Genomic DNA, 144,179 nt, shown 5'->3' on the forward strand with positions numbered 1-144,179 from the left:
CTCGATGGGCTGAATGGCCTCTTTCTGCACCATAAATTCTATGATCATGAAATCCCTGCACTGCAGGAGGCCATTCAGCCCATCAAGCTTGCACCAACCCTCTGAAAGAGCACCCTGCCTAGACCCAGTCCCCGCCCTATCCCACTAACCGATGGACACTAAGGGACAATTTAGAATGGTCAATTGCTGTAAAAATCTACGAATCTATCTTCTTTAGCCATCTGCTTCCGTGCCAGTCAACCGCTCCTTCCTTTAGCAAAATGCCGGCCTCAAGCCTTCGCCTGCGACGGTGCGCATGCGCCTCCTGTAGCAGCATGGCGTCACCAACAGCTTCACAACCGCAGGTGAGCATGCTCGGCCACGTCCGTCACTCTCGGTGACGTAACCGAGCCGAACACCCGAACGGCCTCGGGTCTTTCCGGCCTCCAATGTGACGACACCGAGCGCCAGCGGGCAGCGGCCGTTCAACCACCCCCCCTCCCTCCCGCTTAAAGAGCCGCCCCGACATGGAAGGGAACCGAGACGAGGCGGAACGCTGCACGGAAATCGGCCTGAACGCGCTCAAACATGGAAACCGGGAAGAGGCGCTCAAGTTCTTGAGGAAGGCTCAGAAGTTGTACCCGACGGGGAGAGTGAAAGGTGGGGAGCGGTGGCGCTGCGTGAGAGTCCGGGCTGAACTGCGGCCTGACTACCGGCCGGCCCGGCAGCGGTCTGCGTCGGGGGCCGCTGGGAGTTGTAGTTCGCTGGCTCCTGCAGCGCCCTTGTAAGGCGAGGCGGCGGAACTACAACCCCCGTGGTGCATCTCGGTACGCCTCACAATAAGTTCCCCCTCCTCCTTCCCAGGCAATCTCTAAAGGGCTTCTGATTAATGTAGGCCAGAGAGGAGGGAGAGTTAGTATACTTTCAGGATGTGGATCCAAAGGAGCCCCAAGTTTGACAGGTGGCCCTGTCATCTCCTATTTCGGTTTGCAATGTACCTGCCACTTACCAAAACATGCACAGGCCCAGACACTGGGGTGGTATCTTGTGCCACTTGTACCCACCTCAGTCCGATTGTTGCCCCTACACTGTTGACTCTACATCCAAGGCTACATCTTATAATTCTTTGGCAGCATGCAATGCAAGCTTCCAGGATCTCAAGATTCACTCCTTAAGTTTCAACATTAGCATGGGGTTGACCACAAACACGGAGTCTGCACGTCCTCCCCGTGTGTGCGTGGGTTTCCTCCGGGTGCTCCGGTTTCCTCCCACAGTCCAAAGATGCGCGGGTTAGGTGGATTGGCCGTGATAAATTGCTCTTAGTGTCCAAAATTGTCCTTAGTGTTGGGCGGGGTTACTGGGTTATTGGGATAGGGGGAGGTGTTGACCTTGGGTAGGGTGCTCTTTCCAGGAGCCGGTGCAGACTCGATGGGCCGAATGGCCTCCTTCTGCACCGTAAATTCTGTAAATAAAAAAAAACACACACATGCAGAGGGGCTTTCCAGACCCCATCAGTGCTGCTGTGATCGCATAATAATAATATAATAATCTTTATTGTCAGAAGTAGGCTTAGATTAACACTGCACTGAAGTTACAGTGAAAAGCCCCGAATCGCCATATTCCGGCACCTGTTCAGGTAGCCTGAGGGAGAATTCCGAATGTCCAAATTCCTAACCACATGTCTTTTGGGATGTGGGAGGAAACCCACGCAGACATGGGGAGAACGTGCAGACTCCTCACAGACAGTGACCCAAGTCAGGAATTGAACCTGGGACCCTGGAGATGTGAAACAACAGTGATAACCACTGTGTTACCGTGCCTCCCACCATAATCTCAAAATAACTGTGGGGTTGTTCATGACATCCCGATGGCATCATGGTAGCACAGTGCTTAGCACTGTTGCTCTACTGCGCTGTGATGCCAGGTTTGATTCCCAGCTTGGGTCATTGTCTGTGCGGAGTCTGCACATTCTCTCTCTGTCTGTGTGGGGTTCCTCCCACAAGTCCCGAAAGACGTGCTGTGAGGTGAATTGGACATTCTGAATTCTCCCTCCGTGTAACCGAACAGCCGCCGCCGGAGCGTGGCGACTGGGGGTTTTCACAGAAACAGCAGTGGTACCAGGGTCCCAGGTTCAATTCCCGGCTGGGTCACTGTCTGTGTGGAGTCTGCACGTCTTCCCCGTGTGTGCGTGGGTTTCCTCCGGGTGCTCCGGTTTCCTCCCACAGTCCAAAGATGTGCGGGTTAGGTGGATTGGCCATGCTAAATTGCCCGTAGTGTAAGGTTAATGGGGGGATTGTTGGGTTACGGGTATACGGGTTACGTGGGTTTAAGTAGGGTGATCATTGCTCGGCACAACATCGAGGGCCGAAGGGTCTGTTCTGTGCTGTACTGTTCTATTCTATTCTAATGTAAGCCTACTTGTGACAATAATAAAGATTATTATTATCACAAAATGGAGTTCTGAAGGCTTCCTTACTTGGGTCGTATCTTGCCCGGAGGGGGTACAATGAAAGTTCACTAGACTTACTAGAATGGGAGGTGGTTTCGTGGAGACTCATAACATTTTTAAGGGGCTTTAAGGTGGTGGCAGGATGTTTCTTCTAGCTGAGAGTCCGAGAATTAGGGTCAACGTCTCAGAATGAGGGCTGGACAGTTCGGAGTGAGGTGAGAACGGATACATTCACTCAAAAGTAAAAGTTTGTGAAGACCTGGAATTCTCTACCTCAGGGGTCTTTGAATGTATGTAGTGGTAGATTTTTGAACATTAAGGGAATCAGAAATACAGGGACAGTGCGAGGACATGGATTTTAAAAAATTCATTCGTGTGTCACCGGCACGGGCAGCGTTTATTTCGCATCCCTAATTGCCCTTGAGAAGGTGGTGGTGAGCAGCTGCCTTGAAATACTGCAGTCCATGTGGTGTAGGTACACCCACAGCGCTGTTTGGGAGAGAGTTCCAGGATTTAGACCCAGTGATAATGAAGACATGGCAATTATAGTTCCAAGTTAGGATGGTGTGTAGCTTTGGGGGAATTTGCAGGTGATGGCGTTCCCATGGGTCTGCAGCTCTCGTCCTTCTACTTGGTGGAGGGCACGGGTTTGGAAGGTGCTGTTGAAGGAGCCTTGGTAAGTTGCTAGAGTGCATTTTGTCGATGGTACAATGAGTCAGAGGGAGTGAATGTAGAAGGTGACTGGATAGGGTGCTGATCAGACGGGCTGCTTTGTCTTGGATGGTGTTAAAGTCCTTCAATGTTTTTGGGAGCTGCACTCATGCAGGCAGGTGGAGCGTGTTCCATCACATTCCACACTTGTACCCTGTGGACCGGCTTTGGGCAGTCAGGATGTGAGATCTCACTGAAAGATTCTTAGCCTCTGACCTGCTCTTGTAGCCAAAGTATTTATAGGGCTGGTCCATTTAAATGTCTGGTCCCCGGATGTTTTTTTAAAAATATATTTTTATTCTCCTCCTTTTTCACAATTTCTCTCCCGAATTTACACCCAACAACAATCAATAACCAACAACAAAAATCTCAAACCCCATAACAGTAACAACGATCCCATCCTCCCACCATGCTCCGACATCAGCCCGCATGTTAGCATAAACAAATGACAAAGGAAAAAGAAAGGAATCAAGGATTACCCATAGCCATCTTCAACATACACAGCCCCCCTGCACCCCACCCACCCTCCCAACTAATGTTCGATGTTATCCAGTTCTTGAAAGTGCATAATAAATAGTGCTCATGACTTGTAGAACCCCTCCGAGCTTCACCTCAGTTCGAACTTAACCTTCTCAAGGGTCAAGTATTCCAACAGGTCCCCCCACCACGCCAGGGCACAGGGTGGAGTGGCCGCTCTCCTCCCAGCGGGATCCGCCTTTGGACGATCAAGGTGGCGAAGGCTATGATATCTGCCTCCGCACCCGTTTCCAACCCCGGCTGGTCCGACACCCCGAATATGGCTTCCCGGGGACCCGGGTCCAGCTTCACATGCACCACCTTGGAAATTACCCTAAACACCTCCTTCCAGTACTCCCCAAGCTTTGGACAGGACAGGTCTGCAACGTTCACACATCTTCTACCCCCTTCAAAGAATCGGTTCCTCCTTGCCCTCGTGAGGTGTGCCCTGTACACCACCTTCAGCTGTATCAGCCCCAACCTCGCACACGAGGTGGAGGCATTCACTCTCCGGAGCACCTCACACCAGACCCCCTCCTCTATAACCTCTCCCAATTCTTCCTCTCACTTCGCTTTGATCCCCTCCAGTGGTGCCTTATCCTTTTCCAACATAGCTCCGTACACGGCTGACACTGTCCTCTTCTCCAGTCCACTTGCCGCCAGCACCTCCTCCAACAACGTGGAGGCCGGTTCCTCCGGGAAGCTCTGTATCTCCTGCCTGGCAAAGTCCCGAACCTGCATATACCTAAACACTTCTCCCTGCTCCAGCCCATACTTCGCTTCCAGCTCCCTCAATCCTGCAAATCGACCCCGAGGAAACAAATCTTTTAGAGTCTTAATCCCCTTCTCTTCCCATTTCCGAAAGCTTCCGTCCCACCTCCCTGGCTCAAATCTGTGGTTCTCCCAGATCAGCATTTCCCTCGACCCTGCCCCCAATCTGAAGTGTTGGCGAAACTGCCTCCAGATTTTCAATGAAGCTATTACTATCGGACTCCGAGTATTTCCCCGGAGCTATCGGGAGCGGGGCCGTTGCTAGTGCCTTCAGCCCTGACCCCCTGCACGAACTTTCCACCATTCTGACCCACTGGGAATCAACCCCTCTGACCCAGCTCCGCACCTTCTCCACATTCGCCGCCCAGTAGCAGTACATCAGGTTCGGGAGACCCAAACCCCCTGCCTGCCTTCCCCTCTGTAGCAGCACCTTCCTCACTCTGGCCACCTTCCCTCCCCATATAAACGAGGTAATCCTTCCCTCAAGCTCCCTGAAAAAAGACTTTGGCAGGAAAATCGGTAGGCATTGAAAAATAAACAGATTCATTTTAACCGCCTGCACCCGACCCGCCAGTGACAGAGGGAGACCATCCCACCTCGCCAGTTCGGCTTTCACTCTCCCCACTATGGTTCCAGGATGCTGATAGTGGGGATTCAGCGATGGTAATTACATTGAACATCAATGGGAGGTGGTTAAATTCTCATTGGGGATGGTTATTGCCTGACATTTGTGCGGTGCGAATGTTACTTCGCATTTATCAGCCCAAGTCTGAATATCGCCCTGGTCTTGCTGCATGCAAGCATAGGCTGTTTTAATATCTGTGGAGTTGTGAATGGTACTGAACACTGCAATCATCAGCAAACGTCTCCATTTCTGGCCTTATAATGGAACAAAAGTCATTGAAGATGGTTGGGCCTAGGACACTAGGAATAGAAGTTCAGCACAATCTTATTGAATGGCAGAGCAGGCTTGTCGGACTGAGTGGGCTACTCCTGCCTCTATTTCTTGTGCTGCTATGTTGTACAATGAAAGAGAAATGTAGAGTGCAGCAACACACTGCTTGCCTCAGCAGTTATTCTTGTAACTGCTTCTCAATTATTGGACTTGTTGCGTCATTGCCCAATATAATGCCAGTTCACGCTGTTATCATCATGCAATTGGACAACAAATGATGATAACCAAAAAAACTAGCAGCTATTACAATTATGTGAGTTCAGGTGTGTGCATCATTTTAACTATTGCTTGTGAACTGCAAAGAAAACAATTCCCCCCAGGAAATCGAGGGATAAATGTTTGCCAATGTTGTAAAATTTTGGAATTATTAGGGGCATCACAGTGGTGCAGTTACCACGGATGCCTCACAGCGCCAGGGACCCGCGTTCGATTCCGACCTCGGGTGACTGACTGTGTGGAGTTTGCACATTCTTCTGTGTCTGGTTGGGTTTCCACCGGATGTTCTGGTTTCCTCCCACAGTCCAAAGATGTGCTGGTTAGGTGGATTGGTAATGCTAAATTGCCCCTTGGTGGGATTACTGGGATAGGTTTGGGGTTTGGATTGGGCCTAGGTTATGTGCTCTTTCAGCGGGTCGGTGTAGACCAGATGGGCCGAAAAGCCTCCTACGGCACTTTAGTGATTCTAATCATAGAATTCTTACAGTGCAGAAGGAAGCCATTTGGCCCATCGAGTCTGCACTGACCTCTGAAAGAACACCACACCCAGGACCCTGCCCTATCCCCTGCAAATGCGTAACCAAACCTAACCCTCACGTCCCTGGAAACTAAGGGACGATTTAGCATGGCCAATCCACCTAACCTGCAGATCTTTGGGCTGTGGGAGAAAACCGGAGCACCCAGAGGAACCCACCCAGACACCAAGAAAAAAGTATGAATAAAGTAGACGTGGAGTGGATGCTTCCACACGTGGAGTGTGGTATTCTGGAACAAGAGGTCATAGTCTCAGGATAAGGGGTGACAAATTTAAAATAGAGAGGAGGAGAAACTACCTCCCCCAAAGGGTTGGGAATCTGTGGAATTCGCTTCCCCAGAGTGTGGTGCATGCTGGGACAGTGAGTAAATTTAAGGAGTTAGTCAGATTTTTAATTAATAGGTTACAAAAAAGGTAAAGTCGCCATAGTCCCAGATGACCATCGGCGGCTTTCCCCTTTTTGAGGGGGAGAGCTGACTGGTGATTTAACCTGAAGGTCACCACACATCAGGTGAGGGCAAGATGGAAAAGGAGGAGCCTTCATGGATAACCTCAGCTGAGACGGGAATTGAACCCGCGCTGCTGGTCTCTCTCTGCATTACAGACCTGCTGTCCAGCCAACAGAGCTAAACAAGCCCCCATTTTCTAATTAAAAATGGGTTGATGGGTTACGGAGAACGGGCAGGACGGTGGAGATAAGGCCATGATGAGATCGGCCATGACCGTATTTAATGGTGGAACAGGGTCAGAGGCTAAATTGCCTGCTCCTAGTTCTTGTGTTCAAAGAACAAACTATTCTGCCTAATTCCACGTTCCAGCTATTAGTCTGTCGCCCTGTAGGTAATAAATAGCACCTCGAGCTCAAATTTGGTGTTCTTGATCAATAAGGGGATTTCTTGATTTAATAAGGTGACCAGGGGTAATGGGGATGAGGAACATATCAGCCATGATTGAATGGCGGAGCAGACTCGATGGGCCCGATGGCCCAATTCTGCTCCTATGTCTTAGGATCTAACATGGAAACTCCACACAGACTGTCACCCAAGGCCAGGATTGAACCCGGGTCCCCGGCGCTGTGAGGCAGCAGTGCTAACCACTGTGCCAAATGATGATGAAGCATTTGATAAAACCGATTTCCTGCCTGCTGATTGCACAGTTATGTCCCAAGCCTCTGCCTGACACACGCCCTGGAAACAAATCTCCTTAAATGTGGGAGAGTGATAGACCTAAATCATCAGTAGAGACACCATCATGTACACAGCATCCTTTAGTTTCCTCATCTTCCTCATGTTACCAGCATTGGGAAGCAGCTAGGCTAAACACCATCCATATATTGTCATCCTTCACAGTCCAAAACAAACCTTTGAAACATGAAAATCCTAAAGGTAAATTGGAACATCTTGTAGCTGTCTACTATTTTTAAAAATGGGGTGAGGAAGAGCAAACTTTAACATGTGGCCACAAGGGATTTCTTTATTCTGAGGATTATAAACTATAATAACAAGTTGCCTGGAAAGTTGGGAGCTGTAAAGGCCAGGTGGGAGAGTCGGAAATCAATAACATAGACACCGAGGAGCCACTTGTTGGGAGAATCCAAAATGCAGAGGCATGATAAAATTAGAACTGGACCCTTTTCTCGGAAAGGGAAGTGGAAAACTGAAGCTCTGGCCCCCAAATGACTAAGGATGGTGCGGATCAATCTGACATTTTTGGGACCAGGATTGATAGATTTTTGTTTGCTAAGCGTATGAGGGGATTTAGAATGACGGCGGGTAAATGGAGCTGAGGTACATTGTCTAACAGATTAGCAGAATGAGTTTGAGAGGTTGAATCTATGTATCTGGAGGATGCCATATGATGGGATTTTGAAGTGCCATATTTATCTCATCTTATCTCGTTGCACAAAATCCTGATGAGGGCTTCACCCTTTATAGATAAGTAACACCTGAGATTGTTTTCTTTTCACATGGGGCTTCTCATTATAAATCTGGTTTGACATGTTGACCCGTCATTCAGGAAGTTGGTAACATATTGCCAAAAGTATCATCTGACTGAACAGTGTTGTTAACTGTTGTTCTTTGTTCTGATTGTATGAAAGGCAATGCCAAAATATCAATATTACTCTGAAACTTCTAGCAGCCTCTCCCTGTGTTAGTGTGCCTCAGTTGGTATCGCTCTTGAGTTAGGGTATTGTGGCTTCAAGCTCCAGTCCAGAAAGTAAGTGCCTAAGTTAGGCCTGCGAGTGAGCATGTGTTTGTGACTTACGATAAATTTAAACAGTTAAACCGTTGCGGTGTATCTTCAGACAATGCTGGACAGCGCATCGAGTATAAAAACTGGCAAGTCAAGCTACAGTTGTATAGAACCTTGGTACGGGTGCACTTGGAATATTGCACACCATTCTGGTCACCACACTACCAGAAGGATGTGGAGGCTTTGGAGAGAATGCAGAGAAGGTTTACCAGCATGTTGCCTGGTCTGGACGACATTACCTATGCGGAGAGGCTGATTAGACTATGATGGACATGGATAGAGTGGACGGGCAAGCACTGTTTCCCAGGGTGGAGGGGTCAGTCACCAGGGTGCATAGGTTTAAGGTCTGTGGGGCAAGATTTAGAGGAGATGTGCAAGGCAGTTTTTTTACCCAGAGGGTAGTGAGTGCCTGGAATGCGTTGCCAGGGGAGGTTGTGGAAGCAGATACATTAACGGCGTTCAAAAGGCATCTTGACAAACACATGGATAGGATGGGTATAGAGGGATACGGCACAAGGAAGTGCTGAGGGTTTTGGCAAAGGTTGGTGTCATGACCGGTACAGGCTTGGAGGGTCGAAGGACCTGTTCCAGTGCTGTATTGTTCTTTGTTCTGTAAGTTACCAAGACCATACTTTCCAATCACATTTTGTCTGATAATCATCAACTTTTATGTTTGGTATCAGTTTAAGCTTAATTTGTGTTTCTTTACTGTGCTAAGAAAGAGTTTAAAAACTTCAGTTAGCTCTTGTTAAACAAAGGTGCCTGCATGCTTGTGGGGTTTGGTTTCACTTTAAACTGTGCTTGCATTGTAATTAAAGTTTATCATGTAAAAGCAATGAAGAGGTTAAAAAAAAAATTTAAGCCATTGCTTAGCAACCAGGTCCCACACTGAAAAGCATAAGCATTTGTGGTTCAGTTAGAACCAGGTGTATGAGAAGAAAGCATCTCAAGTACGGTCTTGGGGACTTACAAGAAAGGAAAGACAGTGGAGTAAGGGGTGGAAAGCCAGACCCAGAAGGTAAAGAACATATAGTTGGAGAAACAAAGGGATAAAAAGAGAATAATAATAATCTTTATTAGTGTCTCAAGTAGGCTTACATTAACACTGCAGAAGTTAGTGAGAAAATACCTTAGTCGGCTCACTCCGGCGCCTATTCGAAGACAAGGAGGGAGAATTCAGAATGTCCAATTCACCTAATAAGCATGTCTTTCGGGACTTTGTGGGAGGAAACCGGAGCACCCGGAGGAAACCCACGCAGACACGGGGAGAATGTGCAGACTCTGCAGACAGTGACCCAAGCTGGGAATCGAACCCGGGTCCCTGGTGCTGTGAAGCAACAGTGTTTACCACTGTGCTACATTGCCACCTAAGACCCAAGGGACAATAACCAGAACCTGAACACGGTACTGTTGATTGAAGTTAAAGCAAAAAGGCGGCAGAGAGATGCTCCCAGTTAACGGTGCAGTCTTGGAGAAGCCAGACATCTGAAGTAATCTTAAGACTGGTGATGCCTTTAATACAGATTGTGAAGCAGTGGTTCTGTTGGTGTGGCTGGGTGCCTGAGAGATTGTGTGATATTTGAATGCATATGACAATCTAAGGCAGAGGAATACTGAAAGGAGAGGTTGAAATCGTGGATGTGGATCCTTGGTGAGGGCATCCGAGAAAAAGTGTGGTTTGGGAGAAGATTCCAAGCATATTCTTTGATAGCGGAGTTTGGAGACCCTCATGTGGAAGTCAGAGTTCCAGTGAGACTAGTTGGCTTACAGTGTGACAAGCATCTAGGGGATTTGATGAGAAATCCACAGAGGTTGTTTTGGGTGGCATCTGTCACTTGGTATAAGAGTGTGGTGTGTCTGACCAGATATTGCCTGTTGGTTTACATGGACTATGCACTTAATGAGAACATTACAGTATAATATTTTGTAACTTGGGTTATAAAATATATGTACTCCTTTTATAAATCTGTGTACACCTCATAGAATCCCTACAGTGCAGAAGGAGGCCACTCGGCCCATCGAGTCTGCACTAACCCTTTGAATGACCACACTACATAGGCCCAATCCCCCGTCCTATTCCTGAAACCCCGCCCTAAGGGAGAATTTAATATGGCAATCCTCCTAACCTGTAAAGCTATAGCTGGAGTGGAGGAGTAGTTTATTATAGTTAATGGTTTATTGTTGGATAAATGTTTTACACTTTTTTGTTAAAAGTTAATCGGCAGTCCTGTGACTTTGTTCATCAATAAAAATAAAAGTTGTAATCTATTGAGCCAGACTTCTGCTCTGGTTATCTGATTGTCCAGTAGTAACACCAGCTGTGATTTTAACACCGTATTGAAAAGAGGTGTTTCAAAGGTTTATAGAGTCTACAGAATAATTAAGGGTTTGAAAAAGTTAAATCCTGGGTATTACTTTCAGTTACATTATGAGGGAGAGCAAACGTGACACCACTGTTTAAAAAAGGAGGTAGGCAGAAAGCAGGAAATTATAGGCAAGTGAGTTTAACTTCGGTAGTAGGGAAGATGCTGGAATCTATCATCAAGGAAGAAATAGCGAGGCATCTGGATAGAAATTGTCCCATTGGGCAGACGCAGCATGGGTTCATAAAGGGCAGGTCATGCCTAACTAATTTAGTGGAATTTTTTGAGGACATTACCAGTGCAGTAGATAATGGGGAGCCGATGGATGTGGTATATCTGGATTTCCAGAAAGCCTTTGACAAGGTGCCACACAAAAGGTTGCTGCATAAGATAAAGATGCATGGCATTAAGGGTAAAGTAGTAGCATGGATAGAGGATTGGTTAATTAATAGAAAGCAAAGAGTGGGGATTAATGGGTGTTTCTCTGGTTGGCAATCAGTAGCTAGTGGTGTCCCTCAGGGATCCGTGTTGGGCCCACAATTGTTCACAATTTACATAGATGATTTGGAGTTGGGGACCAAGGGCAATGTGTCCAAGTTTGCAGATGACACTAAGATGAGTGGTAAAGCGAAAAGTGCAGAGGATACTGGAAGTCTGCAGAGGGATTTGGATAGGTTAAGTGAATGGGCTAGGGTCTGGCAGATGGAATACAATGTTGACAAATGTGAGGTTATCCATTTTGGTAGGAATAACAGCAAACGGGATTATTATTTAAACGATAAAATATTAAAGCATGCCGCTGTGCAGAGAGACTTGGGTGTGCTAGTACATGAGTCACAGAAGGTTGGTTTACAGGTGCAACAGGTGATTAAGAAGGCAAATGGAATTTTGTCCTTCATTGCTAGAGGGATGGAGTTTAAGACTAGGTAGGTTATGTTGCAATTGTATAAGGTGTTAGTGAGGCCACACCTGGAGTATTGTGTTCAGTTTTGGTCTCCTTACTTGAGAAAGGACGTACTGGCGTGCAGAGGAGATTCACTAGGTTAATCCCAGAGCTGAAGGGGTTGGATTATGAGGAGAGGTTGAGTAGACTGGGATGTACTCATTGGAATTTAGAAGGATGAGGGGGGATCTTATAGAAACATTTAAAATTATGAAGGGAATAGATAGGATAGATGCGGGCAGGTTGTTTCCACTGGCGGGTGAAAGCAGAACTAGGGGACATAGCCTCAAAATAAGGGGAAGTAGATTTAGGACTGAGTTTAGGAGGAACTTCTTCACCCAAAGGGTTGTGAATCTATGGAATTCCTTGCCCAGTGAAGCAGTTGAGGCTCCTTCATTACATGTTTTTAAGGTAAAGATAGATATTTTTTTCAAGAATAAAGGGATTAAGGGTTATGGTGTTCGGGCCGGAAAGTGGAGCTGAGTCCACAAAAGATCAGCCATGATCTCATTGAATGGCGGAGCAGGCTCGAGGGGCCAGATGGCCTACTCCTGCTCCTAGTTCTTATGTTCTTATGTCCAAACTAGCGAAAGGTAAATTTTACACCGATATTAGGAACCTTTCACACACAACCTGATCAACTCTTGAACCTGATTGTCGGAATAGTCGGGATAACAACATAGGAACAGAAGGAGGCCATTCAGCCCGTTCAACCTGTTCCACTATTCAGTTTGATCTAGTCCAAAACTCCATTTTCCTGTCTTTGATACATATCCATTGGTACTCTTACCCAGCAAGAAAATATTGATCTGTCCTTAATTGACTCCTAACATCGATAGGCTTTTGAGGATGAGAGTTCCAGATTTTGTCCCTCCCTTGTGTGGGAAATGTGATTTCCAATTTCACTCCTGAACAGTCTGTCTCTAATTTTGAGATCGCTTCCCTCTTGTTTTAGATTTCCCCGCCAGACAAAATAGTTTGCTCTGTATATACCCTATCGAATCCCAGTGGGTGGCATGGTAGCACAGTGGTTAGCACTGTTGCTTCACAGCTCCGGGGTCCCAGGTTCGATTCCCGGCTTGAGTCACTGTCTGTGCGGAGTCTGCATGTTCTCCCCGTGTCTGCGTGGGTTTCCTCCGGGCGCTCTGGTTTCCTCCCATAAGCCCTGAAAGACGTGCTTGTTCGGTGAATTGGACATTCTGAATTCTCCCTCTGTGTACCCGAACAGGCGCCGGAATGTGGCGACTAGGGACTTTTCACAGTAACTTCATTGCAATGTTAATGTAAGCCTACTTGTGACAATATTAAAGATTATTATTATTACTTATAAAATAGCTTGATTAGGTAACCCCTTGAAACTTGTGGGAATACAAGCACAATTTGTACCTGCTTTAATTTAACTTTTTAAACCCGACAGTAGTAGAAGAAAAAACTTTGGAATTACTTCTGAAAGTAAGAAATAAAGATGTGCATTTATACAGAACCTTTTATGACCTAAGTTCATCCCAAAGTGCTTTACAGCCAATGCAGTGTAATGTCGGAAACACAACAGCCATTTTGCACACAGCAAGTTCCCACACACGGTAGTGTGATGATGACCAAATTATCTGATTTTTGTGATGTTGGTTGAGGGATAAATATTGACCAGCGCACAGAGAATCCTCCCCTGAACTTCTTCAAATAGTGACAGGGAATCATTTGCGTCCATTCAGAAAGGGCAGACGGGACCTCAGTTCGACATCTCGTCCAAAGACTGGTACCTCTGACATTACAGCACTCTCTCAGGGCTGAACCGGAGTGCCAGCCTAGTTTGCTTGCGCTGAACTCTGTTGTGTGGGGAGATGAATCCACAACCTTCTGGGTCAGAGGTGAGAGTGCTGCCATGGCTGATGTCTTCCCAGGTGGACCCTGTACAAATACAAGCGTCCTTTTATTTTTCTTAAGTTTTGGGCTGCTTCGCTTTCTAGAAATTAATTAATCTTTTGCCCGGCTCAGATTGCTGATCCGTATGTCTAGACTAATAACAGGTTTAGAAATTACACAACGGTGCTTTAGTTGTTTTTCTCTGAAATAATTACCTTCACTGAAGCTTTTTGCAAGAAGGCTGTGAATCCTACAAACTCAGCACTGGGACTTGCAGGAAGCTAAATGTCTTTTCAATGAACAGGAAGTAGGCAATAACATTTACCATTTTTCAATATTCATTTGTTTAAAAACTGCTTTTACAATAGTTGACAGGTGTTGCTTTATTTTCTGTTTTAACTTCAATCTGCATCTATAAATCAGTGGACTCCTGAGCATCAATCCTACACTCCTGTGTTGACTGCGTTCTGCCCGAAGGCAAGTCTCACCTCAAGCCTAGCAGGTCAGACAAAGGTTTGGGGAGAACAGCCGAGTCTGTTTGCCACTGCCTTTCTCCTGTTTTTCTATTTTCTGAGTACCTTCTCTTGCATGGGCTTCAGCCAAGTCAAAAGAACCCCACTTGCACTTCACGGTGGATGAGGTGGGAGGTGCTCTCTGCATCCGTCAACATAATTGACATCAACCCAGTATTAGGATTCCCATGAACTCGCTCTGCGCCTAGCTGGAGTGGCTGGAGTCAGGCTCAAACCCAACTCTCCTGATTCGCAGACTGTTATACTTCCCCTGAGCCAGTGATCATTCCATCCAGGCAGCAGTGTCCTGCTGGATGTCAGTCCAGTATTTAGAGACCATATTCTAGTCTCTGTTTTCCAGGCTGTCAGGAATGGGCCTCGAACCCTACGCCTTGAGGTTTAGAGGCAGGAATGCAACCAATAAACCAGAAGCTTCCTGCATATAAGCTGAGTGACCACAAACTGTCCCATTGTAAAGTTTTCATAAAAGCAACCTGCGATCGTCACAGCAATAATTTATCATTCAATTACTTTCCAAATCAACAACGTCCACCACCGAGTAGCACAAGAGCAGCAGATACATGTGAACACTACCATCCGTAAGTCACTCACCACCCTGACTTGAAAATAATATATATCGCCGTTCTTAACTCGCTGGGTCAAAATCCAGGAACTCCCTCCCTAACAGCACTGTGGGTGTACCTACACCACATGGACTGCAGCGGCTCAAGAAGTCAGCTCACCACCACCTTCTCATGGGATGGACAATTTTTTATTTTTATTTTTTAATTTTAGAGTACCCAATTAATTTTTTCCAATTAGGGGGTAATTTAGCGTGGCCAATCCACCTACCCTGCACATCTTTGAGTTGTGGGGGTGAAACCCACGCAAACACGGGGAGAATGTGCAAACTCCACACGGACAGTGACCCAGAGCCGGGATCGAACCTGGGATCTCGGTGCCGTGAGGCAGCAGTGCTACCCACTGCGCCACTGTGCTGCTCTGGTGGACAATAAATTGTCCTGGCCGGCGATGCCCACACCCATGAAAGAGAGATAAAAGCACCCAATTAAACTTATTATGGCTGGCGTTTTGCAACCTTGAAAACATCTAGCTGTATTAGCTGTGGTATATAAGCCACTGTCACACGGTGATTCAATAATTGATTTCTAATAGTCAGGAGTCTAATTTTGCAGTAATGCATGGTGCTCGAAACCTCAACAGGGTTACCGTGAAAGCCACAAAATGCTTTGTCATTGGAAAACATTTTCAGCTTCCCTGTTCTCTAGCTCTAACTCTGACTAGAGCAACGAGAAAGATTGAGAACAGAATACGTAAAGCATTGAGCATCATTTTAATTAAAGTGCTGTTCTTAATTTCTTTTGGAATCACTTTTACAGTCTTCGCAGTGACTCAAATTTCTGATCGATAGTTGCTTTCTATCACGAAGGAGCTGTGAGCCTTCTGCATGAGAATACCCTTTGAGACCCTTTGGGGTTCACTGAGTAGATGTGCTGTATCTCCTGTAAAATGGTAAAGATCTTAAATTAATCACTATATCCATCCTTGTTACAGCACATGGGGGAGGTAGTGGTATTGTCACTGGACTAGTATTCAGAGACCCAGGGTAATGCTCTGGGGACCTGGGTTCAAATCCCACCACGGCAGAGGGTGAAATTTGAATTCAATAAAAATCTGGAATTCAAAATCTAATGACGACCAAGAAACCATTGTCGATTGTCATAAAAACCCATCTGGTTCACTGATGTCCTTTAGGGAAGGAAGTCTGCCATCCTTACCCGGTCTGGCCTACATGTGACTCCAGACCCACAGCAAAGTCGTTGACTCTTAAATGCCCTCGGGGATGGGCAATAAATGCTGACCCTGCCAGCGACGCCCACATCCCATGAACAAACAAAATAAATATAGACATTTTGTACCAAAACAATCCAATACAAATTTTGTCACAAGGGTTGGATCAGTGTTAGAATAGAATAAAATTCCGACAGTGCAGAAGGAGGCCATTCGGGTCTGCATCAACCCTTTGAAACAGCACCCTACCCTGGCCCACACCTCCACCCCATTCCCATAATCTAACCTGTACATCCCTAGACTCAAAGGGGCAATTTAGCACGGCCAATCCACCTAACCTGCACCTCTTTGGATTGTGGGAGGAAACTAGAGCACCCGCAGGAAACCCACGCAGACACGGGGAGAATGTGCAGACTCCGCACAGATAGTGACCCGAGGCTGGAATTGTTCTTCTCCTATATGACTGTGGATAGATTGGTGTATACATTGCCCTTTAAAATGGGATTCATTGTGAAACTTTCTTCCTGCCAACATTTTGAATTAGAGACAGAAGCCCAGACACAGAAGGTCCATAGAGAGTAAATTATTGCAAGTCCCTATTTCGATCAAGTCTTGTTAAATAATAAATTGTACAAGAATTATAAAATACACAGGCATTTATTTGTAAGTTACAGAACCTACAACATAGAATAAAGCCATCTGTCCTTTATGCCAGTAATTTGGTGTCCAATTGCTGCTATTTGATCTAATTTTCTTGCTTTTTTTATAGAACATAGAACAGTACAGCACAGAACAGGCCCTTCGGCCCTCAATGTTGTGCCGAGCCATGATCACCCTACTCAAACCTACGTATCCACCCTATACCCGTAACCCAACAACCCCCCCCCTTAACCTTACTTTTATTAGGACACTACGGGCAATTTAGCATGGCCAATCCACCTAACCCGCACATCTTTGGACTGTGGGAGGAAACCGGAGCACCCGGAGGAAACCCACGCACACAGGGGGAGGACGTGCAGACTCCACACAGACAGTGACCCAGCCGGGAATCGAACCTGGGACCCTGGAGCTGTGAAGCATTTATGCTAACCACCATGCTACCCTGCTGCCCCATATAAGAAGAAGAAGAAGAATGTATCCGTTTATATTTTTCCTACTCAAATAATTGTCCATTCTCAAAATTTTAATTACACAGCAGGTGAGGCAGCATTAGTGAAGAGAAAAGCAGGATTAATGTTTCAGGTTGCTGAGCTTTTGCCAGTACGTGTTGTTGTTTTTACCTCGACATGGACCTCTGGCTCAGTCTCCAGGGAAAGCTCCCAGGATCGCTCTGCCAACACACAAGAGGTGGTCTGCTCTCACTAAATTACAGGATAATGATCAGAGAGTGTCATGAAATTGATTTTCACGCAGGTCCTCACCAGATCCCAGATGTTGTGTTTATGAATGGGAAGTCGGTGGGCCTGTGTAAGTAGTGTGAGGAAATAGTCGGAGGTCACAGGAGAAAATTCTTTCTCTTATCTATTTTGAGCTAACATGTAAATAAATGATCATTCAGAGTAACTAAAATACCTGTGAGGTAATCTGTCTCTTGGTGGGCGCCGTGCCTTTGGACCGTGTCTTCTGACTTGCGCCATCTTCTTTCCTCTTCCCAGATTTGATAGAAGCCATGACACAGAACGGCCATCCATCTGGTAACTTCACTCCGTCAGAGTCCACAGATTCATCAGAATGTCACCAAAGGAAAAGAAACAAGTTTTCCAGCTCTGGATCGGGGGAGACAACAGGAGAGACGGCAAAAAGCTACACCCTGGACCAGCTTGAGGCTGTGAAGAGGTAGAAGAAGGAAGTGTAACCAGGGAGAAGGAACTGATCACTGGGCCATGTGTTTTTTTTTCATGGGGTTGGGCGGGGAGGTGAGACCCAGGGCGCTTCGTCAAAGGCTATTTCTCTGGAATTTGTATTCCGTACTCCGAGCTATGGTTAGGAGTGTAGCGGCACCTCTCCCTGATAACCTATTGGCTATTTCTCTCAAACGCTCGTCTGTGTGGGAGAGCCCTATGCTTGTACCTAAAGGGTATACCAGTGCAATGTCCCGACCTGACTCTTGTTACTCAATGCTGCCTGTAATCATCAGCAATAGCATTCAGCCCATTTTTGTAATTCGAAACACAATGGTTTGTCTGAATTTTGAGGCATTTCAGAACTTTGCACCCCGATTACCATCACCAACCCAGGAACGGGACTGATGCCAATCATATTTCGCACAGAGTCAGAAGGAAAATTAGAACGTGATCACTCGCAATTGATTTCTAGAAAGTGCAGTCAGTTTCATCATTCAGATGATCGATCTATACGATTCAAGTACTTATATTAAAGCTGTAGTGTGAAATTATGGAATGACACAGGAATTCCTTCATGGGAGGTGGGGGTCGCAGGCTGTGCCAGCATTTATTTGCCCATCCCTAATTGGCCTTGAGGCAATTCAGAGTTAACCACTTTGCTGTGGGTCTGGAACCACATGTAGGCCAGACCATTTAAGGGCGGCAGATTTATTTCCCTAAAGGACGTTAGTGAACCAGATGGTTTTTACGACAATCGACAGTGGTTTCATGATCATCATTAAACTTTTAACTCCAGATTTTTATTGAATTCAAATTTCACCATCTGCAGTGGGAGGATCTGCAGTGGGAGGATTCAAACCCGGGTCCCCAGAGCTTTACCCTGTGTCTCTGGTTTACTAGTCCAATTATAACACAACTAAACCTCCCCTGCCCATTGTGTCTTTGCTGACCTTTTGAACAAACTATCTATTTAATCTCATTGCCCTGCCCTTCTCCTGCAATTGTTTCACCCTTTTAGTCTTTATCCAGTTCCCTTTTGAAAGTTGCTATTGAATCTGTTTCCTCCACCCTTTATGGCAGAACATGCCAGATCATAAAACCTTGCTGCGGAGAAACGGTTTCCTCATGGTGCCTCCTGTTCTTTTGCCAAACACCTTCAACCTGTCTTTTCCCTTTATCGGTACCTTCTGCTAACTGGGAATATTTTCTCTCCATTTACTCTTCCGAAACCCTTCAAGGTTTTGAACACCACCATCTATCCTCCCTTAACCTTCCCTGCTCTGAGAAAAAGAGGCCTGCCTTCCTGAATCTCTCCACATCACAGAAATCCTGCATCCCTGGATACCACTCTGGTCAATTTCATCCACCCGCCTCTTCAAGGCCTTGGCAGCCTTCCTGAAGTGTGGTGGCTAAATTTGGATGTGTTTAAACAGAGCTTTCTTTCTTATGCACTCTTGTTTATATAGGTATGGAGCCCTAATGGAGACTGGTATCTGTATGCCCCCAGACAACTCTGCCAGTGAACATAGAACATACAGTGCAGGAGGAGGCCATTCGGCCCATCGAGTCTGCACCGACCCACTAAACCCCTCACTTCTACCCTATCCCCGTAACCCAATAACCCCTCCTAAACTTTTTGGACATTAAGGGCAATTTAGCATGGCCAATCCACCTACCCTGCACGTCTTTGGACTGTGGGAGGAAACCGGAGCACCCGGAGGAAACCCACTCAGCGCCCTCCCTTTACATTTGTGCCATTTTTGTTTACACTGTGTCTCATCTTTCCTCCTACTAAAGTGCATTACTCCCATCAAAATTATTTAGTTCTTCAGATTGATAAAGCACTGGATGCTGAAATGTTGCTGTACTTTCTGTCTGCTGTGCAGAATAAAGAAGTGTAAGGATTACTATGAAATCCTTGGGCTAACTAAAGATGCGTTAGAGGAGGACCTGAAAAAAGCCTACAGAAAACTGGCATTAAAGTTTCACCCTGACAAGAACCAGGCGCCAGGAGCTACAGAGGCATTCAAAGGTTAGTGGCCTGGTGCTTGGGCATCCAGCTAGGTTAGGAGGAGAATGCTTGAAAATCTACTGGACTTTATTGTTGAAAAGAATAATGGCACCTTCTTATCACAGCCATCTCACCATAATGAATTATATTGAAAGGCAGTTGCTGCCAAAATAGAAACAAATGTGGCGATGTTAGTAAAATAAAATTAGTTTTAAGGGATTTAGAAATAAGGTATTGTTTTAAGTGGGTTTTAAGTTAGTGTTTCTGTGCCTGGAAGGGTTAAATCTATATTTAGATTAATGTGTGTGTATGAAGGGGGGTTAATGGAGTATTGTACCAAAATCCAATATTTTCATGTTCAACAAGAATTTTTTTTCGTATTGAAACTAATTAGCAATCCTAGACTGTTCCTCCTTGTGTTATTAAAGTGAGTTAGAACATAGAACATACAGTGCAGAAGGAGGCCATTCGACCCATCGAGTCTGCACCGATCCACTTAAACCCTCACTTCCACCCTATTCCCGTAACCCAATAACCCCTTCTAACCCTTTTGGACACTTAAGGGCAATTTATCATGGCCAATCCACCTAACCTGCACGTCTTTGGACTGTGGGAGGAAACCGGAGCACCCGGAGGAAACCCACGCAGACACGGGGAGAACGTGCAGACTCCGCACAGACAGTGACCCAAGCCGGAATCGAACCTGGGACACTGACGCTGTGAAGTCACAGTGCTAACCACTTGTGCTACCGTGTTGCCCTCCAGTGTGGTCTTTTGAGCCCGGATTCCATTTTGGGATCTTCCTGTCCAATTAGAACACCAACTGGAATCATAACAGCGATAATTTCTGAGATTACACAAACAAATTCATCTCATCAGTGAAAGGTGAAAATCGCTTATTGTCACGAGTAGGCTTCAAATGAAGTTACTGTGAAAAGCCCCTAGTCGCCACATTCCGGCGCCCGTAACAGCCTCCCCGAACAGGTGCCGGAATGTGGCGACTAGGGGCTTTTCACAGTAACTTCATTTGATGCCTACTCTTGACAATAAGCGATTTTCACCTTTCACTGATGAGATGAATTTAGTACTTAATCTTTTTTTTTAAATTTCCAATTAAGGGGCAATTTAGCATGGCCAATCCACCTAACCTGCACATCTTTGGGTTGTGGGGGTGAGACCCACGCAGACACGGGGAGAATGTGCAAATTCCACACCGACTGTGCCCTGGGGCTGGAATCGAACCCGGTCCTCCCGCTGTCAGGCAGCAGTACTAATCACTATGCCACCGATCAGGACATGGGGTGAAGGCTTTATGTTCTTCACCATGTTGTGGGAGTCAGATGTTCACCAGAAAAGACCGGCAAGGCCTATCTCATTATGTCTCTTCCAAAGGACCTCTGACTGCTCAGCATTCCTTTAACTCTGCCCAGTCATTTGTCAAGACTTTGTGTCCTGCTCCTGGAGTGGGGTTTGAAGCAACAACCTTCTATTCAGAGATGAGTGTGCTCGCAAGTGAACAATGCTGGCATTAGTCCACAGTACTGATCTGCAGGGTCATTTAATTCACACCTGTAAGATGAACTTCTCCTTTCTGACAATGAACCTTAAGAAGCAAAGTTTATCGCTGACGTTTAGACATCAGTGCCAGTAGTGAGTAGGGAATTTGATTTGACTGGGCATTGGCCCTTCCAGATACTGTCACTTGTTACAGACTTAGACACACGGTGCCTGAGGAAGAGAGTTCTATAGATACAGAGCCTGAGAATTGGGAGCATCAGACTGAGCGGACAGTAGGTTTTACATTTCTAATTTTCATAAGTATTTTACTTTGGCATGTCTTGCTCATCCCTACAAAAACTCTCATTGTGACTATTAGGAACATCAAAATTGTTAGACATAAGATGGTATGGTTGCTTTATGGGCAGCATTACCCATATTTCATCCCTTAATCAAAGTCGATCTTTTTGACCTCCTAAGAAATAGGGGCAGTAGTAGACCATATGGCCCCATTCCATATGCTCATAGCTGAACTACTGCAACTCCATCTTCCTAACCTGTCCCTTGCTTCCCTTAGTACCCAAGAACCTATCAATCTCAGTCTTGAATACTCACAACTGAGTATCCACTCCTCTGGGACAGAGTTGCTCAAAAAAAGAAATGTAATTTGAAAGCTCAATGTGTCTTAAATTCTGCAAACATATGTTATTTGCCCCATTGTGGCACAATGCGTGCAAATTCCGAGTAAATGATAAATTATTTGAATGGTTGAATGCGAAGGCCCAGCCAGCCTGGAGGGAACAGGCTTTGGCTTGAAGATCCTCTGTCTCTTCCTGCCCTTTATGACTCTTGTTCTGATCTGCTGTCCCCTTTCCTGCAGCTATTGGGAATGCATACGCAGTGCTCAGCAACGCAGAGAAGCGGAAACAGTACGACTTGTACGGCGATGAGAAACAGGCTGCTAACCGGCACAGTCACAGTGCCTCCGACTACCACAGAGGCTTTGAGGCTGACATCTCACCTGAGGATCTCTTCAACATGTTCTTTGGTGGCGGATTCCCCTCTGGTACGTTTTGGTTGCAATTGAGAAAGTATTTCTGACACTATTATGAGTAATACTGGTTTTAACTACTGTTATAATGTCACCAGGTTAGCATCTATCCCAGAGTAATAACATCAATAGAATTATAGGAATGAGAACTGCTGAGCAAGTTTGGTTCACTGATAGCCCTGCTCATTAATAAATTGCTCTTGCCGCTTATTTATCATTCCCAGAGATTGTTCTTTAACCCAAGTGTAAACTGAAGCAGCAGTCTTTTCAGACCATTGTTTCTTCACTGAATTTGCAATTAAACCACTTTGGAGGCAGGAGGTGGCTGTTTGGCCCATCGTCTTGATGCCAGCACTAACTCCACGCTGGAACTCTCGCGACCTGTTATCCTGCTCTTGCCCTGCACCCTTTAATGTTTTGGCCTATCAAGTTCCTTCTCAAATGTTGTGCTTAAACTGTTTTGAGGGCAGGGATTTATTGAAAATCAAGTCACGATCCTGTGAGAGGAAGATGTCATTCAAATAATCGGCCAACCTCCTGTAAAAGAGGGCAGCGTTTCCTCATTCGGTACCCAAATTTATATGTTAAAGATCATTTCAAAATGTGCAAATAAGGCAGCCGCACACTTCTACCACTAGAGCTTGGTACCATCAAATAAGATAGTCACTGACAACTCTGATAGGGAATACAGGAGAAACTTCATTATCCTGAGAGTGGTTGAGAGTGAGTAGAACTTGCTACCATGAGGGCTGAATGGTCTGTTCCTGTGCTGTAAATACTTTATAAATCTAAGCACGGTTACTTTCTAAGTTCATTTTATAAAGATGGTGAAGCAGCCATTCTAATCTCATTGAACATTTCAGGCGGCCAGACACCCTCTTCATATTGTTATTTCTTCTCCTCCTCATCCTCCAGGCAATGTTCATGTATATAGTAATGGACGAATGCGTTACACGTACCACAGACCTGAGCGACGGGATCAGCAGGGTGATGTGAGTATATAGGATCATAGTCTTCTGCAGCACTGAAGAAAGACTCTCGTTGTGCTTGTGCCAACTTGAAGGAGTCCTATTGGTCTGAGCTTTCCCATACCCTTCGTAACTGATTTTTGAACCATCGCCTCTTCCCTTCCAAAAACTAGCAGGGATTCTGATCTCTGCTGTTTCAGGCTGTGAATGATTGTAGCCCTTATCTTGGATTTCCCTCCCCTATCAGAGGGGGATAGCTTCTCTGTATTTCACAGAATCAAAGAATACTTATGGCACAGAAGGAGGTCATGGCTCTCTGAAGATAAATTTGCTGAGTGGCTGTGTCCCCGGCCTTCTGCCTATAACCCTGCACATTCTCCCTCTTCCTATAATAATCCAACTCTCAAATGTTCAATCGACCCCACACTCTCAGACAGTGTATTCCATATCCTAGCCCCTCGCTGCATGAACAGTTTTTCCTCGTGTCTCCATTGCTTCTTTTGTCAATTACCTTAAATATTTAATTCATTTTATCAGATGTGGGTGTCACTGGTTTATTGCCCATCCCTCGTTGCCCTTCAGCAGGTGGTGGTGAGCTGCCATATTGAACCGCTGCAGTCCTGAGGTGTAGGTACACCCACTGTGCTGTTATTCAGGAATGAGTTCCAGGATGTTGTCCCAGCGACGGTGAAGGAATGGCGATTATATTTCCAAGTCAGGGTGATTTTGAAAGCCTCTGTCAAACCTAATCTCTCCACCTTTTGAAAAAAAAACAATCCCAACCTCTAATCTACCTACGTAAGTGAAGTTACTTATCGACCATACTAATTATTTTCATAATTTCAAACGCCTCAATTAGATTAGTCCTTAACCTTCAAAAGAAACTCGAGGGAGTTCAGGCCAAGTTTATACCTTTTAAATCCCAATGCTAGCAGAAACAAAGCTTTGGAATTATTTGAGAAACAGTTGAATACTGCCGCGGGGGATTGTAGGGGGTTTCTAGATGTATTCTATATAGATACAGGCATTTTTTCATTTTGGTAAGCATTGGGCCATTATGTTTGATGGAAATCATCTTTGTTTTAAATCCTTTGATTGCTGAACCAAACGTCTAGACTTGTACAGGGTCTTATCTTAAATTGCATTACTGTTGCTTTTTTTCTGAAATAATGACAATGATTTGAGCTCATTGCGAGACTGTGATGTGATTATGTATGCTGCGCAACTAGGGAATCAGCACTGAGTTATACAGAGAGTTGAACATTCCCCAAGTGCATTTACCGTCAATCTCCATCTGCTTAAAAAGTGGTTTCAGAATTGTTGCCCAGGTATTACTTTATATTCTGTTTTATCCACAGTCTGTGTCTGTGTATATAAATTGGTAGAACCCAGACGCACCATCTCTGCCAGGTCCTGGGACAGCACCTTCCAAACACACAACCTCTGCCAGGCCCTGGGACAGCACAAGCTCTGCCATCTAGAAGGACAAGGGCAGCAGATGCATGGGAACACCTGAAATTTCCCCTCCAAGCCACTCACCATCCTGACTTGGAAATATATTGCCATTTTATTCCTTGTTGCTGGATCAAAATCCTGGAACTCCCTTCCTAACAGCACTGTAGATGCACCTACACCACATGGAATGGAGTAGTTCAAGAAGGTGGCTCATCGGCACATTTCTGAGGGCAATTAGGAATGGGCAATAAATGCTGGCCTAGCCACACCCATGATCGAATTTCAAAAACATTCTCATTGGTGGCATGGTGGGGCGGTGGTTAGCACTGCTGCCTTACATCGCCGTGGACCCGAGGACAAGCCCGGCCCCGGGTCACTGTCCGTGTGGAGTTTGCACGTTCTCCCCGTATCTGCGTGGGTCTCACCCCCGCAAAAGATGTGCAGGGTAGGTGGATTGGCCACGCCAAATTGCCACTTAATTGGGGAAAAAAAAGAATTGGGTACTCTAAATATATATTTTTGTTCTTGTCAACAAATGGATTCAGTAGTTTAAATGCACCAAGAATATACTCTGTATATGGGTGAGACGAACTCGGACACTGTTGCTATGCTTATCTAGTTGCTCGGGTGTGTGTGAGACATTTGTACCATTTAAACATACTTGGTGTGTAATCTGATTGTATTCCTGTTTTTCTTTAGCAGGGTGGCTTGGCACTCTTTGTACAGTTAATGCCTATTCTGATCCTGGTTCTTGTCTCTGTGATTAGTCAAATGATGGTGTCGAGCCCTCCCTACAGTCTGAGCTACAGGCCGTAAGTAAAACCTTGAGTTCATGCCGTGTTTTCATCACTGGATAAAGTCTACTTCATTGTCCAAATTCAAGGAGGACATCTGACCTCTTCTTTACCTTGAATGGCCTCGTAATAGTGAGCGGGTTCATTGTAACGCAAGCTGGAAAGAGAGTTAAAGTAATTTGGTCTGGCAGGTTGCAGAGACCTTTCCAAGGTGATTTGGCCACTGGCATTGGGGATTAACTGGTGGCCGTGTATTTGGGGAAGCTATATTCTTTGATCCGTGTAGGTAGAGTTTTGTACACGCATGGATTCAAGTGGTTACATGGAGTTAGGAACTTTTACGGTCATCCCATACCCTGAAGTTACGTTAGAAAGGTTTGCTTCCCTTCGTCCTGCAGGTGAGTCTATCGAACAAACTGCATTCATATAGCGCAAATAATATAAAACAAAGTCCCAAGACACTTTGTAGGTAAGAAAGGGAAGGCAGAAACTAGCAGGCTGGATTAAAAGGATGTTTTTTTAAGGAGGTTTTCAAAGTTAGAACGGTGGAGGGACTGAGGGAGAGAAGGCAGCTTGGAGGCTTTGCCAAGGCAGATTTCTTTAAGACTTTGGAGAGATTTGCAGACAGTGTGAGATTTTGAGTGTAACATTTTGGGAGATAGGACATTGGGTGCAGAGCAGGACAGAAGCGCCACAAGTTTGGAGAGTTTGACATTTGTAGAAGTGGGGAGGCCAATGTGGAGAGTGTTGGAGTGTTCTGAAAAGCAGCACATGCAACAAGCGAGAGTTGAGACGTGTTGGGGAGCCCAGAATAGACCAGGAGTGAGCAAGCATGCTTCCCAGAGTAAGCTGCAGTAACACCCATCACAATGACATGGATACAAAAACCCACCTCCCTCCTCAACCTTTTAAATCCTCAAACAGTGACCTAAATTTCTAGTTTTATATAAAGTAGAATACTTGAGTGTGGTAGAAAGGTCATTGGGCTGAATTGTGAAGTGTTTCTCAAGCCACAGATGTTCCTCGGGGCCTGCGATGTTGCCCAATTGTAGAAACAGCACCTGTGGTAAGTTTTCTAATCTTGAGCTGTTGTTTGTTCTCAGGTCCACTGGTCACATTCACAGACGGACGACAGAAGTACTGAAGGTGCATTATTTTGTGGCAGATAAATTTACGACAGAATATACGGGGCAGAATCTGAAGTTGGTGGAACGGAATGTGGAAGAGGATTTCATTGCAAACTTGCGGAATAACTGCTGGAAAGAGAAACAACAGAGTGAGTGATTGGAGGGGGCCGGGTGATGGAGGAGGTGCGGGGAGAAGAATGATTTTTTACATGCAATGAACTTGAGCAACGTGCACCCCAGAAGGTACAGACTAATCATGGCTGCATGACCAAATCAAAGCATCCCGTGTACCCCAGTAACTCACCCTGCAAACTCCATGTAATTATTTTAACATCACAAGCTCTAGATCCGGGGTAACCAGCATTTATTTCCCATCCTGAGTTTTCCTTGGAAAAGGTGGTTGTGAACCATCTTCTTGAACTGCTGCTATCCAAGGTATTCCCAAATACTGTGGGGTGGGGTCGGGTTTTGAACCAGCAACGATCGAGTGAACAATACATGGCCAAGTTGGAATGGCTTGTGACTTGGATGGGAACCGTTTGATAGTATTTAAGCCATGTCTCCAGTGCTTTTGGGGGGGGGGGGGAAGTAAGGTAGCGCAGTGGATAGCACTGCTGCCTCACGGCGCCCAGGACTCTGGTTTGATCCCAGCCCCGGTCACTGTCTCTGTGGGTCTCACCCCCCACAATCCAAAAACATGTGCAGGGTAGGTGAATTGGCCACATTAAATTGCCCCTTAATTGGGGGGAACAAAAGAATTGGGTACTCTGAATTCATTTTTAAAAAAGACTCCAGTGTTGGGACCTTCAGAAGGTGCTGTGCGTATTAAATGGAAGTCACATCTTGCTGTCTGGTAATTCTGGATGGATGTAAAAGGCTCCATACCATTATTTGAAGAGGGCAAAGCTATTTCAGCGCTTTGATTAATATTCAGAGAACTAATGTTCTCTTATCAACATCATAAAAAGACTAATTTATCCCCTTAATATTTGTGGGTTGTAACTGCATCTAAAATGACTATTGTTTCCCCACAGAAGTCTCTGCACTTTCAAATATTTATTGTCACACTTCGAGATGTTGTAGAGCACAACAGACGGATACAAGTATTTGTTCTGTTCTGCCAAAGTTGCTGTTGAAGTCTGTGTTGACAAGAGGTGTGAAATCACAATGGCTGCCCGTGGTACAAACTGCCCATTCTCACTTGCATTTTTATTTTGGCTCTACAGAAGAGGGGTTGTTGTATCGTGCCCGGTACTTTGGAGATGTAGATCTCTACCAGAGAGCCCAGAAGATGAGCACACCGAGCTGTACCAGGCTATCAGAGGTTCAGGCTTCCCTGCACGTTTAGAACAGAATCTGTGACATCAGTAACCAGAGACCAGGTATGTCCTGTGGGTATTAACATTCATTTACCTTCATTTCTTTTGATCTGTTGGCTATCCGGCAGATACAGAAACTCATTAGCATATTGAAGAGCCTCCAGATCAAGCTGCGAGGACTCTCTTCCTGCAGAAACACATACTGCACAGATAAATCTAGAGGATTTAGGCATAGTTTGTGAAGGACAGAGGCTGTAAGAGCTATGATTTGGTAGCAGTATTGTCCTGAGTATGTAAAGCACCTTGGTTTTAATCATATTCTATTCACCAGCTCTGTGATTTTTGGATCACAACTCTGTATGAATCATTGAATTTACAGTGCAGAAGGAGGCCATTCGGCCAATTGAGTGTGCACCAGGCCTTGGAAAGAGCATCCTACTTAAGTCACACACCCCACCCTGTCCCCGTAAGACAATAACGCCACCTAATCTTTTTGGACACTTAAGGGCAATTTAGCACGCCAATCCACCTAACCTGCATATCTTTGGACTGTTGGAGGAAACCGGAGCACCCGGAGGAAACCCACGCAGACACTGGGAGAATGTGCAGACTCCGCACCAACAATGACCTAAGCCAGGAATCAAGCCTGGGACCCTGGAGCTGTGAAGCAACAATGCTAACCACTGTGCTACCGTGCCATACCTGAAGTTAAAAACTCACCACTATTCTTAGAATTCCCCCTATACCAAAAATGGTCGATATTCTAAATGGTGAACAGGGATTCTCACTCCCTGACTCCGATGCAGGCTTGGATGGGTGCTATTCAGGTCAAACTATATTTTCAAGTTATCCCCGGTATAACCCATACCTTTACCGAAGAATTTTACCTACTTACCCCTTAGTAGCATTGATATCCTGGGTCCTGCGTTGTCAAGTAAGTAAAGTAGGCTAATAACCACTGTTTCAGGTTAAAACTTTTAAGTTATATTATTATTATTTTTTTCTTTTAAAAAGATGCAATCACTGTCTTTACAGAAAAGTAAAAAGATCTTGCTTCTGGATCCTTCTGGTTGGTTGAAGGGACCTTCAGGCCCAACTTGACAATCAATCTTCTTTTTAAAATCTGGTCTTCTTTAGATATATTCGCTGGTGAGCTCGGTTGCTATGTCCTATCTTTCCCATGTACCGAGCTGGCTCTGCTGGCTGTCCCCTTTCTTCGGGTTTATATTCTCTTTCCAACAGTTATTAAGTTTTATGACTTTATTGTAAAGTAACTTTATTTCCCTTGGATTGTAAAAGGTACCTTTAATCTGAATTTTTCTAACATGACTAAGTATCATTTTGACATGGCCTTACCTCTCAGGTCTCTGATTACATTGTTTCCTTTGTGATGTTCAAAGTTCCTTTGTGATATTCAAAAATGCTTTGGTTTCAAGTTATCCCCCGGTATAACCCATACCTTTACCGAATTTTGGGTTGGTTCCTGTCATTTCTATAGTTTTATTTTCCAATTCTGTCCCCAGCTCATAATTTTGACTTTGATTTCAGCTTTAAATTATGTTTCTCGTAGACTGATAGTCTCCAGTTTTCTTTAATTTACTTGGTGTTAGCAGAATTTCACACCTAGAATTGTCACCAAATTCAACTGAACCTCACCCTTTCCTTTCCAGCTGCTTACTAAGAGAGTTAATTTCAATGAAGGTGTGAAACATTGCTTTTAGCTGTATGCTAAAATCCACTTGATTATAACTTGAAAGTTTTACGTTTATCACTAACTCAACTGAAACCCTCATCCATGCTTTTCCAGATGCTTACTAAGATAGTTACTTTCAATGAAGGTGTGAACCATTGTTTTTAGCTTCATACAAAAATCCTGTTTTGTTTGTTTGGGAGAAGGAATCTACATTTTATAATCCTGCTCTTTGCAGCTGCTGTTAACCCTTTGTGGGATCTTTCCCTGTATCCTCTTGTGTTTCTCTCAGACCAGATATTGCCAGACTTCCATGTTTCAAATGACACATCTTTCCATATTTCCAATTACACACCGTGTATGTTGGAACTGTCAGTTATTTTTTCTTTATTCTCTGACGGAATGTGGGTGTCGTTGACACAGCCAGAATTTGTTGCCCATCCCTAATTACCCTTGAACTGAGCGTCACGCTCGACTATTTCAGAGGGGCAGTTAAGAGTCAGCCATAATACTGTGGGTCCGGAGTCACATGTGATTTCCTTCCCTAAAGGACATTAGTGAGCCAGATGGGTTTTTACGACAATCGACAACTCATTTCCACAATTAAACTGTTCCCAAAGCTTTTTCCATTATTTGTTCTCCAACTCCCACTTTCTCCCGTCTCTTGGTGCGGCGCAGTGGTTAGCACTGCTGTCTCACGACGCCGCGGGCCCGGGTTCAATCCCAGCACCGGGTCACTGTCCGTGTGGAGTTTGCACGTTCTCCCTGTGTTTGCGTGGGTCTCGCCCTCACAACCCAAAGATGTGCAGGCTAGGTGGATTGGCCACTCTAAATTGCCCCTTAATTGGAAAAAAAAATTGGATATTCCACATTTTTTTTTTTAAATTTCCCCTCTGGACCCTTTTACATCTCTCCCCTCTCACCTTAAACCTATGCCCTCCAGCTTTAGACTCCCCTACCTTTGGGAAAAGATGTTGACTATCTACCTTATCTATGCCCCTCATTATTTTATAGACCTCTATAAGATCACCCCTGCCTCCTACACTCCAGGGAAAAAAGTCACAGCCTATCCGGCCTCTCCTTATAACTCAGACCATCAAGTTTCGGTAGCATCCTCGTAAATCTCTTCTGCACTCTTTCTAGTTTAATAATATCCTTCCTATAATAGGGTGACCAGAACTGTACACAGTAATCCAAGTATGGCCTTACTAATGTACAACTTCATCAAGACGTCCCAACTCCTGTAATCAATGTTCTGACCAATGAAACCAAGCATGCCGAATGTTTTCTTCTTCTACCCTGTCTACCTGTCACTCCACTTTCAAGGAGTTATGAAACTGTATTCCTAGATATTTGTTCTATAACTCTCCGCACCACCCTACCATTAACTGAAAATCACCCCTCTACAGCCATCCTTTGTCTTCTGCTGTCAAGCAAATTTTGTATCCAATTGGCTACCTCACCCTGGATCCTGTGAGATTTAACCTTATGCAACAACCTACCTTATTAAAACCCCGTGCTAAAGCCCATGTAGACAACGTCGACTGCACTGCCCTCATTTACCTTCTTGGTTACCCTTTCAAAAACTCATTCAAATCAGTGAGACATGATTTTCCACTCACAAAGCTATGCTGACATTCATATAGTGCTTTTCATAGCCACTGGACGTCAAAGGGTTTTACAGCCAATGAAGTACTTTTGACGTGCTGTAATCACATAATCCCTACAGTGCAGGAGGCCATTGGCCCATTGAGTCAGCACCAACCATTGGAATGAGCAGCTTACCTAGGCCCACGCCCCTACCCTATCCCCGCAACCCCACCCAACCTTTGGACACTCGGGGATAATTTATCATGGCCAATCCACCTAACCTGCACATCTTTGGACTGTGGGAGAAAACCGGAGCAAACCCACACAGAGACGGAGAGAACATGCAAACTCCAGTTTCTCGAGGTCGGGATCGAACGCAAGTCCTCAGCACCGTGAGGCAGCAGTGCTAACCACTGCACAGCCCTAATAATAGAATTATAAGAAATGCTGCAGCCAATTTGCACGCAGCAACTGCCCAACAATGTCACAACGACCCAGATAATCTGTTACATTGATGCTGATTGAGAGATGGTCAGGACATCAGAGAGAATGCTCCTGTTTCATAGGATCTTTCACATCCGCCTGAGGCAGCAGATGGGGGTTTCAGTTTCACGATTCATCCGAACAACAGCACCTCTGACAATGCAGCACTTCCTCAGTACAGTACTGCTCTGGAATGTCAACTTTGATTATCTTAGCACTTAAGGGGCACGGTGGCGCAGTGGTTCGCACTGCTGCCTAATGCGCCAAGGGCCCGGGTTCAATCCCAGCTCTGGGTCACTGTCTGTGGAGTTTGCACATTCCGGGTGCTCCGGTTTCCTCCCACAGTCCAAAGATGTGCGGGTTAGGTGGATTGGCCATGCTAAATTGCCCGTAGTGTCCTAATAAAAAGTAAGGTTAAGGCGGGGGTTGTTGGGTTACGGGTATAGGGTGGATACGTGGGTTTGAGTAGGGTGATCATGGCTCGGCACAACATTGAGGGCCGAAGGGCCTGTTCTGTGCTGTACAGTACTGTTCTATGTTCTCCCCGTGTCTGCGTGGGTCTCACCCCCACCAACCAAAGATGTGCAGGGTAGGTGGATTGGCCACGCTAAATTGCCCCTTATTGAAAAAATAATTGAGTATTCTAAATTTATATTTGTAAAGAATCTTTGCACTGAAGACCTGGAGTGAGAATATATGGTCATGGGAGGATTAGTAGAATAAGGGAGAGCTGCCTTAAACAAAGAGATTTATTTTGAGGGATGAAATTAAACTTTGATTTCTTTTTTAACATATAAAAAGTATATATTTGACCTGCTTTTGTCAATTTGTTACTCATTCAAATTCTTTGTTTATTCCTCCCGTTCCCATATTCTCACATGATATAGCGATGGAGATGACGATTACTTTTTTTTAAAAAAAAGACCCTTGAAATTTGTCTTAAGACTGGATTTTGATTAGCCAGCAGCACTGCTGAAAATACTCAGCCGATGAGCAAACCCCCACCACTGGACGTTTTTTGACGAACTGGAGCCAAGACCTCGGGCCACCTTGCTGTGTAGACTGTGAAACACTCAATTGGGGACAAGAGCGGCACAGCAGAAAGCAGGAGACATGACTACGCATGAACCAAGTTTGTACATGTGCACTAGTCACTTCTAATGGAGTAAATCGACAAATGTGTTGAATTAATGATTTGGAAATTATTTATAGTTGTATATACATTGTACTTTATGCAGGGGCTGAAATCAGTTGTAACTTATTTTGCTCTTCAATAGAAATAAATCCTGTGACAAATACTCGTGTCTGCATTTAATTGCCCACATTAGCCAATATTTGAGAATTTGGTAACCACTTGGAGCAGGACTTTGTCTGACCATCCAGCCTATAAGGAAACCTCTCAATTCAATTAAACTTTTCCTTGTGTTTCAGGCCCTGTATTGTCCAAGTTGGACACAGATTAAATATTACGGTTAAAGAACAGGCCCCACAGCAGTGTGATAAAGATCAGGGGCCAGATTCTCCATCCCGCCGCACCCGTTTTCTGGTGTGACACGCCCCTGCCGGCAGGGGGATTCTCCGTCCCAGCAGACGGCCAATGGGGTTTCCCATTGTGGGCACCCACGGCAATCGGGAAATCCGCGGGCGTGAGTGCACTGCCGTTGAAACGGTGACAGAGAATCCAGCCCATCTGTTTTTGTGATACTGGTTGGGTGGATAACTATTGGTCAGGACCAAGGGGCTAATTCCGCTGCTGTTTGTTGAATTAGTGCCATGGGATCTTTTTCACCCGCCTTGGAGAACAGGCTGACCTCAGTTTGAGGTCTCGTCAGAAAGACCATTGTTCTGACAATGTAACTTTCCCTCAGTACTCCACTTGAGTGTCAACCTGGACCAACCCCCCCCCCCCCCCCCCCCCCACACCGGTCCGTCCCCCCGCCAGTGGAACAGCTCCACCCCCCGCAGCCGCCACGCCAGGTTCACTAACTTTGAGAGGACAAATGTCCCACGCTGTCGGGAAGTCGGCCCATTGAAGGCGGAGCATCGGAGGAGGGCCTCAGTGAGACGTCCTGAGGCCATCCCAACAGTGTATGCATTTTTGGGGGGGGGGGGGGGGGGAAATCATCCGAAAAACGGTCCGCCCCTATTTCAGCGTAAAAATTGATTCTTTGGCTGATCGGAGAACGCGATTTGGGCATCAGCAATCGGAGAATCCCGCCCAGGGTCTTTAACATAACACACCCCCCCCCATACTTCCAGGCTCTGAAGATTTTCTTCACTACTCCTTTCTGTATTTAATTTGACTAATTAACCCTCTTTCCGTCTCTATAATTTTGCTGTTTCCCTATCCTCAAATTTCATTGGGAAAAAGGCTCTTGGTCCTATTGTTCCCCAAGATGGCCCAGATTCCAACTCTCACCTGCAGTAATTTGTGGTGCAAACTAACTGAAGGCCGGTGGGGGGGCGGGAGGTGCATAGGACTCTCTGCAGGATGCCCTACTTCAGCAATTTCTGGCTCCATCTTTCGAATATGATCTCTATTTGCTGAGTTCGGCTATCAGTAGCTCGCTGAAGATGTACCCTTGGCATGTTTTGGCTTCTGAACACAAGTTATAAATATTTTAACTAGGATACTTATTTTTCAGCCTTTTAGATCACCAGATGCTCCTCTTTTCCAATCTAAATACCCGTTGTCTGAAGTTAGCATTCAGCCCAAGAAATTAATTTGTAAAATATCAATTTATTACCAGTTCATCTCACACCCATGCATCATTTAAAAAAGGTTTTACATGACCCAAATATACCCCCGCACACAGAATCCAACGTCTATTATGGACATTTAAAACACGATTCAAAACACTCACTGGTGCACAGTTTTACAGAGGAAAATAATTTGGGGTTTGATCTCCCAGTTTCAAAGCTTTCAGATTGATTAACCAAATCCAGTCTGTCTCATCTCATCCAGAGGAGGGAGTGAATCCCAGCAGCTGTTCGATTGGTTTGTAGCGCCATTCATCCGCCTCCAACTCCTCAACCAAACCGGCCAGTTTCTCCATCCGGGAACACTGCTGCTCTAAAGGGGGGGAGAGGGAATAAATGAAATTATATTGGAAGAAATGCTTCAGTTGCTAGTTCTCCGTTTGTTTTGGTAACGTTTCCAAATAGACAACGTTATGTTAAAGAGCCATAGCTCGATTCCTACAAAGGTTGGATTTTTGAGACAGCCAGCTCAACTTCTCAAGATAAAAATACAAATTTCAGTGTTCCATTTCAAAGTTGATCTCATTCACTGCCGATAGCCTGACTACCATTTCAGGAGAAAGATGTGCCCACTGGCACGGCAGCACATTGTTGCTTTACTGCTCCAGGGTCCCAGGTTCGATTCCCGGCTTGGGTCACTGTCTGTGCGGAGTCTGCACGTTCTCCCCGTGTCTGCGTGGGTTTCCTCCGGGTGCTCCGGTTTCATAGAACATTACAGCGCAGTACGGGCCCTTTGGCCCTCGATGTTGCGCCGACCCGTGAAACCATCTGAAGCCTATCTGACCTACACTATTCCATTTTCATCCATATGTCTATCCAGTGACCATTTAAATGCCCTTAAAGTTGGCGAGTCTACTACTGTTGCAGGCAGGGTGTTCCACACCCCTACTACTCTGAGTAAAAAAACTGCCTCTGACATCTGTCCGATATCTACCACCCCTCAATTTAAAGCTATGTGCCCTCGTGTTGGTCATCACTATCCGAGGAAAAAGACTCTCACTGTCCACCCTATCTAACCCTCTGACTATCTTATGTCTCTATTAAGTCACCTCTCAGCCTTCTCCTCTCTCTCTAACGAAAACAACCTCAAGTCCCTGAGCCTTTCCTCGCAAGACCTTCCCTCCATACCAGGCAACATCCTAGTAAATCTCCTCTCGACCCTTTTCCAAAGCTTCCACATCCTCTGAATTCTCCCTCCATGTATCCATTCAGGCGCCGGAATGTGGCAACTAGGGGATTTTCACAGTAACTTAATTGCAGTGTTAATGTAAACCTACTTGTGACAATAATAAAGATTATAAGAAATCCAGTTCTACTTCCAAGCACTGGCTTTGTGACTTTACCTCGTTTCACCTGCCTCAATGTATGAGCCACCTGATAACTGAAAACTGCTTCACACAGGAACCTTTCAGTGGCATCTGTCAAAACAGGAACAAAAGTGTTGAAATACAGTTCACGTCATTTAGCAGCAACTGCACACTAGCAAATCCTCAGAAACAGAATAGCTCATCTGCATGAAGATTCATTTTTCTCTTCCTTTCAATCTTCTAAAGGGTTTATTTCAAAACAGTCTGGATTTCTGGACAATGGACCACTTGTATACAGTGTACCTGGCAGCATCACACACTTAGTTTTGTCAAGATTGCAACCAAATCCTTGGTCAAAGGGGCAAATTTTTAAAGAGCGATTTGGCAGAGGAATGGTAGAGAGATATGGGGAGGGAATTAGAGTTTAGGGCTGGGGCAGCTGAAGGCACAGCCTGCCGATGTGGAATGACTAAAATCAGGGACCTGTAAGCAGTCAAAATTAGATGGAAGACACACATTCATGGGGGCAGGAGGGGGTTTCTGAGCTAAGGAGAGGCGTGGCCATGTTGGGACTTGAAAATTATTTTAAAAGAGATGTTACCAGACTGGGATCAGACAGAGCACAAACAGGGTGATAGATGAAAGGAAATTGCTCTGAATTAGACCAGGGGCAGCAGAGTTTTGGATAACTTGGTTCTTTTTGGAAGGGGAGTAGTTTTTAATATCTCCATATTTAAGGAAGGATATAGTTGCATTGGAGGTGGCGCAGTGAAGGTTCACGTGATTGATCCCCAGGACGGTGGGCTTATCATTTGATGAGAGGCTGAATAAACTGGACCGATGGTCTCGAGAGTTTACAAAAACAAAAAATCTTCAAGACAACCTTTAGGTTTTGAACGTTTTGATGATCAGGACAACCATGTCAGCAGGTTCTGCCAGGTTTGGCTGACACCAACAAAGGGCGGGTTTAGCACAGGGCTAAATCACTGGCTTTGAAAGCAGACCCAGGCAGGCCAGCAGCACGGTTCAATTATCGTACCAGCCTCCCCAAACAGGCGCTGGAATGTGGCGACTAGGGGCTTTTCACAGTAACGTCATTTGAAGCCGACTTGTGACAATAAGCGATTTTCATTTCATTTCAAGTGGAATGATCAACCATGATCACGACGAATGGCGGAGACGACGGGAAGGGCCGAACGGCTCGCCTCCCCCATCAACCGCTCCTATTTTCTACGTAAATAGGGATTTTCCTCTGCGATGACAACGCAACAGTTGAGAACTGGAAGAGTCAAGTCTGGAGGTCAACAACAGGTGGGCGGAGGGTGAAATGTCTCCTCACAAGAAGTTGCTGTCCAGTAGATTCTGTGTTTAGAAAGTATTCTTGGAGGTGTCACAGCATGACCAGCACCCCCCCTCCCAGCCCCAGCCAGCTATTCGGCCATGGGTGCTGCCTTCCTACATAAACTGGACAACAAAAATATTGCTTTCCCTGCTGGATGATACCTGACTGTCATCCAAACACCCCCGCCCGCCCCGTGTCATTATTTTTGTTGAATTCTGGTAAAGGGTTCAAGGAAAATTCAAGACGACCGATCTGTAATTCCGGGAGACTCCCGGCCAGTCCTGGAGGGTGGCAACCCTGGTTGGCCCACCATTGGGGCCCAGGCTGAGCCCCGGGCCCAGGCTCCGGCCCTCACCTTCCAGCAGCTCGCTGGCCCCTTTGGGCGAGGTGAAGAGCACCTTGCGCGGCGGGGTCAGCTCGGACACCCCGAAGCCCCCGCCACCCGCCGCCGAGGAGGACGAGGACGACGCCGAGGTGGCCATGGCAGACGCGCTGCCGGAAAGCCGGGAGAAGAGCGGGGTCGCGCTTTACGGCGGAAGGTCGGCTTTCAACCTCACTTCGCGACACCCAGGCGCGGTGGACGATCCCATTCCCCTGGTAACCATGGAGAGAGAGGGGGGGAGGGCGACTTTCGCTGCGCCCGATTCAACAAACCTGTGAACCCTTTTTAATCCAACGAACGTACAGACATTCGAATTTCGCACGGACTCAACAATCAACACCCGCTCTTTTGTAAACAATGCAGGGGCGCTGTGCACATTTATTTTGTCTGAGAAATTAACCCCCTGCATTTGTAAATAGCGGTGCCCCGGCCTTGTTGGCAGCTTATTGATTTCAGTCTCCAATTGCCGTGGACGGAAAGTCATTCACAAAACGGATTAGACGCCGTCTGTGCGCTGAGCCGCGGCGGCGGGTAGATTTTAAATAAATCGGGCAGTTATCGAGTTTGTCCCTGGGGGAGGGGGAAGGAGTCGGGTCGCGGACCCACCGGAAGGGACCCAGTCGGTCACCGGAAGGGACTGAGTTGAGTGACGGACGGAGCGCCCCCTCAAGGTAAGAGAAACATCTTTCAGTCAAAATATTAACCCGCGGGGGAGTGGGGGAGGCAACAAGAACTTACATTGATGTGGCAACCTTTAACAACAACAACTTACATTGATGTGACAACCTTTAACAACAACAACTTACATTGATGTGGCAACCTTTAACAACAACAACTTACATTGATGTGGCAACCTTTAACAACAACAACTTACATTGATGTGACAACCTTTAACAACAACTTACATTGATGTGGCAACCTTTAACAACAACAACTTACATTGATGTGACAACCTTTAACAACTTACATTGATGTGGCAACCTTTAACAACAACAACTTACATTGATGTGACAACCTTTAACAACAACTTACATTGATGTGGCAACCTTTAACAACAACAACTTACATTGATGTGACAACCTTTAACAACTTACATTGATGTGGCAACCTTTAACAAAAACAACTTGCATTGATGTGGCAACCTTTAACAACAACAACTTGCATTGACATGGCAACCTTTAACAAGAACAACTTGCATTGACGTGGCAACCTTTGACAACAACAGCTTGCATTGATGTGGCAACCTTTAACAACAATAACTTGCATTGATGCGGCAAAATTTAACGACAGCTTATCTTTATTTAGGGCCATTGACGTTCCAAAGGGGCTTCACAGGATCCATACGCCGCAAAGTTAGACAAACTTGGTCAAAGAGGTAGATTTCCAGGAGCGTCTGAAAGGTGGAGTCTGCAGATGGAGCGGCAGAGAGGTTTAGGGAGGGAATTTCAGGGCGTCAGCAGCTGAAGGCACATGTAATAACCAGCACGGGGCATACAGTATGGGGAGGATTGTTTACCCCCTCTTCCTGGAGGGGTACGATCCTCTCTGCTGGGCAGCTTACCTGTACTTGTACAAAAAGGTTGGCCAGTCTGGAACTGACCGACGAGAGAGAGTACCCGGTGAGGTTGACCGGGCCTCGTGTATGAGCTGGTAAAATAAATGTCTTTATTTTAATCTCGCTGTGAACTCCCCGCGCCGTATTAAAGCACAGCTGCCAATGGTGGAGCTACTGAAATCAAGTGATGCTCAAGAAGCTAAGATTAGTGCGGCACAGGTCGATGTGACCACGATTTATGGCAAAAGATTTAAGGAACTCTTTGGCATTAGCGTAAAGCTGTAACGGCACAGAGTGACTGCCAGAGCTGTAAGAGCGGATAGGTTTCCAGAGCTGTGAAGGGGGCTGGGGAAGAGGGTGCTGCTGGGACTGTGAGGGCAGGGTGGGAGGTGTTATCCAAACTTTCAGTTCACTGAAGAGAGAATTGAAGAGGAGAATGCAGTGCCAATCCCCCAACCACTGGCTAACCCTATAAAATGCAGGACGGTTGATCATCCTAGCGCAGATACCTCTGAGGGGTGTTGGGGCAGAGGAGATTACATGGATAGGGAAGGACAAGTTCAGATGAGAATTTTGACATCAAGACATGGCTTGCCCGGGAACCAGCATTGGTCAGTAAGCAGAGGGATTGTGGGTGCACCAGATTTGGTTGGAATAAGGACAAGGCAGCTGAGTTTGGATGACCTTCAGGTAGAATGCGGGAGATCAGCCAAGAGTGGGTTGGAACAGTTACGTCTAGATGAATGAACTTAGCAACATGTAATCAGACCAAGTTTACTTTGACCCAAATTACCTATCTCCTATGGTTAAGAGATAGATAACTAGAAAGTGTTAAACGAATGGATGCTGTGGTATGAAGAGACAAAAGTCCAGCTCCTTTTCACAAACACCTTTATTTCACTTTAACAGACTCTGCACTAAACTCAATCATCACATCACAAGATCCTGAGTCCACCTGAAGCCCCTTTACATTTCAGTGTCAATCATTGAACACTTAACATAAATGAGACAACTAATTGCAATGTCTCTTAACCCATTACTTAACAGAGAGAACTAAAATTGAGATTAGAAGATATTTTACACTGGGATGTTAGGACTTGGGAGTTCCTGACCCCCCATAGAACATAGAATATACAGTGCAGAAGGAGGCCATTCGGCCCATTGAGTCTGCACCAACCCACTTAAGCTCTCACTTCCACGCTATCCCCGCAACCCAATAACCCCTCCTAACCTTTGTGGTCACAAAGGGCAATTTATAATAATAAATTGCTTATTGTCACAAGTAGCCAATTCACCTAACCTGCACGTCTTTGGACTGTGGGAGGAAACCGGAGCACCCGGAGGAAACCCACGCAGACACAGAGAGAACGTGCAGACTCCGCACAGACAGTGACCCAGCCGGGAATCGAACCTGGGACCCTGGCGCTGTGAAGCCACAGTGCTATCCACTTGTGCTACTGTGCTGCCCCGTCCATGATGGAATCAGAATCCAGAGTGACTTTTAACAGTGAAGTGACTAAACATTACAAAAATAAAATGGCTTTATCTGAATGGAAGAAAAAGACAAGGGAATGTGACAAATTGACAGTTCTTTTAGAAAGTTGGTACAGGAATAATTTGCTGAATGACTTCGCTTGTTTATTGCGAGCGGAATTGAACACAAAAGTTAAGAGGTTATGCATCCTTTATATAGAGCATTGGTGAGACCACATCTGGAGTACGGTGTACAGTACTGGTCTCCTTATAAGGATATAAATGCTGTGGAAGCAGTTCAGTGGCGGTCTACTAGACTAATACCAGAATGGGGTGGGCTGTCTTATAAGGAATGTTTGGACAGGATAGGCGTGTATCCACTGGAGTTTAGAAAAGTAAAAGGGGACTTGATTGAAATGTAATTTGGCGGCACGGTAGCACAATGGGTAGCTTCACTGTTGCTTCACAGCTCCAAGGTCCCAGGTTTGATTCCTGGCTTGGGTCATTGTCTGTGCGGAGTCTGTATGTTCTCCCCGTGTCTGCGTGGGTTTCCTCCGGGTGCTCCGGTTTCCACCCACAAGTCCTGGAAGATGTGCTGTTCGGTGAATTGGACATTCTGAATTCTCCCTCGGTGTACCCGAACATGTGCTGGAATGTGGCGACTAGGGGATTTTCACAGTAACTTCATTGCAGTGTTAATGTAAGTCTACTTGTGACAATAAAGGTTATTATTAAAGGTCCTGAGGGGTATTGACAGAATAGATGTGAAAAGGATGTTTACTCTTGTGGGAGAATCTAGAACAAGGGGGTCACTATTTACAAAAGGGGTCGCCCATTTAAGAGCGAGATGAGAATTTATTTCTCGGAGGGTCCTGAGTCTTTCTCTGAGGGTCCTGGAACTCTCTTCCTTGGGTGCTCGTTTCGGCTGCACATATACTAAAATTGGAACGATGCAGAGAAGATTAGCGTGGACCCTACACAAGGATGACACGGAACTCTCTTCCTCGGAAGGCGAGGGAAGCAGAGTCTTTGAATATTTAAAGACAGAGCTAGATCGATTCTTGATAGGCAAGGGGGTGAAGGGTTAGATTTCATAGAATTTACCGTGCAGAAGGAGGCCATTTGGCCCATCGAGTCTGCACCGGCCCTTGGAAAGACCACCCCACCCAAGCCCACACCCCCACCCTATCCCAGTAACCCCACTTAACCTTTTTGGACACTTAAGGACAATTCATCATGGCCAATTCACAATTTATCATGTGCCAACCTGCACATCTTTGGACTGTGGGAGGAAACCCACGCAGACACGGGGAAAACGTGCAGACTCCGCACGGACAGTGACCCAAACCGGGAATTGAACCTGGGACCCTGGAGCTGAAATGCAATTGTGCTAACCACTGTGCTACCGTTCTGCCCTCACGGAGGTAGGTGGGGATGTGTTGTTGAGGTTACAATATGATCAGCCAGGGCATATTCCTTTTTTAAAAAATATTTTTATTAAAGTTTTTACATTTTCTACACTCTGCATTCGTTAAATATAGATACAACGGTTACAATTTACAAGTTGTTCCTTTTCGGTGTGTCACTTGGCCTCACCTCTCTTACCTGGCCATATTTCTGAGGACTCTATAGCCTTTAATTAGTCTGAAGATATGGTGAAGTATGTAGTGCGAACCGTGTTTACATTGTTCTTTAGGCCAGCAGAGCTTGTACTGTGCTTTACCCACCCCTGGCTGCACACTCCTGGTGAGGATAAGATAAAATGGAAGTTCTTCGGCCAACACTGATCAATATCGATGGTCGGATTTACCGCAAAAACCATGTCAAAGAGCAGGTGTACTCGAATGAGGAAGAGGAAGACTTTACTTGCTCAGGTATTTATGAACACAGACTATCACTCCATTGTCTTAAACATTGTCAGAAGGCAAAGTTCTAGTGCTTTTTCCAGTGAAAGAATATGTAATCATATTGTAATCTAATTGTTTATATATTCATTAATGATATAATTAATGCCTGGAAGTCAAATTATACTTTCACATGTCCATGTGGAGTTTGTTTTTAAAAATTTAATGTACCCAATTCATTTTTTTCCAATTAAGGGGCAATTTAACATGGCCAATCCATCTACCCTGCACATCTTTGGGTTGTGGGGGCGAAACCCATGCAGACACGGGGAGAATGTGCAAACTCCACATGAACAGTGACCCAGAGCTGGGATCAAACCTGGGACCTTTGTGCCGTGAAGCTGCAGTGCTAACCACTGCGCCACCATGCTGCCCCTTTTGTTTTCCATGTGGAGTTTTCACATTCTCCCCGTGTCTGCATGGGCCTTGCCCCACAACCCAAAGATGCGCAGGAAAGGTTTATTGGCCACGCTAAATTGCTCTTTCATTGGGAAATAAGAATTGGGTACTCTAAATTCATTTTTTTTTTAAATGTTAGTTTCATGATACTTGCAGGGTGGCACTGTGGTTAACACTGCTGCCTCACAGCACTGAGGACCCGGGTTCGATCCTGGCCCCGGGTCACTGTCCTTGTGGAGTTTGCACATTCTCCCCGTGTCTGCGTGGGTTTTGTCCCCACAACCCAAAAATGTGCAGGGTAGGTGGATTGGCCACACTAAATTGCCCCTTAATTGGGGGGGAAAAAGAATTAGGTACTCTAAATTTAAAGAAATGAAATTGTAAAAAGTACTCTAAATTTAAAGAAATGAAATTGTAAAAAGTTGAGGCCCCAGCACAGCCCAGCCCCAGGGGCCTCACGGTAGCATGGTGGTTAGCATCAATGCTTCACAGCTCCAGGGTCCCAAGTTCGATTCCCGGCTGGGTCACTGTCTGTGTGGGGTCTGCACGTCCTCCCCGTGTGTGCGTGGGTTTCCTCCGGGTGCTCCGGTTTCCTCCCACAGTCCAAAGATGTGCGGGTCAGGTGGATTGGCCATGCTAAATTGCCCGTAGTGTAAGGTTAATGGGGGGATTGTTGGGTTAGGGGTATACGGGTTACGTGGGTTTAAGTAGGGTGATCATTGCTCGGCACAACATCGAGGGCCGAAGGGCCTGTTCTGTGCTGTACTGTTCTATCTATCTATCACAGCTCCCTGTGGGACTCCACTCATCAAACCCTATTAATCAGACAAACACCCATTTATCTGCCTGCCAGCAAATCTTTAATCCAGGCTAATATGTCACCCCCTATACTATGAGCGTTTAATTTTTGTAATAACCTTTATTGTGGCATCTTATCAAATGCCTTCTGGAAATCTAAGCACAGCATATCTACAGGCTCCCTTTCTACTCCACACTCTCATCATGTGACCTGTTTCTAGTCCAACATCCTTTTCCACATAAGATAGAGATAGAGAAATACAGCACAGAACAGGCCCTTTGGCCCACGATGTTGCGCCGAACTTTTGTCCTAGGTTAATCATAGAATTTTGGACAATTTTTCATGGCCAATCCACCCAACCTGCACATCTTTGGACTGTGGGAGGAAACCGGAGTACCCGGAGGAAACCACGCAGTCACGGGGAGGATGTGCAGACTCCACACAGACAGTGACCCAAGTCGAAATCGAACTTGGGACCCTGGAGCTGTGAAGCAATTGTGCTATCCACAATGCTACTGTGCTGCCCTTAAGAAGAAATTAATCTACACTCCATTATTCTACCCTAATCCATGTACCTATCCAATAGCCGCTTGAAGGTCCCTAACTTTTCCGACTCAACTACTTCCACAGGCAGTGCATTCCATGCCCCCACTATTCTCTGGGTAAAGAACCTACCTCTGACATCCCCTCTATAACTTCCACCATTTATCTTCAATTTATGTCCCCTTGTAATGGTGTGTTCCACCCGGGGAAAAAGTCTCTGACTGTCTACTCTATCTATTCCCCTAATAATCTTATAAACCTCTATCAAGTCGCCCCTCATCCTTCTCCGTTCTAATGAGAAAAGGCCTAGCACCCTCAACCTTTCCTCGTATGACCTACTCTCCATTCCAGGCAACATCCTGGTAAATCTCCTTTGCACCTTTTCCAAAGCTTCCACATCCTTCCTAAAATGAGGTGACCAGAACTGCACACAGTACTCCAAATGTGGCCTGACCAAGGTTTTGTACAGCTGCATCATCACCTCACGGCTCTTAAATTCAATCCCTCTGCTAATGAACGCTAGCACACCATAGGCCTTCTTCACAGCTCTATCCACTTGAGTGGCAACTTTCAAAGATCTATGAACATAGACCCCAAGATCTCTCTGCTCCTCTACATTGCCAAGAACCCTACCATTAACCCTGTATTCCGCATTCATATTTGTCCTTCCAAAATGGACAACCTCACATTTGTTAGGGTTAAACTCCATCTGCCACTTCTCAGCCCAGCTCTTGAAGCCGACAACAGCCCCCCTCACTATCCACAACTCCACCAATCTTCGTATCATCTGCAAATTTACTGACCCACCCTTCAATTTCCTCATCCAAGTCGTTAATGAAAATCACAAACAGCAGAGGACCCAGAACTGATCCCTGCGGTACGCCACTGATAACTGGGCTCCAGGCTGAATATTTGCCATCCACCACCACTCTCTGTCTTCTATCGGTTAGCGTTTGTTATCCAACTGGCCAAATTTCCCACTATCCCATGCCTCCTTACTTTCTGCATAAGCCTACCATGGGGAACCTTATCAAATGCCTTACTAAAATCCATGTACACTACATCCACTGCTTTACCTTCATCCACATGCTTGGTCACCTCCTCAAAGAAGTCAATAAGACTTGTAAGACAAGACCTACCCCTCACAAATTCGTGCTGACTATCCCTAATCAAGCAATGCCTTTCCAGATGCTCAGAAATCCTATCCCTCAGTACCCTTTCCATTACTTTGCCTACCACCGAAGTAAGACTAACTGGCCTGTAATTCCCAGGGTTATCCCTATTCCCTTTTTTGAACAGGGGCACGACATTCGCCACTCTCCAATCCTCTGGTACCACCCCTGTTGACAGCGAGGACGAAAAGATCATTGCCAACGACTCTGCAATTTCATTTCTTGCTTCCCATAGTTCCCATAGTGGATATATCCCGTCAGGCCCGGGGGACTTGTCTATCCTCAAGTTTTTCAAAACGCGCAACACATCTTCCTTCCTGACAAGTATCTCCTCAAGCTTATCAGTCTGCTTCACGCTGTCCTCTCCAACAATATGGCCCCTCTCGTTTGTAAATACTGAACAAAAATACTTGTTCAAGACCTCTCCTATCTCTTCAGACTCAATACACAATCTCCCGCTACTGTCCTTAATCGGACCTACCCTCGCTCTAGTCATTCTCATATTTCTCACATATGTGTAAAAGGCCTTGGGGTTTTCCTTGATCCTACCCGCCAAAGATTTTTCATGCCCTCTCTTAGCTCTCCTAATCCCTTTCTTCAGTTCCCTCCTGGCTATCTTGTATCCCTCCAGCGTCCTGTCTGAACCTTGTTTCTTCAGCCTTACATAAGTCTCCTTCTTCCTCTTAACAAGACATTCAACTTCTCTTGTCAACCATGGTTCCCTCACTCGACCATCTCTTCCCTGCGTGACAGGGACATACATATCAAAGACACGCAGTACCTGTTCCTTGAACAAGTTCCACATTTCACTTGTGTCCTTCCCTGACAGCCTATGTTCCCAACTTCTACACTTCAATTCTTGTCTGACAGCATTGTATTTACCCTTCCCCCAATTATAAACCTTGCCCTGTTGCACGCACCTATCCCTCTCCATAACTAAAGTGAAAGTCACAGAATTGTGGTCACTACCTCCAAAATGCTCCCCCACTAACAAATCTATCACCTGCCCTGGTTCATTACCAAGTACTAAATCCAATATGGCCTCCCCTCTGGTCGGACAATCTACATACTGTGTTAGAAAAGCTTCCTGGACACACTGCACAAACACTACCCCATCCAAACTATTTGATCTCCAGAGTTTCCACTCAATGTTTGGGAAGTTGAAGTCACCCATGACTACTACCCTGTGACTTCTGCACCTTTCCAAAACCTGTTTCCCAATCTGTTCCTCCACATCTCTGCTGCTATTGGGGGGCCTATAGAAAACTCCCAACAAGGTGACTGCTCCTTTCCTATTTCTGACTTCAACCCATACTACCTCAGTAGGCAGATCCCCCTCGAACTGCCTTTCTGCAGCTGTTATACTATCTCTAATTAACAATGCCACCCCCCCCCCCCCCCCCCCACCTCTTACCATCCTCCCTAATCTTGTTGAAACATCTATAACCAGGGACCTCCAACAACCATTTCTGCCCCTCTTCTATCCAAGTTTCCATGATGGCCACCACATCGTAGTCCCAAGTACCGATCCATGCCTTGAGTTCACCCACCTTATTCCTGATGCTTCTTGCATTAAAGTATACACACTTCAACCCTTCTCCTTGCCTACAAGTACTCTCCTTTGTCGTTGTTACCTTCCCCACTGCATCACTACGTGCTTTGGCGTCCTGACTATCATCTTCCTTAGTTGCTGGACTACAGATCCGGTTCCCATTCCCCTGCCAAATTAGTTTAAACCCTCCCGAAGAGCACTAGAAAACCTCCCCCCCCCCCCCCCCCCCCAGGATATTGGTGCCCCTCTGGTTCAGATGCAACCCGTCCTGCTTGTACAGGTCCCACCTTCCCCAGAATGCGCTCCAATTATCCAAATACCTGAAGCCCTCCCTCCTACACCATTCCTGCAGCCACGTGTTCAACTGCACTCTCTCCCTATTCCTAGCCTCGCTATCACGTGGCACCGGCAACAAACCAGAGATGACAACTCTGTCTGTCCTGGCCTTTAACTTCCAGCCTAACTCCCTAAACTTGTTTATTACCTCCACACCCTTTTTCCTACCTACATCGTTGGTACCAATGTGCACCACGACTTCTGGCTGCTCACCCTCCCCCTTCAGGATCCTGAAGACACGATCCGAGACATCCCTGGCACCCGGGAGGCAACATACCTTTCGGGAGTCTCGCTCGCGACCACAGAATCTCCTATCTATTCCCCTAACCATTGAATCTGCTATTACTATTGCTTTTCTATGCTCCCCCCTTCCCTTCTGAGCCCCAGAGCCAGACTCAGTGCCAGAGACCTGGCCGCTGGGGCCTTCCCCCGGTAGGTCATCCCCCCCAACAGCATCCAAAATGGTATACTTGTTTTGAAGGGGAACGGCCACAAGGGATCCCTGCACTGTCTGCGTTAGTTTTCTTTCCCCTGACTGTAACCCAGCTACTCTTGTGTAGCTTTGGTGTGGCTACCTCCCTGTACCTTCTCTATAACCCCCTCTGCCTCCCGGATGATCCGAAGTTCATCCAGCTCCAGCTCCAGTACCTTAACACGGTCTCTGAGGAGCTGGAGTTGGGTGCACTTCCCGCAGGTATAGTCACCGGGGACACCAGTAGTTTCCCTCACCACCCACATCCTACAGGAGGAGCATGCAACTGCCCTAGCCTCCATCCCCTCTTACTTTACAGAATTAGCTGCCCCTTGGACCAACTGGACCTCCGCCCTCCGACTCTACTTCCAGTCAGCTGTACTCTAAACTCCTGGCTCCCTTCATGCTCTTTGATAAATATAGGAAATGAAATGTAAGGAGCACCTTACTCCCTCCTCACCTAACTCCCTCAGTCACCAAACTCTCACTGTAGCATTCAAATGCCACAAGCTCAGCACTCCCTCAGTCACCAAACTCTCACTGTAGCACTCAAATGCCACAAGCTCAGCACTCCAGTGCAAACAAAGTCTGCACTGTAACAATCTCCTATAGATAATATATATTATCTATATATAAGGTGGGTAGTTGAAACGAAAGGGAAAATGCTGGTAAATCTCAGCAAGTCTGGCAGCATCTGTAGGGAGAGAAAAAAAAGCTAAAGTTTCGAGTCCGATGACTCTTTTTGGTAGTTGGGTCGATCAACATCCTGTGTGGTGGCTTTCACACCTCGAGAGTTTGAAATGGCTGGTGTCTTGTGTCTGAATGACCCATTCTATTTGAAATTACCCTTTTGAATTAGTTTAAGGTTAAGGCATCGAGTGCCCATCAGTCTGGAAGGTTCCTTTGTTTCCCCTTGAGACAGGGGACTAATTTCAATCCACAAAACAAGTCAGGTGATCGTCGAGTAGCCATCTTTTTGTAGCCTTTGGTCTTCAGCTTTTTAAAATATAATAATTAGTCTGAAGTTCAGAATACACTGGGGACATGACACTGTGCTCCTGGGGACCCCCAATGGCACATTCCTCGGACGCAGTGTCCTCTGGAAGGCAATCTCTGTCAATGTTATTGCAGAGAGGTTTTTTACTTTGTATGCAGCAGGAATAATATGCTATAAAACAAAAAAAAAGGTCGCTCAATGGTTAGCACTGTTGCCTCACAGGGCCAGGAACCCGGGTTCAATTCCCGCCTTAGGTGACTGTGTGGAGTTTGTACGTCCTCCCCGTGTCTGCGTAGGTTTCCTCCGGGTGCTACGGTTTCCTCCCACAGTCCAAACGTGTGCAGGTTAGGTGTATTGGCCAGGTTAAATTGCCCCTTAGTGTCCAACGGTTAGGTGGGGTTATGGGGATAGGGTGGCTTGTGGCCTAGGTGGGGTGTTCTTTGAGAGGGTCAGTGCAGACTCGATGGGCAGAATGGCCTCCTTCTGCTCTGTAGTGATTCTAAACTTATTGAGGCATTCCCAATGCCAGTATGCCTGCCAATACACTAGTAGAATTCTGTTGACGTCCTGGAGCCTGTGATCTTCTTGCAGAGCCCAGACTGAAACCTGCTTTACGCAGTGCCAGGAGCTGCATGATGGCTTGTCAATTCCAGAGAGCCCTTTGTGCTGTTCTGTCAGCTCCCACTTCCAAGTCTATTATGCAGCAGTCTCACTAACTTGGCCAGCTAGGCTGGGGGCTGCTGCTGAGTACAGATCTTCATTCTGCTGTACAAATGCTGCCTCCTGCGTAGGCGTCAAGTAGTCCCCAGAAAGTCACTAACAGTCGGTCCACTGCACACGCTACCTGGGGCTTTTCAGTGGAAAGGCTTACACAGCTTTTAAAAAGTGTAGCTCCGTTGTAATTAAAACTCGAGAGGAAAACTAATTAAAACCGCAGTCTTTAACAGGCTGAAAATTGGTGGTGTGTAGTGTATGAATTTTCCAATGTATTGTTCTTTTTTTAAATATAAATTTAGAGTACCGAATTCATTTTGTTCCAATTAAGGGGCAATTTAGTGTGGCCAATTCACCTAGCCTGCACATAATTGGGTTGTGGGGGCGAAACCCTCGCAAACACAGGGAGAATGTGCAAACTCCACACAGACAGTGACCCAGGGCCGGGATTGAACCTGGGACCTCTGCGCCGTGAGGCAGTATTGCTACCACTGTACTACCGTGCTGCCCTCTTTTTCATAATTCCTCACAAAAGAGAATATAGACATGGATAAAACAATGACATGAACATTTTTTCCAGTGGTTACGTGTGCAGTGGAACGACCGAATGCAATTTTTCTGTATTGTACTTCGACATAAACTAGAACCAAAGGACACCATCTCAGACTAAAGGGATGATCCTTTGGAACAGAGATGAGGAGGAATATCTTCGGCCAGAGGGTGGTGAATCTGTGGAACTCTTGCCGCAGAAGGCTGTGGAGGCCAAATCACTGAGTGTCTTTCAGACCGAGATAGATAGGTTTTTGATTAATAAGGGGATCAGGGGTTATGAGGAGAAGGCAGGAGAATGGGGATGAGAAAATATCAGCCTTGAATGAATGGCGGAGCAGAATCGATGGGCTGAGTGGCCTAATTCTGCTCCTATGTGTTATGGTCTTATTTCCAACCCATTCTTCATTTCCTGTTGGACTTACCATACTCCAGAACTGACGTAAACTACCATACCTTGACTAAGGTATCCCATTGTACCAGAGATAGAACAATCATCACTTATGTTTCCTTACGTAGCCTTTAACCGGCCTGATTTGGACTCTTCTATGCACTTGTGTTGCTGCACCTCAACTGTGAATCGGCGCTCCAAGGTGCAACAGTGCTGTTAACGATTTCTCCTCTTCTTCTGCAGGAGTTGTAGACTATATGGATGAGCCTTGTGACTCTCTACTTATAGAGCAGACGGACCGAGGCTACCGCTGTGCCATGGCTGTGCCCAGCGCTCTTTACAAGTGAGTTGTCACTGTTTGGGATTTACAAGCATGTTTCTGTTTGCCCTAGACTAAACCATGTCCTTTCCCCACATCCCAGTCACACAGTAGGGCCATAAAGATCCTAACAAACTGTTTGACTTGGAGCCTGGTCAATCTTGGCTGGTGCCTTAAACGGATCAGTCATGGTCACATTGAATGGTGGAGCAGACTCGATGGGCCGAATGGCCTACTTCTATTCCTCTATCTTATGGTCTTAAACAGCTGGTCTTAAACAATAGTTTTCAATCTATCGCACAAAATAGGCAGTGCATTTAGCACTGAATTCCCACGTAATTTATTTATATGTGGCATGCTTTGATATTCAAGGTACGAGTTGGCTGATTACAAAGGGAAACTGTACCTTTCTCTCTCTATCAGATTTAGGGATGGAACGGTACACTGAAATCTGTACCCAAAATATAAATCCAGTTTTGTTTTCTCTTTTCAGGGCCCTGTTTGTGAGCTACTGAACTTCATTGTAGATCTGGGGATGTTAGCAATTAGTTTCTAACTGATCTAAAAAATATTCTCACTGACCCTCAACATGAACAATGAAAATGTTCTTAGAGTCATCGAGTCATAGATATTTACAGCATGGAAACAGGCCCTTCGGCCCAGCTTGTCCATGCCGCCCAGTTTCTATCCCTAAGCTAGTCCCACTTGCCCGCATTTGGCCCAAAACCCTCTATACCCACCCTGCCCATGTAACTAACTGTTTTTTAAAGGTAAAGAATTGGACCCGCCTCTACCACTGCCTCTGGCAGCTTGTTCCAGATGCTCACCACCCTGTGTGTGAAAAAATGTCCCCCCTGGTCTCTTTTATATCTCTCCCCTCTCACCTTAAACCTATGCCCTATAGTTCTAGACTCCTCTACCTTTGGGAAAAGATGTTGACGATCTAATTTAATTTGTCGGCAAAATATTAAAGATAGCTTTCAGCCAAGGCCAGTTCGAGACTGTTTGTGTTTTCCAGTGTTGCCATAGGGTGGCAGTGCACTATTCAATGTACAGCTTTCACCATTTGATATATTCAGATTCCCCAAGATATTTCGTTGGGGGTGGGCGGGCTGTTGGAACTGAATAGGAGTTAAGAAAAGAGCTGAAGAAATAAAACACGAAAACACTGGATAAGACGCAGTTCAAATGTTGTGGACAATCCTGGGCACCTCACTGGGTATAGAGGACATTTTCCAGGATGTTGGGGGGGGGATTGGAAAAGTAAGGACTGTTATCCTTGAAATGGAGAAGATTGAGATGTACCTACCTACTCGAGATGTTCAAGATGAGGGGATTTGATGGAGCAGGTGGAGGAAAAGTGTTCCCTTTGGCAAATGGGGCCATACATTCAAAATCATTAGTGAAAGATCTAGAGGAAAGATAAGAATTTTTGGGAGCTGGAATGCTCAACCTGCGAAGTGGTAAAAATTAATTCCATCAATCATTTTAAAAGGGAGTTTATTGAGGATGAGTGACTGTCAGGGGTGACGCAGGAATGTGGGATGGGCCATCACTGCTCTTTCTAACAACCAGTACAGGCACCATAGGCCTAGTGGCCTCCCTTTGTGCTGTACATTTCTATTGTTCCTTGAGGTGACCAGATTTTATGGAGAGGTTTGAAGACAACGAATGACATAGCAAAGGCTTCAGGGAGAGAATTCCTGTGAATGAGGGTGTGATAATGACTGACGGTGTTCCTATCGGTGTTGGTATTGGAGGGGAGAGATAATGTTTGCTGTCCGTTAGAGGGGAGGTACAGTGGTTAGCACTGATGCCTCACAGAGCCAGAAACCCAGGTTCGATTCCAGCCTTGGTTTACTGTGTGGAGTCTGCACGTTCTCCCCGTGTCTGCATGGGATTTCTCCGGGTGCTCTGGTTTCCTCTAAAGCTGTGCACCTTGGGTGGATTGGCCCTGCTATATTGCCCTCCTGTGTAAAGATTTGCAGGTTAGGTGGGGTTACTGGGATAGGGCAGGGGAGTGGGTCTAGGCTGGGTAGTCTTTCGGAGGGTCGGTGCAGACTCAGTGGGCCGCATGGCCTCCTTCTGCACTGTGGGGATTCTGTGGGACTTAGCTGCTTAAAACCCCTTCTCTGGCAGTCGCTCAGGCTCGAGGATGACTTTCTTCCTCTCTGGGGGGTGTGTTGGGTCTGCCATGGCTGAATAGACCAATCCTGGAGCTGCAGACTCTGCCATAGGTGGGTTAGGTGGTGATCAATGAGTCAGGTGGGTGCGACGCTCTGGATTCTGCACGCTCTGACGGATGCCTTCCACGCGTTCCACTCGACATGCAAGATGATTGGCGCCTTCGAGGATGCTTCTTCTCCACTGTGCGTACTCGAGGGCAAGCGATTTGTTGGTGGGGATGTTGCATTTAGGGAAGTTTTCAGGATGTCCGGATAGAGTTTCCCCTGCCCTCCTAATGATCGCTTGACATTGCAGAGCTCAAAGTAGAGCACTTACTTAGCGAGTTTATTGGGCATGGAGCCATGGGATGGGGCATGTGACCAGTGCCTCGATACTGGAGATATTGGCCTGGGAGAGGACGCTCACATTGGTACACCTATCCTGCCAGTGGCTTTGCAGGATTCTGCGGAGGCAGCGTTGGTGATATGTCTCCAGGTGTCTGCTGTGCATTGTCCATCTTTCTGATGCAAACAGGAGGGTGGGGACCACGGCTGCTCTGTAGGCCATGAGCTTGATGCTGGATTTGAGATCTTGGTCATCGAACACTGTGTTCCTCAGGAGTCCGAAGGCCGTGTTGGCTCAATGGAGTCGATGCTGGATTTCATCATTGATGTCTTCTCGCACCAAGGTATGGGAAATGGACAATGTTGTCCCTTCCAGATGTTTAGTCTGAGGCCTAGTCTCTCAAATGCCTTGGTGAATGCGTCAACGCTGGTTTGTAGTTCGGTCTCTGAGTGTGTGACACAGAAACGTCACCTGTGTCCAGCAACTCGGACAGAAATTGGGGTGGTTTTGTCCCTGGCCTGGATGGGTGGAGTGTTGCAGCGAGGAAGATGGAGAAGAGCATTGGTGCGATGAAGCAGCCCTGCTTGACCCTAGGTTACACTCGGATCGGGTTTGTGGTGGATCTGTTGCTGAGGATCACAGCTTACATGTCATCGTGGAACAGGCGGAGAATGGTGATGAATCTCCTGATCATTCTCGTCAAACCAGTCCTGGTGTTTCCTGGTCGAGAGACCGAGCGTCTCCTCTCAGCTGCTGACTGTGGTGGATTTTAGGGCAGACCAGGAGCTGTGGGAGCTCTCCGGCTCTGGCTCTCTGATCGTCGCCAGGTTCGCTGTGAGGCACCAGGCTGAGCAGCTCTTTCTTCTCGGGGTCTTGATTCCAGCGACAGCGAGCCTCCTGCGGCCGAGTTTCTTCTGCCTGTGTCGGTTTGGGGCCAGATTGATGGAGGTGGGCGAGCGGATCAGTCGGTGGTCAGTCCAGCAGTGTCGTCGGCTCCAGTCGTGATGCGGACATCTTTGCGGTCCCTCACTCGGATGATGGTGTCGTCTATTAAGTGCCAGTGCTTGGAGCGGGGGTCTTGCCACAGGTCTTGTGCCTGTCTCTCTGGCAGAACAGGGTGTTCGTGATGACCAGGTCATGTTCGAGGCATTTCGTCAGGAGGAGGACTCCATTGGTGTTTGCTTTCCCTACGTCTTCCCTGCCTAACACGCCTTTCCAAAGGTTTGCGTCCTTCCTGATTCTGGGCATTGAAGTCGCCGAGGAGAATCGGGTTGTTTACCTTTGGATGCAGGACAGCCATTGGTCGAGGCTGGAGTAGAATGTCTCTTCTGCCTCGTCCAATGCATCTCGGGTTATGGGCGTAGGCGCTGATGGCTGCGATGATAATAATAATCGCTTATTGTCACAAGTAGGCTTCAATGAAGTTACTGTGAAAAGCCCCCAGTCACCACATTCCGGCGCCTGTTCAGGGAGGCCGGTACGGGAATTGAACCCGTGCTGCTGCCTTGTTCTGCATTACAAGCCAGCTGTTTAGCCCAGTGTACTAAACCACTGCTGGTGGGCCAGTGTGAGCTGTAAGGTGATGAGGTCCTCACTTACCTGCAGGGGATTTATTGAGATGTCTGTCAAATTTTTTTTTTTTTTTTTACAGCGAAGTCAGACCCGTAGAGATGGCGTTCCCTTACAGAAGAAGGTATCCACCGCCTTGTTCTTTAAGCTGGCCTTCTCCTGCCAGTCGTGTCATTGCTCAGGGAGGCCACGTCAGTGTTGTAGCACCAGTGTTCCTGGGTTATGATGACGGTGCGACATTCGATTCTGTCACTGTTGGGGTTATCCATTGGGGCCCTGACATTCCAGATCCTGAAATTCATTTGGGTGTGTGTGATGGGGTTGGAGCTGGAAGATGCCTGTTTGCGAATTGTTTTAACGTGGAGTGGTCGTTGCACACCAACCACCGGACGGTCCCAGCGGAGCGAGGTCCGGTGGCAGGGGACTCTGCGACGACTGGAGACCAGGCTCTGCCGTAGGGCAGGGGACTAACAAACACTGATCGTCCACCAGTCAGCTTATAAACTCACAGCAAGACAAGAAACATTTTTTTGAAAGCTGATTTAATCCAGCAGGTCCTTACCCACTTTGACTGAAATGCTGAGTGATCCATTTGCGAGAGACTGGAAACTGATCCTTCCCAAATTTATATTTAGCATTGAACAGTTTTAAATAGAAGATGCAAGTTAAGTGTTAGATTGGTGAGGTTACCTGTACAAACTGAGCACAGCCTCCTTACATTTCAGCAGTGGGTAAACATCAACTCCTCTCATTTCTAGACAAGTACGGGTTATTACAAGTTAGTTCTCTTCAATGGAAGTGGAGCGGCTTTATAAAGAAGTCAAAATTTCCTTCACTAAACCAACAATTGTTTAAGTTTCTAAAGTGAGGTTGATTTGCCGGATAAAATCCATCATTTTTCTTTTTAAATTTATTTACATTCATTTTTTCCAATGAAAATGAAATGAAATGAAAAAATGAAATGAAGGGGCAATTTAGCGTGGCCAATCCACCAGGGATAGCAGGGACGATAGTGACGTTTAAGGGGCACCTTGACAAATACATGAATAGGATGGGAATAGAGGGATACGGACCCCGGAAGTGTAGAACATTTTAGTTTAGACGGGCAACATGGTCGGCGCAGGCTTGGAGGGCCGAAGGGCCTGTTCCTGTGCTGTACTTTTCTTTGTTCTTTGTACCCTGCACATCTTTGGATTGTGGGGGCGAAACCCACATAAACACGGGGAGAATGTGTAAACTCCACGCGGACAGTGACCCAGAGCCGGGATTGACCCGGGACCTTGGTGCCGTGAGGCTGCAGGGCTAACCCACTGCGCCACCGTGCTGCCCTGCTAAAATCCATCATAAATGGTTAACATTATGTATTATTTTCTTTTCTTTGGTATGTTTGGGTGTGCCCTTCTCTTCTGGGGCTGGTTTAGCTCACTCGGCTAAATCGCTGGCTTTGAAAGCAGGCCAGCAGCACGGTTCGATTCCCGTACCAGCATCCCCGAACAGGCGCCGGAATGTGGTAACTAGGGGCTTTTCACAGTAACTTAATTGAAGCCTACTCGTGACAAGCAATTTTCTTTTTTTCTTCGTATATATGTGTATATATATATATATATATATATATATATGGTTCTTATCCTGTGTACATAACGGTAAATATACCTTGTTCAAAAACCCAATAAAAAACATTTATAAAAAAAATAAATAGTTAACATGTGTCACTTCCAGAAAGGCGAACTCTTGATATTTACCTTGTCCAAGGATTAATGGCTTCAAAAAACATTTTGACAGTTTAATTCGTTCCACGAGCAAGGGTGTCCTCACCTGACCATGAAATACATTCAGCGTGATGAAAATATAGTTTTCCTTTTTCCACAGATACATAATCGGGAAGAAAGGGGAGACTAAACGGAGACTGGAGACTGAAACACGAACTTCCATAACAATCCCTAAACTTGGAATGGAGGGAGAAATCGGTGAGCTTGGTGTCCAAAGGGAATCTTTTATTAGTGCATGAAATGTTTGTTCGCGGTAAGCTTCTGTTTCTGTACACTGTCCTGTGCCTGCGTACAGCAAGACCTGGACAACATTTGGGCTTGGGCTGATAAATGACAAATAACATGGACTTCCGGTGGCGGCTATGAAGGAGTAATTCGCACATTTGGTGGCTCCTGCTCGGGTCGGACTTTTGGACCTTTTCCCCCGATTTTCTACCAGACTTTAACTGTAAAACTGAAGACAGAGGCAATTGTGTACTGAATTCCCACATCGGTGCATGGAGAGAAGGACTGGAAGTGCTCGTAAAGGCAGAAACAGAAAGACAGAGAAGGCTTGGGCTGAAGCTGCAGCAGGAGACAGCATGGCAAAGGACCGAATCTCTGGTTTGTCGACCCAGCGGTCAATGGAGCAGCTGATGCAAGTCATTCAGGAAGGCTTGAGCGGCTGGAGCTTAGATTGGACGCCCACGATCGGGCGATCCAGACGGTGGAGAAGACGCTGGCTGAGCAGGAGGAACATCAAACAACGGTGAAGTTGGAGGTGGGGATGCTGAGAGACCAGCAGAAGAAGCTCCTGGAGAAGGTGGAGGACCTAGAGAATAGGTCCCACCGGCAGAACTTGAAAATTGTTTTGCTCCCGGGGGGGTCTGAAGGAGCAGGCGCTGGGACATATATCGCAGATAGGTTTGAGTAGCTGCTAGGGGATGGGACATTCTCCCGACCCTTGGAGGTGGACAGGGCTCACCAAGCACTCGCGAGGAAGCCGCGAATGGGAGACCCCTCGAGGGCAATGGTGGTGAGACGCCATAGGTACTTGGATAAGGAGCGCTTTCTACAGTGGGCCAAGCAGACACGGAGCTGTAAGTGGGACAATAGTATCCTGCGGGTTTACCAAGACCTGAGTGTGGAGGTGGCCAGGAGAAGAGCGGGCTTCAACCAGATTAGGTCAGTCCTTTTTAATAAAAAGGTGAAGTTCGGACTGTTGGATCCGACCCGTCTCTGGGTCATGTACGAAGAACAGCACTTTTATTTCGAGTCGGCTGAGGACACGCTGGACTTTGTGAAAAGGAAAGGACTGGTGGTGGACTGAGAACTTTTGAACTTTGCTGCAGCGTTCATAGTTTTTTTTTCTCTTTTGGTTTCTCTTTTTGGTTAGCTCACTCGGCTAAATCGCTGGCTTTTCAAGCAGGCCAGCAGCACGGTTCGATTCCCGTACCAGCCTCCCCGGGCAGGCACCGGAATGTGGCGACTAGGGGCTTTTCACAGTAACTTCATTGAAGCCTACTCGTGACAATAAGCAATTTTCATTTCATTTCATTTCTGTTCTTTTTTTAAAAAGTTTTTCGTTTTGTGGAAGCTGTTTGTAATGCCTTCTGTATTGATTTGGGACCAGTGGCAGAGCTGAGTGAGTTAAGGTTTTCATTTGCACTGTTGGGGCTGGCGGTGCGCTTGTTTAGATTTTGGTGTTTTTCTGTTGGGAACTGTGTGGGGATAACGGGGGAAATTTCAGCTGCGGTGGTCTGGGATGCACTGAAGGCGGTGGTTAGAGGGGAGCTGATCTCGATACGGGCACACAGGGAGAAGGTAGATAGGGCAAAGACGGACCGACTGATTAAGGAGATACTACAGATCGATAGGAGGTATGCTGAGACCCCAGAGGCAGGGCTTTTAAGAGAACGGCGGAGGCTACAGGCGGAGTTTGGCTGTTAACCACAGGGAGGGCGGTGGAGCAGCAGAGAAAGGCGAGTGGGGGGAACCTATGAGTGTGGAGAGAAGGCCAGCAGAATGCTTGCACAGCAGCTTAGAAAGAGGGAGGCAGCCAGAGAGATAGGGAAAGTAAATGACGGAGATGGGAACCTGGTTGGAGAATCAGTGGGGTGAATAAGGCGTTTAGGTATTTCTACAGTAGGCTGTATAGGTCAAAACCCCCAACGGGGCCGGAGGGAATGAGGCACTTCTTGGGGGGGGCTGAATTTCCCAAAGTGGACGGGGAGCTGGTAGAAGGGCTGGGGGCCCCGATCGGGTTGGAAGAGATAGTGGAGGGTCTGAAGGCCATACAGGCGGGTAAAGCCCCGGGGCTGGACGGGTACCCAGTGGAGTTTTATAAAAGGTTCTCTGGGATATTGGGGCCGGTGTTGATGAGGATGTTCAATGAGGATAGGGAGAGAGGGGTGCTGCCCCCAGCAATGTCACAGGTCACGATTTCACTGATTCTGAAGCGGGACAAGAACCCGGAACTGTGTGGGTACTACAGGCCGATATCCCTGATCAATGTGGATGCCAAATTGCTGGCCAAAATTTTGTCCTCAAGGATTGAGGATTGTGTTCCGGACGTTATTGGTGAGGACCAGACGGGGTGTTAAGGGTAGGCAGTTGGTGGCCAATGTAAGAAGGCTGTTAAATATGATCATGATGCCCCCGGAAGGTAGGGAGGTGGAGGTAGTGATCGCAATGGATGCAGAAAAGACTTTTGATCGGGTGGAATGGGATTATCTGTGGGAGGTACTGGGACGGTTCGGATTTGGGCGGGGCTTTATTGACTGGGTCAGGTTACTGTATCAGGCTCCTGTGGCAAGTGTACGGACGAAAAGGGCAACATCGGACTATTTTAGACTGCACCGGGGGACCAGACAGGGATGCCCTCTCCCCACTGTTGTTTGCGCTAGTTATAGAGCCGTTGGCAATTGCTCTGAGAGCCTCAAGGGGCTGGAGGGGGCTAGTCTGGGGTGGGGGGGGAGCACAGAGTCTCGCTCTATGCAGACGACCTGCTTCTGTATGTATCGGACCCATTAGAGGGGATGGAAGAAATCATGAGGATTCGAGGGGAATTTGGCTGGTTTTCGGGGTATAAGCTAAATATGGGGAAAAGTGAAATGTTTGCGATCCAGGCAAGGGGATAGGAGAGGCGATTGGGGGAGCTGCCGTTTAGATTAGTAGGGGAATGCTTTAGGAACCTAGGCATTCAGGTGGTGCGGGAATGGGACCGGCTGCATAAATTTAATCTGGCCCGGCTAGTAGACGAAATGAAGGACGATTTTCGGAGGTGGGACGCGCTCCCGTTGACATTAGCTGGGAGGGTGCAGACGGTGAAGATGATGGTCCTCCAAAGATTCCTGTTTGTGTTTCAATGTCTCTCCATCTTTATTCCGCGGTTCTTTTTAAAACGGGTCAACAAAGTGATCTCTGGTTTTGATTGGGCGGGCAAGACCCTGCGGGTAAGGACAGTAATGCTTGAGCGGAGTCGGGGAGAGGGCGTGCTGGCGCTGCAAAATTTTAGTAACTGTTACTGGGCTGCGAATATAGCCATGATCAGGAAGTGGGTGGTGGGGGAGGGGTCGGCATGGGAGCGTATGGAGGCGGCTTCGTGCAAGGGGGCGTTGGTAGTCTGGGGGCGTTGGTAACTGCGTCTCTGCCGTTCCCACCAGCACAGTACTTCACCAGTCCTGTGGTGATGGCGACCCTGAGAGTTTGGGGGCAATGGAGGAGACATGTGGGAGCAGAGGGAGCATCGGTCTGGTCCCCAATCTGTAATAATCACCGGTTTGCCCCGGGAAGTATGGCAGTGGGGTTCCGGATATGGCGGAGAGCAGGGATTGAGAGGATGGGGGATATGTTTATAGAGGGGAGCTTTCCGAGTATGAGGGCGCTGGAGGAGAAGTTTGGGTTGGCGAGGGGAAACAAATTCAGGTATCTGCAGGTGCGGGACTTCCTACGTAAACAGGTGTCAACCTTCCCGCTCCTACCGCTAAGGGGGATTCGGGACAGGGTAATTTCCAGAGGGTGGGGAGGAGAAGGGAGCGTCTCTGACATTTACACGGAACTTATGGGGTCAGAGGAGACGCAGATCGAGGAGCTGAAGCGCAAGTGGGAGGAGAGATAGAGGATGGTCCATGGGTGGATACGTTGAGTAGAGTCAACGCGTCCGCAACATTTGCCAGGCTCAGCCTAATACAATTTAAGGTCGTTCATCGGGCTCACATGACAGTGGCCCGGATAAGCAGATTCTTTGGGGTGGAAGACAGGTGTGCAAAATGTGCGGGAGGACCAGCGAACCATGTCCACATGTTCTGGACATGTCCGAAGCTTAGGGGATTCTGGCAGGGGTTTGCAGATGTCATGTCCACGGTGTTAAAAACAAGGGTGGCGCTGAGTCCAGAGGTGGCGATTTTCAGGATGTCGGTAGACCCGGGAATCCGGGAGGAGAAATAGGCAGACGTTCTGGCCTTTGCTTCCCTGGTAACCCGGAGACGGATACTATTAGCTTGGAGGGACTCAAAGCCCCCGAAGTCGGAGACCTGGCTATCGGACATGGCTAGCTTTCTCTGTTTGGAGAAAATCAAGTTCGCCTTGAGAGGGTCAATGTTAGGGTTCACCCGGAGGTGGCAGCCGTTCGTTGACTTCATCGTGGAAAATTAATCGTCAGCAGAAGGTGGGGGGGGGGGGGGTTTAGTTTAGCTTAGAGTAGGGGGTTAATAAAGGTGGGACCTGTAAGGGAGGGAGACGGCATTTGCACTATGTTTATAGATTCATGTACATTGTTTATTTTGTTGTTGCTATAATACCAAAAATACTTCAATAAAATGTTTATTTAAAAGGTGGTAACCGTTTGTCGACTTCTTCGCAGAAAATTAATCGTCATGGTGGGGGGGGGGGTTAGTTTAGCTTAGAGTAGGGGGTTAATAAAGGTGGGATCTGGGTCACTGTCCGTGTGGAGTTTGCACATTCTCCCCGTGTCTGCGTGGGTTTCACCCCCACAACCCAAAGATGTGCAGGGTAGGCGGATTGGCCACGCTAAATTGCCCCTTAATTGGAAAAAATAATTGGGTATTCTAAATTTTTAAAAAATAAATAAATAAAGGTGGGACCTGTAAGGGAGGAAGACGGGTTTTGCACTATGTTTATAGTTTCATGTACATTGTTTATTGTGTTGTTGTCATAATGCCAAAAAATACCGCAATAAAATGTGTATTTAAAAAAAAACATTTGTGCCACACATGTTCCAGGAAATGAGCATCTCCCAACAAGAGAAAGCCTGACCTCCTCCCCTTGATGTTCACTGGCATTGCTATTGTTGAATCTCCCACCCTGGGCATTCTAGAGGTCATCATTGACCAGACATTTTTTGAACCAGCCGTCTAAATGCAAAAGTAGATCGGCGGCTGTGCGTTCTGCAAGTGAGGCTCCGCCGCTGTAACGGCTCTGTGGGTGTATCTGCACCACACAGACAGCAGTGGTTCAAGAAGGCGACTCCCCACCACCTCCTCAGGGCCAACCCTAGGCAATAAATATCAACCCTGCCAATGACACCCACATCCTGTGAATGAGTTTTAAAAGGTGACTCCCGAGTGTTATTTTGGATTCAGAGAGTCGATCTGTATTGTGAGGTATGGGTATTAATACCACTGTGGAAGTAACCCGTGTTGTCCAAGATTATTTCTCCTCTGTAGTGTTGATGCATTCCCAAAGACTTACGCACATAGTCTAGGCTCCTCTGAAGTATCTTTAACCTTCAGGTCAAACGGTAAATTGAGGCCTTGCTTCGAGTGTTTTTAGGAGGTTTCTTTTATTAATAAATTTAGAGTACCCAATTCATTTTTTTTTCCAATTAAGGGGCAATTTAGCATGGCCAATCCACCTACCCCGCACATCTTTGGGTTGTGGGGGCGAAGCCCACGCAAACACGGGGAGAATGTGCAAACTCCACACACAGTTTTTTAGCAGGTTTTGACGATCTTGTGTCACTATTCAATTTCTTTCAACGCTGGTTATCAATCCTCACCCACCCAATACCAAAAACGAAACCCTGGTCATTTAATGCATTTAAGTGAGATTTTCAATGCAAGGTTTTTAACGTGGCGAGTGCTGTTGAGATTGAATTGGGCAATCAATTGGAAAATGGACAGGCCACACTAATGCATCCACTGCAATTGAGACTCGGGGTTGGGATACTCAACGCAATGCAGAGACATCTCTATGCTATAACTGAGCAGAGAATGCTTCATGGTTCTAGTAGGAGATACTGAATTTCAGCCTTTCCTTGTTTCCAGTCATCACAGGGCAGCAGCGAGCAGGCGTCGCGTCAGCACAGACCAGGGTCGAGGTGATGTTGGAGAGTTTCCGCAGGAAGCAGCCCTTCACCCATTTCCTGTCCTTCGCCGTCAATCACCCCACGATTCAGGAACAGTTTGCGAAGTTTAAAGAGCGGGTGTTGGACGAGTGCTCCCAGGTACGTTACCGAGGCTGGGGACAAAGTATTGCGGTACCTCCAATCCCAGGTGAGTTGGGTTGAGGAAAGGACATGGGCTTGATGAACCAGGCTGATCTCTTCAAGAAATAGATATTCCTGGTAGGCTCCACAGCCATCCATTTGAATACCAGGTGGCTGAAGGTACTTTAAAAAGAACCAGCATCGACACTGATCGCAGGATTTCCTGCACTGATTCATAGCCGACAAAGTACTTTGAAGCAAAAGCAAAATGCTGGAAATTTGAAATAAAAACAGAAAATGTTGGAGTCACTCGGCAGGTCAGGCAGCATCTGTGGAAACAAAAACATAATTAACGTTTGGGTCTACAAGCTTTCAACGTTACATTCCAGTATTTGCGGTATTTAGTTTGCACATTCTCCCCGTGTCTGCGTGGGTTTCGCCCCCACAACCCAAAAATATGCAGAGTAGGTGGATTGGCCACGCTAAATTGCCCCTTAATTGGAAAAAATAATTGGGTAATCTAAATTAAAAAAATAAGTATTTGCGGTATTTTGCGTTTGTCACTACTGCGGTAAAGGAAATGTGGCCACAAATGTGCGCAGCAAGCCCCCAAAAACAGCACACTCATGATTAGAAGGAAAGCCAGCCATTGACCAGGGGCATGAAACAAGAAGGTAACAATTTCCCTGGAGGGGGTGCAGAGGAGATTCACCAGGATGTTTCCTGGGATGGAACATTTCAATTATGAAGAGAGGTTGGATCGGCTTGGGTTGGAGCAGAGAAGACTGAGGGGGGCGACCTGATTGAGGTGTGTAAGATTCTGAGGGGCATGGGCAGGTTGGATAGGGAGCAGCTGGTCCCCTTAGTTGAAGGGTCAGTCACTAGGGGGCACAAGTTCAAGGTGAGGGGCGGGAGGTTTAGGGGGGTTTTGAGGAAAAGCTTGTTTTTACTCACAGGGTGGCGACGGTCTGGAACGCACTGTCTTGGAGGGTGGTAGAGGTGGGCTGCCGCACATCCTTTAAAAAGTACCTGGATAAGCACTTGCCACGTCATAACATTCAAGGCTATGGGCCAAGTGCTGGCAAATGGGATTAGGTATGCAGGTCAGGTGTTTTTTTGCATGTCGGTGCAGGCTCGATGGGCCAAAGGGCCTCTTCTGCAGAGATTCTCTGACCCCAATAGTCTGGAAATCTGCATTAGCTGATATAGGCACGAGGGTTTTTCAGAGGTGGGCTTGGAGATAATTAAACGTGGCAGCCATTTTCCAAACTACTCGTGAGCCACACCAGGGGCAATCTGTCAGTATGGCCAATTAACAACAGGCTATGACACAATTATACTGAAGCATATCGAGAGAGACATGAACATTTTGTACGCCGGCATCAAATATGCAAATTATTACAAACGATCAAAGTTTTCATTGATCAAAAGAGCAATGTAGCTAATTAGGTCAAGGCACTGATCCAGTTCGATCCTTTGATTCTGCCGAAATAATGTAATCTTTATGAAGCATGCACTGCAAACTCCTCCACGGTTTGCAAAATTGATTTGGACATGCCCCGAGGCCGTTCCATTGATGCCATGCCAGCCAAATTCACAAGAGGCCCGCATCTTATGTTGTGCCGACAGAAATGATCAGGGCTACCGCGCTCGAGGTCCCATTGCAGGCTGGTGCTCCTTGTGTCAGCATCCTAATTGCAAGTCCAAACTTGTATCACAAATGCTGAATGAAGAAAACCAGGGCACTTTGGAGGAACAAGCAACATCCACGGCAAACTGGGCCCTTGGCAGGTCCTTAAGAAGGTCTCTGAGGGGGTCCGGAGTGTTTGACTTGCACCTACCTCATTGCAAATTTTATTTTACTGACGTTATTTTTCTTGAACTAATGCGTTTCTGCAGCACGAACATGGTTTTAATATCCGGCTAGCTGAAACCATATTTCAGAAATGAAGACAGTAGTGCATCAATATTTCAAAGAGGCCATTACGCAGCAATGTTCGGGAAACATTGATCTAAAGAGGTGATTGGGATCAGTGGCAAAATAATTGCAACGCATTCACTGAATGAGGAAAGAGAGCAAACTTCAAAAATACCGCTGTTTTTTGGGAAGGAATTCTGTGTTTTAATTTGACCTCTTGGGGATAGACAAATGGGCTCTCGCTTGCTTTTTCTTCCTCTCTCTTTGTTTCTGTTTCCTGGTCTTCCATCACCTCTGCAAATCTCTCTCCCCCCCCCCCATCCCCCTCCCCACCCGCAAACCTCTCTTTTCCATCTCCTTTTGTCTTGTAATAATTTTTATTATCGTCACAAAAGTTCAGTTTTGTCTGGGCCAGACCCACTCTTACCCATTGAAGTAGGTTTTCCTCCACGCGGCTCACATTAGCACTGCAATGAAGTTACTGTGAAAAACCCCTCGTCGCCACATTCCGGCGCCTGTTCGGGTACACTGAGGGAGAATTCAGAATATCCAATTCACCTAACATGAAAGTCTTTCAGGACTTTTGGGAGGACACGGGAGAACCCGGAGGAAACACACGGGGAGAAGGTGCAGACTCCGCACAGTGACCCAAGCCAGGAATATGTTCTCACAGTTTAAATCCATCCAAAGCAGGAAAAGATGTGGCATTTCCTTATTGGTTCAAACATTGTGGCTCTCGATAGCTAGGCCTGGACTATTGTAAATAACCGTCTGCTCTGGGATCTGGTGATTGGCTAAATGGCAGAATCTCCTGGAGGCTTGCTTCACTGTTCTATTCTATTGCTGTTGCTGCCGCAATAAGCTTTACAGCCCACACTCCATGTACACTATGGATGGACAACTGATTTTAAAAAAAGGTTTCTCATACTTCCTGTATCATTGACTGGACATTAATTTTTTTTAGTCAGTTAATTGATTACTTCACTACCTCACAAAGCCCATTAACACTCTGGGTCACTGTCCGTGTGGAGTTTGCACATTCTCCCCTTGCCTGCATGGGTCTCACCCCTCACAACCCAAAGATGTGTAGGGTAGGTGGATTGGCCACGTAAAATTGCCCCTTTAATTGGGAAAAAAAAAACAAAGGCCATTAACCATCAGTATTAATACTGGGCACTGATGAAGAACTCGGTGTTAACGTTACGTTAATTGTATTATTACGGGTAGGGATAAGCAAATGGAGGGTATTGACTGATTAAGTATCTTGAGCACATATAAAGAAGGACTGCTTGCCATGGCATTCTGGCCCTTATTGTGGGGGGGGGGGGGGGGTCTCGCTGCATGATCGTCCCCCTTTTCCACTGGGAATACGGTGTGGAGGGTGTTGCATGCATCAGGCCCGTGCAACAAAAGACTAAGTTGTTTTGTGGATTCCCAGGTCACTCGTCTTTCCCGCCACCTTGAGGAGTCCATGTTTCACCTTTACATAGTTTTTGTGAGGTTGCGACCCCCTTTTTAATTCATTGAGGGGCCGCTGCTCAGGTTCTGGCTGCTGCACTTCAGCTCCTGATCTTTGGCCACCTGGTGCGGTGGATGGCAGGCAGCATGGAGGACCTCCAGGTAAGCCTGTTCCCGGACCTGACCGCTAACAGGTCCAGGCAGCAGGCGGTTGAGGGGGCATTCGGCCTGACTACCCTCTCACGCGGCTACATTTGCATCCAGGTGTCCTGGAGAGGGAGCACTCGGTGTCCATTGGCACGCCTGAACCCCACCATGACCAATGGATGCTGCTGGGGCTGAAGTGCATCACCAACCTCAGGAATGACATCTCAAATCAATTTGATCGGTTTTGCTTTGCAGTTTTGTTTTAGTTGCTGTGCCCTTTGAGGGGGCTGCTTACTTGATCATTTGTCCATTTGTTTTAATTGATATTTTTCAGTTGAGTATAATGAAGGACTGCGAAGCACTGAGTGTGTTAGTAAATAGGAGGCAGGCACAAATAACGCTGCAGTCCAAAAATAAAAGCACTATCAAGGAAAGGATTAGCGCCTACTTTCAAACATCTGACTTGGGATGTAATCATCACTCTGAATTGAATTAATTTGGACAGCATGGTGGCACAGTGGTTAGCACTGCTTCCTCACGCGCCGAGGTCCCAGGTTTGATCCCTGCTCTGGGTCACTGTCCGTGTGGAGTTTGCACATTCTCCCCGTGTTTGCGTGGGTTTCGCCCCCCACGACCCAAAGATGTGCAAGCTAGGTGGATTGGTCATGCTAAATTGCCCCTTGATTGGAAAAAAAATGAATTGAGTACTCTAAATTTATTAAAAAATAAATTTTTAAAAAAAGAATTGAATGAAGTCAACCCATGAGTTTCACGATGCAGTTAGTAATTTGTACACAGGAGCTTTCTTCAAGAGAAAGACTTGCATTTATGTAGCGCCTCCCACACCTGGACATCCCAAGCCTTTTACAGCAAATAATGTACTTTTGAAGAATGGTCACTGATGTCATGTGGGGAAGGGGGTGAGATTGCAGCAACGTTCCAGATAACAATAACAGCTCAACCTGACTCTGCCATTGGCAGCACCTTCTGAAACATTGATCCACTTTCTGCTTTGTAATCGTTCCTAGATGCCGGCTATTGCCTATGCGGCAGACCTCAGTCCCTCCTTCCTAGTTTGTATCCTTGCCCAGAGGGATGGAACAACGCGACAATTCAGCTTCTTGTTTTTTTTGTCCCTTTTTCTCTTCCAGGACCGAGGGATTGACGGCAGTATTTTCCAGAACCCAGCGAAGCTCCACCTGACAATCGGAACGCTTGTTCTGCTTAATGAGCAAGAGGTCACCAAAGCCTGTGAACTGCTGCAGAAATGCAAAGAGAGCTTCATCAAGTGAGTAAAGCCCCAGTCGTGTCCAGCAACTGGCTGCTGCTCTTCCATTCAAATGGTGTTCCTCAGCTTGCTGCCGTGTTACAACAGAGATCTACCACTGGGGGGGGGGTTATTCCTAAAGCCAGTATACAGTGGGAGGGATGTTTTGAAAGCAAAGATGTACTCGGCTCCTGCGAAAGATTAAATTTAGCACGTACGTGTTTGGAGGGGCAAAAATCATTTGGTCAGTCAGCTTGCACAGATCTCTAAGGAAGCCTTCTGACAGTTGTCTTCTCTTCTGCCCCTTCTCCACTCTAACCGTCAAGGCAAGAAAGGTTTACGTAAGTCACCCAAAGCGCAGGTGCACATTTCTGAAATTTATTTAATCTGCATCTCATCCCTTCAGCAAAGTAACGCGAGGTTCCTTGTCATTGTCAGCCCGAGCTTTAACATTGTTCACCTACTCAGGGTCCCTCCTGCAGCTCTTCACAGGAGAACTGCATATTGTTATTATTATTTTTTCACAAATGATTCTGTGGAGTCACAAATATTTAGAAGCAGGGCCCTCAGCGTCTGTCTGTCACAAGTGGCCTGATCTAGTCACCACTAGATGTCATTAAATGTTTGATTAAGCTCTGCACTACACCACCCTGTGACTTCAGCAATTCCTTGTCATACTTCCAGGAGGCACAGAGTGAAAGGACAAACTGGTTTATTTTAAACTGAAAATAAAGCCACTCCCACGGCAGTGCACAAAACAAATGTCCCAGCCCAGGATTATCGGGAACGGCCGCTCTGCGCCTGGGAGCGACTTTTAAAGGTCCCGCTAATGTGCCCTAACAACCGTGGGAACCCAGATTCTACAAAGCACATGGGGAGATCAATCAGCGATTTCTCCGGGTCCCCGTGAGGGTTATTGTAATGAACTCCAATTGGCTTTATTGGTTGGCCAATTGGAGTATGAGCTCCCTCAATGATAGCTCATTGAGGGGGCCCATATAATCACCTGTGTAGGCCCGTCTTAAGTTGACTGGACTGCTAGCAGCACTGTTTGTAGCTGCTCCTGTAATATCGTTATTGTAAATAAATATTGGTGTGGTGACAGAACTCCTGCCTCCCGTGGATTACTACAGTGGCAACGAGGATGGGATCTCCTTTTCCCAAATTTAACGGGGAAAGTGGAGAAACAACAGGAGGTCCAACGCAGGGGGCATGATAATAGTCGGCAGCAGAGACATTTCCAGGTGGGGGCACCGGTTTGGGTCAAGAATTATGGGAATGGACCAACGTGGGTCAAAGGCACGGTAGAGTCCCAAACAGGGCCCATATCCTATGAGGTTTCAATAGGAGGTAATGTGCTGAAGAAACACCTAGACCAAATAAGGGCAGCGGAACCACACCTGGAGGCAGGCGAAGCAGGACCGCCTCAAGCTGGGATAGCCCAGACGGAAAGGATACCCACACCCCAGCCCCGAGCAATTTCTCCAGACCCCGTCATCCAGTCATCAGAGTCAGAGATGGACACACTCGACGAGGCTGCCGCGACACCTCTCCCCGAGGAGGAGGACGAACAACTTCCAAGGAGGTCGTCAAGGAAAAGACGAGCACCTATAAGGTACACCCCGCCCACTTCAGAGAACGACCCGGCGGACGACACAGAGGTGACAGACCCAGACATGAGGAGCAGGAAGAAGCTCAGAGGAATGCCAGCTGGCAGGAATTCCTCGGACCTTGGGGGGGAGGGGTGTAATGAACTCCAATTGGCTTTATTGGTTGGCCAATTGGAGTATGAGCTCCCTCAATGATAGCTCATTGAGGGGGCCCATATAATCACCTGTGTAGGCTTTGTGAGCCAGTCTTAAGTTGACTGGACTGCTAGCAGCACTGTTTGTAGCTGCTCCTGTAATATCGTTATTGTAAATAAATATTGGTGTGGTGACGGAACTCCTGCCTCCCGTGGATTGCTACAGTTATCACATCACTCCCGCATCAAGTCCGAATCATCCCCTCACTCGCACAGTGATGAGGCATCTTTACCGCTCGGCACAAGGCTTCGAGTTGGCAGCAGATGGAACCGGATCCAGGGGGAGGTGAAGTGGTTTGGAGATCGCCACTTCCTTGTTAAACGCTGAAGGGCCACAGCCGGAGGTTCATCGTTAATGCTGATCTCGAGCAGGGAATCAATCTCTTCGGTCTCCATTTCGGATTCCGAATCTTCATTGTGGGAGGGGAACGACTCTCGTGTCCCCCATAGGCTGAGCCCCCTTGCCCGAGGTAGTCTCAACGAGTGTTAAGGACATGGTCTCTGCTGAAATTGTCGTCGCTGGAGTACGTTCCCTGCTTCTCAGGTGGTCCAGGTGTTTTTTCACGGCCTTCCCTTGGATGTTGAGTTTGGAAGAAACCAGTCTTTCCCAGCGAGACTGCTTGGCATCCAATGGGAACCATCTCCAAGGTTCCGCACATAGACAGCACCTCCTGTTCTGAAGATCCTTCCAGGTCTTCTGGTGTCATAGTTCCTTTTTTTGGGTCTCCTGTTTTGACTCCACCTCCCCTCCCAAGTTGGGAAATAGCAACCGAGTCTGGTGCGCCACATGGTTCTATAGTCAAAGAGGAACCAATCCAATTCCGCATCCAGGAAACCAGCCGGCTGTTTCTTCAATCTGCTTTTCAATGTTTGAACTGCTGTTTGGCCAGGCCAATAGACGATGAATAGTACGCCGGCACGGCACCGTTCGGATGTGTTCAATGCCGTTCGCCTTCATGAATGCCTGAAATTCTTCACTGGTAAAGGAGGTCCCATTGGATATGAGGATCTCTGATATGTCGTGTGTACAGAAACTTTGCCAGAGTTTCTTTATTGTGTGAGAAGTCATGGAGGACATACGTACTTGTACTTCTAACCATTTCGAAAGGTCATCGATCCCAGGAACAGGCCAGCAAAGTCCATGTGTACCTGTACCCATTGTCTACCTGGGCATTCCCATGGGGGAATTCTGGTTCTCCTGGCACAAGGAGCACAATTTCACCAGATTCTCAATGTCTGTATCGAGCACGGGCCACCAGATGTAGCTCCTTTCGAGCTTTTCCATCTTGGACACCCCGGGGTGTCCATTGCGCAGTTCCGTCAACATTGGGTGCCGACCTGGGTGGGGGGGTGGTGAATACTCGGGCCCCCACAGGATGATGCCACCTTCTACAGTCAGCTCTTGTCATTCAGTGAGAAGGGCTTCATGTCATCGAATTCTGCCACTGAGGATCATGTGGAGCAATTTTGCCAATGTGGGATCCGTCTGAGCCCACATTTCAATCTGGTTCAGGGCAAGGTATCCAGCGAGTTCTTCCAATGCCAGCAGAGGGCCCAAGCTTGTGGGCAGCAGGTGGCGACTCATGCCATCCGTATGGCAATGTGCATTCCTGGGCAATACTCGAGAAAGTATTCGCAGGCCGCTAACAATAATGCCCAACGTATAATTCAAGCCGAGGCAATGGGGGGAATCGCTTTATCCTCTTTAAAAAAGGCCAGCATGGATTTATGGGCTGTTAAGATTGTGAAATGTCTGCTGTAGATGTGGGTGGAATTTCTCCACCTCAAAAATAACAGCTTTTTCAATCTGAGAATAACATCTTACCGCATCCGAAAAGGTTATCTCGGTGCCATTGACCCATCTGGACCCTCTGGAGCCAGACTCTGCCCAAGTGTCTGGGTCCTGGTCCTCGTACAACTATGAGTGGGAGTCGGCCATCTGCTTCACAGATGTAACCGGTGTCATGATGGTCCCCATACAGTGGTTAGAGCTGTTGCTTCACAGCGCCAGGGTCCCAGGTTCAATTCCCACATAAGTCCCTGTCTGGGTGGAATCTGCGTTTTCTCCCCATGTCTGCGTGGGTTTCCTCCGGGTGCTCCTGTTTCCTCCCACAAGTCCCGAAAGACGTGCTTGTTAGGTGAATTGGACATTCTGAGTTCTCCCTCTGTGTACCTGAACAGGCGCCAGAGTGTTTCGACTCGGGACTTTTCGCAGTAACTTCATTGCAGTGTTAATGTAAGCCTACTTGTGACACTAATAAAGATTATTATTAATCTTCAACGGTTCCCCTGTGTATGTGGCCAACCCGGCTCTGGTGTTTCGCAGGTCTGAGGGCAAGATGCCCATCCGGAAATGTCAGAAGGTCTGTTCCCTGACGTTGGAGACTGCGGTATCCACCTCCATTTCTAGGGAGCAAGACTGTTCTCTTTATCAGGGCAATCTAAGAGGTGTAGCTGGAATTTAGTGGCAGCATTTCGTCTTCTAAGGGCTGTTGGATAAGGCTCGAGCCTGAGGTGGCTTTAGCTTCTGGCCTGGGCAGCACGTGTACTGCTGACTCTTGCAGCCTTGCCCGGGCCGATCCTTCGGCGAACACTTGTAGTCCTCCGGGGACTTCCTTGGTTCCTCTAGGGTTATCCGACCGTCTTTTGAGAATCCAGAATGTCCTGGCTGAATCTTGAGTTGGTGGTGGGTGAGGCACATGGAGCCTTTACTGGGAAAGTTGGACTTACCGTACGAGCGCCCACCCGTCACGGGTTTCCCGGGGTCCTCCCAGCCGTGTTGAATTGATAATGCTGGAGGGTTACGGATGGCTTTGGGTCAGAATGCTTCTTTACTACTTCCACAGACTCATTGAATGTTTTTGTGTCAGGGGCTGCAGGAAAAGTTAAATTCTTAGTAATGCTGAATGTCGGGGCCTTGCATGCTGTCAAAACGATTACTTTATGCCGATGCTATTGATGGGGACGAAGTAGCACAAGCGTTCAGCATACTGGGGCCAGTCCTCCACGTCCGCATCATAAGACTCTAGCTTCCCAAACAAAGGCATTTCTGGATTTTACTTTCTGCTTTGTTTCTTACCAGCGTTGTCGTCAGGGAGTTTTGAAAAAGCTGCTGAGGGGCGGCACGGTGGCGCAGTGGGTTAGCCCTGCAGCCTCACGGTGCCAAGGTCCCAGGTTCCATCCCGCCTCTGGGTCACTGTCCGTGTGGAGTTTGCACGTTCTCCCCGTGTTTGCGTGGGTTTCACCCTCGCAACCCAAAGATGTGCAGGTTAGGCAGATTGACCACGCTAAATTGCCCCTTAATTGGGAAAAATGATTTGGGTACTCTAAATTTATTAAAAAAAAGAAAAGGCTGCTGAGAATCCTGTGTTCGATTCGCGTTGCCAGTGTAATAATTCCAGGAGGTGCCGAAAGGCCAAATTGGTCTATTTTTTAGCTGAAAGGAATGGTGCACACAAAACAAACATCTGAGCCCAGGACTACCGGGAACAGCTACATTCATAGGTCCTGCTAACGAACCCCAGCTGGGCAGGCCGCCGCCTACTCACCACATGAACTCCTACGAAGCCCATGGGGAGATCAATCAATCATCCCCCATGGTTCTCGTGAGGGTTATCTCACCCCCTTTCTCTTCAATCTGCTTTGGGTCTGTTGGGACTAAGATGCATGGTGACGAGTCAATAGGCAAATTCCTTTGAAAATGAGAGAATAATGTTGAACAATTCAGGGTGATGACAATCCACATTTCTGCAAAGGCTGAATTCATTACAGGGGGTGTGCATAGCTTCATATCGATGTTTTTCAAACTCTTCCGTTTGCGGACTCACCTGAAAATATCAGTGATGTCCCAGGTGCCCAGTGTAAGTATGAAGCCACTCGCAGGGACCCAGAGCACGTGAGTCCGCTGGGGCACTCCTGCGGTATAACGTGTCCTTACAGCAACAGCACTGCTAAGAGATTGATTTCCCCTTTAAAGCAGGGATGATTACACCAGGGCTGCCTTAAGCCAGGAACAAATTGGGGCTTTGTTTTGCAAGGAAAGAAAGACTGATTATTCAACAAAGGAGATTTGTGCACGCAGTACGGATGAGCTGCTTGCTGGTCACACTCGTGATAGGTTTTACAGAATCTTAGTTTGCAAACCTCCATTAATCCTCCAAACTGGAGAGCTTTACAGATTCTCGGTGCGAAGGTAACACAAAATACATTATTAGCGTAACTCGGGGGAATTGTTTTGAAAAAGTTATGCATTTTAGTTAATTGCAGACATTAAAAAAATGCAAAAGAATCTGTCTTCTCACAGATGCTATTCGGCATGGTGCATGTTTTAGGCTTTTTTAGATTTCCAGCATTCACAAGTTGTTTTAAATCTGGATAGATTATTTACCTCTGCCCACTCCCTTCACAAATCCTTCAAAATCATTGTCTTTATGGTTATCCTCACCTTCCTCTTCCTTCCAAACTCTCTCTTCCCTTGACCTCTTGTGCGCAATCTCTTCCTTCCTTTGTCCCAGCCTACCCGGTGGCCATCTCCTCGACCATTAGGCCGCATGGTCTGAATTCTCTCCTAGAACCCCTCTGCTTCTCCACCTCCTTCTCCTTGACGTCCCGACATTAAACCAGGCTTTTTGGGCCAATCCACTCCCTCTCTCTTTTTTAACCTCCTTCAGCCCCCGACAACCCTCCCCAGACCTCTGATTCTCACCTTCTGTATGTGCCTGATTTTCACTATTGGGTGGCTAAGCTTTCAGCTCCGATGGTACTGAGCTCTGGAATCCCCTTCCTAAACCACTCCATCCCTCTTCCTCTTCTCCTTTAAGATATTCCTTGAAACCTACTTCTTTGACCAAGGTTTAATTCATGTGTCCTAATATCTCCCCATGTGGCTGGATTTCAAATTTTGTCCACTAATTCTTCTGTGAAGTGCCTCGGAATGTTTTACAATATTAAAGACTAGATGAACACTAGCTGCTGCTGAGACAGCAGGTGGAGGGGCTCTAGATTTCTTAAGACGTGGAACCCACAGCCTTCCCCGATGCCCGAAGGCAAGATGGGGGGGTGAAGAAATTTGTCCTGCCACAAATTCTGTGATTTGTGTTGAGGGAATGGTTAAAATCTGGTCTTGCAGCCAGTCGCTGGGGGGGTAGTGGATGAACCAACATCCTGTTTTACATTTGACCAGAGGGCATATGGTTTCATAGAATTCCTACAGTGCAGAAGGAGGCCATTTGGTCCATCGAGTCAGCATTGACCCTCTGAAAGAGCAACCAACCTAGGCCCACTCCCCCGCCCTATTCCCATGACCCCATAACCCCACCTGACCTACACATCTTTGGACATTATGGGGCAATTTAGAATGGCCAATCCACCAGACCTGCACATCTTTGGACTGTGGAAGGAAACCAAAGCACCCAGAGGAAACCAACGTAGACCCGGGGAGAAAACGGAAACTTCAAGGCTGAAATTGAACCCAGGTCCCTGGCACTGTGAGGCAGCAGTGCTAACCACTGCCACAGTGCCGTCCCTGTGACACAGGAGTAACGGGTTCTGCAAGGGGTTATATGATTAGGAGGTGGTGAAGGAGATTGTAAGAGGGTGAGGCTTGGGTTCTATATCCAGCCGAGCTGTTGGCAGGGGATTAGTAAACTATTTCTTTATCCAGGCTGGATCGTCTACGTTTTGCTTGGGGGAGTCAGGAAGGGAAGAGGAATCTACAGCATATTTTGATGAAGGGGCATAACTATTTCCAAATCGCGTGTTGCGTTTAGGTCTTTACAGTGCTATTGAGGAACTTGTCCTACATTCATCCTCGTGTTTCTGTTGCATATTCACTACTCTCTGTTGTGCGAACGGTAATAAAGCAACAAAGCCTGCTGAGAGTCACCAGAGGGCATGAATATAAATGAGTGCCAATGTATTCAGTCTCCTGCTTGAGTAAACAGTTTTAAATAGTTTCTTTCCAAGGCCAGTGAAAGATTGGAACAGTATCTCTCAGGAGATTATGACGCACTCTTAAATTGATGTTTGTTAGGCAAGCATCGTGTGGTTTACATGATGAGCACTAACGAGAAGTAAAGTAATTAATGTTAATCGTGCAGTAGGTTAAGCACAGTTCCACCTGTTTCTCATTTATTTGCCTCCATAGAATTAAGGAAATGCTTCACAATATTTTAAGATTGTGCTATTCAACCTTTCTTTCCCGGGGCCCACTTTTGCCAGCCGGCCGACCTTCGTGACCCATGCCAGCCGACCTTCACGACCCACGCCGGCTGACCTCCGCGACCCACGCCGACCGACCTTCATGACAGATGCCAAGGTTCTCTAACCTTTAATGTGAAAGGGGAGCCTGGTTGGTCCTCATGATCACATTCCAATGAGGTTCACAGGAGGAGAGGGCAATGCGCATATCAGTTGCAGAGTTCAGCCAGTTCCTTTGTGCCATTTTCATTTTTGTGAGAACGGAAAATTAGACCTCGCAAATGTAGGTTGTCATGAAGGACAATAGCAACAAAATGCTTGTTTTACTCAGCACTGGATACTCCTGGGGGAGGCTACTCCAGAATGCCGACAGCCTCGTGGGCTTTTGCCATGTTTTTAATGCGCTGTCACTGGTCAGGTAGAGCAGCGTAGTCTTTTCATTTGGAGTCAGCTGTAAGTTAATAACTGATGCTGGGGTCTCAGCCTCAAAAGGAATTTTTTACCCTACACTTCTGTCTCAAAATCTGAAACTTCTCTCAATTGCCAGTACTTGACTGCATATAACACACATGGGCGTTTCATCTTTACTTGCATTGGCACAATTGACAAAACCATACCTCAAGAAATCATCATTATACTGCTTTGTTCCTGAGTTAAGTTTCTTATTTGTAGGTTGTTAACCAGAGGCCTCGGAGCTCTGCACAGAGCTAACACTAGCACTGCTCTCCTGCCCTGGACTCTCCTGAGCAGAGCTCTCCAGCAGATTCTGTTGTGGGATCCTGGCCAGTTGGTACACTGCCTATTTCTGACTCTGGCCATCTCTTACTTGCAAGAAATGCGATTCATCTTCACAGTCCTCTTGCCCTGCTTGCCGGCAGCTAGAAAATGGAAGAAGCTCTCCTCTGTGATTTGGCAACAAAAGCACGTACATACAGGGAGCTTGATGTCAAGTATATGTGCAGGGCGCGTGCCCTGCTCACTGCTGCCACCTCTGGCCGGAAGATTGCACACACCCTAATTTTCTTCTCATTTAAATGGCGGCAGCGGACGCTATTCTCAATAACAATGGCGGTAGCAGCTGTTGGGCGCTACTTCTGGGATCGGGACCCCCATAGGAAAGCCTCTACCAATCGCTCCATCGCCCGACTACAACCACCCCACAGGTCATGCCCCGCTCTTAGAAAAACCCTGTTTTTAAGACCTATTTTCTTTAAATCCGATTAAACCTAACCTGCAGACTTTCTCTATTTAGCAGTTTCACATATTGTAAATAAAAATAAATATCTTTTAATTGCCTGAGTTTTCTGCTTTCCTTCATGCTTTTCTTATTATTTTCAATTGCCACGTTGCCTCACTTGGCAGCACTCTCATCTGTAGATCGGAAGATTGCAGGTTCAAACCTACTCCAGACTCGGAACACCTAATCTAAGCTAACCGTTGAGTGCAGTGCCAAGGGAGTGCGGCACCGTCAAGGGTGCTGTACTTCGGATACGTTGTGAAACATGTTCTGCAGGATAGGAAGCCATTGGAACTGGCGGAGTGGCCACGGTGCTCCAGGTAGGGAACAGAGAGCAGTGCCTCGGAGGTGGACTGTGAAAGAGAGGTACACAAGAGCAATGGAGTGGTCAGAACTAGCGAAGACAGCTGAGGAATTAAGGAGGGAGGTCGCACCATGACCGCAGTGACGTAGGGTATCTTGATAATTGTAGGGTTTTGAAGTTGGAAGGTAACATTGATCGAGGACTTTAGGAAGACCTTTTTCCTGCTGCCAGATAACCTGCTGCTTTAAAGAAAATGTTTTAATTGTCTAACGGCAAATGGAAGATTCCAATATGGCGAGTTAAACCACAGGATCATCGTCTTCAGCAAGGTGAAGTCTACAAGTTTAGAACTGCACGGAGCCGTTCCAAATTCAGTAAACTGTACATCCACCCATTTATTTATTATTTGTTTTATTCCTTTAACAGAGTTACATAGCCAGAGCTCTCAGCTCTTGCCTGCTCCAAAAAGCAATTCATGGTCCCCTCGAGAGAGAGAGAGAGAGAGAGAGAGAGAGAGACTCACCAGATCCAGGTGACTTCACTCACCTGACCTCACGATCACCTTAGCCAAAAGGCCAAGATGCGATCGACGTCCATTTGTGGATGTTAGCACATCTCCGAGACAGAGTTGCAGCCTCTGAAGTCCTTTGCAGCACGCTTTATTTTTTGCAACGCCTTTGCTTATTTTTGTAACTGACAATGTCGCTGAACAATGCAATCCCATCTCTCGGGGATGCAGTCGGTGCAGGCCTGTGTCGCCATTTTCTGCATCAGTCCAACATGTCTGCTGGGGAGTCCTGCAGAAAGCCTCAGTCCTGTTTCGTCTGTGTGGTGAATCATAATAGCATAATTCACACTGTTATCACACATGTTGTACCATGCCTCTGTAAGCTCGGCACACGAGCAGTTGCGCAGCTCTGCCTCTAGGGGGAGGTGTACTGGGAATGTACGGAAGTTTGTACTGGGCCCCACCCTTGGCTCCGCCCATGACTCCTCCCCCCTCCCACTGGTTGTATAAAGCTTGGCAGTCGGAGCCTGCCTGCCAGTTCATCTAGAGTTCATCTCGTCACAGGCAGGCTCTGTTGTAAGACGATTAAAACCACTGTTCACTTCTAACCTCGTGTCGCGTGAATTGATGGTCTCATCAGTCTGCTCATGCAGCTCTTTCCCAGTTGATGGCATAAACTGAACATCCATCGCTTGTAAGCAAAAGTTTAGATGTAGGTTTAATCATAACTAAAGGAGAGCCTAACATTCATACAGCCCCTTCCATAACCTTGGTATACTCCTAACGCGCTCCACAGCCGATCTAGCACTGCTTTTGAAGTATAGTCACCATTGTAACATAGGAAGTACATTAGCTCAAACCTGGGCTTGTGGACTGTGTTTCATTGGAGCTCTTGCCACCCTGTCACGATAACGCAGTTCCCACAGCGGCGGAGCAAGAGAAAGTCTCAAGAAATTCACTGCCATCCCCACCACTTTACCGCGTGTCAGACTGCGCTAAGTGCTCTGAACGAGCGTACTTCAGTCAGATTTCTCCCAAGTTACTTTTGTGGACTCCCACTGACCAGTTCAATAGAATTATACAAGCCTCACAGCAGGGACGGAGGCATGGAGGCAGGTATCTGCGCGGCCGAAGAAACGGGCCACCCAGCATGATTCCATTCTCCTGTCCAAAGCTCTGCAGGTTACTGCACTTCGGCTGCTTATAAATCAGATGTGGTTTTCTGTTTCTACTACCTTTCAGAAGTGGGTCCTCAACCACTATTACCCTCTGTCTGCGTGGGTTTCCTCCGGGTGCTCCGGTTTCCTCCCACAATCCAAAAATGTGAAGATTAGGTGGATTTGCCACGCTAAATTGCCCCTTGTGTCCAGAAGGTTAGGTGGGTTTACTGGGTTACAGGGGTAGGATGGGACTGTGGGCGTGGGCCTAGGTCGGGTGCTCTTTCCAAGGGACAGTACAGACTCGATGGGCTGAATTCCCTCTTCCTGCACTGTATGGATTCTATGGATAGAGACTCAGAAGACGGGGCGCAAATAGTTAAGGAGAATAATGCATGAGTGATAAAAGCAAATTACCATGGATGCTGGAATCTGAAACAAAAGCAGAAAATGCTGGACAAACTCAGCAGGCCTGACAGCATCTGTGGAGAGAGTAAACGGAGCTAACGTTTCGAGTCCGGATGACTCTTTGTCAAAGCTAGCGAGAACTGGAAATGGGGTCAGATTTATACTGTTGCGGAGGTGGGGGAGGTGCAGCGATAGGTGGAGACCGACAGATGTGGACAAAAAAGGCAAAGGGAATGTAAATAGTGGCTAAGAAGGCTGCTGATAGTGGCAATTTGAGATCAGAATGTGTGAATGGCAGAATTCATGATGTGCACTTATGATCTTGCACGTTTTTAGAAAAACTGTTTTAGAACATAGAACAGTACAGCACAGAACAGGCCCTTCGGCCCTCAATGTTGTGCCGAGAATTGATCACCCTACTCAAACCCACCCTATACCCGTAACCCAACAACCCCCCCCCCCCCCCCCTTAACCTTACTTTTATTAGGACACTACGGGCAATTTATCACGGCCAATCCACCTAACCTGCACATCTTTGGACTGTGGGAGGAAACCGGAGCACCCGGAGGAAACCCACACACACAGGGGGAGGACGATCAGACTCCACACAGACAGTGACCCAGCCAGGAATCGAACCTGGGACCCTGGAGCTGTGAAGCATTTATGCTAACCACCATGCTACCGTGCTGCCCCCAACGTGGGTCACGTGGGTTTTGAGGGTCACATTTTTAAAATTCCTTTGATTGAGTTTAAAGATGTTCTCAAATTGGCTCCAGACTACCCGACAGAAGTGTAGATTTCAATCCTCTTTCTCTTACCTCCCGAGGAGACCAGGATGCATTCCTCAGACATATATACACGTAAAATCTAACGAGTGCTCTGAAAGAGTGAACAAAAACTCATAGACTTGATGGCTTTTCCACAAAAGATGCAAACTGATAAGGCACCAAAATGTGTGAACAGCCCATGACCCTTTTCATCACTAGGTAAAGAGATTTTGGATGACTAATGAAATTCCCACTTGCCTAGAAAGTGACTCAGCATTGTTGTATAGGTCACATGATAATGGTGGCCACCTTGTCTTAACCTGCACATCTTTGGGTTGTGGGGGTGAGACCCACGCAGACACGGGGAGAATGTGCAAACTCCACACGGACAGTGACCCCGGGGCAGGGATCGAACCCAGGTCCTCAGAGCCGTGAGGCAGCAGTGCTAACCACTGCACTACCGTGCAGGCCTGCACTGAATTTGGATTATTAATTTTTAATTTTAAAAATAAATTTAGAGCACCCAATTTTGTTTTTCCAATTAAGGGGCAATTTAGCGTGGTCAATCCACCTAACCTGCACATCTTTTGGTTGTGGGGGTGAAACCCACGCAAACACGGGGCGAATGTGCAAACCCTACATGGACAGTGACCCAGAGCCGGGATTCGAACCCGGGTCCTCAACGCCGCAGTCCCAGTGCTAACCACTGCGCCACGTGCCGCCCCTAAATTTGGATTATCCATGATTTATATTTGTAGGTGTTGTTTTATCTTCATTTGTAACTAATCTTTGTTTGTATCTGTTAGTAACATTATCGTTTCTAAAGTAGCTTGTGTGAAATTAACTAACTTTTTCCTTTTCAAGGAAAAAAAGCTTTACCGCTGGGTTAGTTTAAATTGGGGTCCGGTTTAGCTCAGTTGGCTGGACAGCTGGTTCATGATGTGGAGCGACGCCAGCAGCGTGGGTTCAATTCCCGTACCGGCTGAGGTTATTCATGAAGGTCCCGCCTTCTCAACCTCACCCCTCGCCTGAGGTCTGGTGATCCTCAGGTTAAATCACCACCACTCCGCTCTCCCTCCTCAAAAGGGAGTTTATGGTTCTCTGGGATTGTGACAACTTTATTTTCATTATAAATAGAATTCATTAACTCCATAAGTAAGAACATACATGTACACACACACGCATGTTCAAATACATTGGCGGCATGGGGGGGCTCATCGCTGCCTCCCAGCGCTAAGGACCAGTGTTCAATTCTTGCCTTTGGTGACTGTGTGGAGTTTGTACATTCTCTCTGTGTCTGCAAAGGTTTCCTCCCAGAGATGTGCAGGTTAGATGGATTGGTCATAGATGATCAATGCACAGGGTTGTGGGGAGAGGGCGGGAGAGTGGACTTGGGTGGAATGCTCTTTCAGAGGGTCAGTGCAGACTCGATGGGCCAAATGGCCTCTTTCTGCACTGCAGGAATTCTGTGGATGACTTTCAGGAAGCACCTTTAAAGCATCTGTGACACAAGGAATGTCGAAGCAGCAATTGAAGCTAAAGCAGATCGCATTTGTATAGCGCCTTTCATGACCTCTGGCTGTCCCAAAGCACTTTACCCCCAATTAACTACTTTTTGAAGGGTAGGCACTGTTATAATGATCCGAATAGAATTTGTTCATTATGAGCATTCCAGTCCAGTCCATTCACAAGGGCTTCCCTGCATTTTGGGTCCTGCAGTGCACACACATCAGAGATGCACAAAGCTGATTGGTGCTTGGGGGGAGATACAGGGTGTGAAGGTGCACTGTGATGGAGGCAAATTAGGCGAGTTGGGTCCTTTTTGCGAGTTATGCAACGTTATCAGGCTATGTCTTTTCAGCATGTTGGATTTCGGAACGTGCTCTGATTCTTAATCGCTCTGCAGTGGTTTACTGGGTTATGATTATTGTGTGTTAGTCGTTCGGGATATTGCAAAGGACCTGGCGAGACTCTGACATTAAGCAAGAGGCGACCCGATCAATAATACCCTGTAACCTGAATCTTACAGGAGCTGAAATGACACATCACATACAGGTGGTATACTGCATACACAATGACTGTTTAAAACCGTCAAAACGAAACATTGTAAACCTCCTGTTTTCATGCTTTGCCACGCACATACTCCAATTGTATGCAGTAATTTGATTGATATGAGGGCAGGTGGGTTTAGATCCTTCCCCCATTCATACATATCAGCAGCTGTGGTTTCTGAAGTGTTTTTATGCACTCCAGTTTGGGAAGCAAGGATTACGGCTGCATTTTATGGGGAAATGAAACTACCTTGAAATTGCCATTAGAAATTGGGGAACAGGCAATCAACATGCCCCCTGGGAAATTCCACCTCCTTTGGGAAAGGTTGGACCTTAACCCGTTTAATCTAGTTTAGTTTAGTTTAGTTTACCCATTGGAGTTTAGAAGAATGAGAGGTGATCTTACTGAAACGTATAAAGTCCTGGATTTTTGAGAGGCAAGGGAGTCGAGGGTTACAGGGTACTGATAGGAAAGTAGAGTTGAGATCACTGTTAGATCAAATCAGATTTTATTGAATGGTGGAGCAGGCTCGAAGGGCCTATTCCTGCTCCTAAATCCTGTGTTCCTGGGAGGCAGTGCAGGGGAATCCCTGAGGATTTCAGGAACAATGGCATTAATCCATGGCAGTAGTGGAAGCATTTTGAATGGCCATTGCAGTGATCCCACTCAGTTTAAACACCACACACTGACCAGCTGAGCATGTCCGGCCAACCTTTTAAGGGGAATTAGATAAGCATACAATCAGCAAGAATATAAAAAGGTTGTGGGGAAAGGGCAGGAATATGTGATTACAATAGACAAGGCCATTGAAGAGCTATCACCAGATTCACACCTTTGTGTTGTAAATTCTGTGATCCATAATGACTCGTACAAGAGAATGATTCAAAGGATGTGCAAGTCTTTTGTTACTTTTGTACTTTGCATTGACTGCCACTCTTTTGTGTATGCATTGAAGAGGGTGAACTGTGCTGCAATGAGCGTGGTTTCAACAGTAAAAGGACAGTGCTAAAAATAAAGAGTTGGTGGCAATTTAGTATAGATGAAGAAAAACGCACATTAACACGTCACCTTTCGTAATCTCAGAATGTCCCAAAACGTTTCTATGTTTCTAATTAATGACTTTTGGAATGTAATCACTGGTTCAGTGTAGAAGACGTGCAGCCAATTTGCACATGCCAAACTCTCACACATAGCAATGTGATAATGACCAATGGACCAAGTGCTGGTAAATGGAATTGGTGTAGATTGGTATTTGATGGTCAACATAGACATGGTGGGCCGAAGGGCCTGTTTCTGTGCTGTATGAGTATAGTACAGTAGTGTTGGTTGACGGATAAATATTGCCCAGGACCCTGGGAGTACTCCCCTGTTTTTCTTTAAATAGATCCGTGGGATTGTTCACTCCCTCTAAAGAGGGCAGACTGGTCCTCCGTTTAACATCTCGCCTGAAAAATGGCACTTCCAGCAATGCAGTACTCCCTTCGTACCGCACTGCTGGGTCAGCCTGGATTGTGTGGTCAGATCGATTAAACCCACAGCTTTGTGTCACCGATGTGAAAGTGGTACCATTGTCCAAGGCTGCCACATTAAGAGGAAGGTTGAAGGGGTGAACCTCAGAGGCATATAAAGCACAAAACTGGTGAGAGAGCTTTGAATGCTATTCCAATGTTAATAGAAGATGAGGATGCACATTTAAATGAGCGTAAAGGAAGTTAAAATTGATATTGTAAAATATCCAATGGTAGATGATTGAGTCGACTTACCAGGTAAGTCGATGAAGTCAAAGACATTGAAGGACAAATGGCTTTTCCCATTTATTTGTTAGTGGCCTGTTCAGGTCCAGCATGTTAAACAGTTCATGACCCGCCTTTGTATGTTTTGTTTTCTGATGCTCTTGCGGTGCGACTCTGTCTTGGTTAAGTCTGATATCCCAGTCTTTGAGCAGTTGCTGTGGCTTTCCCTCTGTTGAGTGTTTTACTTGGTCTCTGACTGCCTTGCAATGGTCCTTCTCTTCCAGTAAACTTGCTGACGGAAAGCCGCTGGTCGTGAGGATGGAAGGGATTGAATACATGAACGACGACCCAAGCATGGTCGATGTACTTTATGGAAAGATTAAAATGAAGAATGGATCGGACGTGTAAGTGCTGAAGAACCTGACGGTTCATTCTGTCGCTATGTGGTTTCCAGGGAAAGTCGAGTTGGGATTGGTTTCCTGTCTAGGCCGTGGATGTTGAAATAAATTAGTATAAATCGGTATTTGATGGATGTTGAGATAAATACACCCTTCCGCTCTTCCTTTCTCCCACCCAGTAATCAAGCATCTCCTAATTTCCTGTCCAACGGTCTGCAGCAATCAGTGGCTGCAAGAAGGAAGCACCTGTTCATATTGTAGCTGTTTGGAAAACCTTGTTGGGTGCAATTGCAGCAAAAGTGCTTGTGGTCTGGCCTGTGCTGCCTGAAAGGGTGGTGGAAGCAGATTGAGTAATAATTTGCCAGAGGGAAGGGAAAGATTTGCGGAGCTCTGGGGACAGAGCAGGTGAGTGGGACTAATTGGATAGCTACCACAGAGAGGCCGGATGGAACGGCCCACTCCAGTGCTGCGAAATTCTGTGAAATAGTGACTGGGTCCCCCGGCTGCCACTGCAATTCCAAGTAATTCATCTGGACTTGTGATGAAGGAGAAGAAAAAGACTTGCATTTATATCGCGTTTTTCACAACCATTGAATGTCTCGAGCGCTTTGCGGTGAAATTTCTTTCCCTTGTATTTTTTTAATTGGTCCACGGTCATTACCAAGGCTGTTGGTTTTTGGTTTGCTTGGGAATGGGGTTTTGGGGTGGAGGGGGTGCTGACAATCAGAGCAGTGAAACATGTTTTTCGGAAGGCTGGTAAAATTCCCTGAATCTCATAACATTGAGACGGAGTAGAACAGTGGGGGAAGTACTCAGCAGGTCTGTGAGGACGAGAAAAGACCAGTCTGAACCTACTGATCACTTGGTATATTTCCAGCGTTTTCTGTTTTTACTTTACATTTGTGGTTTCCTCTTGGTCTTGCTACAAACCATGGGCCTTGGCTTTATTTATTCAGGGCTGTTGAGTGAAAGGCACAGAAACTGTAAAAATGGCTAAAAGTTGGTCTTGAAGGAAGTGAAACCGACCAAAATGTGTTGCAAACACCCACTTAACCCACTTAAACCTGACTGCCAGCCGAGGACGCTAAAATCAAGGCAGTTGTTTAGAATTGAAACATACACGTGTGATATTGATTTATACTGGTAGGCAAACACACTTCTTGTAACATATAGGGCACGTAAGAGATTGTCGTATGCCTAAGGGCAGCACGGTGGCGCAGTGGTTAGCACTGCTGCCTCACGGCGCCGAGGTCCCAGGTTCGATCCCGGCTCTGGGTCACTGTCCCTGTGGAGTTTGCACATTCTCCTCGTTTTGGGTGGGATTCGCCCCCACAACCCAAAGATGGGCAGAGTAGGTGGATTGGCCAGGCTAAATTGCCCCTGAATTGGAAAATATTAATTGGGTACTCTAAATTTTTTTTAAAAAGAGATTGTCGTGATCCATCAGGTCGTTCCACCCTCTCTCCCTTTCTACCTGCGAGAATGAGGGGACCCGAGCTGAAGACTGCCATAAATCTGTAATTTACTGATCTGGATCCCTGACTGTTTCCTTTCCTGTGGGATAATTCCTGCTCTGAAATATCCCTGCTTATGTTTGGACTCTCAACTGGTTGAGATCCCAGGTCTGAGAGGCACAAATTCCAAACAACTGTTGTAATTGCTGTGGCGATGTCATACCTTACGGTAGTTTAATGTTCCAGCAGTGCATTACCGGACAGTACGATGTTCAGTTTTAGCAATAGCTCCCCAGTCTAAAGCAGTGAATTAGCGGTCAGGCAATGATAAAAGGCATCCTGTTGATAGTTGCTTATTTACATGGAAAATGGAAGTAATTGTCACCTACCTAATAGCTTTGCTGGAGTAGAATCTCTCTCTACTCCAGGGATTTCTGTGTGATGGAACTGTAAGTCTGGTTGGCTGCAGCCTCTGGGTCCCACGTGGTTTTTTTCCGGTGTTGCTGCTTTCCCATCCCCTTACCAGTCAGGTGGCCGGAGAGATTGCTGGGTTTCCGATCTGGGACTCGGAATTGTTTAGGGGCTGCTCCTCCGCAGTAACTCGCCACGATGTAAAAATACCTTCCACCTTGCTTTGTCCACCCACGGGATCAAGTCACAGACATCAATTTTGCTAGGTGTATTCATACTGTGATCATGGCATCTGTGGGACATTTTGCTACTGAAAGCAACTTTACTCATGTTGCTGACAGACTGTTTCAGCCATGTCCTTTAGAATGCACCTGAGTTTGGAACTGTTCATATTGATTTATAAGTGCAGTGTGTATTGGTGTTTTTTATTCCTATGTGGGGTGTGAGTATCGCCGGCAAAACCAGCATTTATTGCCTTTCCTAATCACCTTTGAAACTATGGTGGTGAGCGACCTTCTTCAGCCGCTGAAATCACTCCCTCCACCACCGATGCACATCAGCAACCGTGTGTACCATCTACATGATACACCACAACAGCTCCCCAAGGCTCCTTTGACAACACCTTCCAAACCCTTGACCTCTACCATCTAGAACGACAACAGCAGCAGATGCAAAGGAACAAAACCACCTTCAAGTTCCCCTTCCCAAGCCACAAACCATCCTGACTTGGAAATATTTTTTTCTTTTTTCAAAATAATTTAGAGTACCCAATTCAGTTTTTCCAATTAAGGGGCAATTTAGCGTGGCCAATCCATCTACCCTGCACGTCTTTGAGTTGTGGGGGCGAAACCCATGCAAACACAGGGAGAATGTGCAAACTCCACAAGGGCAGTGACCCGGAGCCGGGATCGAATCTGGGACCTCGGCGCCGTGAGGCAGCAGTGCTAACCACTGTGCCACCGTACTGCCTCCTGACTTGGAAATATATCGCCGTTCCTTTGCTGTCGCTGGGTCTAAACCCTGGTCCTTCCTCCCTAACAACACTGTGGGTGCACCTACACCACATGGACTGCAGCAGTTCAAGAAGTCAGCTCACCACCACCTTCTCGAAGGCAATTAGGGATGGGCAATAAGTGCCAGCCAGTGATGCTCACATCCAATAAAATAAATCTTCTCTGTAGCATCGTGTTACAACTGAATCAAATGTTCGAGGAAGTCAGAGGTCAGAGTGAAATCAACCACAGATTCCAGGTCAGCCACGTGATGGATAGGACATGCGAGCTTTGACCATCACCATCTATAGCTTTAGACTACAATATTCCGGGTTTATGGCGAAAAGGCAGAGAATTGGGGTTAAAAAGTTAAGCATGCCATAGTCAACAAAGTGCAAGGAAGCCTTGATGGGCTTAACAGCAGATTCCAGTTCCTTTGACCCATGAAATAGTGGTAGAGACGTTTCGTTTCCATACTTGTTAATGATGCAAGCTCACAGGCTTTTGGGCTAAATGGACAATGGTTCTTTCCTTATTCCCTCTTCTCCTTTCTACTCCCTAGCAGAATTGGGGGAGGGGGTGGACCTTGAAACAACAGCTGACCAAATCCAACTGTAGGTGAGGTAGGCTGCTGTGAAACATGAATCTGCCATCACCTGGTTTAGGTGCATGTTACTATAGTGTTTCTATAATCTATTATTCCTTTGTGCATAGATTGCAACAGATTGCAGATGGGCTACTGGAGCGATTTGTTGCCTCTGCGATGATGGAGAAGGAATGGGACAAGGTGAAACTCCATGCTACTTTGATGAACACCCTTTTCAGAAGGGACCCGACAGGTATATGTGAAATACTCATCTCACTCCACTCACCGCACTCCATTCACACCCAGTGTGACCAATACTCATCAATGCACCCAAAGGATTTTAACATGCCAGCATGTAACATTTTGTTTCAGAATTTACAGTGCACAAGGAGGCCACTCAGCCCATCGAGTCTGCACCGGCCCTTAGAAAGAGCACCCTACCTAAGCACCCCCCCCCCCCCCCCCCCCCATCCCCGTAACCCAGCAACTCCACCCAATATGCTGTATGGATCATGATATTAACCCCTTAAGTGTTAACGGTACTGCTATAAAGATGCTTCACAACATATGGATCAACATCTGCAGTTAGAAAAGGCGAGTTACTATTTCAGCTTTAGAATCACAACAATAAGGCCGTTCGGCACATCGACTCTGCGTCAAGCCTTTTGAAGAGCAATCCAGTTGTCTCACTCCCTTGATCTTTCTTCATTTCCTCGCCATTGTCTTCAATTTCCTATCGGACAGCGCGCTTCACACCCCGTCACGCTTCAGTTCTGATGTGGGGCTTGCAGCTGAAGTGTTAACCTTGCTTCCTTAATGGCTTATGTGTAGTGAAGTCTCATCAAATGCAGAAAGACATAGGGAGAGATCTATCGGCCCCATTCGTCACAGACACAAATCCTTATATGGCCATTAAATCTCGCGAGAGGGCCAGAACAGGATTTCCACCGGCAAGCTATGGGTTTTAGATTTTCTCCACCTACCGCCGGTGACGTAATCATGCTTATTTCCATTAATTGATTGATTTATTGTCACATGTATTGAAGAACAGGGAAAAGTATTTTTCTGTGGGAAATGCACACAGTACGTATATAGCAGATAAAAAGAATAATCGACAAAGTACATTGACAAATGTTACATCGACAAACAGTGATTGGTTACAGTGCAGGACAAGGGGCCAAACAAAGCGAATACATGAGGAAGAGCAGCATGGTGCGTCGTGAATAATGTTCTTACAGGGGACAGTTCAGTCCGAGGGAGAGTATTTGAGGAATTTAGTACATTTAAATGTAATTAAACAGCTTTACGCCTTAGCGTATGCCCATGTTGGATCTCACTTCGGTGCAAATCAATACTGGTTTACAAAAGCGGAAACCAATCATGGTGGCCACGCTGCGAATGCAGAAGTGTCTGGAAGTCCCAGGGTTTGAGGGTCAAGGCTGGGCATTGCACCCTGACAGTGCCAAGTGGGCCCGGCCCGGGGGGGGGGGGTTATGTGTGGTGGGGCGGGAGAGGGGAGACCCCTGATGTCAGTGTAGGCCGGGGAGCATGGATGGGCCTTGCTGGCTCTATCAGGCTCCGCCCCTCCAGAGTGATGGCATAAACCCCTAAATGCCAGAAAATCTGGTTTTAAAAACTCAGCCATGTTTCTGCAGAGAGAATTTGGGAAAATTCTGCCCGAATCGTTTATGGTTTCATTAAAAATGCTAGTTCGAGAGAACCATCCTTTTGCACAAGCTCGTCCTAATCCACTTTGTGCACTCTGGCTCTCGTCAAATAAATTATTTCACGTCGTACCTTGCTGTGATGCATGGATTAATTCAGGAGGTACGTGTATTAAGTAGGGTAACATGGCCCAAAATATGTACCTTCAGCTCCTCCGGTACATAGATAAGGCACACAATCTTATTCTGTGGTTTGCTGGAGAGGGCGAGGGGTTGGATGCTGAGATCAGTGTCGAGCTGCCTATTTGTTTTAGGCCCCCAACAAACAGATGAAATTTTAATCCCTTTTTATCTGACCTGAGACTTGTTTTCTTTTGGTGTTTTGATAAGATTAGTGTTCTCTCTCTTTCTCTGAGGTTGCTCGGGCTGTTTTCAGAGTTATGATAAACCCGCATTGACGTAAATCACCAGTGAAGAGTGATCAGTTTGAGTGAGCAGCTGGTGGGTGAGGCGCACCTGTTGACGCTGCCGCGCAGCCAGGAGCTGGTGCCTGCAAGAGGGAGGGAGATATCTGGCACGGGGGTATCAGTAGCTCGGGCTTCAGTGTCTGCCAATGCAAAAAGCTGTCAATGACAGAGTTGTGCAGACTGGCACGTTCCAAGGTCCAGGCCAGTATGCTGAGGGATGCAATTACACTTTCGAAGCTGCCGCAAAAGCTCAATCGGGGAAGGCCCTCCTCCCATAGCATACCGAAGGGTTGGCAGCAATATTTTCAGACTGTCTATTTAGCACAAAATGTATATTGTAAATATAGGCTGCAACTGAGGTGCCTCATTACCCTTACAGAGTGCCACATACTGAAATGAAAAAAATTGAACTTTATGTAATTTAGGACTGTTAACTAAATTTAGATATAAATATATTTGGGGGGAATACAAAAGGGATATCAATGCTGATGCCACAGCATCTGAGTTTTACACGGGTGATGGGGGGGGGCAACAAATGAGAGGTACAGTGACATCCGCTTTGTTTCGGGGCTGCAATAACCTTTGCAGCACCCCCCCCCCCCCCCCCCCCCCCCCCCCTCGGAGCTCTGATCATCTTTGAATAACGTAAACCTTTGTCAATTTCTAGTGGAAGGTCGAACCAGCACCGCACCGGGGAAGCAGAATCTGCGTGAGAGAGAGTCCTTTGATGCAAGAAATGTATTAAAGGTTAGTAAATTGGTCGCACCAACTGCAATTAGGGAATTTTCATTTCTCCTTGGCAGTATTGTAGAATGTGAAATGCATTGTGAAAAATACTCTGAACAGATCCCAATTGAGCCTGTGGGCAGATACAGTGGTGAATCATATAAAACAGGCATGTCCCAGGTAAACCTCCTGCTGAGATTGGCTGTGGCTCATAGATTCCATGGAATCCCTGCAGTGCAGAAGGAGGCATTCGGCCCATCGAGTCTGCACCGACCCTCTGGAAGAGCACCCTATTCCCCTGTAACTCCACCTAACCTGCACATCTTTGGTCTGTGGGAGGAAACCAGAGCACCCAGAGGAAACCCACGCAGACATGGGGAGAACATGTAAACTCCACACGGTCACCCAAGGTTGGAATCGAACCTGGGTCCCTGGCGCTGTGAGGCAACAGTGCTAACCACTTGGTTTGGGTTCATTAATTGATCTCAGTTCTCAAAATTGACTTCAAGACTCAAACTTGTTTTCTTCCCAATACATTGAGGCGTAGACGTCAGTCGTGGCTCAGCGGGTAACCTTTTTGTCTCTGAGTTGGAAGGTTGCAGGTTCAATTCGCACTCCAGTGACTTGAGCTGAAGGAGTGTTCTGCTGATGGAAATTCCATCTTTCAGAGGAGATGACAAACCATGGAGCCCCTCAAGTGGACATAACAGACCATATGACAATATTCTGAAGAAGGGCAGGCTAGTTCTCCCGGCGACCTGGGGAACATCTATCCCCCAATCAGTACTTCAGTACTCAACAATGTAGGGCAGCACCGTGACGTAGTGGTTAACACTGCTGCCTCAGGGTGCCAAAGATCCGGGTCACTTTCCGTGTGGAGTTTGCCCACTCTCCCCATGTCTGCGTGGGTTTCGCCCCCACAACCCAAATGATGTGCAGGCCAGGTGGATTGGTCAAGCTAAGTTGCTCCCTGATTGGAAAAAAGGAATTGGGCACTCTAAATTTAAAAAAAGAGATACTATATAGATGCAAGTATTTCTTTCTCTATAAATTCAGAATAATTGCATTTTAGTGGCAGAATTATCAATGGAAATCACATCTGACAATGTGAACAGTGGACAGTGGTCCATTGTTTCAGTTCTAAGGGATGTCAGTTTAGTCTCGTTGCTGAGTCAGAAGGTTGAGAGTTTGACTGCACAGCAAGCTGTGAGCAGATAAACTCAACTGGGGGAGTGCTGCCTTGTCAAAGGTGCCTTTCTTCAAATCAGACATTAAATTGAGTTAAAATTGCCTGTGAAGGTGGATATTAAAGATCCTAACCACTATTCAAAGGGGAGAATGGAATTGTCTCAATTCCTGGTCAACATTCCCCTCTCAGCTCACATCACCAGGGAGATTATTAACTGACCATTCAGCTTGCAACATGCTTCAGAAGAATCACTGCCATATTTACATAGGAAATTCACCTGAGGAAGGAGCAGTGCTCCGAAAGCTAGTGATTTGTAACAAACCTGTTGGACTTTAACCTGGTGTTGTAAGACTTCTTACTATATTTACATAGGTAATAGTCTCTGCATTGCTATAAAATACAATGGGGATATTTTTAGAAATTTTTTTTTTTCCAATTAAGGGGCAATTTAGCGTGGCCAATCCACCTGACCCTGCACATCTTTGGGTTGTGGGTGTGAGACCCATGCAGGCACGGGGAGAATGTGCAAACTCCACACGGACAGTGACCCAGGGTTGGGATCGAACCTGGGACCTCGGCGCCGTGAGGCAGCAGGGCTAACCTCAATATAAATGCATGTTCTCAAAATGACCAATGTGTTTTATTTCTGATTGCCTCATGCATGCTTCACTGTTTAATTTTCTTTTCTTTTCAAATTTCTCCCCTATGCTCCCCTGTTCATCAGCTGAATAGGTGAGGTGGCAGCCTATTCCACTATTGCCTGATATGCAGATGGCCACGAGGAACTGCACGAAGGCAACCAGAGGAGGGGAGGGATGGTGTTGCTCCATTTGAGTAATCCGAGCCAAGATTCTGAACTTGCTATCTGGGCGTTGTAAGAAGGATTCCCCCTTTCAGTCCTACTCCACACAGCTCCTTGTTGTTGAGGAATTTAGTGACAGGGTACAGATGTTGCGCGTATGTTTCCCCTCACAGGGAATCCAGAACTAAGGAACGCAGTTTAAAAATAAGAGGTCTGTTCTTTAAAACGGAAATGGGGAGGAGTTCTTTCGCTCAGAGGGTCGTTCGTGTTTGCCGCTCTCTTCCACAGAGAGCAGTGGAGGCTGGGTGACTGAATATATTCACGGCTCAGTTAGATAGATTTCGATTGACAAGAGAGTCGAGGGTTATGAGGGACAGGCAGGAAAGTGGAGTTAAAATCACAATCCTATTAGCCATAATCTTATTGAATAACGGAGCAGGCTCGATGGGCCGAAGGCCTTCACCTGCTCCTACTTATGAGGTGCAGGGTGTCTCAAAGCTCACTGAGCCCGATCAAGCAACAGAATTGTCCAGGGAATTGTTCACAGACAGGGAAAAGTGTGATTGCGATCTTTCATTCTGTGAAAGATAAACTCAGATTGCAGTTCCAGTGCAATGAAATGCCATCATACTTGACGCTGAAGCCATAACGAAAATAATTACAGTTCGCTCTTAAATGGGTAAAAACTGGAAGGTTTGATATCAGACTTAACAAGGAATTCTTACATAGTCGTAACACAGGCCTTTATACGCCCTATCCACAGGTAATTGGAGAAGATGGTGAAAGTAGAACTCAGCAATTGTTTGTTAAAAGTCAAAGCATTTTGGAAGCAACTGTTCCTTGACACCAAATCGGGGAAACACAAAAGCAACTGAGCAGCATTAAAATGTTATAATTTATATCATAAACAATATTATTGTGAGGACAGCACGGTGGCGCAGTGGGTAGCACTGCTGCCTCACGGCGCTGAGGTCCCAGGTTCGATCCCGGCTCTGGGTCACTGTCCGTGTGGAGTTTGCACATTCTCCCCGTGTTTGCGTGGGTTTCGCCCCCACAACCCAAAGATGTGCAGAGTAGGTGGATTGGCCATGCTAAATTGCCCCATAATTGGGGGGGGAAAAATTGGGTACTCTAAATATATGAAAAAAGAAAGAAAAACAAACAATATTATTGTAATAAATAAAGTAAGCGCAGAGTCAACCCGAAGGAAATAACAGATTGGAGGCTGGATTCTCCAGAAATGGGGCTGTGTCCCCACGCCAGCATAGAAACGCTGGAGTTTTATTCTGGAGATTCCTTAATAATATTAGCAGCTATTCACCTACCTGCAAGGGGCTGACAGGGCCTCGGAGTGCTTCTTGCAGCTCAGCTGATCAGTGAATATGGGCTGCCGCACTCCCGGTTCCGAGTCCGTGCATGGCGGCGGCCTCGCCGAACGCGATGGCGGACTCAGCTGACGCAGCTCGACGAGGAAAGAAGGTCCCAACAATCAGCTCCCCGCCGCTACATATAACACGCCCGATCGCCGCCCATAAGGCCCCCCCACCCCTCCCCGTACTTGATGCCCCCGCCAGGGCGGCCGCGGACTGAGTCCACAGCCACCAGCCGAGGTTCCTGACCGGCAATACGTGGTTAGAACCACGCCATCGGGAATGCGGCCAGTTTTGCCCGGAGAATCGCTGGGGGGGGGCCTCTGTCAATGGCCCCCCCAGCCATGCCGCGTGGGAGCGGCACCGGCTACGATTCCCGCGTAAAGATCAATTCTCCATCCCAGCGATTTTGGCGCAGGGCTGCAGAGAATCCCGCCCTACGTTAAAGCTCCCGGTATTTTTCACTCGATTTTAAAAGTTGACTCTTGACGATAGATTTGAGATACAACAGAAAATGATATTCTGCGAAATCAACCTGTCAATCACTTATTCTATTTTTAGAGATTAATATTTGGGTTCTGCGATGTTTTAAAAGGCAAAAATTAAATTCCTTGCGCAGTTTTGCAGTGATGCTATATCCATTGTCGGCATCCTTCCATCTGAGGATGGACCTGCGATAAAATCAAATTCGGTGAGAGTTGCATCATAAATGGTGCACTTGCGCAGATGTCAGACGAGACCAATCCACGAGACGCAGGCTGTTCCACGAGTACTGCAAGTGTGAGGGTAATCCAGCCTCATAGGTTGTTGGTATTGGTGTCTGTTGCCAAGCTGCTGTCGCTGCTACTCATGGTGGTGACGCAAGCCCGTCCACAGGTAATGACCCCATTTCCCTCTGTCGTCAGCTAGTGTCTTCCAGGTCTGAAAATCGATGTTTAGGGACTTCAGGTCACAGTTTTTAAAAAAAATTTTTTTTTTTTTTTATAAATTTAGAGTACCCAATTATTTTTTCCAATTAAGGGGCAATTTAACATGGCCAATCCACCTACTCTGCACATCTTTGGGTTGTGGGGGCGAAACCCACGCAGACACGGGGAGAATGTGCAAACTCCACACGGACAGTGACCCAGAGCCGGGATCGAACCTGGGACCTCAGCGCCATGAGGCGGTTGTGCTAACCACTAGGCCACCGTGCTGCCCTTTCAGGTCACAGTTAAGAGTATCCTTGAAGCAGAGTTTTGAGCAGCCTACTTGTCTTATGGCTCTGGCTACCTTGCCAAATGAAATAGTTGGGTTCGCTTCAATCCCCCAGCCTGCAAACATCCCCAAGCCGGTGAAGTTGCCTCTGGTTAATGGGGTCCAATATTCTTGGGGGATTTGCTTTTGAGAACACAGTGAGGCTACAAGTATTCTTTAAAACATTCGACCTGTGGACGACACGGTGGCGCAAGGACACACTGCAGCTTCTCAACGCTGAGGTCCCGATCGCAGGCTCGGGTCACTGTCCGTGTGGAGTTTGCACGTTCACCCTCTGGTTTGCATGGGTCTCACCCCCCCACCCCCACACACACACACAGACATACGCACACACACACACACACACAGACATACACACACACACACACACACACACAAACCAAAGATGTGCAGGGTAGGTGGATTGGCCATGTGAAATTGCCCCTTAAGTGGGAAAGAAATTGTATTGGATACTTTAATTACATTTTTGTTTTAAATGACCTTAATACAGATGTGCATTAGGCTATTATATGCAGTGGGTGATACAACCTTGTTTATGAATCCTGGTGAGGGTAAGAAAGCTAGAAATTTCTCTCGGGAATTGTACAGCGAGCAGCTGCAAAACCAGGTAATGAGTATTGAAAAATGACAAGCTCTCCTGGGTAATATCCATGTTATCTATCCCCTTGGGTATATCTATTGGATTTGAAGGAAAGCTGTTGCACTCCTGTCTTAATACTCCGTAAAAGGCATTTTCTCCGTAGAAGGCATATAGGAAGCGAGTTGGGATTTAAGGCTTCAGATGTTGTTTACGCAGTGTGCAAGATTAGTTTATGATATCCAATTTATCACTGATTATCCCTGTATTTTATAGCGATGTATATGTTAGCCATTTTACATCTGTACACGCTTTTGTCTGCACAACTTGACTTCATCATATTTATGACACAGTTTTTCGTGTCAACGTTTTCAGCATTCTGAATTTCTCTGTCTCCATTATCGGCTGGCTGCTTTCCCCAGTCTTGCATTTATTTTATTTTTTTGCAGTTTACTGCAATGCCTTATTAAATCAGTGAAAAGTCACGAATTTTGGCAACCCGTGGAAAACCAACTGTGATAATCTTCACCTCTCACTCTCCCTCCGAGACGATTGCGTCAATCAAGATGGTACCACAAGCTAATCAAACGCTTGCCGCTGACTAACCCAACTGAGGCGATTTGTCCATCAGCGAAGTTTTGTACTAGGACGTATCGGGCCCTGTATCTAAGGAAGGATGTGCTGGCCTTGGAAAGGGTCCAGAGGAGGTTCCCTGGAATGATCCCTGGAATGAAGAACTTGTCGTATGAGGAACGGTTGAGGGGGGATCTTATTGAAACTTACAGGATTCTGCGAGGCCTGGATAGAGTGGACGTGGAGAGGATGCTTCCACTTGTAGGAAAAACTAGAATCAGAGGGCACCATCTCAGACTAAAGGGACGCTCTTTTAAAACAGAGATGAGGAGGAATTTCTTCAGCCAGAGGGTGGTGAATCTGTGGAACTCTGTGCCGCAGAAGGCTGTGGAGGCCAAATCACTGACTGTCTTTAAGACAGAGATAGATAGGTTCTCGATTAATAAGGGAATCAGGGGTTATGGGGAGATTGCAAGAGAATGGGGATGAGAAAATATCAGCCATGATTGAATGGCGGAGCAGACTCGATGGGCCGAGTGGCCTAATTCTACTCCTATGTCTTTATGGTCTTATCGGCGGTGATTCAGAGGTAGAGTTGTAGCGTGGTTTATAATCTTCATTATTGTCTTCAGGATGTCTTCCAGAGTCCCTCACACTTGTCTCTCTGAGGCAGGCTTGATGATCGCAAGTACTGAAAAGGGACAACTGAATGCCTCGCCTCCTGACTCAAAACCAGGAATCTGATGCTTTCAGTCATGAAGATTTCCTCCATAAACATTTATTTTTTTGGTCTTCCCTTGAGTGTTTTTTCTGTAGACTGAACCATTTTAGTCGTTCTACACAAAATCTTGCACTAGCTGCAAATTGAGAGTCACTTCCAATCTTCATCTTTCTTAGTCACACCATTGGTTCCATCAAGGCACAGTGAGTAAACGACCTTTTGCAAGCCAGTCTTGTGTTGTTCACTTATATTTTTAGATATGCATGGACCTCGTCCTTCACAGTGTTTTGACCTAGAGGCATTTCTGCTCCCCACTGCACTGTTTAATTTTGTCCTTGTCGGGGAAAGTCACGGAACAATGTGTCAGCACTGCTCTGTGTAACACTCTTGATAAGTTCACCATCTGTGAGAGATTTGCCATGCTCCAGAATGCAGCCTGACTTTTTTGGAGCTTGCTGCTAATGGATAACATTGGTTTGCTTTGCTCACTGAATCCAGTGGGCCAGGAACACCATAGCAGGGCTCCTGCGCTAAGTATACTTTTCCTTGCTGCTTAACACATCCACAGTTTTGCGGTTTGTTACCAAAAAAGCATTTCAGGTTCTCGAAGCAATGTAGATGCAATATCATTCTGAACCTGTCTGCTCACATTGCTCGACTGTCTTGCCGCTGCCATCGAGCATTGTCAAAGTTTGGTTCCTTACTTTGTTCGTTGAAAGATGTTGTTTCTTCATGTGTAGGTTTGATCCAAAGAGCGTATTGTTGTTTAAATGACAAATCTCCGGTGATTGAGAATTCTGCAGCAAATAACTTCACCCCTGGTTCCGCAAAGCCTGTCTGCCGCCTACAAGGAGCAAGTCGGGAGTGTGATGGAATACTCTCCACTCACCTGGATGAGTGCAGGTCCAACAACAATCAAGCAGCTCGACACCATCCAGGACAAAGCAGCCTCGTTTGATTGTCACCGCATCCATCACCTTAACCATTCGTTCCCTGCATTGCCGCACACTGTGGCTGCAGCCAGTATCACGTAAAGGTGTATTGCAGCATCTCACCCAGGCTCATTCGACATCACCTTCCAAACCCACGACCTCTACCACCTAGAAGAACAAGAGCAGTAGTTGCATGGGAACACCAGCACTTGCAGGTTTTCCTCCAGGAGCCTCTCTAAGTCGCAAACTGTTTTGACTTGGAACTATATTGCCGGTCCTTCACTGTTCCTGGAACTGTGCCCCCCACCCCCTTCCCCCAATCAGCATTCTGGGTGTACATATACCACATGGACTGCAGCGATACAGCATTCTGGGTGTACATACACCACACGGACTGCAGCGATACAGCATTCTGGATGTACATATACCACATGGACTGCAGGGGTACAGCATTCTGGGTGTACATACACCACATGGGCTGCAGCGATACAGCATTCTGAGTGAACATAGCACACGATGCTGCAGGGGTACAGCATTCTGGGTGTACATACACCACACGGACTGCAGCGATACAGCATTCTGGGTGTACATACACCACATGGGCTGCAGCGGTACAGAATTCTGGGTGTACATACACCACACGGACTGCAGCGATACAGCATTCTGGGTGTACATACACCACATGGGCTGCAGGGGTACAGCATTCTGGGTGTACATACACCACATTGGCTACAGCGATACAGCATTCTGGGTGTACATACACCACATTGGCTACAGCGATACAGCATTCTGGGCGTACATACACCACATTGGCTACAGCGATACAGCATTCTGGGTGTACATACACCACACGGACTGCAGCGATACAGCATTCTGGGTATACATATACCACATGGGCTGCAGCGATACAGCATTCTGGGTGTACATACACCACATGGGTTACAGCGATACAGCATTCTGGGTGTACATACAGACACGGACTGCAGCGATACAGCATTCTGGGTGGACATACACACGCGGATTGCAACGGTACTAGAAGGCTGCTCACCGCCACCTTCTGAAAGGCATTGAAGAACGGACAATAAATGTTCCTGCAAACAACGCCCACATCGCATGAAAGAACAAAACAACAAAACTGCTCACTCTCATTCAACTTCGAAGAATCAATAGTGTTATATCATGAAATGCGCAATGTATCACCTTGTGGCGAGGTGATTAGCCATAAAGTTGAGTTAATGTTAAATGGCATATTGTGGGGGCAATTAGCTTCTTACTGATGTTTACGTAAGATGCTACTTGTCTTTCACATGCTCTGTACTTGATTGCTCGTAACTTTATGATTGACGTTTGAGGCAACCGGTTTATAAGTGTTACACTTTGCGACGTGAGAGATGACCCCGTGACACCAGACTTTACCGAGAGATAAACACATTTTATTTTGCATGACACACATTCGCCATTGTGGTATGAGGCCAGCAGGAGAGTTGAAGAGTTTCACATCTAATGAGTATTCCATCAAATAGATTGCTGACATTGAAAAAAGAAGTGGATCTGTTCAAGCAGCATGATAGGCAAAACGGCACAATTGCTTCACATCTCCAGGGTCCCAGATTCAATTCCCGGCTGGGTCGCTGTCTGTGCGGAGTCTGCACGTTCTCCCCGTGTGTGCGTGGGTTTCCTCCGGGTGCTCCGGTTTCCTCCCACAGTCCAAAGATGTGCAGGTTAGGTGGATTGGCCAGGCTAAATTGCCCTTAGTGTCCAAAATTGTCCTTCGTGTTGGGTCGGGTTACTGGGTTATGGGGATAGGGTGGAGGTGTGGACTTGGGTAGGGTGCTCTTTCAAAGAGCCGGTGCAGACTCGATGGGCCGAATGGCCTCCTTCTGCACTATAAATTCTATGACTCTCTAAGCAGCGTGAGAAAGGCCTGGCGATGAGGCTCCCTCTGGTGTGATATTTGCTATATCCCCCATGGGTGGCCGAACACTGACTACACCGGGCCTGGAGCAATCAGCTTTGGATTTGCTCAGGCACCACAGAACTTGAGGCAGACAGTGTTGTTGAGTTTAAATGGTCCTCAGCTGGAATAGCAAATGAAGCAAAAGAGTTAATTTCTGCTTCTCTGGTAGGTGAATCATATTAACCAGTATTTGTTGCTTTTTTAAAAAAAAATGTACCCTCTGTCAATCCCATTAAACAAGCGGGGGAAAAAGTGCAGAATTATACTGAGATATTTACGTTATAGTACTCTGGTCAAGAAATGTGATTAGAAAGAAACGGGTTCACAGAAAATGTAAACACTGACGGATATTTCAAGGCAACACGGTGGCGCAGTGGTTAGCACTGCTGCCTCATGGCGCCGAGGTCCCAGGTACGATTCCGGCTCTGGGACACTGTCCGCATGGAGTTTGCACATTCTCCCCGTGTTTGCATGGATTTCACCCCAACAACCCAAAGATGTGCAGGGTAGGTGGATTGGCCACGCTAAATTGTCCCTTAATTGGAAAAAATTAATTGGGTACTCTAAAATTCATTTTAAAAAAACAGAAATTTATTTCATAAACTAAAGGCTTGTTCGATCCAGCCAGCCCTCCCTTTGTTCCAGTTATTCCTGCTCCCTTCCCACTTTACCGCCTCATTCTCCAGGAATTGTCTCTTGAGATTCCTCCCTTCATAGTTTAGGCCGAAGATCTTAGGTGAGCAAGTTCCACCTGAACAATAGTAGTCTTAAACTCCTCATTTTAACAGGTGTCTCTTGGTGTTTGACCTCCTCCGCACCAGGAACAATTCAATCATGCGTACGCTTTCTGTTCCAGAGAAACCTCTTCTCATAACTTAAGTTCCTGCTGGTGTCGAATGCCTGTCATGTTTGCCAACAAGATAGCCTCTGTACTCCCTAAAAGTAATTAATTTAGTGGAGTGCTTTGATCTGGTGGCGAGATGTACAAGTAGCATTTTATTAATGTTCTCTGGACTAGAATTTCAAATGCCCACTTCACTGAGCTTGTATGACCATGGAGAGTGTGAGGGATATTCGGTGAATGTTGAACTTGTGTGGGATGCCCATGTGCACAGAATGGTTTTGTTTTCGATGTGCTTCATTGCTGGTAGTGAGCTACTTTGGTAAGAAAGAGCTGCCCAGGTAATGTCAATCTCTTTTAATTCTGAGACTTTATTGAACATTTTGTCAAATCCTTTTCGCTATAGCTGGCAGCTTTCACAATGTTGACTGTTACACCTCACCCACATTGTAAGATGTTCAGTTTTCCTGTGGTAATACTAGGCCATGGTTCGAGATGTTCATTGTAACATTACAAATGGGTTGTTATGATGTCAGATTCTTGGCTCTGAACAATGTGTGATACACTGAATGTGAACTGTATCTTGTAACCAGCTAACCTGGTTCAGCTGACTGCTCTACAATGGATGGACTAAACGCAGACTGGGTGACCGTTTTGCAGAACACCTTCTGTCCGTCCGCAAGCAGGATCCAGACCTTCCTGTCGCTGCCATTTCAACTCACCGTCCTGCTCTCAGGTCCACATGACTGTCCTTGTCCTGCTGCAACGTTCCAGTGAAGCCCAGCGCAAACTAGAGGAACAGCACCTCATCTTCCGATTAGGCACATGACTGCCTTCCGGATAACGTCAGACTGTGAACTCTTTCTTTCACCTCCACCGCATTTCTATTTCTACCAATTTATTTTTATTTCTTCCATCCATCTGTTTACCCCTCACCACCCTCTCCCCTCCCCCCCCGCCCACCCCACTTGGACCGTCTGTTCCCTGTTCCAGGTTATCCTTTGACACACTGCTTACCTTCGTTCTGCCATTAATACATTCTGACCTATAAATTTAGAGTACCCAATTGATTTTTTTTGTCCCCAATTAAGGAACAATTTAGTATGGCCAATCCACGTAACCTACACATCTTTGGGTTGTGGGGGCGAAACCCACGCAGACACGGGGAGAATGTGTAAACTCCACACAGGCAGTGACCTAGGGCCGGGATCAAGCCTGGGACCTCAGCGCCGTAAGGCAGCAGTGCTTTTTTTTTTATAAATTTAGATTACCCAATTATTTTTTCCAATTAAGGGGCAATTTAGCGTGGCCAATCCACCTACTCTGCACATTTTTGGGATGTGGGGGCGAAACCCACGCAGACACAGGGAGAATGTGCAAACTCCACACGGACAGTGACCCAGAGCCGGGATCGAACCTGGGACCTCAGCGCCGTGAGGCGGTTGTCCTGACCACTAGGCCACCGTGCTGCCCTTTCTTTCTGACCTCTTTTTTTCCTTTTTATAAATTTAGGGTACCCAATTATTTTTTCCAATTAAGGGGCAATTTAGCATGGCCAATCCACCTACCCTGCACATCTTTGGGTTGTGGGGGTGAAACCCACGCAAACACGGGAAGAATGTGCAAACTCCACACGGACAGTGACCCAGGGCCGGGATTCGAACCCGGGTCCTCAGCGCCGTAGGCAGCAATGCTAACCACTGTGCCACCGTGCTGCCCTTTCTTTCTGACCTCTTAATGTGCCAGTATCAATGCCCTTCTTAACCTTGACTACCACCATTTACTTTCCTTTTGTCTTTTTGTCCATACATCTTTGTCAATCTCTCCCCAGCCTCCACCTATTGCTGGATCTCTATCCAGCCGGACGGCTCCACCACCCCCCGCACCCCACCCCCCCACAACAGTACAAATCTCACCTTACTCCAGTCCTCTTTAGCTTGGATGAAGAGTCATCCAGAGTTGAAATGTTAGCTCCGTTTTCTCGCCACAGATACTGTCAGACCCGCTGAGAATTTCCAGCAATTTTTTGTTCTTATTTCTGATTCAGACCTTAGCTGGTTCACGTCAGAGTTCTCGGACCTTCCCTAAAGACTGCACTTAAGATAAGAGAAAAATTCTCACTAAAAATAATTTGTTTTTCATGAAATCCCCAAGGAAAATCTACTTTGTTTCTAATTAAATAAGAGAAGCTAAAATAATTTATGTTAAAACGTAAGTGATTGTGACTTTTATTGCAAACCCCTCACATTCAGCATTTCTTGTTCCATGTGTTTTGCGGAATTCCTGTTAATTCAGAAGAGTAAAGATTAATGCACCAAATTCTAACATTTTACGTGTAAGATTATAAGAGTGATGTGTATGAGTAGAAGATTCCAGTTTTGCAGAGCACGGGTCAAACCTCCAGTCACAATAGTTGGAGTGCAACTGAGTGAGGTTCTGGAGTTTCGGGGAGTAATTGTTGAAGTTGTGATTTTCATGTTAAGGGAGCCGCTGAAAATATTGACATTTTCTTGCGGTTCCGCCTGACCCTTCTTCCAAAGGAAGAAACAGCTTCCAAGAGAATACTGTGCTGTCTTGGCAAAAAATCAATGTTATTAGCAAATAGCAAGAGAAATGACACTCTCTTGTAAATCAAGAAATTCATGCTCAATACACAACTCTGCTGTATGAGTGTGTCAGACATCAGAACAATATCATACCAAGGACTATCATACGTCCACATAAACTAGGAGCAGAAGTAGGTCACCCACCCCTTTGAACCAGCTCCGCCATTCAACTTCACATTCCTATCCACCCCGAAAGCTTTTAGCCTCTTGCTGATCAAGAATCTGCCTCGCTCTGTCTTAAAATATTCACAGTAGGAAGTCTTACAACACCAAGTTAAAGTCCAACAGGTTTGTTTCGAATCACTAGCTTTCGGAGCACTGCTCCTTCCTCAGGTGAATGAAGAGGTAGGTTCCAGAAACATATGTTGGACAAAGTCAAAGATGCAAGATGATGCTTTGAATGCGAGTATTTGCAGGTAATTAAGTCTTTACAGATCTAGAGAGAGGGGTAATCCCAGGTTAAAGAGGTGTGAATTGTCTCAAACCAGGACAGTTGGTAGGATTTTGCAAGCCCAGGCCAGATGGTGGGGGATGGATGTAATGCGACATGAATCCCAGGTCCCGGTTGAGGCCATACTCATGTGTGCGGAACCTGGCTATAAGTTTCTGTTCAGCGATTCTGCGTTGTCGCGTGTCCTGAAGGCCACTTTGGAGAACGCTTACCCGGAGATCAGAGGCTGAATGCCCTTGACTGCTGAAGTGCTCCCCGACTGGAAGGGAACATTCCTGCCTGGCGATTGTCGCGCGATGTCCATTCACCAGTTGGCGCAGCGTTTGCACAGTCTCGCCAATGTACCACGCTTCAGGACATTTTGGGATATTTACAATATTCAAACATTCTGTTTCCACTGCCTTTTGAGGAAGAGAGCTCCAGAGACTCCCCACCCTCGGAGAAAACATTTCTCCCACAAGAGGAAGCATGCTCTCCACATCCACCCTGTAAATACCCCTCAGGATCTTGTATGTTGCAATCAAGTCACCTCTTACTCTTCTAAACTCCTGATACAGGCCTAACCTGTCCAACCTTTCCTCATTAGACAACCCTCCCAATCAAGGTTTTAGTTTAGTAAACCATCTCTATCCTATGGAATTATGTTTGGAACCCCAAGGGTTAAAGAAACAGTCACAATATCTGCTGTGCAAACTATATGAATTTTTATTTATTCAGCAGTTTAAGGATTATAAAAAGAAATTGTATTTATGTCATGTATTTCACAAACTCGGGGCACCCCAGAATGCTTTAAGTGTAGGAAATGCAGCAACCAATTTGTGCCTAGCAAGCTCTCACAAGATGCAATGCCCTAATGACCACATCATCATCTGTTTTTGTAATGTTGATTGAGGAATAAAAATTGGTCAGGGATCTGGGTTAACTGTCCCTGGGATCTTTTATGTCCAACTTTAGTTTATGTCTTATTTGAAAAAATGACACCCCCAGGTGTGCAGCACTCCCTCTGTACTATACCAGAGTGTCATGCACCCTGGATTCATGCATGGGGTGTGGGCATCGCTGCTTGGGTCAACGCTGGCTGGGTCAGCATTTGTTGCCCATCCCGGAGTGCATTTAAGAGTCTGGAGTCACACGTAGGCCAGACCAGGTAAGGATGGCAGATTGCCTTCCCTAAAGGACATTAGTGGATCAGACCGGTTTTTATGACAATCAGCAATAGTTTCAAGATCATCATTAGACTTTTAATTCCAGATTTGTATTGAATTCAAATGTCACCATCTGCCCAGGTGGGATTCCAACCCAGTTCCCCAGAGCATTACCCTGGGTCTCTGGATTACTAATCCAGTGATAATACCGCTTTGCCACTGCTAATCTCTTGAGTGTTGATCACAAAAATAGTTGCACCAGAGTTCCTGTTCAGCTGGGGCTATGCCCCCACTCTCCGCACTGTGTTGTACAAATTTAACAGTAGTTTCCAGTGCACCCAAAAGAAAAATGACCCTCCTGTAGAATAAAATATTAATACTTTGCTTTCCATTTGCAGAAATGTGAAAATTACCGCTTTGGCGAGGTGGAGCTGAACACCGTACACATCTCCCAAAGGTTCTCCACCGACAGTTCTGGCTTCTACTCTTCATCTGGCGCCATTAACTTTTCGTAGAGTGCGGTAATGTTGGATCAACGGGTCTGCAGGATAACGCTTACCTCAACCCCTCCCCCTTCCCCCCCAAAAAAATCACGGAAAGGTGCAAAGACGGTTGGACAAACTGGTTAACTGCTGGCATTCCCAGGTTCTCAACAGGGATCCATTTCCCTCATTTCTCCTGGAGTAAAGGAGCTGGATTGAGGTGACCTGACAAGAACATCCAGCTGGGGTAGCGATGGCGATGCACCAAAGACTCCAAGAGAAGACCTGTGTTTTTTTTTACATCGGAAACACTTGTATTTCTTCAAACCCCATTCCGATCTTTCACAGTAAAATATTTGCAGTGATATGTTGAACGTTTCTTATCTCGGAGTGAGTTGCTGATGTTGAGAATGGCTCGATCGAATCCAGTACTCCCAGTATAGCATGGCCAAATGTAAAGCTCCCCGTCCTTTGTTTTCCTGAGCAGCGCCCCTCAGAAGAATACCCCTGAGTCCACCAGTCTGACATTTCTTTCCACTGCCCGTCCCCCCCCCTCCTTTCTGAGTCAGTTTGCCATTTTACTTTTGATTTCGGCCGGGTTGAGACTGGCTGCACATATATTTTATGTATGATCCTCGGGGACCAACAGACGAGGAGACCAGGCTAGATTTGGAACCAAATTCCAAAGGCCAGTGTGCTAGCCCGATGCTCCACCCAGTCAGTCCCTTGATTGCTGTGAACCGCCCGTTGAACAATCGCAGCAATAATTTTGTTGAAGGCAGGTTGTTATAAGTTAACAGCGGAGCCTGGCAGATGCGGTTATCGTGTAGCAAATAAATCATCGCAGACAAGCAAAAGTCGACTGTAATTCCCTGCAGAATAGAGTCTGTTTTGGGAATTTTTTTTTTCCCTTGTCCTACATCCGATGCAATTGTGAAAATCCAGGACCAGGTACAGGGTAACCATTTGGAAATGTGAACTCAAACCCTGTGCAGTGCTGCAGATTCCCTGGAGGAAAATTAAAGTGATTTAAATGGCACACGGTATTTACCAAGGCAGGTCGCTCCAAATGGCTTTCATTCATTTCATTTCATTTTCATTCCTTCCTACCCAACCTATAAAGGATTATATTTGCTCAATTCCCATAAGACTGGGAATTGTAGACCGTGAGTGTGCCGCGTTGTGTGACATTAAAAATCCTAAACTCGAAGCTGCAGGTAACAACCAATCCCGGCGCTTGATTGAGGCTTTATTCGCCGATTCGGCAATATTGCCGAGAATAGTCCCAAACCTCCAGGCTCACAAACGTTCAACCAGAAAAAGTGACTAAGAAATATGAGCGCTAATAGAACAGACATGCCTGAGCATCTTGCAGGGGAATGGATTGTCTATTCCCTTGGCTCACTGGTTACAGTTTGAACATCACCGTTTTGGAGACAAGTTGTCCATCTGCCTTTCAAGTGGTTGGATTCATGAATATCAAAAGGAAATTGGACCCAAACCCTGCTTTTTGAACCTTACTTATTCCAAAGAAACGCCTGAGGAAATTGCAAAGGGAGAGAGAGTGCAAATGCAATGCTGCAGGATTAAATGGTCATGAATGCCACACAGTAGCTGCTGCCTTGTCGCATCCAGACTGGGCATTGAAATGTGACCTTTGCTGCATTGTTCCGGCTCCAACAGTGCCTCAGTGGTAGCATTCTCATCCTTGTTTTCAGGTCCGTCCTGTGGTTTCACTGCACCCTATCCCTTGTAACCCCCGCCGCAGCTCGACAACACCTGTACTCCCGGCTTTGAGCTGTTATGTCCACCCAGTTTTGATCCCTCCACCTTTGGCTGTTATGTTTTCATTTGCCTGGGCCCTAACCTCAAGCAGTCCTTCCCTAAATAAACCTCTAGGCCGCTCTTTCTCCTCCTTGAAGATGCTCCTTAAAACCTACCTCTGACCAAACCTTTGGTCACCAGTCCTGACATCTCCTCCGCCTGGCTTGCTCTCTGTTGAAAGCGCACCCACAAAGTGCCTTGGGATGTTTTACCCTTTCAAAAGTACGATATAATTACAAGTTGATATTGCTTTTTGCAGGCCTGGAAGGGGAATGTATAGTTCTAAATCAGGAAGACGGCTACATGGTGGTAAGGTCACTGAGCTAGTAGTTGAGAGTCCCCAGGCTGATGCCTTGGGGCTTTGGTTCAAACCTGGCAGAATTTAAATTCAAATCTAGAATACAAAAGCTAATCTTAGTAAAGGTAAAAAGTAAAATCATCGATTATTGTGAAAACCCATCTCATAGAATTCAGAAGGCGGCCATTCGGCCCCTCGAGTCTGCACCGTCCTTTGGCCCACACCTCCACCCTATCCCCGTAACCCCACCTAATCCCAATCTGGATCATTGATATCCTTTAGGAAAGGAAATCTGCCGTCCTCACCGCGGTCTGGTCAGATGTGACGCCAGGCCCACAGAAACATGGTTGACTCTTGCCTCTCCTCAGAAACGCAGTGCAGTTCATGGGCAGTTAGGGACGGGCAGCAACTGTTGGCTTTGCCCAGCGATGCCCACATCCCGTTGGAAGAATGAAAATAGAAAATGAATTGCAGCTGCACACGCCAGTCTATCTGCCATGGAGCCCACCCTGTGATATCAATAGGGTGCTTTCCACAGCACTAAGGCCGACGCCACTGTTGCAGAACCAACTCTTGATGCGTTTCTACATTTTAAATGCATCATTAGATCCAATTTGCAGCCAAGCCACCATCTGCTGGAGCATTTAAAATAAATTGAGTTTTTTGCTGCTGTTATGAGCAGCCACGTTGCCTCCCTCCGCAGTTCGATAAGTTCACACGAATTGAAGATAATTATCGTCATCACTGTCGCTCTTGTCAGCAGCCAAGGGAAAAGTGGCAGAAACAAAAACAAAATAGTGCGGAGGCTGGAAATCCTAAAGTAAAAATAAGACCGAAAATGCTGGAAAACACTCGGCAAGTCAGACAACAGCCGTAGAGAGCAAAACAGAGTCAATATTTCAGCTGTTTGAGAAGAGGTTAGAGACGAAGAGAGCTTGTGGACAAGTACAGAGTGAGTGAAAGGTTGGGGAGGGGAGGAGAGCAAGCTTTCTGATGTGGTGGAAGGCAGAACTGATTAAATAGCAAAGGAGTGATGGTGCAAAGCAGATTAAGGTGATGAAAGGACACTCAATGGGACCTGAGAAGGCCCCCCCCCCAAGCACCCTTACAGCACCCCCTCCCTTCCAGGACCCCCACCCGTCAACCCCCAAATTTCTCGGAGGCCCCTACTTACCTGCCCTGCATACCCCCACCCTTCAAACCCCCTCTCCACCCTTCTTTCATGTGCATAGCCGTCCTTGGGCCCTGACCATTGGCACTGGCACCCAGGCAGTGCTAATGTTCCCACGTTACAGGGGGGAGGGTCAGGGATGCATCCTGCACTTACCCTGACCATGCAGGGGTTTCCGATGGCCCAGGAGACTCCCCGAGTGCCATTCTGCTTGGTCCACGTTTGTGTGAGTGGCACCCTGCCACGGCCTCAATGGGGAGGGCGGAGAATCGAGGGAGGCCGGTGGATGCTGGCGTGTGCAGCTTGGTCCCGCCACTTGGCAGGATTTGGACTGCGACGCCTCACAGGACTGGGTTGAATCCAGCGAGGCATGAAGTCTGTCAAGAAGCCCGCCAGAGGGCTCTCCCGGCATTCTCCGGCCTTACCGCGCTCGAGGGAGAGCACAACGCGGCCGGTGGATCGCGCCCCAAGTCTCATTTTGGGCGTGTTCGGCGGGCTTTTCCCCACTTGTTTTTTTGGATGAGATCCACACCGGTATTCTCCCACACTTAGTCATTCTTTTGGGCCTTGGAGAGTTTCTTCCCAGTCCAACCCACACTTAGAAATGTTTTCAGCAATGGGGAGCTGAACCCATCGGAGAGACCGGCTCCTCCGAGATCAGGCCACCATTTTGAAAGGGTGCCCCGAACTCTAAGTGAGCTTGAGGGTCCGCCACCCCCCCAACCACGGACAATGTCACCCCCACACATATGGGCAATGCCCCAACTCTGCTCCCCCCCCCCCCCCCCCTGTAGCCACCTGGGTTGGCCACTTCCTCACACAAAATGGAAGAACGCAAAGGTTACAGGAAAAAATGGACAGTTGCAAAGAGACGAGCAGTTTGCAGAATCACCTGTGTATTCTGGCTGCTAAAGAAACCAAACAGCATTGTAACTAACAAGCTGCGCATATTAAGTGAGCAATTCCCGGTGATTCCCAGGCACAATGGACACAACAGTTAACTGCAATCGCTACATTCTATAGAAGGTCAGACTTCTCGGCGCCAAAGGGAGTCTGAAACAATGAGCCCCAAGGACCGCCCAGTGATCAAGGAACAGTCCCGTTATTGGGGAAATTCAAATCAATCGATTGGGAAGAGACCCAATCGATTGCAAGTTTATAGAGGGTCCGCGCAGAAGGGCGCGAAGCCCCTGGGACCTATAAAAGTCAGGTCCCAGGACTGATTCTTTCTTCTTGACCAGCCGGCCCTCCCAGCAGAACACCTTTACAGCAGAAGACCTTGACCAAGAGAAGGAGAGGCCTGGTCAGCAGCCGCCATCGAGTAAGTGTCATACAACGCACGCTACGAGAGTAGACACTCCTGACCACTTTAGTCCACACCAACTGTAGTGTAGAGTTCTTGGCAATGTAGAGGAGCAGAGAGATCTTGGGGTCTATGTTCATAGATCTTTGAAAGTTGCCACTCAAGTGGATAGAGCTGTGAAGAAGGCCTATGGTGTGCTCGCATTCATTAGCAGAGGGATTGAATTTAAGAGCCGTGAGGTGATGATGCAGCTGTACAAAACCTTGGTCAGGCCACATTTGGAGTACTGTGTGCAGTTCTGGTCGCCTCATTTTAGGAAGGATGTGGAAGCTTTGGAAAAGGTGCAAAGGAGATTTACCAGGATGTTGCCTGGAATGGAGAGTAGGTCATACGAGGAAAGGTTGAGGGTACTAGGCCTTTTCTCATTAGAACGGAGAAGGATGAGGGGCGACTTGATAGTTGACCAGGGGAGTAGACAGTCAGAGACTTTTCCCCCGGGTGGAACAAACCATTACAAGGGGACATAAATTTAAGGTAAATGGTGGAAGATATAGAGGGGATGTCAGAGGTAGGTTCTTTACCCAGAGAGTAGTGGGGGCATGGAATGCACTGCCTGTGGAAATAGTTGAGTCGGAAACATTAGGGACCTTCAAGCGGCTATTGGATAGGTACGTGGATTAGGGTAGAATAATGGAGTGTAGATTAATTTCTTCTTAAGGGCAGCAAGGTAGCATTGTGGATAGCACAATTGCTTCACAGCTCCAGGGTCCCAGGCTCGATTTCGACTTGAGTCACTGTCTGTGTGGAGTCTGCACATCCTCCCCGTGTGTGCGTGGGTTTCCTCCGGGTACTCCGGTTTCCTCCCACAGTCCAAAGATGTGCAGGTTGGGTGGATTGCCATGATAAATCGCCCTTAGTGTCCAAAATTCTATGATTAACCTAGAACAAAAGTTCGGCACAACATCGTGGGCCGAAGGGCCTGTTCTGTGCTGTATTTCTCAAAAAAAAACTGGAAGCCTGCGGATCCAGGACAAAGCAAGAGGCCATTGTTCCCTGATCCGGCAGTTCCCTTATTTCAGATAAGTATTGGCCTAAGTAGTGGTAGGAACAGTTTAGTCTTAGTTTATATGCATGAGTCGCAAATAACTAATAATAAACGTGTCTTGTTTGAACTTACTAACTGGTGTATTGAGTAATTGATCTGAACTTGAACTTTAATCTTGTGGCGGTATCGTAAGGATACCTGGCGATTCCTCGTGTGACGGCTGCAGACTCAGTCCCTGGTCGGCCTGGTCGCCCTGGGCTGATACGCGGCCGGGTAATGTTTGTGCGGGCGGTCGGGGGGGTTTATTTTCAGGGTCCAGCTTCGTGGTCCGAGTCTACCATGGAGCACGGCGAGGCCGCTGCCGTGCGCAAGCGCGGCCTCTAACCCAGAAGTGCGGGGGCCCGTATCTGCAGCAAAAGCTGCTAGATCTACGCCGGGTCCCTGCTCGCCCCCTGCAGGGCTGGGAATATGTGACCCTCACACGTCAGATTTTCTGGCGTGGAAACCACAGCTCTGACGCCGGCGTGGGTTCATAGTCCCAATAACGGAGAATCCAGCCTGCTATTCTTCATTTGTTCTGGAATGAGTCTTGGCCACATTCATGAGCCAGAAGGACAGGTTTATGAGCTACCTAGCCTGCCTCAAGGATATAACTTGGGACAGGAGCCCTGCTTATGACAAACCAAATTGGAGCGCAGGTCCCCTTCTTTGAAAGGGAGTTGGCTAAACTGTTGGGGTTTTTATGATAAGCTGCAACTTCCAATTTTTCTTGCAGCCAGTCTATCAGATTTAATGAATTATATCTTATCTCAGTCTCTGAATTGCGAGCCCGATCTTATAACCACTGCGCTACCTTTCCCTTGAGATAAGGATCAGAAAGAATATCACATTTATATCAGCGTGTCTCTATGTTACTTCTTCAGTGAATGAAGGTCACAGTCTGCCTGCAAAGTCCACCAGCCCGAGGGCAAACCCATAACATCTGCAAAAGTGTCTTCCTTACCATTTTGGTGTCAACATTAATTAATGCTGAGCAATTTCCACAATAAAGTCTGTCTAACATATCTGTCTGACTCCAATAGAGCCAAGCACTGTCTGTAGCTGCCTTCAGATCTACAGTAAATGTTGAGCCAACTTAGTTCCTGGAGCTCCATTAGTGTTTGCAGATTGATGTTTACTGGAATCAATTATTAAGATATTTAAATTGCCAGAGAAAATTGGCAGAGAAAAAAAATATTAAGATGTTCCGCCTGAAGTCATCTGAAATATTCTCTGCACTGCACAGAAATACATCTGCACAAACTGAGTTCTTTTTGTAAAAAGAAGTAATAATTACAATAATAATCTTTATTACTGTCATAAGTAGGCTTACATTACCACTGCAATGGTAGAACCCTCAAGAGTATTGACAGTCAGAGAGATCTAGGTGTACAGGTCCACGGGTCACTGAAAGGGGCAACACAGTTGGAGAAGGTAGTCGAGAAGCCATACGGCATGCTTGCCTTCATTGGCTGGGGCATTGAGTATAAAAATTGGCAGCTGTATAGAACCTTAGTTAGGCCACACTTGGAGTACAGTGTTCAATTCTGGTCGCCACACTACCAGAAGGATGTGGAGGCTTTAGAGAGGGTACAGAAGAGATTTACCAGGATGTTGCCTGGTATGGAGGGCATTAACTATGAGGAGAGGTTGAAGAACCTTGGCTTGTTCTCACTGGAATGAAGAAGGTTGAGGGGCGAACTGATAGAGGTCTACAAAATTATGAGGGGCATAGACAGAGTGGATAGTCAGAGACTTTTCCCCAGGGTAGAGGCGTCAATTACTAGGGGGCATAGGTTTAAGGTGCGAGGGGCAAGGCTTGCAGGAGATGTACACAGAGGGTAGTGGGTGCCTGGAACTCGCTGCTGGAGGAGGTGATGGAAGCAGGGACGATAGTGACGTTTAAGGGCATCTTGACAAATACATGAATAGGATGGGAATAGAGGGATACGGACCCCAGAAGTGTAGAAGATTTTAGTTTAGACGGGCAGCATGGTCGGCGCAGGCTTGGAGGGCCGAAGGGCCTGTTCCTGTGCTGTACTTTTCTTTGTTCTTTACTGTGAAAATCCCCTAATCGCCACACTCCGGCACCTGTTCGGGGATGCTGAGGGAGAATTCAGAATGTCCAATTCACCTAACAGCATGTCTTTCGGGACTTGTGGGAGGAAACCGGAGCACCCGGAGGAAATCCACACAGACACGGGGAGAACGTGCAGACTCCGCACAGACAGTGACCCAAGCCGGGAATCAAACCCGGGTCCCTGGAAATTCCCACCCAAGGTCCTTTAATTTTCCATCCCACCCTCAACAGTTCCCATGGCGGGTTAGGACTGGAAGATTGGGCAGCACGGTGGCGCAGTGGGTTAGCCCTGCTGCCTCACAGCGCCGAAGTCCCAGGTTCGATCCCGGCTCTGGGTCACTGTTGGTGTGGAGTTTGCACACTCTCCCCGTGCTTGCGTGGGTTTCGCTCCCACAACCCAAAAAGATGTGCAGGTTAGGTGGATTGGCCATGCTAAATTGCCCCTTGATTGGAAAAAATGAATTGAGTACTCTAAATTTATTCTAAAAAAAGGACTGGAAGATTTACCCATTTGGCATGATTAAGAAAGAACCTCACTCCAATATTTGAGCGCATACACTCCAGTGAATTATTACTGATGGAGTTTTGCGATGTCTTTGGGACTGTCCTTCAGGTGAGGCATTAAACTGTGTCCCTACCTATTAGAAAAATGAGTGGTCCATGTGGCCCCTCAAGCCTGACCTGCTATTCAAGTAGATAGATCCTGGCTGCAATTCTCCGAGCCGCCATGCCATAATCGTGCTCGGTGCAGGGATGGAGAATGGGCGTTCGGGTCTGACACCGGTCCCCAGAGAATCACCGCCAATCACGCGCACGCGGTCGACGTGGTGTCGGTCGGGGGCCATTGAAAGAGGCCCCCGCAGCGATTCTCTGCTGGCAACTGGCCGAGTTTCCGCATGGTTCACTCATGGTTCCACCCGGCGGGAGCTCGGAGGAGTCCACGGCCGCCCTGGTGGGTGGAGGGGGGGATCCGTCACCAGGGGGAGGAGGCCTCCAGGACGGCCAGGCTCGCGATCGGGGGGCTACCGATCGGCGGGATGCCGGTCCACAGTGTGGGTCAGCCATGTCGCATGGGGCGGCCGCGTGCATACGCGGACCCCCGGCCAGACGTGCAGGGCCCCGTATCGGCTGCCGGAGCTGCGAGGAGCACTCCAGGGCCCTGCTAGCCCCCTGCAAATTGGAGAATCACCCTGGAATTTCTCCAGGAAAGTCCAGAGTGATTCGTGCCTGTTTTCTCACAGGCGTGGGGACATAGCCCCATTATCAGAGAATTCCGCCCCCTGGCTGACCTGCACCTCAATGCCACTTATCTGCCTCTTCTGCATATCTCTTTATCCCCTAATGAGAATCTTATCAATCTCATGTTTAAAACCACCCTTTCTCCCAGCATCCACGACAATAACGTGCATTTATTTGGTACCTTTAACATAGTAAAACATGCTTACGTGCTTCACAGGCGTGTGATCAAACTAATCTAGTCCAAGCCATATAAGGAGGTATTGGGGCTTGATCTAAGAGGTAGGTTTTAAGGAGAAATTTTGAAGGCGAGAAGAGAGGTTAAAGGAAGGAATTCCGCTGGGACCCCAGCAGTTGACGGCATTGCTGTCCACGGTGGAGTAAAACTGGGGTTTACAACAGCCTATTGGGGGAGAAGGTTCACTCTGTTAAAATAGATGTTGTGGGCAGCACGGTGGCGCAGTGGGTTAGCCCTGCAGCCTCACGGCGCCAAGGTCCCAGGTTCGATCCCGGCTCTGGGTCACTGTCCGTGTAGAGTTTGCACATTCTCCCCGTGTTTGCGTGGGTTTCACCCCCACAACCCAAAGATGTGCAGGCTAGGTGGATTGGCCACGCTAAATTGCCACTTAATTGGAAAAAAAATTGAATTGGGTACACTAAATTTATTTTTTAAAAATAGATCTTGTGCTACTTCAAGAAAAGCCAACACTCCTCACTGACAGAATAATACCATGGGAAAAAAAATGACCTTGTTGCAACTTTGATCTACATCTAGATGCACACGCTGAATAACAGAGGAGAGATGACAGTTAGTGCTTTTGACATCGAGACAGTATTCAGCCAGAGTTTGGCATTGAGGAGCCCTCCCCAAGACCAACCCCAACATTGAAATCCTCCAGTGGCTGAAGTCTGGCCTGACATAAGGGAAGATCAATGGTTATTGTTGTTGAACGTTAGTCATTGCAGGCCCAGGATATCACTGCAGAGGTGCCCCAGGGTCCTGCTCAGCTCAACCTCCTTCATTGGCTTTGTCAGTGACCTTCCCTCTGTCACAAGGCCAGGAATGGAGCTGCTGCTGCTATTTTATTTTCTTTGCGTATTCAGCATGGCTTTATTACCTGCTTCATCCCGTCTGAGGATATGGGCATTTATCCTGGTACGACCAGTATTGTTTGTCATCACAGTGCGGCTTGCTAGGCAATTTCAGACACTGAGGGGGCAGATAAGAGTCAATCCCATTGCTGTTGGCCTGGTGTCACATCTAGGCCAGACCAGGTGTTTACAGCCGATTTCCTTCCCTAAACTACATTAGTGAGCCAGATGGGTCTTTATTTAAGTAGTTACATAGTCACCGTCCCTGGCAGTAGCATTTTATCCCAGATAGATTAACTAAATTAAAGTTTCCCAGATGCCATATGGAATTTGAATTCTGGGGCCAGCTGCCAACAGCTGTCTTTAAGCTGATTAAAGCCACAGTTTTTCTCCCAACTTCTTGTCTGTCGTCAATTGATGGTACATCAATTCAATCAGCTTAAAGACACCAGGTACAAGAGTTTCATAGAATTTACAGTGCAGAAGGAGGCCATTCGGCCCATCGAGTCTGCACCGGCTCTTGGAAAGAGCACCCTACCCAAGGTCAACACCTCTACCCTATCCCCATAACCCAGTAACCCCACCCAACACTAAGGGCAATTTTGGACACTAAGGGCAATTTATCATGGCCAATCCACCTAACCTGCACATCTTTGGACTGTGGGAGGAAACCTGAGCACCCGGAGGAAACCCACGCACACATGGGGCGGATGTGCAGACTCCGCACAGACAGTGACCCAAGCCAGAATCGAACCTGGGACCCTGGAGCTGTGAAGCAATTGTGCTATCCACAATGCTACCGTGAGGGCAGGGCTGGTGGTTGGCCACCTTTATACATGAGCCCGAGGGGAGGAGCCACAGGCGGAGCCAGCAGGGTCAAACCCAGGCATGTAACAATACAACAGTATAATACAAAACAAGTGGTTTACCACCGCTACCTTGCCCGTTGTGTCTGGAGCTGCTTTCTGAATGACCAATTCACCTAGTGCTATTCTCCTACCTTCTCCTCATAGCCCCATACCTCCTTCCTGGTTTAGCTCAGTGGGCTGGACAGCTGGTTTGTTGATCCAAAACAAGGCCAGCAGCACGGGTTCAATTCCCGTACCAGCTTCTGTGTACCTGAGTAGACACCGGAATGTGGCAACTAGGGGCTTTTCACAGTAATTTCATTGCATTCATTAATGTAAGCCTACTTGAGACAATAAAGGTTATTTATTTATTTAATTTACATTTCCCTTTTGAGTGCTTTAATCGAAACTGCCTTCACCACATTCTCAGGCAGTGGATTCCACAACTCAGCTATGTCCTGCATGAAGGTTGTATGTCTTCCCATCACCTTTTCGATCAAGTTATATTTTGTGCTCAGATCTCTGGAGTGGGACCTGAACTCGCTCACCTCTGTCTCAGAGGCAAGAGTCACTGCTGACACAAAGCTTCTTCCCACACATTCCTCTTACTTTTTTTAATGTATTTTATTACAAACATGTATCAAAACTGGTTACAGCAAATAAACACCCCGGGAAACATTCTTCCCAACAATCATAGAATCATAGAATTTACAGTGCAGAAGGAAGCCATTCGGCCCATCGAGTCTGCACCGGCCCTTGGAAAGAGCACCTCACTCAAGCCCACACCTCCACCCTATCCCCACAACCCAGTAACCCCACCTAATCTTTTTGGGCACTAAGGGCAATTATCATGGCCAATCCACCTAACCTGCACATCTTTGGATGTAGGAGAAATCTGGAGCATCCGGAGGAAACCCACGCCACACGGGGAGAAAGTGCAGACTCCGCACAGACAGTGACCCAAGCTGGGAATCAAACCTGGGACCCTGGAGCTGTACATCAACTATGCAGTTTGCCCAATTTTTCCCCATTTTTGACCCCCCCCCCCCCCAGGCGACGAACAGATCCTCAAACACGGTCACAAACATCCCCCACCTTTTCTCAAACCCCAACCGGGCTCTACCCCCAGTGGCGATGCCGACCGCCACTCCAGTAGAATTCGCCGCCATGCAATCAGAGAGACGAAGGCCACAACATCGGCCTTCCTCCTCTCCATGAGCTCCGGCGTCTCTGAAACCCCAAATATCGCCACCAAAGGGTCCAGGTCCACTCCCTCCTCCACTATCCTGGCAAGGTCCGCGAACGCTCCCACCCAGAATCTTCCCAATTTTGCACAACCCCAAAACATGTGCATGAGATTCGCTGGCCCCCCACCCACACCTCTCACACTCATCTGCTACCCCACTGAAAGAACCCACACATTTTTCCCCCGAGTCATATGCACCCTGTGCACCACCTTAAACTGTATCTCCCCTCCCAACTCCGTTTCTCATTTCTCCTTGATCTTCACCACCACTCACCACTTGTATATATATCCCCAATTCTTCCACATCCAGAAGCCGGGTGTATCCTGGCAATCTAGGGAACCCCATCCAGACCTTTTGCGCAAATACTCATTCCTATTACATAGAACAACGACTTAGCACAAGGTTTTTTGTGTATGCAGTGACTGACAAATGTTAAATGGTTACAAGATCTTGACAATTCCAATTGTGCGGCCGATTGGCAATGGACCAAGAAGCCTTTTACCAGTCAATGTTTTTGAATGTTCTTAAGACAGAATGCTAATTGCAACTTTAGTTCTGTAGAAAGATTGACTTCATGACAGTCAACATCAGGTAGTGGTTGTGCTCGACATGAATCTTCTTGCCTGATGCTGACATGGATGGAGTGTTGTTCCAGCGGAATGTTGAATATAAAGTGTCTCCCAGGTTTTGCCAAGGACACCTTCTGTCAAGGCTATTCTCGCATTATACAGTTTTGTCAAATATGAAAGTTGCAGGATCCATGAAAGCAAGCGTTAGCCCTTTCTATCCCACAGCACCATTCTTTAATATTTTAAATGCAGTCAGTCCCGTTGCCAAATTTCCCCCAGCATCAACTGCACACTGGAATTCTAATGCCTTCTGTGTAAAGTATATATTTCTGTTCGATGCTATTGGTTGTTTTTGTACAGAACGGCTTGCTAAATGAATTGTGGTGGTTGGATGTGCTAATTGACCAATTTTAGCTGAAGTTTATAAAAGTTCTGATCCAACCGTTGCTCCGTGCCAAAAGCACATTGCATTTCTTGGCAAAGGAGTTTGTGCGTTCGTCAGGATCCAACAACACGATATTAATTTGTGTAATAATCAGAAACTCTTCTCAATCTTACCCGTTTCGCCACGCTTTTAAAAATAAGAATGATGCTTGTGTTTTAACTTACAAATGTGTCTTCTTTGTTTCTTTTCTTTACAAATTTAGAATACCCAATTATTTTTTTCCAATTAAGGGCAATTTTAGTGTAGCCAATCCACCTACCCTGCACATCTTTGGGTTGTGGGGGCGAAACCCACGCAAACCCGGGCAGAATGTGCAAACTCCACACGGACAGTGACCCAGAGCCGGGATCGAACCTGGGATCTCGGTGCCGTGAGGCAGCAGGGCTAACCCACTGTGCCATCATGCTGCCCTGTCTTCTTTGTTTCAAACAGGTTCAGAAATTTCCTTTGCAAACGCAACAATTATTTTACTTTGATGATTGTTGCCATACTCATTAAGAGACGTAGAAAGGCCACTGACGTTTCCCAGTTTTCCCAGTGGACGTGTTAAAATTGCACAGGGCTAATGATCAGACATCATCTTGAGTATTGTGTCCAGCTTTGGTCACGGATACACATTTTAAAAATAAATTTAGAGTACCCAATTCATTTTTTTTTCCAATTTAGCGTGGCCAATCCGCCTTACCTGCAGATCTTTTTGGGTTGTGGGGGTGAGACCCACGCAGACACGGGGGGCGCGATTCTCCGCAAATCCGGCGTGCCGTGAAGGCTGGCTTGAAACTGGCCGTGTTTCACGCCAGCCTCGGAGCTCCGTCCCGGGTCCCGATTCTCCCCCCCCCGGGCGGGGCTAGTATCGGGGCCCGGGGAATCACGGCGACGCGGAGTTAGCGAACGTCGTTAACTCCGCCTGCCAAGAGTCACGGCGGCTAACTCGCACGATGACATCAGCCGCGCATGCGCGGGATGGACGGCTCCAACCCGCGCATGCTCGGATGACATCATCACGCAGACGCGTGAGACCCACGCATGCGCGGGCGGTCATGCCCCTCAGCCGCCCCGCAGACTGATCCTGCGGGGCGGCGGAAGAACAAATAGTGCGCGGGTATCGGACCCACTGCCCGCGATCGGTGCCCACCGATCGCAGGCCCATGCCACCCTTGGCACGGCCGTGGTGCGGCAGTGCCAATCGGTGCCATGGTTGTCCGGGACGGGCACTTTGCGGCCGTTTTCATGAACGCTGAAAGCAGGTGCGATCGCGGCCGTGAAAACGGCCGTAAACTCCGCGGTATTCGGCCCATCGGCCTGCGAAGAATCGCTGTTCACCGTAAAAAACGGCGAGCAGCAATTCGTGTCGGGGGGCGGCCGGAGGGGTGGGAGAATAGCGGGAGGCCGCGAAAATTGTCGGGAAGACCCTCCCGCTATTCTCCGACCCGTCGTGGGCAGCGGAGAATCCGCCCGGGGAGAATGTGCAAACTCCACATGGACAGTGACCCAGGGCCGGGATCGAAACAGGACCTCGGTGCTGTGAGGTAGCAGTGCTAACCATTGTACCACCGTACTGCCCCTAGTCATGATACACTTAAGAAACATTCAGGTTCTACAGCCAGACGCACAAGACTGATCCATACAATTCAGATATGAGGAAAGACTGGAGAAACATGGGATCCTCACCCTTAAAAGTTGCCAATCATAGAATCACTACAGTGCAGAAGGAGGCCATTCAGCCCATCGAGTCTGCACTGACCCTCTCTCAAAGTATACCTTACCTAGGCCCACAACCCACCCTATCCCCGTAACCCAATAACCACACCTAACCTAGTGAATACTAAAGGGCAATTGATCATGGTCAATCCACCTAACCTGCACATCTTTGGACAATGGGTCGAAACCGGAGCAGCCAGTGGAAACCCACACAGATTCGGGGAGAATGTGAAAACTCCACACAGTGTAAGGCAATTGAGAGATAACCTCATAGATGCAGATACGATACTAAGCAGCATAGAAAGGCAAAATCTGGAACAAAACTTCAAGTTAAGCCATGATGACTTCAAAAACTGAACGTATACCATCTTACTAATATTGTTAATCTGTGGAAGTCGCTACCCCAGAGTGCGGTGGATGCCGGAAATTTGAGTAAATTGAAGGAGGAGTTGGACAGATTTTTAAGTAGTAATGGGTTGAAGGGTTACGGAGAACGGGCAGGAGGGTGGAGTTAAGGTCAGGATGAGATCGGCCATGCTCGGATTGAAAGGTAGAGCAGGCTCGAGAGGCCAAATTGCCGACTCCTGCTCCTAGTTCATGTGTTCCAAGAAAGAACTACTCTGGCTGATTTCACCATCCAGCTCTTGGTCTGTGGCCCTGTAGGTAACAGCACCCCAAGCACAAACCTGCCGTTCACAATCAATAAGGGGATTTCTTGATTAATGAGGATCAGGGATTAGGAGGAGAAGGCAGGAGAATGAGCATGTGAAACAGATCAGCCATGATCGAATGGCGGAGCAGATTCAATGGGCCGAATGGCCTAATTCTGCTCCTATATTCAATGAACTTATGAAAGAGCCCAAGGAATAAGGCCAGGAAGGGCAGCACGGTGGCCTAGTGGTTAGCACAACCGCCTCACGGCGCTGAGGTCCCAGGTTCGATCCCGGCTCTGGGTCACTGTCCGTGTGGAGTTTGCACATTCTCCCCGTGTCTGCGTGGGTTTCACCCCCACAACCCAAAAATGTGCAGAGTAGGTGGATTGGCCACGCTACATTGCCCCTTAATTGGAAAAAATAATTGGGTAATCTAAATTTATAAAAAAAAAAGGAATAAGGCCAGGAGAGAGAAATTAGGCAAGGTGGCCTGAAAATCTGTTTGAAGAGAAAGATTTTGAGACGGTTTTAAAGATGCAGTTCAGGGATGGAATCCCAAGAGAAAAGGCCCTGTCCAGTTGAAGATCCTGCCACCATTGGTCGATGGGAAGAGAAAGGGGAATGTTTAAGAGTCTGGAGTCAGAAGAATGGAGCATTTGAAAGCCATTATCAAACTGAAGGAAACGGTGGACGTCATAGAGGGTGTTTAATTAAATGAGTTAAGCAAAGATTTTTAAAAAATAAATTTAGAGTACCCAATTCATTTTTTCCAATTAAGGGGCAATTTAGTGTGGCCAATCCACCTACCCTGCACATCTTTGGGTTGTGGGGGTGAAACCCACGCAGACACGGGGAGAATGTGCAAACTCCACACAGACAGTGAACCAGAGCCGGGATCAAACCTGGGACCTCGGCACCGTGAGGCAGCAGCACTAACCACTGCGCCACCATGTTGCCCTTTGTTGAGTAAAGATCAGCAAGGATCCAAGGTGATAGGTGAGCAGAATTTGGTGCAATTTGAGCAGTGGAGTTTTGGACATGTTGAAACTTGCAGAGGGAGTAGGATTGCCAACCCTCCAGAACTGGCCCGGAGTCTTCAGGAATTGAAGATCAATCTCCAGGACCCTGCTGTGATTTGAAGCGGCAACCCCGGAGAAAAATCGTCAGATATTACAATAGTTTATTTGACTATTTCCCTTTTCCAGACATACAAGTGTTGAAAATGTGGAAATAAAATCTTTTTGCTTGACAGTCAACCATCGTCCAATTGAGTACCGATTTATAATTGGTGTAGGGAGGCCGTGCGTCACAATGGGGGGGGGGGGGGGGGGGGGGTTGGCCGACTAATGGCTGGAACGTGGACAAGTCATGATGAAACCTCCAGGAACATATTTAATCACAGTTGGAGAATGAAAAGTCAGCATGGTGGAAGTAACATGTGTATATATGAGGGTGTAGGCAGTGGACATAGAATCATAGAATTTACAGTGCAGAAGGACGCCATTCGGCCTATCGAGTCTGCACCAACCCTTACAAAGAGCACCCTGCTGGACCCTACGTATCTACCCGATCCCTGTAACCCAGTAAACCCCGAGTAACATTTTCTGGACATTAAGGGCAATTTAGCTTGGCCAAGGGCAGCACGGTGGCCTAGTGGTTAGCACAACCGCCTCACGGCGCTGAGGTCCCAGGTTCGATCCCGGCTCTGGGTCACTGTCCGTGTGGAGTTTGCACATTCTCCCTGTGTCTGCGTGGGTTTCGCCCCCACAACCCAAAAATGTGCAGAGTAGGTGAATTGGCCACGTTAAATTGCCCCTTAATTGGAAAAAATAATTGGGTAATCTAAATTTAAAAAAAAAAAAAAATTTAGCTTGGCCAATCCACCTAACCCACACATCTTTGGTCTGTGGGAGGAAACCGGAGCACCCGGAGGAAACCCACGCAGACACGGGGAGAACGTGCAGACTCCGCACAGAGGACAGGTCAAGATAGAGTCAGAGGCAGGTAAAATAGTGAAAGTGAAACTAAGTGACTTTGGTGATGGGTGCTCATCGTTACCGAGGACGCAAACAGTATAGCTTTACCCCGAGCGAGCGCCTGCTAAAGAAATGGAGTTCATTATGAGGGCTGTCGACTGAGCTGAAGAAAAATTGGGCTCATCTGAGGCGAGGTGTCAGACAGGCAAGGGTCGAAGCAGTGGAGAGATCCAGCTGTTTGTGACTGGCATTCAAACGGAATCCATCACTGTGTCTATCGACGGCAGGGTTTTGCCAAGGAGCAGCACATACATCAGGAAAAGGAGCAGAGAGATGATAGATCTTTGGTGTGCTTCCCAGGTGGAGATGTGCTGGTTGCATTCAGATACAACCACGCAAGGGCTGTTCACAAGGATGGACAAGAACGGAGAGGCATTGGAGGAGAATGTTCTTTAATGTGGCAGAGAAAGGGCAAAGGGGGATCATACGGTCACAGTCACAAAGGATGTCTTCATGACTTGGGCGATAAGGAAAATGGGCACAGCTTCAAATCACAGAGCAGGGCTGATGTTGGGGAGCTCTCTGTGCATAAAGTGATCTTCATTAGGAATAGATTCCAAATAGAGTGGTATAGGTAAGCATCCTGGAATAATGTTATAAAGGAACTACTGGGTCAGTCAGCTAATGTATCCTGAATGACATTTGTCTTTATCTATTTGTGTTACCTTGTGAAATAAACTCACAGCAGAAACTTTTAGCAGTGCGTTCTCGTTTCGTGGTCTAGGTGTCTCTGCTGGACTTTTAGGAACTTTTCTTTGTACAAGAAAAGACTTGCACATCTATGGTGCCCATTATAACACCAGCACATCCTCAAACACTTCATAGCCGATGGAGAAGTTTTGAAGAGAAGGCACTGCTGTTATGTGGGAAAGACAGCAACTAATTTACACACAGCAAGATCCCACGAGCAGCAATGTGGTAATGACCAGATTATCCTCTTTTTTTCGTTAGTGATTTTGATTGAGAGCTGAATGTTGGTGAGATCAGTGGGGGAAATTCCCTTATCCTTTTTCAAAATAGTGGCTCTTCTGCATCCACCTGAGAGAGCGACGAGGCCTCAGTTTAGCATCTCACCTGAAAACCAGCACCTCCAATTGTGCAGCACCCCCTCAGGACTGTTTTCGAGCACTCCAACCAACTTAAATACAGTATACCTATAAAGCAACACCATTATTTTGATATTTCGCTGCTGTCATTTCCAATTGCTGACCCCCTCATCTCCCAAAAGCATTTATTCAAGTTGGGGTTGGGGTTAGACCATTCCCGATGGGTCTGCATACATATGGAGTCCGTGGGTTGTTTGGCTGTGGAAGGAAGCACAGCTGAATTCCACCTGTCTTGGTGCCTTAGAACATAGAGAAATACAGCACAGACCAGGTCCTTTGACCCACGATGTTGTGCCGAACATTTGTCCTAGATTAAGAACAAATTAATCTACACCCCATCATTCTACCGTAATCCATGTACCTTTCCAATAGTCACTTGAAGGTCCCTAATGTTTCCGACTCAACTACTTCCACGGGCAGTGCATTCCATGCCCCCACTACTCTCTGGGTAATGAACCTACCTCTGACATCCCCCCTCTATCTTCCACCATTCACCTTAAATTTATGTCCCCTTGTAATGGTTTATGTCTTGCTCGTTAACAGACAGTCATGAGAGGCAGGAATCTGGCTTGAATAACTTTCTTCTTGAAAAATATGAGCCTTACTTTATTCTCTTTTATGCTTTTTTAAAAATTTGTTCTTGGGATGTGACTGGCCCAGCATTTGTTGCCCATCCCTGATTTCCCTTGAACTGAGTGGCTCGTTCGGCCATTTCAGTGGGGGGCAGTTAAGAGCAACCATATCTCTCTGTAAGGTTTGGAATCACATGTGGGCCAGACCGAGTCTTTCCATAAAAGACATTAGTGAACCAGATGGGCTTTTAACCACAATTGGCAAAATTCTTAATTCCAGATTTTTATTGAACTCAAATTTCACCTGAAACTCCGCAGAAGGCCAACTTGTTCCCGCGTACACTTTCGACAGTTACCAGATTTTATTTTGTCGGAGTCATTCCTCAGCCAGTTGTGAAGTTTGGCCCACTCGGCTCTCCACCTGCAGGACTTTGGCAGAAGAAGGGCAAGGACGATTCCAGAGGTTAGGTTAGGGCAGTGTTCTTCAAACTTTTTTTCCGGGGACCCAATTTTACCAACCGGCCAACCTTCACGACCCAACCCGGCCGACCTTCGGGACCCAACCCGGCTGACCTTCACGACCCGCGCCGGCCGACCTTCGCGACCCACGCGGCCGACCTTCACGACCCACGCCACGCCAGCTGACCTTCGGGACCCAACCCGGCCGACCTTCACGACCCGCGCCGGCCAACCTTCGCGACCCACGCGGCCGACCTTCACGACCCACGCCGGCCGACCTTTGCGACCCACGCTGGCCGACATGCGTGACCCACCATTTTCTCTTACCTTGTTCGCTGGTGATAAAAATGGAGGAAACGGTTTTGGGTCCCTTTGGCCCTGGTACGCACTCCTCCAATGGAACCTGTTGGATGAAGGTGAAGCCTTCCGGTGTCGGAAAGTATGGAGTCTCCATCTGTCCAAAGTTCTGCATTTTTTTCCTGTACAATTTTATCAAATAAACCCCCCCGAACTTGTGAAAAAAAATGAATAAAATAAATGAAAAAAATATTAATTAAATGAATAAAATAAATGAATAAAGTGAATAAACCCCCCCCCCCCCTCCCCGAACTTGTAAAACAAAAAGCTGTGACCGTTTAAAAAAAATAGCGGCAGCACTGCGCATGCGCGCCGATGATTTTTTTTTACATGTTCACGGCCATTTTAAAGGCCGCTTGCAGCCGGCGTCATGAAAAGCCGGCTGCTGCGCGGGGATTTGCGCGATCGGGAGCGCCGCGAAGGACGGCTCCGCGACCCCCCCCCGACACCCGCCCGCGACCCACCCGCGGGTCGCGCCCAACGAGTTTGAAGAACACTGGGTTAGGACCATAAAGTCAGGAAATTGCCTTACCTCTGCCGGAGAGGCAGTGAAGTAGCGACTAATAGGTTGTTAACCTTGAGGAGAGAAACGGTCCACACGATCACAAAATTCACAAGATTTGAGCAGAGTTAGAGATTAGAATAACCCCCCCCCCCCCCAAACAGGAGCTGAGGAAGATGTTCTCGAGAGAAGTAATTACTTGTGGGTCTTGGCAGCTTGTCCACCACGATCGTGTTCACCACCATTGGGAAAGGAACCTGAGAGAGTCATTTAAGGATTGCAGGGATATTAACAGATCTGCTTTACTCACCTCGGAGTCAGGACAGCTGAGGGAGAATTTATGGCAGCGGTAACCGCACAGCAACAAGGTGGCCAAGGGGCCAAGGTAGGTTTTAAGGGTCATCTTGAAGGAGGAAAGAGAGGCGGGGCGTTTTTAACGAAGGGATTCCAGAGTGAAGGACTGAGAACGGCACTGGCCCCAATGTGGAGTGAGGGGAGAATGCAACGAATTAGACAAGTGCAGATATTTCAGAGGATTGTAGACACCGGGTGGGATGGGGAAGGGTGAAGGATGAGAATAAAAACATTGATATGTTGCCCCATCAGAAGTTGGTCAGTGAAATATAACATAAATACCGTCTAGTTTTGGAACAGTACATAAGAACATAAGAACTAGGAGCAGGAGTAGGCCATCTGGCCCCTCGAGCCTGCTCCGCCATTCAATGAGATCATGGCTGATCTTTTGTGGACTCAGCTCCACTTTCCCGCCCGGACACCATAACCCTTAATCCCTTTATTCTTCAAAAAACTATCTATCTTTATATAAATTTAGTGTACCCAATCATTTTTCCGATTAAGGGGCAATTTAGCGTGGCCAATCCACCTACCCTGCACATTTTTGGGCTGTGGGGGCAAAACCCACGCAGATACAGGGAGAATGTGCAAACTCCACACGGACAGTGACCCAGAGCCGGGATCGAACCTGGGACCTCAGCGCCGTGAGGCAGCAGAGCTAACCCACTGCGCCACCGTGCTGCCCTACTCTATCTTTATCTTAAAAACATTTAATGAAGGAGCCTCTACTGCTTCACTGGGCAAGGAATTCCATAGTACATTTTGTAGAACATGCTATCACGTACTGGCTCCATGCAATGCCCAGACAGATTGGCTGATTTATAAATATAAAATGCAATATGAATGTTATTCTTTCCTGCTGAATGTGGGTACTGTTTATAAGATATTTTAGAATGTTTGTGGTTAATGGTCTACCCCCTGCTCCTGAGTCCTATGTTCAGAAGCAAGAGAGCTACCATCTGTGCCACAGCAAACCTCTTTAACAGCTGCTAATATGGAGGTGGCCATCTCACTGCAGGTGGATAGAGATGAACATTCCATTTACTTCAGCAACACCTCAACAGGGAGGTCATGAATCTCTGTTTCTAATTGATGGATATATATATAAATATATAATTCATGATATTTCTGGAACAATTCTTTTATTTTAAATGAATTAATGCAAAGTGGGCGTCACTGGGCAAGGCCAGTATTTATTGCCCATTCCTTGAGAAGGTGGTGGTGAACTGCCTTTCTGAACCGCTGCAGGCACACCCACAGTGCTGTTAGGGAGGCTGTTGCAGGATTTTGACTCAGCCACTGTGAAGGAATGGTGAGCGACTTGGATGGGAACTTGCAGGTGGCGGAGTTCCCATATATTCACTGCCCTTGTCCTTCTAGATAGTAGCGATCCTGGGTTTGGAAGGAGCTGCTGCAGGAGCCTTTGCGAGTTCTTGCAGTGCATCTTCTAGATGGTACACATTGCTGCTACTGTCTGTTGGAGCGAGGGTTTGTGGAAAGGGTGCCTGTCAAGCAGGTTGGTGGTGTTGAGCTTCTTGAGTGTTGTTGGAGCTGCACTCACCCAGGCAAGTGGAGAGTGTTCCATCACACCCCTGACTTGTGCCTTAGAGATGGTGGACAGACTTTGGGGGGGGTCAGGAGGTGAGTTACTTTCCGCAGGATTCCTAGCCTCTGACCTGCTCTTGTAGCCACAGTATTTCCATGGCTCGTCCAGTTCAGTTTCTAGTCAATGTTGGTAGAGGAGGATTCAGAGATGGTAATACCATTGAATGTCAAGGGGCGACGGTTGGATGGGGATGGTCATTGCCTGGCACTTGTGTGGTGTCAATGTAACTTGCCATTTGACAGCCCAAGCATGGATACTGTCCAGGTCTTGCTGTATTTGGACATGGACTTCTTCAGTATCTGAGGAGTCGCGAATGGTGCTGAACATTGTGCAATTATCAGCGGAAAACCCCACTTCTGACCTTATGATGGAAAGGAAGGACATTGATGAAGCAGCTGAAGATGGTTGGACCGGCTAGGACGCTACCCTGAGGAACTCCTGCAGTAATGTCCTCGGTAGAGACTTGGTTCAAACATGGACAAAAGAGCTGAGTGAGGTGAGAGTGACTGCCCTTGACATCAAAGCAGCATTTGACCACGTCTGGTGTCAAGGAGCCTGGGAAAAACTGGGAGTCAATGGGAATCAGGGGGAAACTCTCTACTGGTTGGGCTGATAGATGAATGCAAACTTCTCTGCCAATCAGATTTTCAAGAGTGCCTTTATTCATCACTTCCAATGCCAATTGACAATTAAGATAAAGCTTTGATTTTAAATATATATTTTATGTGACATGTATGATCTTAGAGCCAGTATCTGAAAGTTACACCTGTGTGCTGTTTCCTTGTAAGTTTCTCCTCTGATACTGACTGATACATGTGTGTGTGTTTATTTGTATGAATGTGTGTGGTACAGTGAGGTGCTGTGTATAATGTGGCGCAGACTCGCACAGTGTCAGATTGGAGAGAGAGGGAGAGGCAGGGAGGTGGGGACAGCGCCTGGGAAATAGAATCAGCTCACATTTCACAGCAGCCAACCTGCGGGTTCAGTCGCATAGCCCAGGGGCCCGGGGAGGATGCTGAAGCCGCTGAACTTCCTCCTGATCCCCCTGCTGCTGGCCGGGGCAGCCGAGGAGGAGCGTCCCGAGAAAGGAGGGGACGGCAAGGGCAATTTTCTGGAGGACGAACAATGGCTGTCCGGGGTCTCCCAGTACAGCCGGCAGATCAAAGACTGGAACCGATTCAGAGACGTGAGTGTTTCCTTTCACCCCCAGAATCTCCAACAGGAGGAAGGCTGACCTGTCCATGTCTGAAATACCGCAGAGAAAATAGGATTTAAACCTCACCCCCCCCCCCCCCAAAAAAAATAATTCCCAATGGAAGAGCTGATGAATTTGTCAATGGGAGGGGGAAGCTCAATAGTGGGTGAAATTGTAATTATTAGGGATATGCACCAATATTTCCCCCCCCTGTCTGAATTTATCTGGGAGCAGTCAAGATATTATGTATTGCACCATTTAGAAACATGTAGTCAGGATGGAGCTAGTTCCTTATAAATTATTGGTGGCTTCAAATATCATTTGTTTGCATTTGCCAATGGCTGTATTGAGGTTGTAACTGATGTTTATTTGTATACTTTGGTACCAGACAGTTTATTTATCTCCTCTAACTGGTTTTTTTTGATGGGTTGTGGGAGTGGGGTTTTTTTTGCCGGTCGTGTCGAGGTCCTGGTATCTGCAACGAGATTCTTCCTCCCTCCCTCCCTCCCTCCCTCCCTCCCTCCCTCCTCACTCCCCCCCACTCCCCCCTCTTCACTCCCCAGGGAGTGACAGACCAGCCTTTAGAAGCGGGGCTGTGAAAGGGGATGCAGCCCTTGAATGTTCCCAGCCTGCGAGTAAGGGTTTTAGCCTCAGCTCTGTGATAGCAATACATACCTGCGTCATTACATTTCCCAGCACACACACACACACACACACACAGTGGCCAGGTCTGAGATTGTTACCCAGCCCAATTTGTGTGTGTGTGTATGTTTTTTTAAAAATCTCTCTTAATGGTGTGTTTTTCTTTTTAAACTTGAATGAAGATTGCCAGAGGAGGCTGAAGTCTTGTTAAGTAGGTCACCTGCAGGTTCTGGATTCAGCAGCCCTGCATTGATGACATCTTCTGAGAATGCAGGTTGGTGGCAGGGTTTAGAAGCACTGATTTTAACCCTTCCACACACCCCTGTTCGTTGACATTAAAGAGAGTGTTGTCTCTCTTTTATTCTGTGGAACTATTTCTGCCAGCCCCTGGTTCTTCACCCAGTCAAATGCTGGACAGCAGGCCAGAGGTAGGGAGAGAGATAAGGGTGTGTGTGTGTGTGTGTGTGCTTTTCATCCATCTTCATGGATCATATCTGAAGCTCAGAACTTGCTGACCATCGACCTGCTGGCCAGCTGCTCTTTTCTGGTCGGATTTTTATGCAGCTTTCTTAAGGGCAGGTCTTCATAGAACAGAATCCCTGCAGTGCAGAAGGAGGCAATTCGGCCCATCGAGTCCGCACCGACCCTCTGAAGGAGGACCCCCTACCCAGGCCCCCTCCCCCACCCTAACCCTGTAACCACACCTAACCTGCACAGCTCTCATCACTAAGGGCCACTTTATCACGGCCAGTCGACTTAACCTGCCCACCTTTGGACTGTGGAGGGCAGCAGGGTAGCATGGTGGTTAGCATAAATGCTTCACAGCTCCAGGGTCCCAGGTTCGATTCCCGGCTGGGTCACTGTCTGTGTGGAGTCTGCACGTCCTCCCCCTGTGTGCGTGGGTTTCCTCCGGGTGCTCCGGTTTCCTCCCACAGTCCAAAGATGTGCGGGTTAGGTGGATTGGCCATGCTAAATTGCCCGTAGTGTCCTAATAAAAGTAAGGTTAAGGGGGGGGTTGTTGGGTTACGGGTATAGGGTGGATACGTGGGTTTCAGTAGGGTGATCATGGCTCGGCACAACATTGAGGGCCGAAGGGCCTGTTCTGTGCTGTACTGTTCTATGTCCATGTCTAATCCATTGATGTGCAGGCTAGGTGGATTGGCCATGCTAAATTGCACCTTAATTGGGAAAAAATGAATTGGGTATTCTAAATTTATTTTAATAAAATCTTTGGACTGGGACGGGGGAAAACCAGAGCACCCAGAGGAAATCCATGCAGACACGGGGAGAACGTGCAAACTCCACACACAGACAGTCTTGTGGAGCAGTGGGGAACGCCTCCCAAGTTTCAGGTTTGAGTCCCAACCCCAGGACTTGATGGCCAGGAATGGTGTGTACACAACACGGCCAAAACACCTGTCAAATAGAAGCAAAATACTGCGGACGTTGGAAATGTGAAATTATTGTTATTTTTTTAAATTTAGAGTACCCAATTCATTTTGTTTCCAATTAAGGGGCAATTTAGTGTGGCCAATCCACCTAGCCTGCACATCTTTGGGTTGTGGGGGTGAAACCCACGCAAATACAGGGAGAATGTGCAAACTCCACACGGACAGTGACCCAGGGCCAGGATCGAACCTGGGACCTCGGCGCCGTGAGGCTGCAGGGCTAACCAACTGCGCCGCTGGAAGATGCTGGAAAAGCTCAAGCCAGTCTGGCAGAATCTGTGGTGAGACAGTTAACATTTCAAGTCCAATCTGACTCCAAAGGGGGGTGGGAGGGGGGTCAGATTCCTAGCCAACCATGGGATGGAAAGAATGTTGGATTCTCTACCATCACTATCCATCACGCCAGACCATAACCAAAGAGAAAATGCTGGAAAATCTCAGCAGGTCTGGCAGCATCCGTAGGGAGAGAAAAGAGCTCAGGCTTCGAGTCCAGATGACCCTTTGTCAAAGCAGACCATAACATGCATGGATAAGTGTATGTTGCCGTAGCAACTCTTAAATTAATAATAGTAATCTTTATAATTGTCACAAGTAGGCTTACATTAACTCCGCAATGTGAAAAGATGGCGCTGGATATCTGTTCACAACAAATCGTACAATCCCTGCCATGCAGAAGGAGGCCATTCAGCCCATCGAGTCTGGACCGACCTTTTGAAAGAGCAGCCTACCCATGCCCAATCCCGTACCCTGTCCCCGTAACCCCACCTAACCTTTGGACACTTGGGGGCAATTTATCATGACCAACCCACCTAATCTGCACATCTTTGGACTGTGGGAGGAAACCGGAGCACCCGGAGGAAGCCCACGCAGACACGGAGAGAACGTGCCGACTCCGCACAGTCACCCAAGGCCGGAATTGAATCCGGGTCCCTGGAGCTGGGAGGCAGCAGTGCTAACCGCTGTGTCACTGTACCGCCCTGTGAAGTACTTTGAAAATGTATAATGTAGGGAAGCACGGGAGACAATTTTGCTCCCACAAACATCCATGTGATTGAGATCAAATAACCTGTTTTCGCAACGTTGGTTAAGGAATAACCAATAATCAATGAGAGCTCCTCAATGATCTCTTTATCCCGGAACACTCAAACTTCAAGAAAAGCCGGAGACACTGAAGGTGGAATAAACTAACCGAAAGGGGTTATTAATTCTGGGTCACTTGATATCTTTTCTTTATTAAAAAAAAAGGAACTGGGTCAATATCCATTTAGAAAAGAGGGTTAACAGTTGTGTAGGGGCGGCACGATGGCGCAGTGGTTAGCACTGCAGCCTCACGGCGCCGAGGTCCCTGGTTCGTTCTCGGCTCTGGGTCACTGTCCATGTGGAGTTTGCACATTCTCCCCGTGTCTGCGTGGGTTTCGCCCCCACAACCCAAAGATGTGCAGGGTAGGTGGATTGGCCACGCTAAATTGCCCCTTAATTGGAAAAAATGAATTGGGAACTCTAAATGTAGAAAAAAACAGTTGTGCAGGTGTCAACTGGTCTGTCTGAATGAAGGTTGGGGAAGGGATTGAGCCAGTTATGAATGGAGTGTAGAAGGAGCCTCTCTGATTGGCTGAATGGCCTTCTCTTAGTGCGAATTTTAAGTTCCCATTCTGATCCTCAGTTGCCAGGTTGGGAATGCAGTTCTGTATTACAGAATTGTGCTAAACTCACTCCCAATGGACATTGCTGTAACCCAATGTTGTCCTTGTCAGAGAAGACACCATTGGTCAGTTTCACAAATCACAACTTGGTGTTGGTGATGCCCCAGTCGAGTGATTTGGAACACTCAGACTGTGCAACACATCCTTCTGCTCAGTACATGTAAATTACTGCAGTGTCCAATCACAGCAACTTTACATTAAAAAGGTTGCAGACACAGGGAAGTAATCTGAGTGGTAAGAAATCACCCACATGATTATTGACACCTCAACCTGGAGCCAAACGTATCGATCCTCCCTCCCCCCTGCTTTTCAAAAAGAACAGCATTGCAAAAAATTCGCCAACGTGAAAGGCTTCAAAGCAAAACACTTAGAATATAGAACATACAGTGCAGAAGGAGGCCATTCAGCCCATCGAGTCTGCACCGACCCACTTAAGCCCTCACTTCCACCCTATCCCAATAATGTTTGGTCACTAAGGGCAATTTATCATGGTCAATCAACCTAACCTGCACGTCTTGGACTGTGGGAGGAAACCTGAGCACCTGGAGGAAACCCACACAGACACAGGGAGAACGTGCAGACTCTGCACAGACAGTGACCCAGCAGGGAATTGAACCTGGGACCCTGGTGCTGTGAAGCCACAGTGCTAATCACATGTGCTACCGTGCTGCCCAGGAGTCCCCATCACAGCAATGTTCACTTCAACCTGTCATGTGAGCCCTGTTGGTAAGTTTTGTTTAATTAACATGTTTCAGGAACTGAATATTCACGGGTTACAAACCTATGATTGTGAAGCTGTCACAGAAACATTAAAATAAGGATCTAAGGCATGCACTTAGTTTGCCCCACACACGGGGTGGCACAGTGGTTAGCACTGCTGCCTCACAGCTCCAGGGTCCCAGGTTCGATTCCCGGCTTGGGTCACTGTCTGTGCGGAATCTGCACGTTCTCCCCGTGTCTGTGTGGGTTTCCTCCAAGTGCTGTGGTTTCCTCCCCCAGTCCATAGGATGTGCAGGTTAGGTGGGTTGGCCAGGCTAAATTGTCCCTGAGTTGTGCAGGTTATGGGGATAGAGCCCAGGGGGAAGTGGGCCATGGTAGGGTGCTCTTTTGGAGGTGTGGTGCATGTTCGATGGGCTGAATGGCCTCCTTCTGCACTGGAGGGATTCTATGACCTTCTATGAACATCATCTCAGGGTACCAAAATACTTTGCAACCAATTAAGAACTTTTGAAATGTGGACACTGTGGTAATGGTCTGGTGACCATAATGGGTACAACACACCTGTGAATTGATGTATGCATCATGAGTGCAAGGGCAGCTTTTTCTTGCCTTTACCCATCCCCCCCCCCCCCCCCCCCCCTGTTTAAGTCACTCCCTCAGCAGGGAATGACTATGACTCTTATAAGCAGACCAGCATCTGCTGGATGGAGCTAATTGCGTATCAGGAGCAATACAGAGTGAGTGGCTTGGCTTGCAGCACTTCACTTGCAAATCGTTTTGACAGTGTTATTCCCAGCGCAGTCAAGATCAGTGATAATGACATAAGCTTAGAAATTACTGGAGCTGATATTGGTGGATGAACACTTAACTCATTTGTGTGAAATTCCCCCACCTGCTATTTGAGCAGGCATCGCATCTGATGCATTGGTGGCTCCATCAGTTAGCAGCGATAGCTCAGCAATAGCAGTCTGGCAAAAGTTGTACATTCAAGTCCCATTGTAGAAATCTGGACTGCCACCCCGTTCAGAGTGCTGAACTGTCAGTGGGACTGTGTCTCTAGTGAGACCACAAACCATTTGTTCTCACAGTTGGATGTAAAAGATTCTACAGCCTCTGTTTGAAGAAGAGTGGGGGAAGTCCTGCCCAGAATAGTTGCAAATAATTATCCTTCAACCAATATCACTAAAAGGAGATGTTCTGATCATTGTCACATTGCTGTTTGTGAGACTTTGCTGGTGAGGGGCTGGTTTAGCACAGTGGGCTAAGCAGATGGCTTGTAATGCAGAACAATGCCAGCAGCGCCGGGTTCAATTCCTGTACCCCCCCCCCCCCCCCCCCCCCTGAACAGTGCTGGAATGTGGCGACTAGGGGCTTTTCACAGTAATTTCATTGAAGACTACTTGTGACAATAAGTTATTATTATTTGCTGTGTCCAAACTAACTGCTGCATTCCCTTTATCACGACAGCAGCTGAATTTCATTACTGGTGTGGCATTTGTGGACATCCTGAGGTCACAAAAATTGCTATATAAATGCAGTTCTTCTCTGACTAAAAGCATGGTTAGAAAAATGGTGTTGTGTGATATCACCAATTAATTCATATGCCCAAGTAGCAAATAACTGGGCGGCATGGTAGCACAGTGGTTAGCACTCTTGCTTCACAGCTCCAGGGTCCAATGTTCGATTTCCGGCTTGGGTCACTGTCTGTGCGGAGTCTGCACCTTCTCCCCGTGTCTGCGTGGGTTTCCTCCGGGTGCTCCGGTTTGCTGCCACATGTCCCGAAAGATGTGCTGTGAGGTTATTTGGACATTCTGAACAGGCGCTGGAATGTGGCGACTAGGAGCTTGTTACAGTAACTTCATTGTAACTTGTGACACTAAAGATTATTCTTATGGGCGGCACGGTGGCCTAGTGGTTAGCACAACCGCCTCACGGCGCTGAGGTCCCAGGTTCGATCCCGGCTCTGGGTCACTGTCTGTGTGGAGTTTGCACATTCTCCCCGTGTCTGCGTGGGTTTCACCCCCACAACCCAAAAAATGTGCAGAGTAGGTGGATTGGCCACGCTAAATTGCCCCTTAATTGGAAAAAATAATTGGCTAATTTAAATTTAAAAAAATAAAAAAAAGATTATTCTTATAATCTTTCCTCCGGGTGCTCCGATTTCCTCCCACAGTCCAAAGATGTGCAGGTTAGGTGGATTGGCCACGCTAAATTGCCCTTGGTTTAGATGGGGTTGCTGGGTTACGGGGATAGAGTGGTGTGGGCTTAAATTGGGTGCTCTTTCCAAGAGCTGGTGCAGACTCGATGGGCCGAATGGCCTCCTGCACTGTAAATTCCATGATTCTATGAATGAATATTGAAAGTGGAAGAGACCTACCAGGCTGTGAGAAACCTTGACAGTAAACGCGACTTCCATTAAATGCATGGAACAATCTGGTTGTAACACGGCGTTTTGGAGAATTGTGCGAGATTGACACCAGGGACACTACAGTAGTGAGTCAGTTGGGGCATTTTGACTTGGAAAGGATGGCACAACGTACAGCGTCAATTCAGCCCCACATTATAAATCTTTCCCAGTTTTCCTTTGATTGACTTTAACCAGAAGAGACATAAGATGGGCAGCTGGATCGATATCACTGAATTACAATATTACCCAAGGTCAAAATGAGCCTCCGTGTGATTTGGTTCCATTTGGATAAACCTGCAATTATACAGCAGCTTTCTGTATCTCGAGCAGCTTGACTAGTGCGTTGCTTTGAAGTGCAGTGATTGTGGCCCGTAAGCCAACATGGCTGGCGCTTTTTTGGTACACAGCAAGATCCCACAAAGAGTAATCCAACGAATGATCTCCGGGTGGCGTCGGTTGTCGCTGGAACGTTGGCCTGGATACCATGAGAATTCCCAGCTTTTGTTTCAACGCCGTTTTTTGGGGGGGGACCTTTGACACCAGACAAGAGGTTATTTTATATTTTTGTTCATTTCGAGGCTGGATCTAATCGACGCAGGTTCATTCTGTGCGGAGAATCCACAAATAGACTCAGTGGGGCGATGAGGAGAATTTCCTTCACCCGGAGAGTTGTTATGACCTGGAACGCGCTGCCCGAAAGGGTGGTCGAAGCAGGTTCAATTGTAACTTTCAGAAGATTATTGGACAACTACTTGAAATGAAGGATTTGCAGGGCTATGGGGAAAGAGCGGAGGAGTGGGACTGATTAGACATCCCTTTAGGAGAGCTGGTACCAGCACGATGAGTTGAAATGCTGTTGTAAGATTCTGAATGATAGAGGGTAAGGTCCCAGCTTTAACGATTCCCTTCTTTTTTGAAAACGGTCCAAGAAATTATGGTTGTTGGGAAAATCATAGTGCTGAAATCTCCGGAAATTCCTGTCGGTGGCATCTTCAGGTTCTGCCGTAGGCTACACCCCCCCTCCCGTGGAGGACACACCAGTTTCCCAAGCGAGACGCCATAGAGATCAGCGGTAACAGACGATCCTGCCAGCGGACAGTGACGAGGCGCCTCTGCCGCCAGGAAACACGGGAGGGGGTGGTGTAACCTATTTCCCCAGAGTGACAGAGGGAGATCTTTTTTGGTTTCCTCAATCTCCTCTTTCCTATTTCATTTTTTAAAAAATCCCAATTAAGGGGCAATTTAGCATGGCCAATCCACCTGCCCTGCACATCTTTGGGTTGTGGGGTTGAGACCCACGCAGACACGGGGAGAATGTGCAAACTCCACACGGGCAGTGAACCGCGCCAGGATCGAACCCGGGTTTTCGACGCCGTGAGGCAGCAGTGATAACCTCTGCTATTTCACCTTTTGACCTGCACCCTTGCTTCCTGTCACTGACATTCTCCATTTTATTGGTAATTTCTTGAGAGTGAAAATGCGCCTCTTGTTCATTCAAAGCTCCAGAGCTGCCGCCCTTTGTCCTTCCTCAATTATGCTCAAAGACACATATCACAACCTCCTGGTGGAACACATTTACCCCGGGACTCTTTAATATAGTTTAAAAATGTTATTTCATTCTTCAGCGGCACGGTGGCACAGTGGTTAGCACTGCTGCCTCACAGCGCCAGGGACTGGTTTCGATTCCGACTTCAGGGAACTGTCGGTGCGGAGTCTGCACTTTCTTCCCGTGTCTGCGTGGGTTTCCTCCGGGTGCTCCGGTTTCCACGCACGAGTCCAAAGATTTGCAGGTTAGGTGGATTGGCCGTGATAAATTGCCCTTAGTGTCTAAAGGTGTGTAGGTTAGTTTACAGGGTTATGGAGATAGGGCGGAGGAGTGGGCCAGGATGGGGTCCTCTTTCAGAGGGTCAGTGCGCACACGATGGGCGCATGGCTTCCTTCAGCACTGTAGGGATTCGATCGTACTGTCAGTTGTATGTTTATTGTGTTTGATTGTACGCAGTTGGTGGCTATTAACTAGAGTAAAAACAGAAAATGCCGACAATATGCCATTGCTGAGGCAGCATCTGTGGAGAGAGAGAGGCAGAATTAATGTCCTCAGTCAGTCTGATTCTTCCTCAGAGCGGGATTTTGCTTTAATTTGGCCATTAACTGGAGATTAACTTGTGTCCCAATACATGGACACCAACTGAAACTGTGCAAAAATACCAAACAAAATCCTGCTGGGAATCAGAACAAAAATTGAAAATACTCAGCAGGTCAGCCTGTATCTGTGGAGAGAGACAAAGGGCCGACATTTCTGATCAATGATGCTACATCAGAACAGGTCTAAAACTCGGGTTGTTGGACGAGGAGATGTTTGCGAGGAACCATGAGCTGGATTCTGCGTCGGTGGGATCCTCCGTTGCACCGGCAATGCACCCATGCCCGGGGATTTCCTGACGGCGTGGGGCTGCCCACAATGGGAAACCTCATTGGCCGGCTGGCGAGATGGAGATTCCCGCCCCGTGTAAATAAATGTTTCTAAAAGTGTGTAAATTCAGTTATATCTTTCACCGAGTAGCTATCTGAAATACGATGCCTCTGTGTTAATGTCAAGTTTTTAAAATTCAAACTTGCAGTCTGGGCTAAACAGCTGGCTTGTAATGCAGAACAAGGCCAGCAGCGCGGGTTCAATTCCCGTACTGGCCTCCCTGAACAGGCGCCGGAATGTGGCGACTAAGGACTTTTTTTAAAAAAAAACTTTTTCTTTTAAATTTAGAGTACCCAATTCATTTTTTCCAATTAAGGGGCAATTTAGCGTGGCCAATCCACCTACCCTGCACATTTTTGGGTTGTGGGGGCGAAACCCACGCGAACACGGGGAGAATGTGCAAACTCCACACGGACAGTGACTCAGAGCCGGGATCGAACCTGGGACCTCGGCGCCGTGAGGCAGCAGTGCTAACCCACTGCGCCACCGTGCTGCCCCTGACTAAGGGCTTTTCACAGTAACTTCATTGAAGCCTACTTGTGACAATAAGCAATTATTATTATTATCTTAATCATTTATTCCTAATAGTTGTTTGGTGGCAAAGAACTTGAGTATTGCCTTAAAAAAGAGAGACTTCTCAGCTTTTAGTCTTGCACATCAGAACAGATCATAAGATTACCAACAGTGAAGGGAACAACAGGTTATACTGCACGTGAAGGGAGTATGAGGACAATAATGTATACTGCATCAGAAGAAAGTGCTGATTGGTGGCAAGTGGACTCTGATTGGTAGACTATAAATCAGAGTGCACTTGCCAGCCAATCAGCACTCTCTTCTGATGCAGTATAAATGGTTGTCTCCTTTGTTATTGGTGATCTGATGAGTGCCAGATGAAATACTTTGACAGCATGGGTCTTTTTTGAGCAATATTCGATTATTACAACCGGAGTTAACTCAAGACGCCATCTGCCTTCTAAAGTTGGACGTAAAAGATCCCACGGCTTTGTTTCAAAGAAGCACAAAGGAACTATTATCCCTGTTGTACTGACCCACTGTGGTGAATCACAATCCTAGTAATTCACACTGTGTTATATTGTATGTGTTGTGTCTCTGTAAGCTCGGTATACGAGCAGTTGCGCGGCTCTGCCCATAGGGGGAGATGAGGAGTTTGTACTGGGCTCCAGCCTTGGCTCCGCCCATGGTTCCGCCCATGGCTCCTCCCACTAACTAGAAGTATAAAGATCTGCAGTTGTGAGCCTGCTGCCAGTTCATCTCGTCGCAGGCAGGCTCAGTTGTAAGACTATTAAAACCACTGTTCACTTCCAACCACGTATCCTGTGAATTGATGGTCACATCACCCACATTTATCCGTCAATAAACATCTCAAAAACAGGTTATTTTTAAATTTGTTTTGCAAATTTAGAATACCCAATTATTTGTTTTCCAATTGAGGGGCAATTTAGCGTGGCCAATCCACCTACCCTGCGCATCTTTGGGTTGTGGGTGTGAGACCCACGCAGACACGGGGAGAATGTGCAAACTCCACATGGACAGTGACCCGGGGCCGGGATTCGAACCCGGGTCCTCGGCAGTGCTGCGCCCACGGAATCAGGTTGTCTGGCCATTCTCACTTTGTTGTCTATGGGAGCTTGCTGTGCGCAGATTGGCTGCCACATTTCCTTCGTTACAACAGTGACTCCACTGCAGCAGCCCTGCATTGGCTGCGATGCAGTCGGAGGCATTCTGACTGGGTGAACCACATTCCCCCCTGCCCCCTCCCCCCAACCCAAACGTGGATCAGATTTTTATTTGTATTGTTCAGTAGATGGATGCCCCGATCTATGTTCTCTGAAGACCGTTTTATTGGATTGGAACAGCAACAGGGACTCTGGTTGAATTCTCTCCCCCCCCCCCCCCCCCCCCCCCCCCCCCCCCTCCCCCTCCCGGCATGCCAGTCCAGGTGCACAGAGTTTTAATGACATTGCTGTCTCCTTGCCTGAGATTAGCAAGATCAGCATAGATTACCTGGAAGGTGGCCGGCTCTGTCCGAAGAGTGATTCTCTAGATTCCCATCTCGGCATGACTTTACCATGACAGCTCTCCTCGGGAGTGTTTGAGGACATGAGTGAGGCATGGTGGAGTGGCGAGGTTGACATGACCCCCCCCCCCATCCCTGATCCAATAATTTTGCTGCGTTCCCTCGGATCTATCCTGCCAAGGTCACATTGTTAGTGACGACACGCCAACAGCAGCAGTCCCATCTGTGGAGAAATCCTTTTGGATTTCTGAAAATAAAATGCCAAACGCACAGCAGTGGCTCTTGATCGAGTGCCAATCCTGACGTTCTGCAAATGAGCTGCAGGCAGTTCCGCCCCCACTGTCTCCTAACCCAGTTCCCTGGCAGCAGGCTGCACAAGAGTGCGTGCAGTGCCTGCGTACCTGAGCTGGGATGATGCGGACAGAGGCTGCTGTACCCGGACTGCAGTCTGCTGCCTCGTGCAGTCAACCCCACAACCCAAAAGATTTGCAGGTTAGGTGGATTGGTCACGCTAAATTGCCCCTTAATTGGAAAAAATGAATTGGGTACTCTAAATTTATATTTTAAAAAAGCATAGACTATTAGAGTATTCTCAGGTGAGACTGGACACTCATACTGCTAACACAAAACCATTCAAGATGGATCGCCTCAAACCTTGTAGATGTTAACAGGTTGTACCTAACTAACTATATTGCAAGTAGAAAAGTATTTTAACTCCTTGTAAGTTAGCTTCTCTAATAACAGTAAGGAACATATTTACTTCGCCTAAATCTTCCTCTGGTCTTTTGAGTATCGAAGCAGGGAATTTGCAATAAGCTCCCATCAAACATTGGTCGTCCTCAGCTGGCACATTGTGCGCAGTCCTGGGCACCCCTTATTTTAGGGAGGTTGTGAAGGGTTTCGAGAGGGCGCAGAGAAGATTCAGAAGAATGATTCCGGGGTTGAGGAACTCAAGTTAACTGGACAGATTGGAGAAGTTTAAAAAAAAATTTAGAGTACCCAATTATTTTTTCCAATTAAGGGGCAATTTAGCGTGGCCAATCCACCTACCCTGCACATCTTTTGGGTTGTGGGGGTGAAACCCACGCAGACACAGGGAGAACGTGCAAACTCCTCACAGACCCAGGGCCGGGATTCGAACCCGGGTCCTCAGCGCTGAAGGCTGCAATGTGCTAACCACTGTGCCACCGTGCTGCCCTGACAGATTGGAGAAGTTGGGGCCATTCTCCTTGGAGAAGAAAAGGTTGAGAGGAGTAAAAAGCTGGAAATGCTGGAATAACTCAGTGGGTCACACAGTATCTGTGGAGAGGGGAATGAGGTCAATGTTTCGCCTCCAGTATGACTGTTCTTCGGAACTGGTTCCTTTTGGACACAAAAAGTTAAATGTGCTTCTCTCTCTGCTGCCAGACACGCCGTGTTTTTCTAGCATTCTCTCTGACTTTATTTCAGATTTCCAGCACACGCACCACTTTCATTTTAAGGTTTAGAGGAGATTTGATAAAGAGGCTGCAAACGGTGAGGGATCTGAACAGTGCCGATGGGGAGAAATTTCTCCCTTTGGCAGAAGGATTGGGAACAGGAGAACATCGAATTAAAGCAATTTGGCAAAAGAGCAACAGCGACATGAGGGGAAACATTTTTTTAACACAGTGGCTGGTTAGGATCTGGGATGCACTGCCTGGGCATATGGTGGAGGCAGGATCAACTGTGACTTTCCAAAAAGAATGGGGTAAATATTTGGAGAGAAAAATGTTTGCAGTGCTACAGGGAATAGGGGAGGGGGCGGGGGTGGGGGGGGGGGGGGGGGGTTCAGGACCTGGCGATTTGCTCTGACAGAGAACCAGCATGGACACTGGTCTGGATACCCTCCTTCTGTGATGACGATTCTAAGACCGAATGTAATATAGATTTGGAAGGAGGCACACAAAGCTAGTGCACCCTGTGACTGGACATGAGTCACTGTCCAGGGTGCCAGGAATTACTGGTATTGTTTTTTAAAAATAAATTTAGAGTACACAATTCTGTTTTTTTCCAATTAAGGGGCAATTTAGCGTGGCCAGTCCACCTACCCTGCACACCTTTGGGTTGTGGGGGTGAGACCCACGCAGACATGGGGAGACTGTGCAAACTCCACACGGCCAGCGACCCAGGGCCGGGATCAAACCTGGGTCCTCGGCGCCCGCCAAGGGGCAGCAGTGCTAACCACTGAGCCACCGTGCTGCCCTGGTATTAGCTATGTGATCAATAGATCACGGGTTGTCAAAGGAGAAATGGATCCATTCCCCCCCCCCCCCCCGATGTGATTATCTACTTGTTCTTTGGGTGCGATGAATGAAATGAAATGAAAATCGCTTATTGTCACAAGTAGGCTTCAAATGAAGTTACTGTGAAAAGCCCCTAGTCGCCACATTCCAGCGTCTGTTCGGGGAGGCTGGCACGAGAATTGAACCCACGCTGCTGGCCTTGTTCTGCTTTACAAGCCAGCTGTTTAGCCCACTGTGCTAAACCAGCCCCTTCAACATCATCCCATTCCTCTGGTATGGAATCCACTAGTCAATCTTTCCAATGTTATCCCCTTTGCTTAAACCCCCCGCCCCCACCCGCCAAACACTCGATTGCCTGGTCATTCGCCTGGTTGTTGTATCATGACAGCGACTACGCTTCACAGCTTTCTTAATTGGCTTTGGAACGTCCTGAGGTTGAGAAAGGCACTATCAAAATGCAAGTCAGCTTGTGCAAACCTCCCGATTTGTCGCAACAAGAGCAACATTCTGCAAACAAAATGGATGGCGGGGAACAAATATTAAACATTTCCATGAGCTACTCTGCATAGGAGCCCACGGCAAACATTGTCTTGGCTGAATCATGAGTATTCATCAAAGTTGAAACGCTCTTGTTCCATAGAGTGCTGGTGTAAGAGATACCCACCGTTGAGTCAGGCTCTTGTGACCTTAGTTCAGTGTACAACAGGAGCGTTCTGCACAATAGCTAATTGCTTTTGCTGAACTACATTTAGTGTCGGAACCTAATTGTATGCAATCCTGCTGCAGGAAATTTAATTAAATGGCTGTTCAGCTGCATAAATTTGCAATTTTCAATATCACGGAGCCAAATGATTTTGCACAGCCGACCATCCCATAGGCCAGGAGTATCTAATCATTTGCTTCCATGTGTCACCTGGTACCAAGGAGCCTTGGGGCCACGTTGAGGACTAAATGCACGCTCCCATTAATTTCCAATGCACCTGAAATCGTTCACATTATTAGTCCCCGATGTTTTTGTTTGGGTTTATCAAAGGAAAGTCCAAAGATGTGCGGGTTAGGTGGATTGGCCATGCTAAATTGCCCGTAGTGTAAGGTTAATGGGGGGATTGTTGGGTTACGGGTATGCGGGTTACGTGGGTTTAAATGGGGTGATCATGGCTCGGCACAACATTGAGGGCCGAAGGGCCTGTTCTGTGCTGTACTGTTCTATGTTCTATGAAAGGCTTGCGTTTTTAAAA

The 144,179-nt window shown here is 47.1% G+C and overlaps 4 protein-coding genes and 1 pseudogene across 8 annotated transcripts in view; 4 read left to right on the top strand and 1 right to left on the bottom strand.

Moving 5' to 3' along the window:
* The first annotated feature begins 420 nt into the window (after window positions 1–420).
* dnajb12a (DnaJ heat shock protein family (Hsp40) member B12a) lies at window positions 421–33,005 on the top strand. Of its 2 annotated transcripts, none has more exons than XM_038783033.1 (9): window positions 421–639; window positions 17,534–17,714; window positions 19,609–19,754; window positions 22,111–22,296; window positions 23,197–23,273; window positions 25,407–25,516; window positions 26,602–26,774; window positions 27,852–28,007; window positions 32,595–33,005. In XM_038783033.1, exons 1-8 carry the CDS (start codon window positions 507–509, stop codon window positions 27,971–27,973), a joined length of 1,128 nt encoding a protein of 375 aa, XP_038638961.1. In that variant the 5' UTR covers window positions 421–506; the 3' UTR covers window positions 27,974–28,007; window positions 32,595–33,005. The 2 variants fall into 2 exon arrangements, with proteins under 2 accessions (XP_038638961.1, XP_038638960.1); XM_038783032.1 differs by having other exon boundaries at window positions 422–639; window positions 25,404–25,516.
* Window positions 33,006–34,427: 1,422 nt separating this feature from the next.
* Window positions 34,428–37,675, bottom strand: anapc16 (anaphase promoting complex subunit 16). The gene is made up of 3 exons (XM_038783265.1): window positions 37,472–37,675; window positions 35,811–35,885; window positions 34,428–34,780 (listed from the first exon to the last, which is right to left on the bottom strand). Exons 1-3 carry the CDS (start codon window positions 37,596–37,598, stop codon window positions 34,665–34,667), a joined length of 318 nt encoding a protein of 105 aa, XP_038639193.1. The 5' UTR covers window positions 37,599–37,675; the 3' UTR covers window positions 34,428–34,664.
* A 68-nt stretch (window positions 37,676–37,743) lies between these two features.
* On the top strand, window positions 37,744–105,882 carry ascc1 (activating signal cointegrator 1 complex subunit 1). Of its 3 annotated transcripts, XM_038783263.1 has the most exons (11): window positions 37,744–38,169; window positions 38,804–38,873; window positions 42,223–42,400; window positions 50,598–50,697; window positions 56,623–56,720; window positions 62,789–62,967; window positions 67,624–67,760; window positions 84,192–84,311; window positions 87,877–88,001; window positions 90,547–90,626; window positions 105,425–105,882. In XM_038783263.1, exons 3-11 carry the CDS (start codon window positions 42,289–42,291, stop codon window positions 105,539–105,541), a joined length of 1,068 nt encoding a protein of 355 aa, XP_038639191.1. In that variant the 5' UTR covers window positions 37,744–38,169; window positions 38,804–38,873; window positions 42,223–42,288; the 3' UTR covers window positions 105,542–105,882. The 3 variants fall into 3 exon arrangements, with proteins under 3 accessions (XP_038639191.1, XP_038639190.1, XP_038639192.1); XM_038783262.1 differs by lacking the exon at window positions 38,804–38,873 and having other exon boundaries at window positions 37,745–38,169; XM_038783264.1 differs by lacking the exons at window positions 37,744–38,169; window positions 38,804–38,873 and adding an exon at window positions 38,879–38,898.
* LOC119956261 lies at window positions 41,439–41,521 on the top strand (annotated as a pseudogene).
* A 23,055-nt stretch (window positions 105,883–128,937) lies between the features above and the next one.
* Window positions 128,938–144,179, top strand: part of spock2 (SPARC (osteonectin), cwcv and kazal like domains proteoglycan 2) — an 80,544-nt gene continuing 65,302 nt past the window's right edge. For both annotated transcript variants that reach the window (XM_038783260.1, XM_038783261.1), the window contains exon 1: window positions 128,938–129,237. In XM_038783260.1, coding sequence (XP_038639188.1) covers window positions 129,064–129,237 — 174 coding nt within the window. In that variant the 5' untranslated portion in view covers window positions 128,938–129,063. The remainder of the gene's footprint in view (window positions 129,238–144,179) is intronic.

This window comes from Scyliorhinus canicula, chromosome 22 (assembly GCF_902713615.1).
Source record: "Scyliorhinus canicula chromosome 22, sScyCan1.1, whole genome shotgun sequence".
NCBI classification, from domain to species: domain Eukaryota; kingdom Metazoa; phylum Chordata; class Chondrichthyes; order Carcharhiniformes; family Scyliorhinidae; genus Scyliorhinus; species Scyliorhinus canicula.

Coding starts and splice junctions, on each gene's coding strand:
- dnajb12a (XM_038783032.1), top strand. CDS start 507: ATGGAAGGGAACCGAGACGAGGCGGAACGCTGCACGGAAATCGGCCTG. Junction 19,755..22,110: donor AGCTACAGAGGCATTCAAAG/GTTAGTGGCCTG, acceptor CCTTTCCTGCAG/CTATTGGGAATGCATACGCA. Junction 25,517..26,601: donor TACAGTCTGAGCTACAGGCC/GTAAGTAAAACC, acceptor GTTTGTTCTCAG/GTCCACTGGTCACATTCACA.
- anapc16 (XM_038783265.1), bottom strand. CDS start 37,598: ATGGCCACCTCGGCGTCGTCCTCGTCCTCCTCGGCGGCGGGTGGCGGG. Junction 35,886..37,471: donor GGCCAGCGAGCTGCTGGAAG/GTGAGGGCCGGA, acceptor CTGTTTTGACAG/ATGCCACTGAAAGGTTCCTG. Junction 34,781..35,810: donor ATTGAGGCAGGTGAAACGAG/GTAAAGTCACAA, acceptor CCCCCCCTTTAG/AGCAGCAGTGTTCCCGGATG.
- ascc1 (XM_038783263.1), top strand. CDS start 42,289: ATGGAAGTTCTTCGGCCAACACTGATCAATATCGATGGTCGGATTTAC. Junction 56,721..62,788: donor TGGAATGGAGGGAGAAATCG/GTGAGCTTGGTG, acceptor CCTTGTTTCCAG/TCATCACAGGGCAGCAGCGA. Junction 84,312..87,876: donor ATGAAGAATGGATCGGACGT/GTAAGTGCTGAA, acceptor CTTTGTGCATAG/ATTGCAACAGATTGCAGATG.